This window comes from Syzygium oleosum, unplaced genomic scaffold, assembly GCF_021117445.2.
Source record: "Syzygium oleosum isolate NSW1041296 unplaced genomic scaffold, Sole_v2.1 Sole_v2.27, whole genome shotgun sequence".
Classification (NCBI taxonomy): domain Eukaryota; kingdom Viridiplantae; phylum Streptophyta; class Magnoliopsida; order Myrtales; family Myrtaceae; genus Syzygium; species Syzygium oleosum.
Genome location: NW_026607511.1, coordinates 2,057,173 through 2,165,902, shown reverse-complemented (window position 1 = coordinate 2,165,902; position 108,730 = coordinate 2,057,173). Strand labels below are relative to the sequence as shown.

General features: G+C 40.5%; 10 protein-coding genes and 1 long non-coding RNA gene across 19 annotated transcripts; 4 read left to right on the top strand and 7 right to left on the bottom strand.

Moving 5' to 3' along the window:
* Positions 1 to 6,465: 6,465 nt before the first annotated feature.
* Positions 6,466 to 16,570, bottom strand: LOC130135040 (B3 domain-containing transcription factor VRN1-like). Of its 4 annotated transcripts, none has more exons than XM_056303268.1 (7): positions 15,502 to 15,944; positions 10,897 to 11,001; positions 10,403 to 10,569; positions 9,849 to 10,089; positions 9,546 to 9,706; positions 8,796 to 9,039; positions 6,466 to 7,658 (listed from the first exon to the last, which is right to left on the bottom strand). In XM_056303268.1, the coding sequence occupies exons 1-7, from the start codon at positions 15,776 to 15,778 to the stop codon at positions 7,435 to 7,437; spliced, it is 1,419 nt and encodes a 472-aa protein (XP_056159243.1). In that variant the 5' UTR covers positions 15,779 to 15,944; the 3' UTR covers positions 6,466 to 7,434. The 4 variants fall into 4 exon arrangements, with proteins under 4 accessions (XP_056159243.1, XP_056159241.1, XP_056159242.1 ...); XM_056303266.1 differs by lacking the exon at positions 15,502 to 15,944 and adding an exon at positions 11,823 to 12,005 and having other exon boundaries at positions 10,897 to 11,320; XM_056303267.1 differs by lacking the exon at positions 6,466 to 7,658 and adding an exon at positions 16,404 to 16,570 and having other exon boundaries at positions 8,073 to 9,039; positions 15,502 to 15,925.
* On the bottom strand, positions 13,236 to 15,374 carry LOC115669480 (B3 domain-containing protein LOC_Os12g40080-like). The gene is made up of 4 exons (XM_056303270.1): positions 15,011 to 15,374; positions 14,473 to 14,719; positions 14,174 to 14,334; positions 13,236 to 13,665 (listed from the first exon to the last, which is right to left on the bottom strand). The coding sequence occupies exons 1-4, from the start codon at positions 15,038 to 15,040 to the stop codon at positions 13,426 to 13,428; spliced, it is 678 nt and encodes a 225-aa protein (XP_056159245.1). The 5' UTR covers positions 15,041 to 15,374; the 3' UTR covers positions 13,236 to 13,425.
* Positions 16,571 to 17,292: 722 nt separating the features above from the next.
* LOC115665754 (B3 domain-containing protein REM13-like) lies at positions 17,293 to 23,164 on the bottom strand. The gene is made up of 10 exons (XM_056303485.1): positions 22,959 to 23,164; positions 22,353 to 22,752; positions 21,906 to 22,006; positions 21,233 to 21,476; positions 20,518 to 20,687; positions 19,843 to 20,086; positions 19,187 to 19,356; positions 18,513 to 18,756; positions 17,801 to 17,970; positions 17,293 to 17,697 (listed from the first exon to the last, which is right to left on the bottom strand). Exons 1-10 carry the CDS (start codon positions 23,109 to 23,111, stop codon positions 17,428 to 17,430), a joined length of 2,166 nt encoding a protein of 721 aa, XP_056159460.1. The 5' UTR covers positions 23,112 to 23,164; the 3' UTR covers positions 17,293 to 17,427.
* Positions 23,165 to 26,327: 3,163 nt separating this feature from the next.
* Positions 26,328 to 26,922, bottom strand: LOC115667521 (calmodulin-like). The gene is made up of 3 exons (XM_030589087.1): positions 26,847 to 26,922; positions 26,671 to 26,723; positions 26,328 to 26,540 (listed from the first exon to the last, which is right to left on the bottom strand). The coding sequence occupies exons 1-3, from the start codon at positions 26,920 to 26,922 to the stop codon at positions 26,328 to 26,330; spliced, it is 342 nt and encodes a 113-aa protein (XP_030444947.1).
* An 11,048-nt stretch (positions 26,923 to 37,970) lies between these two features.
* Positions 37,971 to 38,513, top strand: LOC130135055 (vegetative cell wall protein gp1-like). Its single transcript, XM_056303296.1, has 2 exons — positions 37,971 to 38,280; positions 38,479 to 38,513. The coding sequence occupies exons 1-2, from the start codon at positions 37,971 to 37,973 to the stop codon at positions 38,511 to 38,513; spliced, it is 345 nt and encodes a 114-aa protein (XP_056159271.1).
* A 2,161-nt stretch (positions 38,514 to 40,674) lies between these two features.
* LOC130135054 (vegetative cell wall protein gp1-like) lies at positions 40,675 to 41,208 on the top strand. Its single transcript, XM_056303295.1, has 2 exons — positions 40,675 to 41,007; positions 41,170 to 41,208. The coding sequence occupies exons 1-2, from the start codon at positions 40,675 to 40,677 to the stop codon at positions 41,206 to 41,208; spliced, it is 372 nt and encodes a 123-aa protein (XP_056159270.1).
* A 1,982-nt stretch (positions 41,209 to 43,190) lies between these two features.
* LOC115669347 (uncharacterized) lies at positions 43,191 to 44,711 on the bottom strand. The gene is made up of 3 exons (XR_008814597.1): positions 44,637 to 44,711; positions 44,422 to 44,531; positions 43,191 to 43,578 (listed from the first exon to the last, which is right to left on the bottom strand). It is a non-coding gene; the product is annotated as an uncharacterized LOC115669347 (long non-coding RNA).
* Positions 44,712 to 48,233: 3,522 nt separating this feature from the next.
* On the top strand, positions 48,234 to 49,146 carry LOC130135053 (vegetative cell wall protein gp1-like). The gene is made up of 2 exons (XM_056303294.1): positions 48,234 to 48,985; positions 49,080 to 49,146. The coding sequence occupies exons 1-2, from the start codon at positions 48,234 to 48,236 to the stop codon at positions 49,144 to 49,146; spliced, it is 819 nt and encodes a 272-aa protein (XP_056159269.1).
* Positions 49,147 to 51,378: 2,232 nt separating this feature from the next.
* LOC115662148 (kinetochore protein SPC24 homolog) lies at positions 51,379 to 73,609 on the bottom strand. 6 transcript variants are annotated; one of them, XM_056303518.1, is made up of 6 exons: positions 73,302 to 73,609; positions 71,339 to 71,483; positions 71,135 to 71,236; positions 52,072 to 52,145; positions 51,851 to 51,965; positions 51,379 to 51,749 (listed from the first exon to the last, which is right to left on the bottom strand). In XM_056303518.1, exons 1-5 carry the CDS (start codon positions 73,477 to 73,479, stop codon positions 51,856 to 51,858), a joined length of 609 nt encoding a protein of 202 aa, XP_056159493.1. In that variant the 5' UTR covers positions 73,480 to 73,609; the 3' UTR covers positions 51,379 to 51,749; positions 51,851 to 51,855. The 6 variants fall into 6 exon arrangements, with proteins under 6 accessions (XP_056159493.1, XP_056159492.1, XP_056159490.1 ...); XM_056303517.1 differs by having other exon boundaries at positions 51,379 to 51,755; positions 51,856 to 51,965; XM_056303515.1 differs by lacking the exons at positions 51,379 to 51,749; positions 51,851 to 51,965; positions 52,072 to 52,145 and adding exons at positions 58,799 to 59,185; positions 59,286 to 59,395; positions 69,417 to 69,490.
* Positions 73,610 to 76,383: 2,774 nt separating this feature from the next.
* LOC115662147 (geraniol 8-hydroxylase-like) lies at positions 76,384 to 78,196 on the bottom strand. The gene is made up of 2 exons (XM_030584330.2): positions 77,212 to 78,196; positions 76,384 to 77,118 (listed from the first exon to the last, which is right to left on the bottom strand). The coding sequence occupies exons 1-2, from the start codon at positions 78,103 to 78,105 to the stop codon at positions 76,513 to 76,515; spliced, it is 1,500 nt and encodes a 499-aa protein (XP_030440190.1). The 5' UTR covers positions 78,106 to 78,196; the 3' UTR covers positions 76,384 to 76,512.
* A 25,397-nt stretch (positions 78,197 to 103,593) lies between these two features.
* Positions 103,594 to 105,168, top strand: LOC115662149 (RING-H2 finger protein ATL52-like). Its single transcript, XM_030584332.2, has one exon. It carries the CDS (start codon positions 103,704 to 103,706, stop codon positions 104,907 to 104,909), a length of 1,206 nt encoding a protein of 401 aa, XP_030440192.2. The 5' UTR covers positions 103,594 to 103,703; the 3' UTR covers positions 104,910 to 105,168.
* The last annotated feature ends 3,562 nt before the right edge of the window (positions 105,169 to 108,730 follow it).

Genomic DNA, 108,730 nt, shown 5'->3' with positions numbered 1-108,730 from the left:
TATAAAAAAAAACCAACCAACGACTGTGGAGGGCGCGACCCTCGTCGCAAATCTGAGCGAGGCTCGTCGGCCCTCGCCTGGGGCTGACGAGGACCGGTGAGGCCTCGCCTGGGGTCGCCCACCCTGAAAAGCATGGGAGTCGAATCCCACACACGTAATACTAGCATCTACACCCCCAAATTCCTTTACCAGTAGGGTCGCATGTCTATTGGCTATTGGAAGCTACTTCAACGAGAAATATTTTCTTTACTCTCTAATTAGAAATTAACATGCGTACACTTGTGTGAAATTAAATTAAAAAAATAAAATTTTATTTGGAGAGATATTCGGCTAAGGGAAGCTTGCATCGTTGCCCGTAAAGTTAGCTTCTTTGCTTCGTTGCCAAGTGAGATTTGCTTGTCCATGGTCCTCGTTGGCGTCGATTGTCCAAGCCAAATCACCCCATCCTCTCCATCGTCACTCGCGGCCATGGAGAAGCCACCGTTGCTAGCTCCGGATATGGAAGTTTTGCAAAGCTAGATGTGGAGTAGCAACTCAACATTTGGACCGGCAGTGTCACCAGCGAGCCATGGGCAAGGCCAAATCCGGACGGGCAACAAGTAGGACGACTGTGAGTGACGACGGAAGGGGTGGCTTGGCTTGGACGTGCACTACTTGGCGCTCATAACTCTGCCGGTGACGATGGTGGTGGAAGTGCTCCACCAGTGGCTGAGACGGCTCTGGATGGAGGAGGAAGAAGAGAGAAAGTTAGGGCGCGCATGGAATCCATTCTGGAGTAGAAATTCTGCTCCAGAATGCATTCCAGAACATAAATTCGTTTGTTAAAAAATTTCCGAAATGCATTCTGGAGCAATTTTTGCATTCTAGAATAAAAATGCGTTTGTTAAAAATACTTGATTCCAGAATGCATTTTTTATTCCAGAATGAGTTTTGGGCAAGAAAAAGAGAAGCTACTTTTTGTAGCTTCTCTCTTCCAGAATGCATTCTCCCTATTTTCTCTCTTTTTCGTGGCCTTTACAACACATTTTGAGATCTCACTAATTTTTTTTTTTCAGAAAATGCATAAAAATTGAAAAATTCCAGAAAAATTCATAAAAATTTCCAGAAAATAAAAAAAGTCAGATTTCGGGAAAATAGGAAATTTGGTGAATTTTTTTTTCAAAAAATATAAAAAATCATCAAAAATTTCAAAACTTCACAGAATGGCTTAGAATACCTTTGGGCACCCACTTTGAGTGAAATTTAATTTTTTTGAGGTGCCCAAAAAAATCAAAAAATAAAAAATTTCAAAACTTCACAAAATGGCTTAGAATACCTTTGGGCACCCACTTTGAGTGAAATTTATTTTTTTTGAGGCGCCCAAAAAAATAAAAAATTTTAAAACTTCACAGAATGACTTAGAATACCTGTGACCACCCACTTTGAGTGAAATTTAAATTTTTTTAGGTGCAAAAAAAAATCAACAAATCAAAATAGATTTCTATTCCAGAAATCAATTTCTGGAGCAGAATTAGTCATGTTTTATCAAACATATTTCTCCTCCAAAAATCAATTTCTGGCAAGAATTCTGGAAATCAATTTCTGGCAAGAATTTGATTTCTGGAGCAGAATGGTTACCATTCGCGCCCTTAGCTGTGGATGGAGGAGGAAGAGAAAGAAAAAATATCAAATTTTGTTTTTTTAATTAATTTCATATCAGCTGCTGACATGATATTGTGGTCACATGTTCACTTGCGAGTGGATGTGAGTGCAAAAATACATCCATATAAACTGCTGATATGATAGTATGTAACCACTGAATATTTTTTCCACTCTTGAATTAACTGAATGGTAATATTGAACATTTTCACGTATTCTTGATTAGATTAAATATTTACTAATAATTCATAAATCACATTTAACAAATTAAAAGTTCATGGACAACATTGTATATTCGACCAAAGTTCAATAACCATTTGTGTCATTTTCCCAAAACTTTATAACATTTTGAAGAAATTTCACTGAACTCTCGAAATTTTAAGTTGAACCGTGTTTTTTTTTTAATCGAAAAAATGAACCATGTTGGCTCTTGAACTTTTGACCGTTACACAAAATCAACCTCGGTCTTAAAAGATCTCCATAGATAGCCCCGAGAACCAATGCAAAAGTGAACAATTTCTTTATTATAATATGCAAAACGATAAATAATTTTAGATTAAAAACGCTAATTATAATCAAAGAAAAACTAAAAAAGAAGCAAAAATCCTTTTACTGTTATTAATGTTTGTGCTGATATTTTTAGTATTTTAGTTGATTTATTATTTCCTTATAATTTAGTTTCCTCTCAATTTTCTGTATTGGTTTTCATTTTTTACGGTAATTAAGGGTAAAAGAAAGATTTCCTACACAAAATGATATGAAAATATACTTTCACCACTTGAAAATCACTTGCATTGCTCATATTGACGTGGTTTTAACTCCCAAAATACAATTAACTAGTATCACAACTGATAATGATCCTTCCAAATAAGATGACTTATCCTTTTTTAAGGGATAATCGCAACAGAAGTCCATACCACAAAATTACATTTGAAATCCTAAAAATTTTAAAAAGTGCAATAAAGTCCTACAACTTATCAAATTAGTGATTTCAAATCTATCTATTAAATTTGTTCACTTTGATTAACGGAATTGTTTTTTAATTTTTCGAAAGGAGAGGGGCTGTATCAACCACGTCAGCCATTTTAGAAAAAAAAATTAAAAGAAGTTATAAAGAAAAACAGAAAGGAGGCGCGCGCAGCCATGGCTAAAAGGAAAATTGAAAGGAGGCGCACGTCGAATAAAAAGGTGCTCGCAGCCATGGCTGCTCCAGCTTCATACAGATTGACTATGGCCCCCGACAAGACTTGTTAAAATGGTTAGTGGGCCTATTTCTTAATTTATATTTGATGGGCTGGGTTGTTAAACGAGCTAATTATATTCTGGAAATGGGTCTTGAATGGGTTGAGAATGATGAAGCTCAAAATGTTATGGGTGTTAAATAGGCTCACAACTTTCTTAGACTCAACCCACCTCTATGACTCGCTCTTCACTCTCTCCAGCCCTCATTCGATATCGCGCTCACTCAATCTGTGCTCTTACCTGAATTTGCGCAGGAGTTTTTTTAGATTTTGTTAAATATAGAAATGTTTTAGAAATGTGGATTGGGTCGGATATGAGTTACTAGATTTATATTACGTGAAAATTAATCAAAAATGGGTTAAATGAGTCAATTTAAATCGGATCATTTTCAATCTATGCTCTCGGCAACTTGTTTGCAGCTGACGAATAAAAAAAGAGAATGTATTACCAAAAAAATAAATAAATAGAGAATGAACGAAGAAGATGAACACTAAATTTGGTTTCCCTTACCCACCAAAGATTGCAACAACAAATAATGAGCTCTATTTAACGTAAAGAGAAGATGAACTTTTGAAAAGAATTAGTTTTATTTAACGTTCCGAAGAACATGAACAGTGATTATTTCGTGAAGGTCTAACTATTGAATAATCATTATTAATGATTCAAATTGATTTAGTCGATGAAGTGAAGAAGACACATAGTAAAACTCCTTCGTTTTTTATGAACTAATTGTTTTTTCTTCTTTTTATAGTTTTTTTGTCCTTTTTTCTTTATTATAATTTTTTTTCCGAAGTGGTGCTTGATGGACGTCACATTAGTGTCATGTATTTTAAGAAATTAGTAAAAAAGTCGCGTCAATATTTTTTGTTAGAGCAATTTAATTATGCTAATTTTTCATATTTTAAAATTTGATCGCACTTTCCAAATATTTTGAAATTTAATTGTACTTTCAATAAATTTTAGGATTACTAATGCAATTTTTTTTTCCTGTGATATCACTTACCTCACCTCAACGTATTTGACATAAGAACATCCATTGCTGCGTTTTCGTACACGCCAAACTTCCTCGGGCATTGCAATTTGTGACAGACGATGGCTTGAAGACGTGAGAAAGACGAAAGAGGAAGACCAAAGAGCGGACGCATCGTCACTTTCATCTCTGCTTTACCTTTCTACCTTTTTTATTATTAATATTTTTCTTTGAAAACCAAAGTAAATGTTGTTCTTACAAGATCCTCTCTACTAAAGATTGGAATCATTATGCTCGTTTGGGAAATTAGAGAAAGCGGAGAAATGAAAATTTGGAGAAATTTTGAAATCTCACATTCTCTTGATCTCGCAAAGCTTCCAATTTTTTCCCTTATTTTTCATTCAAATTTTCATTCTCACAGCATCAACCGCTCACACCTCCCATCTCCGGCTGCGTCATGCCATCGCTCGCATCGCTCGCACGATCGAATAGTACAATTTAGTTGCACGCTATAAGAGCTTTTCTAGTGGCACACAATTTGCCAAATTAGATGACCAAATATCTAGATATTGCGGCTTTTAACCAGTTCGATATAAATGAAGTCAGACAAACTAATTTTTTTTACTACCAAAAACCTCAAATTGGTACATCTGTAACAAATATGCCCCAAACTAATTTTTTTGACTACCAAAAACCTCAAATCGGTGCATTTGTGATAAATTTATCCTTTGTTAGTTTTCGTTAAATTGGATTAATGTCACGAAAAACCATAAATTAGTACACCTGTGATAAACGGAGGGTAAAATCCCAAATCGGTACGCCTGTCATCTGTCACATGTCATCTAACTTAACAATTTGATAGTAAAATTTAACGGAAAATAATTTAAGGTAAATTTGTCACAAGTGTACCAGTTTGGAGTTTTGGTGGTCGAAAAATTCGTTTAGGTTAAATTTGTCACAAAAGTACCAGTTTGAAATTTTTTGTGGCATTAAACATAATATTAATGTCCCAAAAAGGCACAAATTAATTGTACCTCCCCAATCAGAAGGCGTGGTTGAAGAACTTCCTTCAACTAGAAATGAAAGAAAACATTAGAAGTGAGCATGGTTCAAAAGCAAAATCTAGAACCAGATAACTGGATTGGTGAGAATCTGTCAGGTTCTAAGTTTCAAGGTATGCAGGGTAAGTTTTAGGTTTCAAAATTTGAGAAACCTATTTAGATGGAACCTGGAACCTAGAACAAGTTTTTATGTTTTTCTTAGTCTATGTCTTCACGTGATCATGTGGTATTCTATGGCGTCTGATGATGAATGTATAATTTGGAGCCACTGGCTTGAGCTTGCATTTTATGACTAAGACTTTTACTTTGTTGATATTTCATATTCTTCGTGTGTCTAAATATAAGTTGTAGTCAATAGATTGTAGCAACAAGTGGTGATCAAATCGTTCAATTGATAATACACGTCGAACCTAGGTAGATCCCGAAATCTATGACAAGATAAGGGTAATGAGGAACTGGTTCTAACAGGTAAGTTCCAGATTCCAGGTGAAACTTATATGGAACTTAAAATCACTCACCTCTAGAATACATGACCCCGTGACGACACACAAGGCATTCTTTGGGGCCTACTTTTGTTCTTCAAACTGTGGATGACATGAGCAAAAGATCATTTCAGTACTGCTCCATAAAGTCATACCACCCTCTTCCACAACCAATTCTTCCCTCGTTTTTCTTCTAACCCATCAGGAAAACATGTTCAGCAACGTTCTGGTTCCAGTAGATTTACATTCTCCGATTGCAATTCCCAGGAAAAAAAAGTAAGATTTATGCGAGCGAGTCAAAAGTGAGCTCTTCATTGATTAATCACACCATAGATGAAAGGAGGCATGAACTAGTGTTGGCTAATCAAGTTTCTCGAGTTCCTCTCGGCACCGTAAACAGCCCAACGTGTGACACTACCGAAAATGGAGACTCTGTACACGACGTTTTTTGCCAGATCATTTCATGGCAATTTGTTATTAAACTTGTTTTTTCCCGCGATTAATGCTATTAAGCTCGTCAGATAACTCTGATTAGTTTTGACTTAAAATATTCAATTAAGCTAGAAATGGACTTATCTAATACGTAAAAGGGAGGCTGCTTAATTCATTCCATGGAAAAACTAATTGATGGTAATTAGAAGCTTTTCACATATATGGTTAGTACCTATCAATTATGGTCGCGATTCTATGTTTGAAGAGAAACTATAGATATTTAGCGATTGCCAAATTTATTTTTTCTATTTTAACGCTTGAGATTGTTAACACTCAAATATAAGTTCTAGCCAAACTTTTTTTTTCTATTTTGACACTTGAGATTGTTAACACATCAAAATAAGTTCTTAATTTGGTCGGATAGGCCTAAATGCACATAATCGTCGCATCTATATGGATCGAATAAGGCTCCTCCGATAGAGTGGTGGCCTGGTCTACAATTTGATATTACTTTGAATTGGGAACATGATCCGATCAGGAATCCGACACGTACAATCACACACTTACCCATGCAACTTTCTCAATTTTTTTCATTTAGCCATAAAACAATATAAATATACTGTTAAAAGGCGAGGAATGCAAAAGGTTAACGCATGGACTCTTTGGTCAAACACAAGAGGTTAAGAAAGTACATATGAACCCTTGAGGTCAGCTGAGCAACCAGAAACCTTAAAGAAGCGCCAAGTTTGAGGGATTCTTCCCAAAATATGGAACTATAGAACCCAAACTACCACCAAAAAACAAGAAAACATGAACACAAAAGGAGTCGCCTTTTCATCGATTCACCATTGCTGGATGTAGGAGGTACAATTAGGCGTCCTGGATTTATATCGATGCTGCGAACAGCATTATCTGAAGATGGAGACTTTAAACACATTATCTTCCCTATCAATGAGCTCAAATGCGCAGGCATTTCCAACACACAAATGAGTTTCTCTTGCAAATGCAGTCCAACCAGCGGAGAACGACGCTAGCTTTCTATTCTTATATCTTAAGAACTCCACCGGCCACGATCTGTCTGAATACCTTAGAGTTGCCATTCGCTTGTTTTCTTGAATATGTTGCCTGATGAATCGATCGGGAACACTCTGCAAATGCATACATTTTTGAACAACCAATCTATGCTGAAAGGACAATGATGTAAGCATACACTCATGGAAAAAAAGCACCCAAGGCCATATTTGCGAGTTTCAGGAGCTTTAATCGACCGTCTTAAGAGGCTCATTAAAGCCGTCGATCTTAACCCACAATGTAATGCATTTTCAAACAAATGACTGCCCATTAATTGCCATTTTAGGTCGTAGTCGATTCAAGTGACTGTCCATCCTTTCACTTGGATAGGGATGGAGCAGCTTGTCAAGGATATCCAAGTAAATGGATAATCCTGACCTAATTACCATCTTTTACTTGTGTTTTTCCTACTCTTTTTCCTAATTCCGTGTTACTCCACCATTGGGATGCGACACGATCACTCGAAGAACAATATCATGTCATATGGTTTCCAATAGAAACCAAATCAACCAGGGAAAACACAATATTGAGGCAAGATTCAAATAGCAATCGTAATCGAAATTGAGATGTGGCAATGATGGACTAGGCTCAAAGATTGTACCAGCGTTTTCCAATGACACTGCCGTATCACCAGTTTGAAGAAAGGATGTTCCGAATCAAATTCTCCAGCTAATTCAGGAGTAGCAAGAGGCCTCGGAGGAGTAGGATCACGAGATACCGGCTCAAGATGGTTCACTCTGCATTTAGACCGTTTGTACCTGCCTGGAGTTAAAATGGGAAATTTAAGAGACATTATTGGAGGGAACGTTTCTTTAATTGACTATGAAGATATTTAGCATAGAACTCATGTCATGCCATAATTAGCCTAAGGTTTCACTTCACACAACGTAGATCAAGTACCTAACTGCACTACTGAAAATGTAGACTCTGAACACAACATCATCCCTATCAATTAGTTCGAACACGCAGACATTTCCTACATGCAAGCGAGTTCCTCTCACAAATGCATCCCAGCCAGTATTTCACTATGAGAACAATGCACAAAAATAAACGACACCAGAGTTAATCGCAGTTTTAGATTCAAATTTCACGAAATAAAAGTAGTATAAATGATTTGAAGATGCTGTTGTGGTTTGAACGTGTGTAGATGCATCTGCGTCTACAGATTCAAGCAGCTTTTCCTCAAAAAATATTTCACAACTTCGTTGGAGCATTTTCACATATAGTTGAATAGCATTTCAATGGAGAAGCTCAACTACAACGAGTCTCGCCACAATCGGGATGTCAAATCTTGAATTTTCCAACTTTAACCATCGGAAAAATTCAGGTATCAACAACAATTAAAATCAATTCTTAAATTCTCAGCATAGTGCACAAAAATAGGTACATTCATGTAGATCAAATAAGGCTTCGATAGAGTGGTGGGGCATGGCCTCCAAGTCAAAATAACTTTGAGTTGGAGACATAATTCGATCAGAAATCTGCAAAGTACAATCAAGCACTTAGCCATACAACTTTCTCACGAATATTTTTCATTTAGCCATAAAAGTAAACGCATGGACTGCTTTCTTTGTATTTTCACTTTCTTGCAAAAGGTTTGGTTAAACACAAAATGCTACTACGTTAAGAAAATACATATTAAACCCTTTAGGACAGTTGAGCAACCAGAAACCTTAAAGAAGGGCCAAATCTGAGGGATTCTTGCCAAAATGGAAATATAGAACTAGAACTAGCACCAAGAAACAAGAAAACATGAACAGAAAAGAGTCTCCTTTGCATCGATTCGCCACAGCTGAATAAAGGAGGCATAATTAGGATCTTGAATTCATATCGACGCCTCGAACAGTCTAGACTAACACGTCAGATGAACACCTCAATCAATGTGAATCCGATCCTTACCACCACTACTGAAGATGGAGACTTGGAACACAACATCATCCCTATCAATGAGCTCAAACACGCAGGCATTTCCTACACGCATATGAGTTTCTCTTGCAAATGCAGGCCAACCAGCAGAAAAGAACACTCGGGTTTCCTTCGTATATCTTGAGAGATTCACCAGCCACGATCTGTCTGAATACCTAAGAGTTCCCTTTCTCTTGTTTTTTTTAATATGTTGCTCGGCGAATTGACCGGGAACATGCTGCACATGAGTAGACATTTGAACAACCAATGTATGCCGAGAGAAGGACAAAAATGTAAGCATGCGCTCTTGGAAAGAAAGCATACAAGGCCAGCTTTAGTCAACAGTCTTAAGAGGCTCGTGAAAGCCATCGATCTCAACCTGCATTGTAAAGCATTTTCAAACAAATTACTGCCATTAATTGCCATTTTAGGTTAGTACTCAATTCAAGTGACTGTCCATCCTTTCACTCAGATAGTGATGGAGCAGCTTGTCAAGGATATCCAAGTGAATGGATAGTCCCAACCTAATTACAGTCTTTGCTGCTGTTTTTTCTTCTTTTTTTCCTGATTACGCGTTACTCCACCATTGGGATGCCCCACAATCACTCCAGGAAATATAGCATGTCATATGGTTCCCAATACAAACCAAATCAACCAAGGAAAACACAATATTGAGGCAAGATTAGATAGAGATCATAATCGAACTTGAGATATGGCATTGATGGATTAGGCTCACGATTGTACCAATTTTCTAAAATGACACTGACGTATCACCAGTTTGAAGAAGGGATGCTCCGAATCAAATTTGCTGACTAATTCAGGAGTAGTGAGAGGCCTCGAAGTAGTGGGATCACAAAACACTGGCTCCAAATGGTTCATTCTGCATTTAGACTGTTTGTTCCTGCCTGGAATTAAAATGAGAACTTTAAGAGACATTATTGGTGCGAATGTTTCTTTGATTGACTATGAAGATCTTTAGCATAGAAGTCATGTCATGCCATGACCAGCCTAAAGTTTCACTTCAAATAACGTAAATCAAGATTCTACCTGCACTGCTGAAAATGTAGACTCTGAACACAATATCATCTCTATCGATTAGCTCGAACACGCAGACATTTCCTGCACGCAAGCCAGTTCCTCTCACAAATGCAATCCAACCAGAAGAGAACTGCATCAACCCACTTGGATAGCTCCTAAGCTTCACAGGCCATGTTCTATTTGAATGCCTGAGAGTCACGATTTCCTTGATTTCCTGAATGTGCTGCGTTATGAACCCACGAGGAACATTCTGCCCACACACAATTTTGAACAACCGGTGATTCATAAAGAAAGACTGGGGAAGCATTCCGTTATTCACGAAAGCAAGCAAAATGTAGATTGACACAGTAGTTTTAGTAACTCTCATCAACAGTCTTAACAGGACAAAAGTCAAGATGTCAAAGTCTCTGCTCTTAGAATTGGCATGAGGGGTAGACGATGTTTTCCTTTTTAAACAAATAGGAATGAACAGATCCAAGGAAAACGCTATGTAGTTTCCTACAGAAATCCTACCGGCTTAGGAAAAAAGTCAAAATAGTAGTGAATTAAACTCTCAATCTTACCACTACATGATGTCCATTATAAGATGGCCGGATCATCACCTTGAAAAAAGGATACTCTGAGTCAACTTTGCTGGCCAATTCAAAACTACGGAGAGGCCACGAACTCATAGGACCACCAAAATTCGGCTCAGGATGGCTAGCTCTGCATCTAGACCGTCCGATCCCTTCTGTTCTTTAAACAAAATGAAATGTTTATATGACGCCAGTTTGAAGTTTTCAGTATTTGATTTACTTACCATGAAAAAATTTAGTGCAGAATGGAAGTTAAAATACTGTCATGGAAATCAAGATTTAGAAAAGTTGACCAAACGAAAAATTCGCTTCCTTCACCTTAGAAGCTGTAACTACTTAACCACAATAAGCATTACCGAAACCATTATGCTATCAGTCAACATTAACAAGCTTATCAAAAAGTTCTCAAGTACTTGAAAAAGATCTAACAAAGGAGAGAGCGAAGTAAGAAGAAACTTGACTTATAAAATGACAAGCCACACCTTCGAGATCTTTTGATGAGCAGCTTGGACTCGGCTGAGAACATGGTGAATGTGGTTTGACCCTCATTTTTTGACGAGGAGCAAAATCCTCTGAATCTTCAACTTCTACAATATCCTCCCTCTTCGGCAAGATAAATCCACTCCTGAGGTTTGATATGCTGCTCAATGAATAATTGATCTCTGAAGCACTCTTATCGAATATTATCACGCGAAAAGCAGAGTTCCCTTTATATTTGAAAACTACGAGGTGACCGTGACCAACGGAGTAATGCTGCATAAATTCTCGCCACCCTTTCCACAACCAAACCATGCCATTGTTACCCTTTTCTACTCCTATAGTCCAGGTCAAACTGCCTGGAACCTTGAGTAGCACCAAGCTTGAGAGATCCATCCCATATCTTCCTAAGAATTTTTTCGGAATTCCCTATTAAGAAAAACCCAAAAGTTTTAGGTCCAGGACTCGAATTCATCAAAATTAGATCGAAAGAACAGGGAAAAAAGGAAGAGCAATGAGAAAATTTTAAATTCTGCTACATGGCGATGAAAGATCGGTTTGCACACAAGCAGGGTGTGTCACCGGACAAGTAAGGATCGAGTATTAGTTATAGTTGCTTCATTTGACGAGAGTAAAGCTAGAGAGACCCAACACCTTTGTCCACACAATCCTTAGCCAACCAATCCTCAATCCCAGGTAAAAGAACTGATTTTTATCTAGAATAATTCAAGCTAAACACTTTTTTTCTTCAGGGTTCTCGTTGTTTCTTTCTTTTCCCAAGAATCAAAAGGTTTATTCAAAGCTAAACGCGTAGAAAGATCTCCAGATTGAATAGACACAGCACAAGGGCGACAGCTCTAAAACATGACTGAAACTCTCGCGACACCGGAGCTGCATCATATGATTCAGACAGTGAAAATGCGGAACTTACGAGCTTCCCAGATTCGAGGGTGTCGGAGAGAATGATCTTGAAGAAGTGAGGACTCTCAAGACGAGGCCCAGTCGCCATATCTGGGTCGACACCTCCATCTTCTCTCCGGCGACGGCGACCGCAAGCCATGTACGGTAGTGTCACAGGGTCACTGGAGGCGGAGGAGGAGGAGGTGGAGGCGGTGGAGGCGGCGGTTCGTGCGAACTTTCCTTTGTGTTCTTGAGACAATTATCTTATAAAAGAACCTTACCATCACTAATAATGTCATTGATGATTTGATACAACTTCATAATATTTATGTCCTAAAAAGGCACAAATTTCTGTACTACGAACAAAAAAGTCCAAACATCATTACATATGAAAGAGCCACATGAATTTATATTTTAACAAGATACAGTTATCGTTACTCAATTTCCACGAGCCGGAAATTCTCTAATCGATTTTTGAAAATTGGTAAGTTATAAACGTGAATATCACGCGTTTATTTTCAAGTAAATTGACATACGAAAATTTTTCATATTTGTAACCCCCAATCAGAAGGAGTGATTGAAGGACTTCCTCCAGTTAGAAATGAAGGAAAACGTGACCCTGAGACGACAGGACAAGGCATTCTTCGGGGCCTACTTTTGTTCTCCAAGCTATAGATGACATGAGCAAAAGATCATTTCAGTAGTGCTCCATAAAGTCATAAGTGTTCCCCTGTTTCTCTTTTAACCCATAAGTGAATATGTTCAGAAATGTTCTGGTTCAAGTAGATCATTTCGTGACATTTTGTTGGTAAACTTTTTTCCCGCGATTAAGGCTATTAAGCTCGTCAGATAACTCTAACTAGTTTTGATTCAAAAGATTCAATTAAGCTAAAAATTGACTTATCTAACACGTAAAAAAGAGGCTACTTAATTCATTTCATAAAAAAAAAAATTTATGATAATTAGAATCTTTTCAACTAGAGGGTGAGTACACATCAATTAGGGCCACGATTCAATATTTGGAGAGAAGCTATAGATGTTTAGCAATTGCCAAACTTTTTCTTTCTATTTAACACTTGAGATTGTCAACACTTAAAAATAAGCTCTTAAGTTTTGGGCACCAACTTCTCAATCCTGTCGGATAGGCCTAAATGCACATAATCGGCACATCCATGTGGATCGACTAAGGCTCCTCCGATAGAGTGATGGCGTGGCCTACAATTTGAGATTGCTTTGAATTGGAAACATGATCTGATCAGGAATCCGTCACGTACAATCACGCACTTACTCATGCAACTTTCTCAATTTTTTTTTTCATTTCGCCATAAAACAATATAAATATACTGTTAAAAGGCGAGGAATGCAAAAAGTTAACGAATGGACTCTTTGGTCAAACACAAGAGGTTAAGAACGTACATATGAACCCTTGAGGTCAGTTGAGTAACCAGAAACCCCTTAAAGAAGCGCCAAGTCTGAGGGATTCTTCCCAAAATATGGAACTATAGAACCCAAACTACCACCAAAAAGCAAGAAAACACGAACAAAAAAGGAGTCTCCTTTTCATCGATTCGCCATTGCTGGATGAAGGAGGTATAATTAGGCGTCCTGGATTTATATCGATGTTGCGAACAGCATTATCTGAAGATGGAGACTTTGAACACATTATCTTCCCTATCAATGAGCTCAAACGCGCAGACATTTCCCACACACAAATGAGATTCTCTTGCAAATGCAATCCAACCAGCAGAGAACAATGCTCCCTTTCCATTCTTACATCTTAAGAACTTCACCGGCCACAATCTGTCTGAATACCTAAGAGTTGCCGTTCCCTTGTTTTCTTGAATATGTTGCCTGATGAATCGATCAGGAACACTCTGCAAATGCGTACATGTTTGAACAACCAATCTATGCTGAAAGAAGGACAATGATGTAAGCATACACTCTTGGAAAAAAAGCATCCAGGACCATATTTGCGAGTTTCAGGAGCTTTAATCGACCGTCTTAAGAGGATCATTAAAGCCGTCGATCTTAACCCACAATGTAATGCATTTTCAAACAAATGACTGCCCATTAATTGCCATTTTAGGTTATAGTCGATTCAAGTGACTGTCCATCCTTTCAATTGGATAGGGATGGAGCAGCTTGTCAAGGATATCCAAGTGAATGGATAGTCCCGACCTGATTACCATCTTTTACTTCTGTTTTTCCTGCTCTTTTTCCCGATTGGATGCGACACGATCACTCGAAGAAAAATATCATGTCATATGGTTTCCTATAGAAACCAAATCAACCAGGGAAAACACAATGTTGAGGCAAGATTCAGACAGCAATCGTAATCGAACTTGAGATGTGGCAATGATGGATTAGGCTCAAAGATTGTACCAGTATTCTCAAATGACCCTGCCGTATCACCAGTTTGAAGAAAGGATGCTCCGAATCAAATTGTCTGGCCAATTCAGGAGTAGCGAGAGGCCTCCAAGAAGTAGGATCACGAAATACCGGCTCAAGATGGTTCACTCTGCATTCAGACCGTTTGTACCTGCCTGGAGTTAAAATGAGAAATTTAAGAGATATTATTGGAGTGAACGTTTCTTCAATTGACTATGAAGATCTTTAGCAACTCATGTCATGTCATAATTAGCCTAAGGTTTCACTTCACACAATGTAGATCAAGTACCTACCTGCACTACTGAAAATGTAGACTCTGAACACAACGTCATCCCTATCAATTAGCTCGAACACACAGACATTTCCTACATGCAAGCGAGTTCCTCTCACAAATGCTAACCAACCAGAAGAGAACGCTGCCCCCTGGACTGAATGAGGATAGCTCCTAAGCTTCACTGGCCACGATCTGTCTGAATGCCTAAGAGTCGCGATTTCCTTGATTTCCAGAATGTGCCGCATGATGAACCTACGAGGAACATACTGCCCCCACGCACATGTTTGAACAACACATGCTTGTTAAAGAAAGAACCCAGCAAGCAAAATGTAAATTGATACAGTAGTTTTAATACCTCTAATCAACAGTCTTAACAGGACAAAAGTCAAAAAGTCAAAGTCTCTGCTCATAGAACTATATGAGGGGTCGAGGATCTTTGCCCTTTTAAACAAATAGCGATGAACATATCCAAGGAATATGCTATGTAGTTTCCTACAGAAATCCAATCAGCTTAGGAAAAAAGCCAGAATAGTAATGATTTAAGCTCTTGATCTTACCACTTCATTCTTAATATAAGATGACCGCATCACCACCTTGAAAAAAGGATACTCTGAGTCAAATTCGCTAGCCAATTCAAAACTAGAGAGAGGCCACGGACTCAAAGAACCACCAAAAACCGGCTTAGAATGGCTAGCTCTGCTTCTAGACTGTCCACCCCTGTCTGTTCTTTAAAAAAAATGAAATATTTAGGTTACACCAATTTGAACTTTTCATTAGTTGATTTACTTACCATGAACATATTTAGTGCAGAATGGAAGAAAATACCGTCATGGAAATCAAGATTTAGATAAGTTGACCAAACGAAAAATTCGCTTCTCTTCACCTCAGAAGTTGTAACTACTTAACCACAATAAGAATGATTGAAAATCATTCTATTATCAGTCAACATAAACAAGCTTATCAAAAAGTTCTCAAGCGCATGAAAAAGAACCAACAAAGGAGAGAGCGCTATAAGAAGAAACATGACTCATAAAATGACAAGTCACACCTTCGAGATCTTGTGATGAGCAGCTTGGACTCGGCTGAGAACATGGTGAATGTGGTTCGACCCTCATTTTTTGATGAGGAGCGAAATCCTCCAAATCTTCAACTTCTATGACATCTTCCCTCTTCAGCGAGATAAATCCATTCCCGAGGTTCAATATGCTGCTCGACCAATAATCAATCTCCGAAGCACTCTTATCGAATATTATCACGCGAAAAGCAGAGTTCCCTTTATATTTGAAAACTACGAGGTGACCATCACCAATGTAGTAATGCTGCATAAATTCTCGCCACCCTTTCCACAACCAAAACGTGCCGTTGTCACGCTTTTCTATTCCTATAGTCCAAGTCGAACTGCCCGGAACCTTGAGTAGCACTGTGCTCGAGAGATCCTTTCCATATCTTCCTAAGAATTCTTTCGGTATTCCCTATCAAGAAAAACCCAAAAGTCATAGGTCCAGACTCGAATTCATCAATGTTAGATCGACAGTGCAGGGAAAAACGAAGAGCAATGAGCAAATTTTAAGTTCTGCAACATGGCGATCAAAAATCGGTTTGCACACAAGCAGTGTGTCACCGGGCAAGTAAGGATTGAGTTTTAGTTATAGTTGCTTCATCTGACGAGAGTAAAGCTAGAGAGACCCAACACCATTGTCCACGCCATCCTTAGCCAACAAATCCTCAATCCCAAGTAAAAGAACTGATTTTTATCTAGAATAATTCAAGCTAAACACTTTTGCCTTCAGGGTTTTCGTTTTTCCTTTCTTTCCGCAAGAATCAAAATGTTTATACAAAGCCAAAAGCGATGTGCACAGCACGAGGGCGACAGCTCTAAACCATGACAGAAACTCTCGGGACACTGGAGCTGCATCATATGAAAACAGACTGTGAAAATGCGGAACTTACGAGCTTCCCAGATTCGAGGGTGTCGGAGAGAATGATCTTGAAGAAGTGAGGACTCTCAAGAGGAGGTCCAGTCGCCATATCGGGGTCGACACCTCCACCTTCTCTCGGGCGACGGCCACCGCAAGCAATGTACGGTAGCGTCACAGGGGTCAGCAGCGAACGAGAAGGAGGAGGTGGTGGTTCGTAAGATTTGCCTCTGTACTTACTTGAGGCAACCTTCTTATAAAAGAACCTTACCAGGATCAATATTGTTATTGATGACATACGACAAAGGCACGATTTCGGTACTACAAACAAAAAAGTCCAAACATCAATACATATCAAAGAGGCATATGAAATCATATTTTAACCGGATATAGCCATCATTACTCTATTTCCATGAACCGTATAAGATATGGATATCGTGCATATTTATTTCCAAGTAAATTGACGTGTGAGTAAGTTTCATATTTGCCACTCTCCAATCAAAAGGCGGGGTTCGAGGACTTCCTTCAGCTAGAAACTGAGGAAAACACGACCCCGAGATGACGGGCATGGCGCTTTGTTCTTCAAATTATAGATGAGATGAGCAAGATCATTTCAGAAATGCTCCATAGAGTCATAGCATCCTCTTTCACTAATTTGGTGCATATGATGCTGTTTGACCAACCAACACCGTGCCAAAAACTTGAAACGCTAACAAGACTAACGTCCAAATATGAGAACAAACTCACTCCCCAACAACGAGCTTCAAAGCATAAAATCACTCGCACAAGCTGCCTTCCCTCCTTTTCTTTCTTCTTCCCCTGTTTCTCTTCTAACCCATCGGTAAACAAGTTCAGCAACGTTCTGGTTTAAGTAGATTTACATTCTCTGATTGCAGTTACCAAGAAACAAAGAGAATTTACGCGCGAGCAAAAGTGAGCTCTTCATTGATTAATCACGTTATAGATAAATTAGGCATGAAATAGTGTCGGCAAATTAGTTTCTCGAGTTCCTCTCGGCACCGTAAACAGCCCTACTGGTGACACTTCCGGGGTTCATCTCAATCGATGCAAATCACTTCTTTATTTACGCTACTGAAAATGGAGACTCTGAACACGATATTGTCCCTATCGATGAGCTCGAACACACAGGCATCTCCTCCACGCAAGCAAGCTTCTCTTGCGAACGCGGACCAACCAGCTGTCAAGCATGCAATGTGGAAGCGCCTATAGCCCTGGAACTTCACCTCCCATGATCTGCCGGAAGTAACAAGAGTCACCATTCGCCAGTCTTCCCTAATGTATGTCTTTATGAACTTCCACGGAATGTTCTGCTCACATAGTAGTTTGATGACCAACCAATGTGTGATAGAAAACGAGCATAATATAAGCATGAAATTCATGAGCGAAGCATAGAAGAAAGCTCTGGCTTACCAATTTTCTGTTCATATGATTTGGCAATATCAATACATGGAAAAACGGATACTCCGATTCAAATTTGCTAGCTTTTTCATGAGCAGTGACAGGACTTGGACACGGAGAACCGTGAAAAGCTGGCTCCAAAGAACTCTCTCGGCATTGAGATTGTTCAATTTCAATCCGTCCTGCACCACAAAGAGGAGAGTTCTCATGAGCACCGGTATGAAATTTTCACAAACGGACAATGAAAGGAACATGGATCGCAAATTAATATGCATGGGAGTTTTCATGCTCTTCCCAGAAGATATACAGGTTTCGCACCTCCCAAATCATTATCTCATCAATCAACAAACAAACAGCTTTAAAAGGTTTGCTAGGATTTGAATACAGATTTATAAAGAATGGAAATAATGTCAGCAGAAACATAACTTATAAAGAAACAAGTGACTGACACCACAAATTCAGATTTGAATATGGTGCCATCAGCGACAGTGACTATGCATTTGAATTACCATGAACTTCGCAAACCAAACAGAAAAATTCATCATCTTGGAAGGCTCATAATTAAGGAAGAAAAAACAGAAAACAAAAGCGCACTTTTTATGGATTCAGCAGTACTGAACTGAACAAAAGAGTCGCAATTAGGAATACCGAATTCCTAGGTGATATAGACAGCTCAAAGCGATGCTCTTAGTGTTCATCTCAGTCAACATAAATCAGTCCTTACCATAACTGCTGAAAATGGAGACTCTGAACACGATGTCATCCCTATCAATTAGCTCGAACACGCAGACATCTCTTACACGAAGACCAGTTTCGCTTGCAAATGAGGACCAACCGGTAGAGAGAAATGCCGTTCCTCTGTGATCGTAGCTCCTCAGTTTCACTTGCCACGATCTGTCTGAGTAACCAAGAGTCGCAACTTGCTTGTTCTTTTGAACATGTTTCCTGAAGAATTCACTAGGAATGTTCTGCCCAGTAGTTGTTTAACAACCAATATATGATTAAGAAAGGTGATAGAATAAGGATACACTCATGAGAGAAACATGCAAGAGACGTGGATTTATGATAGAATATGCTAGTTTTAGGAGTTCTAATCAACCGGTTTTGCTTGCCAATGGAAGTTACCAATCATAACCACTTACCTGCAATTTCACATCTAAATGTCAAAATATATGCTCCTGGACATAACTGAAGCCATCAATTTTGAGACATGTATGGATACGATTCATATTTGAATTTGACTCATACGATGAACACTTCAAGGAGAATAACAAGTCATGTGGTTTCCCACACAAACTAAATCAACTTGGTAAACAACTAGAATATAAGACAAAATACAAACTGTGATCACATTTGAATTCGATGTATGCCACTGACGAATAGAACTCGGGATCTTACCAAATATTTCCGAACATAAGAAGGCCGCATCACCACTTTGAAAAAGGGATGGTCCGATTCAAATCCCCTAGCTTTTTCATAAGCAGAAACCTGGCTCAGACACGGAGAAAAGTGAAAAGCAGGCTTGGAAGAGCTCTCTCGGCATTGAGTCTGTTCAATTTCGATCCAACCTGCACTACAAAAAGGAGAGTTCTCATAAGCACCAGTACGAACCTTTCACGAATTTACAATGGAAGGATTTAACGTGGATCGCAAATCAATATGCAGGATCATTTTCATGCTCTTCCCAGAAGATATAACCAGGTAGATTTCACACCTCTCAAATCATTATCTCATCAACCAACAAAGAGACAGCTTCTTGAATAGTTCTTTTAAGATTTGAAAACAGAATAAAAATAGAAAGAATGTCAGCAGAAACACAACTAATAAAACAACAAGTGACTGAACCTCCAAATTAAATTTGAATATGGCACTATCAACGACAGCGACTATGCATTTGAATTACTAAGAACTTCACAAGACATACAAAAATATTCATTATCTTTGAAGGCTCATAACTAAAAAGAAAAAACAGAAAAAAAGTGCACTTTTTATAGATTCAGCGGTACTGAACTGAACAAAGGAGTTGTAATTAGGAGTTGTAATCAGGTCCTTACCATCACTAGTGAAAATGGAGACTCTGAACACAATGTCCTCCCTATCAATGAGCTCGAACACGCAGACATCTCTTACAGAAAGACCAGTTTCTCTCACGAATGAGGACCAACCAGCAGAAAGAAATGCCATTCCTCTGCGTTCATAGCTCCTCAGCTTCACTTGCCACGATCTGTCTGAGTTCCTAAGAGTCGCAACTTGCTTGTTCTTTCGAACATGTTTCCTGAAGAATTCACAAGGAATGCCCTGCCCAGTAGGTGTTTGAACAACCAATATATGATTAAGAAAGGTGATAGAAATAAGGATACACTCACGAGAGAAACACGCTTGAGATGTGGAATTATGATAAAATTCGCTAGTTTCAGGAGTTTTAGTCAGACGTTTTTACTTGCCAATGGAAGTTACCAATCATCACCACTAAACCTGCAATTTTGCATCTAAATGTCAAAATATATGCTCCTGGACATAACTGAAGCCATCAATTTTGAGATAAGTATAGATACGATTCATATTTGAATTGGATTCATACCATGAACACTTCAAGAAGAATAACAAGTAATGGGGTTCCCCACACAAACTAAATCACTTGGTAAACACAAGAATATAAGACAAAATACAAATTATGATCACATTTGAATTCGATGTATGCCACCGACAAATAGAGCTTGGGATCTTACCATATATTTCCGAACATAAGAAGGCTGCATCACCACTTTGAAAAAGGGATGGTCCGATTCAAATCCGCTAGCTTTTTCATAAGCAGTGAAAGGGCTCAGACATTGAGAACCATGAAAAGCTGGCTCCGAAAAGCTCTCTTGGCATTGAGAGTGTTCAATTTCAATCAGACCTGCACCACAAAGAGGAGAATTCTCATAAGCACCAATATAAACTTTTCACAAATTCACAATGGAAAGATTTAACAAGGATCGCATATCAGTATGCATGATCGTTTTCATCATCTTCCCGGAAGATGTAACCAAGTAGATTTCACAACTCCCAAATCATTATCTCATAAATCAACAAAGAGACAGCTTCTTCAAAGATTTTTTAGGATTTTAAACAGATTAAGAATAGAAAGAATGTCAGCAGAAACATAACTTATAAAGCAACAAGTGACTGACACATCCAAATTTAGATTTGATGTGGCGCCATCAGCGACAGCACTGTGCAGTTAATTACTGTGAACTTCACAAACCATACGGAAAAGTTCATCATCTCGGAAGGCTCATAACTAAGGAAGAAAAAAAAGACAAAAGTGCACTTTTTATGGATTCAGCAATATTAAAGTGAACAACGGAGTTGAAATTAGGAATACTGAATTTCTAGGTGATTTAGACAGCTCAAAGTGACACTTCTAGTGTCTATCTCAATCAATATAAATCAGGCCCTTACCATCGCTGTTGAAGATGGAGACTCTGAACACAATGTCATCCCTATCAATGAGCTCGAACACGCAGACATCTCTTACACAAAGACCAGTTGCTCTCACGAATAAGGACCAACCGTTAGAGAGAAATGCCATTCCTCTGTGTTCAAAGCTCCTCAGCTTCACTTGCCACGATCTGTCTGAGTACCTAAGAGTCGCAACTTGCTTGTTCTTTTGAACATGCTTCCTGAAGAATGCACAAGGAACACCCTGCCAAATAGGTGCTTGAACAATCAAAATATGATCAAGGTGATAGAATAAGGATACGCTCATGAGAGAAACATGCACCAGATGTGGATTTATGATGAAAATTTCTAGTTTCAGGAATTTTAATCGACCGTTTTTACTTTTCAATGGAAGTTATCAATCACAACCACTTAACCTGCACTTTGGCATCTAAATGTCAAAATATATGCTCCTGGAAAAAAACCGAGGCCATCAATTTTGCGACTAGATATATATATGATTCATATTTGAATTTGACTCATACCGTGAACACTTCAAGGAGAATAACATGTCATGTGGTTTCCTACACAAACTAAATCAACATGGTAAACACTAGAACATAAGACAAAATACAAACAGCGATCAAGTTTGAACTCGATGTATGCCACCGATGAATAGAGCTCGGGATCTTACCAAATAATTCCGAACATAAGTAGGTCGCATCACCACTTTGAAAAATGGATGGTCCGATTCGAATTTGCTGGCTAATTCAAGAGCAGTGAGAGAACTTGGACCTGTAGAACCACGTAAAACCAGCTCAAGATGACTTACTCTGCATCCAAACCGTTTGATTTCGTCTGCACTTAAAAATGAGAACTGCACTAGATTTTATCAATATACTGATTATGACATTTGCATAGATTGAAAAGTAGTGTAATCTATTTTCAAAGTTAAAATAACTTGATGCGGTAAATTTGTCATCACCTTCATCTTAGAAGTAACTAAACTAACTACATTGTCCGCATACTTTATCAATCAACACATAAGAAAGCTTACTAAAAAACTTTGAAGTTATTTGAAAAGAACTGAGGAAAGAGAGTTATGCCAAGAAGGTACATGCTGGAGAACTACAAGTCAAACCTCCAAATTCTCGTGCTGAGCCGTTTGAACTTGGCCAAGAACGAGGCACGAGCCCCTCTGAATCTTCAATTTCCACGACATTTTCCTCTTTTCGAGAGAGGAACTCGCCCTCGGGGCTCGCTACGTAACTTCCCATGCTCGAAGGATAATCAATCTCCGAAGCGCTCTTATCGAATATTATCACACGAAAAATGGAGCCCCCTTCATATTTGAAGACAATGAGGTGACCATGACCAATCGAATAATGCTCCATGAAGTTTCGCCACCCTTTCCACAACCAAACCACGTCACTGTCACCCTTCTCTAGTTTCACAGGCCAGGTTGAACCACCTGCAACCTTGAGAAGCACCAGACCTGAGAGATCTTTTCCATGTCTTCTCAAGAAGCTTTTTGGGATTCCCTGCGATGAAATCTTATGGTAAATCCGTTGCACTTACACGAAGCTAAATTCAAGACACCAAAAGAAAAGCAGGGCGGAAACAATGACAGACGTGCTTGATGAACCAAGCATAACGAAAGAGACACACGAGGGTGGACGCAAGATCGAAAATGTCACGAAGATAACTGATGGATATGGAGGGAACTGTGAAGGGTGGACGAACTTACAAGCTTTCCAGATTCAAGGGTGTGCGAGAGTATGACCTTGAAGAAATGAGGACGGCTTGGTGGGCTGGCGGGTGTTACCTCCTGCTCGGCACCTTCGTCTTCTCTCCGGCGGCGATGGCCACGACGATGGCGATGACGACGACGACGAGCCATGATCAATCTCCGGTGACCGTGACCGTCTGACTACCGAAGAACAAGAAGACGAAGAAGGAGAAGAAGAACAGGGAAGAAGAGTTGGCGCGTCGAATGGAAGCGTGCGCTTTCGTCTTCTAATTGTTTCAGACGTACCGTCAGTTTTACACGTGACTTCTCCTGCTTCGGTGTCCTTCCCATCTTTTTTTTTTTATTTTTTTGTTAGGTGTATCTTTCCAATCTTGTCAAGGGATTACATTTATCTCTTTTTAAGATTTTGTGACCAAGTTTACTAAAAAGACCTATGACTTTAAGCAAAATTACAAAAGCGGTTCACGAACTTTTGCTCTATGTGTAACGTGTTTCTCAACTTTCAATTAGTAATTATTTAATATAATCCTCCCGTTAACGTTATTTGACGACGTAGGTTATTATACGCCGAGTTGAATTTTAAAAAATTATCAGTCCACATGTCCACCTTTATATCCATCTACTTTATAAAAGGAAAAAAACATTTCGGCATATTATCATCATTATTTGATAACATGGATTATTGTATCATGATTTAAAATGAATATCTTACTTGGATAGCTCGAGGGTACTTTTTTTTTTGTTTGTCGTTCAAACTTAGCATACTGAAAGCCACTTCTTCTTCTTTTTTATTTGTTCTATTTCTAATTCTCCTCACTTTCTGATTTTTACTTTGCTCCTTGCAAAGCATGGGAGTCGAATCCCGCACACGTGATACTAGCATCCGCACCCCCTCAAATCTCTTTACCAGTAGGGCCGCATGTCTATTGGCTATTGGAAGCTACTTCAACGAGAAATATTTTCTTTACTCTCTAATTAGAAATTAACATGCGTACACTTGTGTGAAAATTAAATTAAAAAAATAAAATTTTATTTGGAGAGATATTCGGCTAAGGGAAGCTTGCATCGTTGCCCGGAAAGTTAGCTCCTTTGCTCGTTGGCGTCGATCGTCCAAGCCAAATCACCCCATCCTCTCCATCGTCACTCGCGACCATGGAGGAGCCACCGTTGCTAGCTCCAGATATGGAAGTTTGCAAGCTAGATGTGGAGTAGCAACTCAACATTTGGACCGGCAGTGTCACCGGCGAGCCATGGGCGAGGCCGGATCTGGACGGGGCAACAAGTAGGACGACCGTGAGTGACGACGGAAGGGGTGGCTTGGCTTGGACGCGCAGGACTACTTGGCGCTCATAACTCTGCCGGTGACCGACGGTGGTGGAAGTGCTCCACCAATGGCGACTATGGGGAATCACGGAAGTTGGCACAGACGACTCAGGATGGAGGAGGAAGAAGAGAGAGAAAAAAAGTCAATTTTTTTTTAATTAATTTCATATCGGCTGCTGACATGGTATTGTGGTTGCATGTTCACTTGCGAGTGGATGTGAGTGAAAAAATACATCCATATAAACTGCCGATATGATAATACGTAGCCACCGAATATTTTTTCCACTCTTGAATTAACTGAATGATAGAATTGAACATTTTTATGTTTACATTAAATATTTACTAATAATTCATAAATCACGTTGAACAAATTAAAAGTTCATGGATAATATTGCACGTTCGATCAAAGTTCAAAAATTATTTGTGTCATTTTCCCAAAACTTTATATAACATTTCGAAGAAATTACACCGCACTCTCGAAATTTTAAGTTGAACCGTGTTTTTTTTTTAATCGAAAAGATGAACCATGTCATGTTGGCTCTTAAACTTTTGACCGTTACACAAAATCAACCTCGGTCTTAAAAGATCTCCATAGATAGCCGCGAGAACCAACGCAAAAGTGAATAATTTCTTTATTATAATATGCAAAACGATAAATAATTTTAGATTAAAACGGCTAATTATAATCAAAGAAAAACTAAAAAAGAAGCAAAAATCCTTTTACTGTTATTAATGTTTGTGCCGATATTTGTAGTAGTTTAGTTGATTTATTATTTCCTTATAATTTAGTTTCCTCTCAATTTTCTGTATTGATTTTCATTTTTTACGGTAATTAAGGGTAAAAGAACGATTTCCTACACAAAATGATATGAAAATATACTTTCACCACTTGAAAATCACATGCATTGCTCATATTGACGTGTTTTTAACTCTCGAAATACAATTAACTAGTATCACAACTGATAATGATCCTTCCAAATAAGATGACTTATCCTTTTTTAAGGGATAATCGCAACAGAAGTCCACACTACAAAATTACATTTGAAATCCTAAAACTTTTAAAAAGTGCAATAAAGTCTCACAACTTATCAAATTAGTGATTTCAAATCTATCTGTTAAATTTGTTCACTTTGATTAACGGAATTGTTTTTTAATTTTTCGAAAGGAGAGGGGCTGTATCAACCACATCAGCCATTTTAGAAAAAAAATTAAAAGAAGTTATAAAGAAAAACATAAAGGAGGCGAGCGTGGCCATGGCGAAAAGGAAAACTGAAAGGAGGCGCACGTCAAATAAAAAGGTGCTCGCGGCCATGGCTGCTCCAGCTTCATAGAGCTTGACTATGGCCCCCGACTAGATCTGTTAAAATGGTTCATGGGCTTATTTCTTAACCCATATTTAATAAGTTGGGTTGTTAAACGAGCTAATTATATTTTGGAAATGGATCATGAATGGGTTGAGAATGAAGCTCAACATATTATAGGTATTAAATGGGTTTACAACTTTCTTAGACCCAACCCACCTCTATGACTCTCTTTTCACTTTCTCTAGCCCTCATTTGATCTTGCGATCACTCAATCCATGCTCTTACCTGAATTTGCTCACGGGTTTTTTTAGATTTTGTTAAATATAGGAATGTTTTTTAAATATGAGTTGGGTCGGGTATGAGTCACTAGATTTATATTACGTGAAAATTAATCAAAAATGAATTAAATGAGTCAATTTGGATCGGATCATTTTCGACCCGATCTGACCTGACTCATTGGTTTGACGGTTCAACTCCCCACCATGGCTGCTTGAGTTTCGTCAAGCTCAACTGTGGCCACTCCGACTTCTAAGCTTATAGTCCCTCCAGCTAGGGGTGTCAAAACCAAACACGATACCCGAATCGAAACACGAACCAACTCGACCCGAACACGAAATTTTCTTATTAGGTCGGATTAGATCTTAATTTGTTTGGGTAACAATAAAAAGAATTTGGTATTATTTGGATCTATTGGGCTTGGGTACCCAAGCCCAACCCAAACAATAACCAAAACCCTCGATCACTTCAAATGCACTTCGTCCACCTCGACCGCCTCCTCCTCGCCCCCGACTCCCCCGTCCCCCGCGCCTCCGGCCTCCGCCCCCTCCCCGACTGCCACCCCTTCCTCGGCTCCCCCGAGCCCCTCGTCGTCCGCCTCTCCCCCTCCCGCCGCGACTTTGTCATCCAGCTCGCCTCCTCCGATTCCGACCTCTCCGCAGACCCCATCGCCGCCCTACCGCGAGAACGCACGCCATCTCCACCGCACTCAGAAGAGAATCGCAAAAACTCAAAAAGGCCTACCGAGTCAAAAGCCGGAGGAAGCGAGCGACCGGCGAGGACCAAATCCAACACTCAAAACCTACAGGCGACGCGAGCGAGCGGCGGACACCGCCGTCGCCGGCGGACGCGCGGCCCCCTACGCGTGCGGACACATACAGAAGCATACGTACAGATCATGGAGAGCGAGAGAAACCACGCGCGAGATAGAGAGAGAGAGAGACGGGGAGAGGGGAGGGAGGGGGGAGGAAGGGAAGCGAACCATCGCCGTCCTTGTCGAACAAGCTGAAGGCCTCCTTGAACTCGGAGATCTGGTCGTCGGTGAGCTGATCCGCCATCTCAAAACCTTCCTCCCTCCCTCCTCCTCCTCCTTCCAAAATGCGAACAGCGAACGGAGATTGCGAAACAGAGGAGAGAGAAAGAGAGCGCTAGAGAGAGAGAGAGAGGGTGGGAAGAGCTTTCGTGAATCTTACGAAGAAGACGAGGCTGAAGGCGACGCCTGCGGCGGCGGTGGTGGCGGGCTCGTCGACGACGCGGAGTCCTCCTGCTGCGGCAGCAACGATGCTGGGACGACGGGCGCAGAAGGCGGCGATGCCGCGGCGGCGGTTGAATCGCTTATGTTGGGGCGGTGATGCACGGGGTGCTGCAGGGAAGATGATGAATTCGGGATCCGCAACAATGGCCTCTCTCTCTCTATCTCTATCTCTGAATTCATTGTTTGAAACACAAAACCCACCCCGACCCGCCCCGCATGACCCGGCCCGATCGTGTAGCTTTATCTTGTTCGGGTCTTGTCTCGGGTCGGGTCGAACACATATGTCCAATATTTGGGTCGGGTCGGGTATCATGAAAACCCGACCCTACCCGACCCATTGACACCCCTACCTCCAGCTTCCAAACTTCTTCAAGCTCATGGATATGGTTGCCTCCAAATCCCATGTCTCTCCTCTTCGTCGCAACCATGGTAAGCCTTTCTCTTCCATTCGTCTATATATGTTTGCATGGAGTCGATGCTCTCGGCAACTTGTTTGCAGCTGATGAATAAAAAAAGAGAATGCATTACCAAAAAAATAATAAATAGAGAATGAACGAAGAAGATGAACACTAAGGGTGTGTTTGTTTAAAGAAAAGTGTTTTCGAGAATCCGTTTTTCGGGTTTTCACCCGTTTGGTTCGCTGAAATTGATAAGTCAACCGAAAACACTTTCCGGTCAAAGAGAACGTTCTTGTATAAAATTAAGGCTGCGTTTGTTTCCGGAAAAATATTTTTCCGGAAAATATTTTCCGCGTTTTCCGGTGTTCGGGGGCGGAAAATGTTTTCCGTGGGAAAACATTTTCCTTCCCCACCCCCAAATCCTTCATTGTTTTGAGGAAAATGATTTCCTCTTTTCACAAAGAGGAAATCATTTTCCCCCAAAGTGAAGGCAAAATTTCCCATGGGAGGGAAAATGTTTTCCGTGGGAGAGGAAGTGGATCACCGGTCACCGCCACCGGCCGCCGCCGCCGACCGCCGCCGGTCGCCGGCCGCCCGGTCGCCGCCAGCCGGGATCGGCGGTCGCCGAACACCAGAAAATATTTTCCAAAACTTTTTCAAATTTTAGCCGAACACCAGAAAATTGTGATCTAGGAAAACATTTTTCAGGAAAATGACTTCCGGGAAAATATTTTCCAAAAGGAGAATATTTTTCGGCAAACGAACGGAGCCTAAGAAAGTGAATTTCCTAATCTAAGAAAGTGAAAACACTTTCAGGATTTGCTCATATTGAATTTGTTACTATTTTATTCTTTTCTTTTCTTTCTTTTTCTTTTTCCTTCTTCCTCCCTCCGCCAGTCGCTGGCCTCGGCGACAGGCCACAAGCGCGGGTTGGCGAAACAAATGCATTTTGAAATTATTTTTCAAACGAGATCCAAACACTAGAAAACTTTTTGGATCACGTATCACCAGATAAAGGAAAACTAACCATTTTTCCTGAAAATTAATTTTTTGGAAAATATTTTTCAAAAACGTTGCGTTTTCCGTGAAACAAACGCACCCTGAATTGGTTTCCCTTGCCCACAAAAAATTGCAACAACAAATAATTAGTTCTATTTAACGTAAAGAGAAGATGAACTTTTCAAAAGAATTAGTTTTATTTAACGTTCTGAAGAACATGAACAGTGATTATTTCGTGAAGGTCTAACTATTGAATAATCATTTTCGTGCAAAAAAAAACTATTGAATAATCATTATTAATGATTCAAATTGATTTAGTCGATGAAGTGAAGAAGATACACAGTAAAACTCCTCCATTTTTTATGAACTAATTGTTTTTTCTTTTTTATAGTTTTTTGTCCTTTTTTCTTTATTATAATTTTTTTTTCTGAAGTGGTGCTTGACGGACACCACATTAGTATCACATGTTTTAAGAAATTAGTAAAAAAGTCGCGTCAATATTTTTCGTTAATCAGTTAGAATCAATTGACTGAGCGATTTAATTATACTAATTTTTCATATTTTAAAATTTGATCGCACTTTCTAAATATTTTGAAATTTAATTGCACTTTGAATAAATTTTAGGATTACTAATACATTTTTTTATTCTGTGATATCACTTACCTCACCTCAATATATTTGACATAAGAACTTCCATTGCTGCGTTTTCCTACACGCCAAACTTCCTCGGGCATTGTAATTTGTGACAGACGATGGCTTGAAGACGTAAGAAAGACGAAAGAGGAAGAGCAAAGAGCAGACGCATCGTCACTTTCATCTCTGCTTTACCTTTCCACCTTTTTTTATTATTATTATTTTTCTTTGAAAACCAAAGTAAATGTTGTCCGTACAAGATCCTCTCTACTGAAGATTGGAATCATTATGCTCGTTTGGGAAATTAGAGAAAGGGGAGAAATTTTGAAAATCTCACCTTCTCTTGATCTCACAAAGCTTTCAAATTTTTCCTTATTTTTCATGCAAATTTTCATTTTCACTATGTCGACTGCTCACACCTCCCACTCGCATTGCTCGTACGGTCGAATAGTACAATTTAGTTGCACACTGTAAGAGCTTTCCAGTGGCACACAGTTTATCAAATTAGATGACCGGATCTCTAGATATTGCGACTTTTAACCATTTCAATATAAATGAAGTCAGACAAACTAAGGCTTTGACGGATCGACATGATTCGTTAGCTTTCCAATGTCTTGAGAATCGCCTCAATCGGAGCTTTCACGAGCAAGTTATTGTGAATTTTCACAAACTATGGCAATAGAAGTGCTCCACCGGTGGCGACTATGGGGAAGTACGGAAGTTGGCTCAGATGGCTCTGGACGGAGGAGGAAGAATCTTTTAATCGAAAAGATGAACCATGTCATGTTGGCTCTTGAACTTTTGACCGTTGCACAAAATCAACCTCGGTCTTAAAAGATCTCCATAGATAGCCGCGAGAACCAATGCAAAAGTGAACAATTTCTTTATTAGAATATGCAAAACGGTAAATAATTTTAGATTGAAAGCGCTAATTATAATCGAAGAAAAGCTAAAAAAGAAGCAAAAAATCCTTTTACTGTTATCAATGTTTGTGCTGATCTTTTTAGTATTTTAGTTGATTTATTATTTCCTTATAATTTAGTTTCCTCTCATTTTTCTGTATTGGTTTTCATTTTTTACGGCAATTAACGGTAAAAGAAAGATTTCCTACACAAAATGATATGAAAATATACTTTCACCACTTGAAAATCACATGCATTGCTCGTATTGATGTGGTTTTAACTCTCAAAATACAATTAACTAGTATCACAACTGATAATGATCCTTCCAAATAAGACGACTTATCCTTTTTTAAGGGATAATCGCAACAGAAGTCCATACCACAAAATTACGGTTGAAATCCTGAAACTTTTAAAAAGTGCAATAAAGTTCCACAACTTATCAAATTAGTGATTTTAAATCTATCTATTAAATTTGTTCACTTTGATTAACGGAATTGTTTTTTTAATTTTTCGAAAGGAGAGGGGCTATATCAACCACGTCAACCATTTTAGAAAAAAAAATTAAAAGAAGTAATAAAGAAAAACATAAAGGAGGCGTGCGCGGCCATGGCAAAAAGGAAAACTGAAAGGAGGCGCACGTCAAATATAAAGGTGCTCGCGGCCATGGCTGCTCTAGCTTCATAGAGCTTGACTATGGCCCTCTACTAGATCTGTTAAAATGGTTAATGGGCATATTTCTTAACCCATATTTAATAGGCTGGATTGTTAAACGAGCTAATTATATTCTGGAAATGGGTCATGAATGGGTTGAGAATGGTGAAGCTCAAAATGTTGTGGATGTAAAATGGGTTCACAATTTTCTTAGATCCAACCCACTTCTATGGCTCTCTCTTCACTCTCTCTAGCCCTCATTCAATCTCGCGCTCACTCAATCTATGCTTTCACCTGAATTTGCGCATGAGTTTTTTTAGATTTGGTTAAATATAGAAATGTTTTAAAAATATGGATTGGATCGGCTATGAGTCACTAGATTTATATTACATGAAAATTAATCAAAAATGGGTTAAACGAGTCAATTTGGATTCGATCATTTTCGACCCAATCTGACTCGAGCCACTGGTTTGACGGATCAACTCCCCACCATGGCCGCTTGAGTTTCGTCGAGCTCAACCGTGGCCGCTCCAACTTCTAAGCTTTATAGTCGCTCCAGCTTCCAAACTTCTTCAAGCTCAAGGACATGGTTGCCTCCAAATCCCATCTGTCTCCTCTTCGTCGCAACCATGGTAAGCCTTTCTCTTCTGTTCGTCTATATATGTTTGCATGGAGTCGATGCTCTCGGCAACTTGTTTGCAGCTGATGAATAAAAAAGGAGAAAGTATTTCCAAAAAAATAATAAATAGAGAATGAACGAAGAAGATGAACACTAAGGGTGTGTTTGTTTAAAGAAAAGTGTTTTTCGAGAATCCGTTTTTCGGGCTTTCACCCGTTTGGTTCGCCGAAAATGATAAGTCAACCGAAAACACTTTCCGGTCAAAGAGAACGTTCTTGTATAAAATTAAGGCTGTGTTCGTTTCCGGAAAAATATTTTTCCGGAAAACATTTTCCGCGTTTTCCGGTGTTCGGGGGCGGAAAATGTTTTCCGTCCCCACCCCCAAATCCTTCATTGTTTTGAGGAAATCATTTTCCCCCAAAGTGAAGGCAAAATTGCCCATGGGAGGGAAAATGTTTTCCGTGGGAGAGGAAGTGGATTGCCGGTCACCGCCGCCGGCCGCCGCCGGTTGCCGGTTGCCGCCGCCGGTCACCGGACGCCGCCGGATCGGCGGTTGCCGAACACCAGAAAATATTTTCCGAAACTTTTTCAAATTTTAGCCGAACACCAGAAAATTGTGTTCCAGGAAAACATTTTTAAGAAAAATGACTTTCGGGAAAATATTTTCCAAAAGGAGAATATTTTCCGGCAAACGAACGGAGCCTAAGAAAGTGAATTTCCTAATCTAAGAAAGTGAAAACACTTTCAGGATTTGCTCATATTGAATTTGTTACTATTTTATTCTTTTCTTTTCTTTCTTTTTCTTTTTCCTTCCTCCTCCCTCCGCCAGTCGCTGGCCTCGGCGACAGGCCACAAGCGCGGGTTGGCGAAGCAAATGCATTTTGAAATTATTTTTCAAACGAGATCCAAATACTAGAAAACTTTTTGGATCACGTATCACCAGATAAAGGAAAACTAACCATTTTTCCTGAAAATTAATTTTTTTGAAAATATTTTTCAAAATCGTTGCGTTTTCCGTGAAACAAGCGCACCCTGAATTGGTTTCCCTTGCCCACAAAAAATTGCAACAACAAATAATTAGTTCTATTTAACGTAAAGAGAAGATGAACTTTTGAAAAGAATTAGTTTTATTTAACGTTCTGAAGAACATGAACAGTGATTATTTCGTGAAGGTCTAACTATTGAATAATCATTTTCGTGCAAAAAAAAAACTATTGACTAATCATTATTAATGATTCAAATTGATTTAGTCGATGAAGTGAAGAAGATACACAGTAAAACTCCTCCATTTTTTATGAACTAATTTTTTTTTTCTTTTTTATAGTTTTTTGTCCTTTTTTCTTTATTATAATTTTTTTTTCTGAAGTGGTGCTTGACGGACACCACATTAGTATCACATGTTTTAAGAAATTAGTAAAAAAGTCGCGTCAATATTTTTCGTTAGTCAGTTAAAATAAATTGATTAAGCGATTTAATTATACTAATTTTTCATATTTTAAAATTTGATCGCAGTTTCCGAATATTTTGAAATTTAATTGTACTTTTAATAAATTTTAGGATTATTAATGCATTTTTTTTTCTGTGATGTCACTTACCTCACCTCAATATATTTGACATAAGAACATCCAATGCTGCGTTTTCGTACACGCCAAACTTTCCTCGGGCATTGTAATTTGTGACAGACAAATGGCTTGAAGACGTAAGAAAGAAGAAAGAGGAAGAGCAAAGAGCAGACGCATCGTCGCTTTCATCTCTGCTTTACCTTTCTACCTTTTTATTATTATTAATATTTTTCTTTGAAAACCAAAGTAAATGTTGTTCTTAAAAGACCCTCTCTGCTGAAGATTGGAATCATTATGCTCGTTTGGGAAATTAGAGAAAGGGCAGAAATGAAAAACTTGGAGAAATTTTGAAAATCTCACCTTCTCTTGATCTCACAAAGCTTTCAAAATTTTCCTTATTTTTCATGCAAATTTTCATTTTCACTATGTCGACTGCTCACACCTCCCATCTCCCACTCGCATCGCTCGTACGGTCGAATAGTACAATTTAGTTGCACACTGTAAGAGCTTTTCAATGGCACACAATTTATCAAATTAGACGACCGGATCTCTAGATATTGCGACTTTTAACCATTTCAATATAAATGAAGTCAGACAAACTAAGGCTTTGACGGATCGACATGATTCGTTAGCTTTCCAATGTCTTGAGAATCGCCTCAATCGGAGCTTTCACGAGCAAGTTATTGTGAATTTTCACAAACGAAGGCAATAGAAGTGCTCCACCGGTGGCGACTATGGGGAAGTACGGAAGTTGGCTCAGATGGCTCTGGATGGAGGCGGAAGAATTTTTTAATCGAAAAGATGAACCATGTCATGTTGGCTCTCGAACTTTTGACCGTTGCACAAAATCAACCTCGGTCTTAAAAGATCTCCATAGATAGCCGCGAGAACCAATGCAAAAGTGAACAATTTCTTTATTATAAATATGCAAAACGATAAATAATTTTAGATTGAAAACGCTAATTATAATCGAAGAAAAGCTAAAAAAGAAGCAAAAAATCCTTTTACTGTTATCAATGATTGTGCTGATCTTTTTAGTATTTTAGCTGATTTATTATTTCCTTCTAATTTAGTTTCCTCTCAATTTTTCTCTATTGATTTTCATTTTTTTACGGCAATTAACGGTAAAAGAAAGATTTCCTACACAAAATGATATGAAAATATACTTTCACCGATGGAAAATCACATGCATTGCTCATATTGACGTGGTTTTAACTCCCAAAATACAATTAACTAGTATTACAACTGATAATGATCCTTCCAAATAAGATGACTTATCCTTTTTTAAGGGATAATTGCAACAGAAGTCCATACTACAAAATTACAGTTGAAATCCTAAAACTTTAAAAAAGTGCAATAAAGTCCTACAACTTATCAAATTAGTAATTTCAAATCTATCTATTAAATTTGTTCACTTTGATTAACGGAATTGTTTTTTGAATTTTTCAAAAGGAGAGGGGCTGTATCAACCACGTCAGCCATTTTAGAAAAAAAATTTAAAATAAGTTATAAAGAAAAGCAGAAAGGAGGCGCTCGTGGCCATGGCTGCTCCAGCTTCATAGAGCTTGACTATGGCCCCCAACTAAACCTGTTAAAATGGTTCATGGACATATTTCTTAACCTATATTTGATAGGCTGGGTTGTTAAACAAGCTAATTATATTCTAGAAATAGGTCATGAATGGGTTGAGAATGGTGAAGCTCAAAATGTTATGGGTGTTAAATAGGTTCATAATTTTCTTAGACCCAACTCACCTCTATAACTCTTTCCTCACTCTCTTTAGCCCTCATTCGATCTCGCACTCCCTCAATCCGTGCTCTTACATGAATTTGCGCATAAGTTTTTTTAGATTTTGTTAAATATATAAATATTTTAGAAATATGAGTTGGGTCGGGTATGAGTTACTAGATTTATATTACATGAAAATTAGTCAAAATGGATTAAATGAGTCAATTTGGATTCGATCATTTTTCGACCTGATCTGACCCGACCCACTGGTTTGACGGATCAACTCCCCACCATGGCCGCTTGAGTTTCGTCGAGCTCAACCGTGGCTGCTCCAACTTCTAAGCTTTATAGTCGCTCCAGCTTCCAAACTTCTTCAAGCTCATGGACATGGTTGCCTCCAAATCCCATCTGTCTCCCTCTTCGTCGCCACCATGGTAAGCCTTTCTCTTCTATTCGTCTATATGTTTCCATGGAGTCGATGATCTCGGCAACTTGTTTGCAGCTGATGAATAAAAAAAGAGAATGTATTACCAAAAAAATAAATAAATAGAGAATGAACGAAGAAGATGAACACTAAGGGTGTGTTTGTTCAAGGGAAATTGTTTTCCAGGAATCCGTTTTCCGTACTTTCATCCATTTGGTTCGCCGAAAATAATAAGTCAACCAAAAACACTTTCCGATCAAGAAAAACATTCTTGTCTAAAATTAGAAAAGTGAATTCCCTAATCTTAAAAAGTGAAAACACTTTCAGGAATTGCTCATATTGAATTGTTACTATTTTATTCTTTTCTTTTTTTTTCTTGTCTTTCTTTTTCTTTTTTCCTTCTTCCGCCCTCTGCTGGTCGTTGGCCTCGACGACAGGCACAAGCTCGGGTTGGCAAAACAAATGCATTTTGAAATCATTTTTCAAATGAGATCCAAACACCATAAAACCTTTTCAATCACATATCACCAAATAAAGGAAAACTAACAATTTTCCTAAAAGTTAATTTCTCGGAAAATATTTTTCAAAAACGTTACGTTTTCCGTGAAACAAACGCACCCTAAATTGGTTTCCCTTACCCACCAAAAATTGCAACAACAAATAATTAGTTCTATTTAACGTAAAGAGAAGATGAACTTTTAAAAAGAATTAGTTTTATTTAACGTTCTGAAGAACATGAACAGTGCTTATTTCGTGAAGGTCTAACTATTGAATAATCATTATTAATGATTCAAATTGATTTAGTCGATAAAGCGAAGAAGATATACACAGTAAGACTCCTTCGTTTTTTATGAACTAATTGTTTTTTCTTCTTTTTATAGTTTTTTGTCCTTTTTTCTTTATTATAATTTTTTTTCCTGAAATGGTGCTTGATGGACGTCACATTAGTGTCACGTGCTTTAAGAAATTAGTAAAACAGTCGCGTCGATATTTTTCGTTAATCAATTAGATAAAATTGACTGAGCGATTTAATTATACTGATTTTTCATATTTTAAAATTTGATCGCACTTTCTGAATATTTTGAAATTTAATTGCACTTTCAATAAATTTTAGGATTACTAATGCATTTTTTTATTCCTGTGACATCACTTACCTCACCTCAATATATTTTGACATAAGAACATCCATTGCTGCGTTTTCGTACACGCTAAACTTTCCTCGGGCATTGTAATTTGTGACAGACAAATGGCTTGGAGACGTAAGAAAGAAGAAAGAGGAAGAGCAAAGAGCAGACGCATCGTCGCTTTCATCTCTGCTTTACCTTTTTACCTTTTATTATTATTATTATTTTTCTTTGAAAACCAAAGTAAATGTTGTTCTTAAAAGATCCTCTCTACTAAAGATTGGAATCATTATGCTCGTTTGGGAAATTAGAGAAAGGGGAGAAATGAAAAACTTGGAGAAATTTTGGAAATCTCACATTCTCTTGATCTCACAAAGCTTCCAAATTTTTTCCTCATTTTTCATGCAAATTTTCATTCTCACCGCGTTGACCGCTCACACCTCCCATCTCCGGCCGCGTAATGCCACCACTCGCATCGCTCGTACGATCGAATAGTACAATTTAGTTGCACATTAGAAGAGCTTTCCAGTGGCAAACAATTTGGCAAAGTAGTGACCAAATCTCTAGATATTGCGATTTTTAACCAGTTCGATATAAATGAAATCAGACAAACTACAGCTTTCACGGATCGATGTGATTCACTAGCTTTCCAATGTCTTGAGAATCGACTCAATCGGAGCTTTCTCAATCAAGTTATTGTGACTTTTCACATCAATGGTCCGTTGAGCTCGATTCACAGAGACCCACAAATCCCAACACTTAATCGGAAAATTAGACTACATTTATGGAATCTTCGAATCGCTAGCTTTTCGCAAGCTTAAGAATCAATTGGATCGGACGTCAATCATACTAGTTATACTCCATCAGTATTTGATCAAATTTTATTCGAAAAAATTCCACATTTTATCCTTGTACTTACGCACTTCTTCTAATTCAATCCCGACATTTTTTATTTATCTGATCAAGTCGTTTTGCTTTAGAAAACTTTCCAGTCAAGTCCCTCCTACGTCGAATCCAGCTAGCACGGCCGTTGTACTTTCATGTAATTTCGATTCTCATTTGATGAAACTGACGTGTAATAAATTATTAATGACATGACACTCGTATATGAAAATAAAAGGGACAGATATTTATCTCGACTTTTTTTAAATTAATTATCGCATTAAACTTGTTACCCCCTAATATGGTTAATTAATTGATTAATTAAATTAATTCCCCCAAAAAAAGCGCCGCGAAACCCGCGCTTTAACGTTGCCCCAAGGAGCACGACTTCCCCCCAAACGGGCGTTGACTCCCCCCTTCCCCCCCACGAGCCACCAGATCCGCTCGATTTCTTGACCGTTGCCAAAAGGCGTGGCGCCCATCCAACGGCTCTGGATCCACGGCGCCACGTGTACGTCGGCGATGGCCCCGTCGCAGCTGTCGCCCCCACTGGCACGGCTCGAGGAGAGAGCGAAACCGCGTGATTGATTGATTGATTGGCCAACTCCGGTCAAGCAAGAGGGCAAGGCGCGATGCGATCGCCACCGTCGGATCGACCCGAGGGTTCCCCGATTATTATACTACGAATCCAACGGTCGGCTCCGACGAACAGGGGCCAGTACGGAACCCCGTCGACGCGCACAGGAAACCTTCTATAAATACCGGCGATCTCGCCTTCCCATACCGCACCAGAAACCCTCAGATCATCTCTCTCACTACAGAGCTCCCAGCTTTCTCTCTCTAAGAAGCTCTTCTACACACTGTCTCTCTCTTTCTCTAGCTCTTCTTCCATGGCTGGCTCGAGCTCGAGCTCGCTGTTTCTGGCGGCAATGGCGGTCCTCCTCGTCGGCCTGGCGGTGGCGCAGGGCCCCGCCCCGTCGCCGGCCCACACCCCGTCCAAGTCCCCCCCCTCGCCGTCGCCCTCCGTGTCGCCCAAGGCGTCGCCTTCCCCGGCGACCGCGACCCCGCCGGCTTCCGCCCCGGCTCCCCACGGCCCCGCCGCCTCCCCGCCGTCGCCCCGTCGCCCCCGCCCCCGCCGCCGCCGGCCTCCGGGCCCGGGGGCCCCGCGCCGACGTCGCCCCGCCGCCGTCCATCGCGACGCCGCCGTCCGTGGCGGCCCCTCCCCAGAACAACGGGGCCGTGAGCGGCGGCAGCCTCGGCCTCGGCTTCGCCGGGTCGGTGGCGATCGGCGCCCTTGTCGCCGCCTTGGTCATATAAAGGCGGTCGCCGGATTCTTGCAGCTGCTCCTCCTCGCCGGCTACTATTTATTTCTATTTTCTTTATTTATTTATTTTGAATTTTCGTAATACTTAAATTCTTTTTTTGCGATATTTTTAGGCATAGGGAGAGAGATATGCACATTGGACATATAAGCGATCGTTACAGAGGATTGAGTATATTGTTTATGCGGAGACCGTTATTATTATTATTATTTATTTGCTAATAATATTCGTTTTTATGTATTCTCTTGGTGAATGGATATTCATTTTTTTTGTGCATATATTATTCGCGATTCTCGTTCGCCGAAACCGCGATTCGGTCTAATTGTTCCCGTGATTTCTTGAGTTTACAATAAAATAAGAAAAAATTAAAAAAAAAAAAAATTTCTATGTACTTATAAAAGGGAGGACGTCGCTAATTAATTTACCAATCTATAATTTCTAAGGGACAAAAAGTCGGTTAATAATATGTTAGTGTAGGAATAGAGCGAGAGAGCCTTGAGCGCTTGAGGATTCAATTTTTTATTCTTTTGAAAATCTTATAGCTCATTGCAAAAGTGCATAGTCCAATCGAGATTTAAAATTTATCAAATTGATGAAATCGAGTCCTTCCGTTAATCTCAAAAAAACCAAAATTTCAATTCTCCTCACAAAATGGTTAAGCCCTTTGACAAAAGAGCTTCCTCATAGGAGACAACCGCCATGGCGGCGGCAATGAGAAGAGAAGGTTCCAGTCGAAGAACGGCAGCAGCCGTGACTACTAGCGAGTAATCCGGGTTCGTGCAGGCGAATGCGAATTCGAACTCTCCGTCCTGGCCGCCCGTCTTCCTGGTCCCTTGCTCTTCCTGTTGTTGGCCTAGCTTCCTGTTCCGAAAGCATTATTGGCCTTCTTCTCTCTCGAAATTTCCTTGGCCATCTCTCTCCCAGGCCGTTGTCTTCGCGGCGAGAGACGCCGACGGTCCCCGCTCCGAACCGGCCTTCTCTCTCGAAACTACGCCGGTTTTCGCGTCGGATTTTTTGCGCATTCTCTCGGGGGGTGCGGTGGGTCGCTCGCGTCGTTGCTGAATTCAATTTGGAAATTTTGCTCACCGCTTCGTTCGATTCAATAGGGAAAAGAACTTAATGGGAATGGGGGAAAGTTTGAATGGGAATGAATAAACAAGAAAACATTTGCAAAAAAGATGATCAAAAAGCAGGTTGTTCCTTGGTAGTTGGTGGGGGAAAAGAACCAGTCACTATGAATCGGTATTATTGATTGGCTTTGTTTTGAATTTCGAATTTTTGTAATTCTTAGCTTTCTTTTTCCCTTATTTCTTTTTTTATTTTTTAAAATTTTTTTTTCGAATGTGGCGTACGATGGGCGACACATTGGCGCCGCATGCCTTAAGAAAGCATTAAGGAAAAAGCCACGTCGGTATTTCCCGTTACTCGAATTATATGGAGTTAACGGCGGGTCTTGATTGCACAAATTTGACAAGTTTTAGGACTCGATTGCACTTTTTAAAAAGCTTTCGACTCAAATTGCACTTTTGCGATAAGTTTTAAGGCTTCCGGTACATTTACCCTTTTAACTCGTAGACATAAAACAAAAATCCGTCTATTTTCGCATCAAGCTTTCGAAGGTGCTCGAGCAAACATATAAACGCCAACGGATTCAAAATTCTAATCGAGCAATCGTCCCATTTCTCTCTACATCCGATTCACATTACTCGAAAGTTTCTCCGTTCCATAAATTCAGAAATGCCGACACGAGGAACAACAGTCGATGTCATTAGAAACTGCCCCGGAACATATCATATTCGTAAAGCGGAAACATAAATGAACTCCTAGAGAGCGCGTCAAAAATATACCCGATTAATCTATGCGATTTGAATTTATTTTAGGGGCCTAACATTAGAACGTGCTGGCAAGACATGACACCCATTCTTACGAGTTACAACTGTCGCCACCACTAACCCCCCGAAACCGCGTGATTTGATTGGCCACTCGGTCAGCAAGCGCGCGATGGATCCTCCACCGTCGGATCGACCCCGAGGGGTTAATCCAACGGTCAGGCTCCGACGAGCGGAGCACCGCCCCCGGTACGGAACTCCCACCGCCGTCCGCCACCGCCCGAAGCGCAGAATTTTCTATATATACCGGCGCTCTCGCCGTCGCATACCGCACCAGAAACCCTCCGATTCTCTCTCTCACTACAGAGCTCCCAGCTTTCTCTCTCTAGGAAGCTCTTCACATATTTTCACTCTCTCTCTCTCTCTCTCTCTCTAGCTCTTCTTCCATGGCTGGCTCGAGCGCGTTGCTCTCTGTGGCGGCAATGGCGGTCCTCCTCGTCGGCCTGGCGGTGGCGCACGGCCCCGCCCCGTCGCCGGCCCACACCCCGTCCAAGTCCCCCCCCTCGCCGTCGCCCCAGGCCTCGCCCAAGGCGTCCCCGTCGCCTTCTCCGACGGCCGCGGCGACCACCCCGCCGCCGTCTCCCCACGGCCCAGCCGCCTCTCCCCCCGCCGCCCCCGTCCCCGCCGCCGTCTCCCGGGTCCGAGGCCCAAGCGCCGGTTCCTTCGCCGTCGTCGATCGCGACGCCGCCGGCCGCGGCGCCAGCTCCGGGGCACAGTGGGGCCGTGAGCGGCAGGCTCGGCTTGGGCTTCGCCGGGTCGGTGGCGATCGGCGCTCTCGTCGCCGGTCTTGTCATATAATTGGTCGCCGGATTCTTCCTGCTGCTCCTCGCCGGCTTCGATTTATTTCTTATTTCTTTTTTTTTTTAATGTGAATTTTGATAATGCTCGAATGCTTTTCTCGATATTTTTTGGCATAGAGAGATATGGACGTGGGACATATCATTACAAAGGCTTGATTATGTTGTTTATGCGGAGCTTATTATCATTTATTGCTAATAAATTTTGTTTGTTTATAAATATATCATTTCCGATTCTGATTAGCCTAAAACAAATACATTATTGACGTGCAAATCGAACTAACATTATGCCTCCTGAACGGGAAAAGAAAACAAAATTGCGATTTCGGTACAATTTTTCGCTCTCCGAACGCTGCTCTCGTCTCCGTAGAGAAATAATTTTTTCACGATTTCTTGATATTACATTAATTAATAAAATAAGAGAGGTACTTATATCTAAAGTGAAGTGAAAAAAAAAAATTCAAAGATTGAAATATATGCTTGCCAAAATGACATGGTGTGGACTGTGGATGTTGCTATTTAAATTACCAATCTATTATAATTCGTAAGGAGAAATTAAGTCGATTAATAATATGTTTGTAGGAACAGCAAGCGATGACTAGAATGATTCGAAACCTGAAAGCATTAGGACCGAAACCCAAAAGCATTGAGACCATAGTTATGTGTGATATTTTAGGCCTAAATCCTTTCAAAAGAAAAATACCAACTTTATCTCGAGTGACAATTTTAGATTGAGTTTTTTTTGGTCTTGTAAAAAATCACTGATTTTCACTTAAATCCTAAATTTGGCACAAAAAATTTGAAAATTTCATATTATGAGAGCTAGATTTTGAACTAGAGTAAAAGTTGGTTATTTTTATTAAGACAAAAATCAGAATTGTCACTCAAAGTAAATTTTGTGTGTTTTTTCCGATTTTTTATGCATTGCATCTTTTAATTTTACAAGTACTTTCACCAAAAAAGAGAGGAAAAGAATAGAAAAGAAAATCTTCATTCCATTTTGAAAATCCCACTTCGGCTGATGTACGTCATCTTTGGCTTTTTATTTGTTTTGTTTTTTCCTCACCACTTCAGTCCGTACACCAACCAGGCGACAGGCGTGTCTCCTAAGTACATAAGAGTAGAATTACGATTTCAACCTACATAGTCCAAAGTTTTTTATTCGCGAAAGTTTCACTTAACGGGGATATAAGGTTCATTCATTTTGCATCAAGCTTTCGCAAACATGTGAGAACGAATTCGAAATTGTAACCGAGCATCCTCTTTTGGTTTCTATGATCGGTTTATGACTCGAGATTTTCTCCGGCACTTTGCTAATCGAGGCCAAAATTTCGAAAATTAGAAAATGCCCGGCATGTATTGTATCGGTAAAGCGAAAACATAAATGAACTCGTAGAGTGCGAAAAATGTATTTGAATTTACTCGCACTATTGAAATAAGGGAAAAAACCACCAAAAGCCCCAAACTTTGCCATCTGTGACACATTTACCCCGAACTTTTTTTTGTGACACCAAAAATCCCGAACTTTACCTTTTGTGACACATTTACCCCAATGTATTTAGTCCATGAGCATTTTCGTCTTTTTGTATTTTCTTTTTTTTTCTTTTTTTTTTTCCTTCCGTGAGGGGGCCTCGCCGGCGACGGCGAGGGCGGCCCTCGCCACGGCGCTACGGCGAGGGTCGACCTCGCCAGACAGCGAGGGCCGCCCTCGCCGGATCTGGCGAGGGTCGCCCCTCGCTCGACGCGGCGAGGCCCCCTCGCCGGATCCGGCGAGGGGGGCGCGGCGAGGCCCCTCGCCGGAAGGAAAAAAAGGAAAAAAAGAAAAAGCAAAAAGATGAAAATGCCCATGGACTAAATAATTGGGGTAAATGTGTCACAAAAAGCAAAATTCGGGGTTTTTGGTGTCACAAAAAAAAATTTAGGGTAAATGTGTCAAGTGGTAAAGTTTGGGGTTTTTGGTGGTTTTTCCCTTGAAATAAAGAACATGCTACAATGATTCTTGCAACATAAAATTTATTTTCTTGTCTTTTTGTTAAAACCCCTTCACTTTAGTCTACTAATAGTGAGTTAAATTTATAAGAAAATTTAAAACCCCACGATGCCTTTATTTAAAAATATATAAATTAGAACGACCTCATCAATAAACAAGAAAAAAAATAAACATGGATTAACTGCTCATGTCACCTCAAAAGATGCTAGCACGGTATGATTCACAAGAACACACCCAAAAACCTGCATTTTGCACATACAAGTTCTTCCCCTACACCTAGCCATAGTTTGCTAAAAATGGAATGACCCGGAAAGACGGTTAAGCGCTCAATTCGGTCCCCATCCCCACCTCGACAGCGTTCGGGGGTCCATCCCGATTTCTCGAAAACACACAGGTGTCATACCGGAAAAATGTGCCGAATTAGACTTCGTTCCTGTTAGTACTTTCACTAATGAAGAGAGGAATCGACCGATCCCCCAAGATTTGGAGGATATTCCATTCGGCTTCTTCCCGAAGGAGATCATTCACCTACCCTCCACCTGTAATGTGAAAAGAGAGAGACAATGCGCAAAGAGGAGCTTGAGCAAAATATTCGGCAGTGTTTACACCAAAAAGTGAAAAAAAATCATGGAAATAGGCATCGGGAGCTTTGGCGTCGGTAACTTACCGATAGTTCGCAACTTACCGATAGTGGGTGAGCAGAGGATCGGCATCAGCAACTTACCGATAGTTAGATGTCAATAACAAAACTGCTTATGGATAAGGGTGGTTATTTGAACGTGGAGAATGCCTAGAAAATAGGAAGATAATAACCAAGCTACTTTTTATTTAAAATTTAAAAGTTGTAAACGCTTGTACGAGATTATAAATCAAAAAAATCAACAGAACTCACGTTCTTTATCAGTTTATCTTTCTTTTATCTTTACATTTCCTGCACTCGTACCTTTACATTTGGCCAATGCCATTATTTTCCTGCAATTTACAAGCTTTAATTCTTTAGGAGTAGTTCTAATTCTCATATTCACGTCGCCGAGTCGTCCTCCGATATGAATCTTCATCCTTGGTGCATTGTCGTCGAGTCAAATCCTGGCGTAGTACCGCCGCTCTTTCAAGCTTCGTCCTCGAGTCAAATTCCGTCGAAGTTTGTTTCGATAGTACTTCCTAAACTTTTCCGTCGAGTCAAACTCCGGTTTGGTTTAGGTTTGTACAATTCTACGTTGATTTTTATGATCGCTTGGATATTTCCTGTCAAATCACCACAGAACCCGTCCTTCGATTAAAAGCCGAAGATCCATTTTCGGTGTTTGTTTCCTTACGGATTAAATTACGGAGAAACAGGCAGCCAGATGAATGTAGAGGTAGACGAGCGTGTAATACCGTACCTATGAGTTACTAATCATCCTCCAGATATTTGTGCATGTGTCAAAGGCAGTCATCTTTGTCGAGTCGAACTCAAATCTATCCACCACCCTTTTCTCCCGGTCAACAATATCTGCGGTTATTGAGATTCAAGGAGCAATTGATCTGGGGACAACCGTGAAACTCTAGTCAGTGCCACTGCATTGGAGTACATGAACAAGAAAAATTGAAAGGATACATCCTGAAATTTTGGAGCCGTCACCCAAGTTGGGGATGATATTAGTCACAGAAGCATACATCGAAAGGCTCATCCTGTGAAATCAGGTAAAAGTAGAGGATATTAATTTTGGATTAACACGAGAGAATCTTATTGTGCGTGTACATCGAGCATGAGACCGCAAAAGAGCACAAATGGGAAGAAGGCTATGTTGAATGAGTCATGCTGTACGATCAATTTAAAAGAAAGCAAAATAGCTTTGAGCCTCACATCATGCAAATTTCATTGCCTATTCCTGCACAAGAATGCACAAAGACAAGCTCAAACCAACGTAAGCACTCATGCACATGGCACGCACATCCTTAGAGTGCACAAGAACGAAGGATTTAAGGATATGATCAGATAAAACATATATACTAGAAACAAGAAAACATGTACACTTGATGCATTGGCCACAAATGTGGGTCATATTCATTCTGGCTCGTTCTTAAGCTACACTTCAGGGTTCAAAACACATTTGGACTAACAATCATGAAACTTTCACAATGTCGTTCAAATTATGATAAGGTAGCAGCTTAAAAAGAGATTATTTTCTGGACCTACATGGCTTGGACAGCATGTTCTTACTTCTTAGCTACTGCTCATTGCGCTTTCCCTTCTTTCTTGCATTTTAGGGGGTTAAGTCGTTGAAAGAATAGTATTTAGGCTTCAGCGCTTGGAGGACCAGATGTATACAACTCCTAAAGCAAAGGAGCATGCTGTTTCGAAATAAGAAGACAGGCTGCAACATCCGAACAAGCAATCTTACTCTGCAAGAAACTATCCTCCATTTTGACTACTTACAACTAGAGGTGACCATAAGATTGGTAGATCAATGCTAGCTAGTTTGTTGATTTTGGGGAAGCAGTAGGTACTAGCAGATGGTTTGATACTGAAAAGCACCAGTAGATAAATATTATAGACGTACCCATGCTGGCAAGCGAGCAAGCATGAGAGAGAGAGAGAGAGAGAGAGAGAGAGAGAGAGAGAGAGAGAGAATTACATATTGGGGTTTTATGGAGGGGAAGGAATAGGAGATTTACTTTTTAAGAGTGGAATATTAATTAGACTTCTCTATGTGCGAATTAATGCTGAAGATCGGGTAAAGCACACTTCTCATTGATGCTTGTATAAAAATCTGCAGCCCCTTACACCCCTCTTCAATGGTAATAGAGTTATAGCAAAAAGGACACAGGAGACAATTTTCCAGTAAGCTCAAATATTGGACTACGAACAAGGAAAACGCACGCAAGCTGCCAACTACATCCTAATAATGCACAAATGTGTAGGACTCAGCCAATGCCACTAACCTCATCCTAACCCGTCATTTAACAGAGATCAGCTTTAGTAGCACAAACATGATTGGGCTGTCTAGCATTTTAAACTTCTTGTGTTAATCACATGAATGTCTCTTTGCCCATTTTAAACTTCATCATGTCTCTTTGCCATGGTTCACTAATGCATTAAATGACTATTAGACTTTTGAGCTCATTTCATGATGGCATTTGTCTTTTCTTCATAGCTTTACCTCCTCTGCAAGTATTGGCCCTCAATAAATGGAGACGTCCTCACGTGAGGAAGCCCTTCTCTCATGCCCACACACATACACACACGCCCACCACAACACTCACCGACCATCCTTCTTCCTCTTGCTTTGTTTGGCCAACTATGAAGCCACATTAGAAATCTGCCCGAGACCTCATTTTTCCCATACTCAAGCCTTTTCATGCTCAAACCACACGTCACTTGCCTTCTTTCTTCTCACGTATTCTCACGTGTTCTAATGTTACATTGAATAAGTGAATTCCCTAATATCGGAAAAGAAAATTGCGATGCGTTGTAATATGATTTGCTTGGACCGTTTCTCTGTTATTTGATCGATTATAGCTTGTTCTTTCTTTGGCCAGTGATGTTTCCGCTTGACAATTATGTTTGATGTTCTTTTGTTGTTTCGTAGCATGAATCTTGTTATTGATTTGCCATCGATGTCGGTATAGTAAGAGTCAATTTATGTTAACGGCGATTGTTTCGTCCTCGCTTGATATTAGTGTTTTCACTTATTGAGTCTTCTTGACTCACTTCCCGTTGTTTTCTATTTTCAGGTCCGTAAGATGACGTCTCCCCCGACCCAGTTTGGTAACCTCGTGGACATGAGAGTCGAGCTACTCACGGTAATAGATACCCGAGAAGGTCGCGCCTATCGTTGAATCACGACGTATGTTATGGTAGATGAAGGCCATGAGGACTTGGTTCCTCACCCGTACGTGACATGGTATCGCCTCGCGAACGAAGATTGGGTTGGACCCCTATGTGGGTTTAATAGGCCGTTTGGCAGAACAGGCGGACCGACTCCAGGGCAGGCCATGGGCGAGGCGTGAGACGGTCGGACGGACAGGGAGCGGGAAGCCGTAGTGGACTTAGGGACCCCAAGCCAAAGTTTTGTTTGTCCGATAGTTGGCTTGTTTTTCGGAATCGCCCTTGAAATGGGCATGCAAAATATATGTGTGCGGTTTGCATGGCCCGATAGTAAAGCCTGTGAAGATAAGCACGTACCATGTAAATACAACATGCGATGCTTGCTCATATTACTCATGTTGTTTTGTTTGTTTCTATTTGCTTCTGCTTACGCATTAATTAAAATGAACGGGACGCACTAATTTATTTCCGCGAGTCACGAGTCCGAACGGGTCGGGATTGATTAATAAGCATCAATCTTGATTCCGGGTCGGGACGTGACACCGACCTTCTCTGTCGAATCTTTGCCGGTTTCGCCTCGGATGTTTTGCGCATTCTCTCGGGGAGGCGCGGTGGGTCGCGGGTCGCTTGCATCGTCGCTAAATTCAATTCGGAAATTTTTTCTCACTGACTTTGTTCAATCCAATAGGAAAAGAACTTAATGGGAACGGGAGAAGTTTGAATGGGAATGAGCACTTGATCCTCGGTAGTATTGATTGGCTTCATTTTGAATTTTGAATTTATGTAATTCTTAGCTTTCTTTTTCCTATTTTTTATAAATTTTTTCTTCTTTTTAAATTTGCAAAAAAATGATCAAAAGCAGCTTGATCCTCGATGTCGGTAGAAACGCCCCGGAAGTTTCCGGGCCGGAACATATCGTATCGGTAAAGCGGAAACATAGATGATGAACTCCAGAACCGCGTCAAAAACATACCCAATCAGGATGCTACAGAGTTGTACCCGATCACAACTGTCGCCGCTACTAAACCACCCCCCGCCAAAACCCGCGTGATTTGATTGGCCAGTCGGCCAGCAAGCGCGCGAAGAATCATCCACCGTCGGATCGACCCCGAGGGGTGAATCCAACGGTCAGGCTCCGACGAGCAGAGCACCCACCCCCAGTTCGGAAGTCCCGGCACCATCCGGCCGCCACCGCCCGAAGCGCCAAAAACCTTCTTTAAATAGCGCCGCGCTCGCTGTTGCCATCGCATATCGCACCAGAAACCCTCAGATTCTCTCTCTCTCACTAGAGCTCCCAGCTTTCTCTCTCTAGGAAGCTCTTCACACACTCTCTCTAGGTCTTCTTCCATGGCTGGCTCGAGCTCGCTGCGCTCTCTGGCGGCAATGGCGGTCCTCCTCGTCGGCCTGGCGGCGGCGCAGGGCCCCGCCCCGTCGTCGGGCCACACCCCGTCCAAGTCCCCCCCCTCGCCGTCCCCCACACCTCCCCGTCGCCTTCTCCAATTGCGACTACCATTCCCCAAGTACTGGCCCCGTCTCCGCCGCCCCACACCGCTTCCCCCGTCAGCCCCGCCCCCCCGGTCACCCCCGCCCCCCACCGCCTCCCCTGTCAGGCCCGCCCCCCACCGCCCCCGCTTCCCGAGCTCGGGCCCCCGCGCCGCCTTCTCCGACCACCCCGCCGGCTTCCGCCCCGTCTCCCCACGGCCCCGCCGCCTCTCCCCCGCCGCCCCCGTCCCCGCCGCCGTCTCCCGAGCCCGGGGCCCACGCGCCGGTACCTCCGCCGTTGTCGATCGCGAGGCTGCCGGCCGGGGAGCCAGCTCCGGGGCACGGCGGGGCCTGAGCGGCAGGCTGGCGCCTCCCGCGCCCGGGCCTCCCGCGCCGTCGCCCTCCGTCTCGCCCAAGGCGTCCCCGTCGCCTTCTTCGACCACCCCGCCGGCTTCCGGCCCGTCACCCCACGGCCCTGTCGCCTCTCCCCCGCCGCCCCCGTCCGTCGCCGCCGTCTCCCGCGCCCGGGGCCACCGCGCCGGTACCTTTGCCGTTGCCGATCGCGACGCCTGCCGGGGAGGCGGCTCCCGGGCACAGCGGCAGGCTCGGCTTCGGCTTTTCCGGGTCGGTGGCGATCGGTGCCCTCGTCACCGGTCTGGTCATATAAGCGATCGCCGGATTGTTGCTGCTACTCCTCGCCGGCTACTGTTTATTTCTTTTTCTTTTTTTTAATGGGAATTTGCATAGATGCTCAAATGCTTTTCTAGATAGTTTTTTTGACAATCCGGCGAGGAGCAGCAGATATGGCGACTGAGAGAAGATGGAGGTGTCGACCCAGATATGGCGACAGGACCTCCTCTTGAGAGTCCTCACTTCTTCAAGATCATTCTCTCCGACACCCTCGAATCTGGGAAGCTCGCCCTGATAATCTGTTCGTCACACCGAGGCCTCTGAATGCAGCTTTGGTGGACGTGTTTTTGGCAAAGTTTTTGGTTGGAGTGTTCGTAGGGGGTTGTGTTCGAAGTATGAGTGTTCTTCAAGTACATGTTTGGTTGGAGTGTGCGTTGATGATTAGGTCAAAAAGCAGGGAAAACAAGCTGATACCGCGTAGCTCCGAGCTCAACTCGATGCGAACTCCATGTTGTTTTTAGAGTATAGTTTTCCACTGTGGTTGATATTATTGCTGCTATATATGTATGAAGTGGCACTAGTGAGAACATCATGTACTTCACTAGTCTTCTATTACGTGGAAAATGCGATTTGTACATCGCATATTCTGTTTCAGGATTTGCTCTAGTGAATGGTCTGTAGTTTTCTATTTCAAACCGTCTTTCTTTTTGTTGGTGGTCATTTTAGGATAAGATATAGTTCTTGCAGTACGGGTGGTTTGCTCTTTCTTTGGATCGATTGATTGTTAACTTAGCTTGAGTTACCCATACGATATCGGGCTAGTTAAATCTGAGTTACAAAATGGGTTTAGCCTATAGTTCTTTGTAAGTTGTATTTTAGGTCAAATTTATAAGTATTTTAATTTATAGGTTTTTTTTTGCATTTTTTACTTTATTTAATAATTTTTTTATTATTTATTTTGTTTTTTTAATTTGATGTGGAGTTTTTATTCAAATAACATATACATGTGAAGAGCTTAAAGTGAATTAAATGGGTGGGTATGAGTTTTCTTAAAATATTAATGTGTTCTAGTAAGATAGGTTAGGTCAGGTATGGGTCGGATCGGATCGGGTATGAGTCACTATATTTGCATTGCATGAAAATGGGTTAAAATGGGTTAAATGGGTCAAATATGAATCGATCCATATTCGACCCGATCCAAACTTGACTCGATCCACCAGTTTGACGGGTCTAGACATGTCATTACAGAGGTTTGATTATGTTGTATATGTGGAAATTATTATTATTTATTTGCTAATAAAATTTGTTTGTTTATATATCATTTCCGATTCTGATTCACCTAAAACAAATACATTGTCGATGAGTAAATTGAATTAATATTATGCCTCGTGATTGGGAAAAGAAAACAAAATCGCGATTTTGGTACAATTTTTTGCTGTCCGAACGCTACTCTTGTCTCAACAGACAAATAATTTTCCCACAATTTCTTGATATTACATTTAAATAACGAAATAAGAGAGGTACTTATATCTAAAATGGAGCGAAAAAAAATCAAAGACTGAAATATATACTTGCCAAAATGACACGGTGTGGACCGTGGATGTTGCTATTTAATCACTAATCTATAATTCGTAAGGAAAATTTAAGTCAATTAATAATATGTTTGTAGAAAGAGCGAGTGATGACTGGAATGGTTTGAAACCCGAAAGCATTAAGACCAAAGTTATGTGTAATTTTTTATGCATCCCATCTTTTAATTTCACATTAGAAAATTCTACTTTGGCCGATGTAATTTATTGTTAGATTTTTCTTTTAAGGTACGTTTTTTCTCACAACTTTGGTCTGTACACCATCCAAAGCGCGGTTCCTAAGTACATAAGAGTGGAATTACGATTTTAACCTTCATTGTCTAAAGATTTTATTCACGAAAGTTTCGTTTCATTTATTCAGTGACTAGAATTAAACGGGGATATATAGCTCGGAGAGGTTCGAACAAAGGTTCGTTCATTTTGCATCAAGCTTTTGCAAACATATGAGAACGAATTCGAAATTGTAACCGAGCATCCTCCTTTGTGTTTTCATGACCGGTTTGTAACTCAAGAGTTTCTCCGGCACTTTGCTAATTGAGGCTAAAATTTCGAAAATTAGAAATGCCCAGGATGTATCGTATCCATAAGGCAAAAACATAAATGAACTCCTAGAGTGCGAAATATGCGTTTGAATTTATTTGCGCTATTAGAAGAAAGAACATGCTATAATGATTCTTGCAACATAAAATTTATTTTCTTGTCTTTTTGTTAAAAACCCCTTCACTTTAGTCTACTAATAGTGAGTTAAATTTATAAGAAAATTTAAAACCCATGATGCCTTTATTTAAAAATAAATAAATTAGAACGACCTCATCAATAAAAGAGAAAAAAATAAACATGGATCAACTACTCATGTCACCTCAAAAGATGCCAGCACGGTATGATTCACAAGAACACACACAAAAGCCTGCATTTTGCACATACAAGTTCTTTCCCTACACCTAGCCATAGTTTGTTAAAAACGAAATGACCCAGAAAGACGGTTAAGTGCTCAATTCCGTCCCCATCCCCACCTCGACAGCGTTCGGGGGTCCATCCCAATTTCTCGAAAACACACAGATGTCATACAGGAAAAAAGTGATGTTTTGCACTTCGTTCCTGTTAGTACTTTCACTGATGAAAAGAGCAATCAACCGATCCCCCAAGATTTGGAGGATATTCCATTCGGCTTCTTCCCGAAGGAGATCATTCACCTACCCTTCACCTGAAATGTAAAAAGAGAGAGACAATGCGCAACACGGAGCTTGAGCAGAATATTCAGCAGCCAGATGAATGTAGAGGTAGACGAGCGTGTAATACCGTACCTATGAGTTACTAATCATCCTCCAGATATTCGTGCATGTGTCAAAGGCAGTCATCTTTGTCGAGTCGAACTCAAACTTATCCACCACCCTTTTCTCCCTGTCAACAATATCTGCGGTTATTGAGATTCAAGGAGCAATTGATCTGGGGGACGACCGTGAAACTCTAGTCAGTGTCACTGCATAGGAGTACACGAACAAGAAAAATTGAAAGCATACATCCTGAAATTTTGGAGCCGTCACCCAAGTTGGGGATGATATTCGTCACAGAAGCATACATAGAAAGACTCATCCTGCGAAATCAGGTAAAAGGAGAGGATGTTAATTTTGGATTAACACGAGAGAATCTTATTGTGCGTGTACATCGTGCGAGAGACCGCAAAAGAGCACAAATGGGAAGAAGGCTATGTTGAATGAGTCATGCTGTACGATCAATTTAAAAAAAAGCAAAATAGCTTTGAGCCTCACATCATGCAAATTTCATTGCCTATTCCTGCACAAGAATGCACAAAGACAAGCTCAAACCAACGTAAGCACCTCATGCACATGGCATGCACATCAGTAGAGTGCATAAGAACGAAGGATTTAAGGATATGATCAGATAAAACATATATACTAGAAGCAAGAAAACATGTACACTTGATGCATTGGCCACAAATGTGGGTCATATTCATTCTGGCTCGTTCTTAAGCTACACTGCAGGGTTCAAAACACATTTGGGCTAACAATCATGAAACTTTCACAATGTCGTTCAAATTATGATGAGGTAGCAGCTTAAAAAGAGATTATTTTCTGGACCTACATGGCTTGGACAGCATGTTCTTACTTCTTAGCTACTGCTCATTGCGCTTTCCCTTCTTTCTTGCATTTTAGGGGGTTAAGTCGTTGAAAGAATAGTATTTAGGCTTCAGCGCTTGGAGGAGCAGATGTATACGACTCCTAAAACAAAGGAGCATGCTGTTTCGAAATAAGAAGACAGGCTGCAACATCCGAACAAGCAATCTTACTCTGCAAGAAACTATCCTCCATTTTGACTACTTACAACTAGAGGTGACCATAAGATTGGTAGATCAATGCTAGCCAATTTGTTGATTTTGGGGAAGCAGTAGGTACCGGCAGATGGTTTGATGCTTAAAAGCACCAGTAGATAAATATTATAGACGTGCCCGTGATGGCAAGCGAGCAAGCGAGAGAGAGAGAGAGAGAGAGAGAGAGAGAGAGAGAGAGAGAGAGAGAGAATTATAAATTTGGGGTTTTATGGAGGGGAAGGAATAGGAGATTTACTTTAAGAGTGGAATATTGATTAGACTTCTCTATGTGCGAATTAATGCTGAATATCGGGTAAAGCACACTTCTCATTGATGCTTGTATAAAAATCTGCAGCCCCTTACACCCCTCTTCAATGGTAATAGAGTTATAGCAAAAGGACACAGGAGACAATTTTCCAGTAAGCTCAAATATTGGACTACGAACAAGGAGAACGCACGCAAGCTGCCAACTACATCCTAATAATGCACAAATGTGTAGGACTCAGCCAATGCCACTAACCTCATCCTAACCCGTCATTTAACAGAGATCAGCTTTAGTAGCACAAACATGATTGGGCTGTCTTTTCTTCATGGCTTTACCTCCTCTGCAAGTATTGGCCCTCAATAAATGGAGAAGTCCTCATGTGAGGAAGCCCTTCTCTCACGCCCACACACATACACGCCCACCTACAACACCCACCGACCATCCTTCTTCCTCTTGCTTTATTCAGCCAACTATGAAGCAACGTTAGAAACCTGCCCGAGACCTCGTTTTTCCTGTACTCAAGCCTTTTCGTGCTCAAACCACACATCACTTGCCTTCTTTCTTCTCACGTATTCTAGTGTTACATTGAGTAAGTGAATTTCCAAATATCGAAAAAGGAAGTTGCGATACGTTGTAACATAGTTTGCTTGGGCCGTTTCACTGTTATTTGGTCGATTATAGCTTGTTCTTTCTTTGGCCAGTGATGTTCCCGCTTGACAATTATGTTTGATATTTTTTGTTGTTTCGTAGCATAAATCTTGCTATTAATTTGCCATTGATGCCGGTACGGTAAGAGTCAATTTATGTGAACGGCGATTGTTTTATCCTCGCTTGATATTAGTGTTTTCACTTATTGAGTTTTCCCGACTCACTTCCCGTTGTTTTCTATTTTCAGGTCCGTAAGATGGCGTCTCCCCCGACCCAGTTTGGTAACCCTATGGACATGAGAGCCGAGCTACTCACGGTAATAGATACCCGAGAAGGTCGCGCCTATCGTCGAATCACGACATATGTTATGGTAGATGAAGTCCATGAGGACTTGGTTCCTCACCCGTACGTGACATGGTATCGCCTCCTGAACGAAGATTGGGTTAGACCCCTACATGGGTTTAACGGGCCGTTTGGCAGAACAGGCGGATCGGCTCCGGGGTAGGCCATGGGCGGGGTGTGAGACGGCCGGACGGACGGACAGGAGGAGGGAGGAGCGAGGAGCGGGAAGCCGTAGCGGAGTTAGGAACCCCAAGCTAAAGTTTTGTTTGTCCGATCGTTGGCTTGTTTTTCGGAATCGCCCTTGAAATGGGCATGTAAAATATACGTGTGCGGTTTGCATGGCCCGAGAGTAAAGCTTGTGAAGATAAGGACACATCATGTAAATACAACGTGCGATGTTTGCTCATATTATTCATGTTGTCTTGTTTGTTTCTATTTGCTTCCGCTTGCGCATTGATTAAAATGAACGGGACGCACTAACATATTTCCGCGAGTCACGAGTCCGAACTGGTCGAGATTGATCAATAAGTATCGATCTTGATTCTGGATCGGGACGTGATACCGACCTTCTCTGTAGAATCTTTGCCGGTTTCGCCTCGGATTTTTTGCGCATTCTCTCGGGGAGGCGCGCTGGGTCGCGGGTCGCTTGCATCATCGCTCAATTCAATTTGGAAATTTTTTCTCACTGAGTTCGTTCACTTCAATAGGAAAAGAACTTAATGGGAACGGGAGAAGTATGAATGGGAATGAGCAAACAAAAAAAATCTTGCCAAGAAATGATCAAAAGAACTTAATGGGATCGTCGGTAGTATTGATTGGATTCGTTTTGAATTTTGGATTTTTGTAATTCTTAGCTTTCTTTTTCCTATTTTTCATAAAAGAAAATTTTCTTTTTAAATTTGCAAAAAAATGATCAAAAGCAGCTTGATCCTCGATGTCAGTAGAAATGGCCCGGAAGTTTCCGGGCCGGAACATGTCGTATTCTTTTTTTTGGTCGAAAGAGCATAACGTATTCGCAAAGCGGAAACATCTAGATGAACTCCAGAGGACCAGAACCGAGTCAAAACCGCGTGATTTGATTGGCCACTCGGTCCAGCCAGCGCGCGAAAAGTCATCCACCGTCGGATCAACCCCATAGGGGTCAATCCAACGGTCAGGCTCCGACGAGCAGAGCACAACCACCCTGGGTACGGAAGTCACGGCACCGTCCGCCATTTCCCGAAGCGCAGGAAACCTTCTATAAATACCGGCGCTCTCGCCGTAGCCGTAGCATATCGCACCAGAAACCCTTCAGATTCTCTCTCTCTCTCTCACTACAGAGCTTCTCTCTCTCTCTCTAAGAAGCTCTTCAACCATGGCTGGCTCGAGCTCGCTGCTCTCTCTGGCGGCAATGGCGGTCCTCCTAGTCGGCCTGGCATCGTTGGCCCACACCCCGTCCAAGTCCCCCCCCTCCCCGTCCCCCACACCTCACCGTCGCCTTCTCCCATCATTCGGAAGACCAATCACCAAGGGGCAGCCGAGTCGAGGCCACGAGGACGTGCCATTCTCCGAGGGGCTGACGAGAAAATCCCCCGCGGACACGCTAAACCCCACCATGGGGATGACCGAGAACACGCTAAACCCCACCAAGGAGCAGCCGAGTAAATCCTCCGAGTACATGCCGCGTCCAGTCCCCATGGACGTGCCGAGTCATCCCACCCCCGATAGCCCCCTCTCCCCGTGGCTTACCCCCCCACGTCTCCCCCACCCCCCGCGGCCGCCTCCCCCCCGTCGCCCCCGCCCCCCCCCCCCCCACCCCCGCCTCCCCCCCGTCGCCGCCGCCAACCCCGCCTCTACCCGTCACCCCCGCCCCCCACCCGCCGCCGTCTCCCGCGCAGGTACGTTCGCCGTTGTCGTTCGCGACGTTGCTGGCCGGGGAGCCAGCTCCGGGGCACAGCGGGGCCGTGAGCGGCGTGGCCGTGAGCGGCGTGGCCGTGAGCGGCGGGGCCGTGAGCGGCAGGCGCGGCTTCGGCTTTGCCGGGTCGGTGGCGATCGGCGCCCTCGTCGCCGGTCTGGTCATATAAGCGATCGCCGGATTGTTGCTGCTGCTGCTCGCCGGCTGCTATTTATTTCTTTTTCTTTTTTATTTTTTTTAATGGGAATTTTCATAACGCTCCAATGCTTTTCTAGATAGTTTTTTTGACAATCCGGCGAGGAGCAGCAGATATGGCGACTGAGAGAAGATGGAGGTCTCGACCCAGATATGGCGACTGCATGACAGAAATTGAAGAGGAGGAATGTGAAATTTGTATTTCTCAATATGTATTTGTACATGTACATGGCTGTATTTATAGTACAATAAGCAATCAGGAAATAAATAAACATGATATCATTTTCCTATTTAATCTTCTGAATATTCCATCAATATTCCTTAATGCCGATTGTGCCGATTGTCTGAATCAATTAGTGGAGTCAAAGGATCGAATCAAATCCTTTCTCCAACACTGCACCTCCTCTTGAGTGTCCTCACTTCTTCAAGATCATTCTCTCTGACATCCTCGAATCTGGGAAGCTCGCCCTGATAATCTGTTCGTCACACCGAGGTCTCTGAATGGAGCTTTGGTGGATGTGTTTTTGGCTAGGTTCTTGGTTGTAGTGTTTGTAGGAGGTTGTGTTCGAAGTATGAGTGGATGTGAATGTAGTGTGCGTTGATGATTAGGTCAAAAAGCAGAGAAAGCAAGCTGATACCACGTGCTCCGAGCTCAACTTGATGCGAACTCCATGTTGTTTTTAGAATATAGTTTTCCAATGTGGTTGATATTATTGCTGCTATATATGTATGATGTGGCACTAGTGAGAACATCATGTACTTCACTAGTCTTCTATTATGTGGAAAATGCGATTTGTACATCGCATATTCTGTTTCAGGAATTTGCTCTAGTGAATGGTCTGTAGTTTTCTATTTCAAACTGTCTTTCGTTTTGTTGGTGGTCATTTTAGGATGCGATATAGTTTTTGCAGTATGGGTGATTTGCTCTTTCTTTGGATTGATTGGTTGTCAACTTAGCTTGAGTTACCTATGCGATAAGGTTAGTTAAATCTGAGTTACAAAATGGGTTTAGCCTATAGTTCTTTGTAAGTTATTTTTTAGGTCAAATTTATAAGTATTTTAATTTATAGGTTTTTCTTTTGCATTTTTTTACTCTATTTACTAATTTTTTTATTATTTAATTTGTTTTTTTAATTTGATGTGGATTTTTTATTCAAATAACATGTACATGTGAAGAGCTTAAAGTGAATTAAATGGGTGGGTATGAGTTTTCTTAAAATATTAATGTGTTCTAGTAGGATGGGTTAGGTCAAGTCGGGTATGGATCGGGTCGGGTTGGGTATGAGTCAATATATTTGCATTGCAAGAAAATGGGTTAAAATGGGTTAAATGGATCAAATATGGATTGACCCATATTCGACCCGACCCAAACTTGATCTGAGCTATCCGTTTGACGGGTCTAAACATGTCATTACAAAAGGTTTGATTATGTTGTTTATGCGAAATTATTATTATTTATTTGCTAATAAAATTTGCTTGTTTATATATCATTTCCGATTCTGATTCGCCTAAAACAAATACATTGTCGATGAGTAAATCGAATTAATATTATGCCTTGCGATCGGGAAAAGAAAACAAAATTGTGATTACGGTACAATTTTATGCTTTTCGAATGCTACTCTTGTCTCGATAGACAAATAATTTTCCCACAATTTCTTCATATTAAATTTAAATAACGAAATAAGAGAGGTACCTATATCTAAAATGAAGCGAAAAAAAATCAAAGATTGAAATATATACTTGCCAAAATGACATGGTGTGGACCGTGGATGTTGCTATTTAATTACTAATCTATAATTCGTAAGGAGAAATTAAGTCGATTAATAATATGTTTGTAGAAAGAGCGAGCGATGACCGGAATGGTTCGAAACCCGAAAGCATTAAGACCAAAGTTATGTGTAATTTTTTATGCATCCCATCTTTTAATTTCACATTAGAAAATTCCACTTTGGCCGATGTAATTTATTGTTAGATTTTTCTTTTAAGGTACGTTTTTTCTCACAACTTTGGTCTGTACACCATCCAAAGCGCGGTTCCTAAGTACATAAGAGTGGAATTACGATTTTAACCTTCATTGTCCAAAGTTTTCATTCACGAAAGTTTCGTTTCATTTATTCAGTGACTAGAATTAAACGGGGATATATAGCTCGGAGAGGTTCGAACAAAGGTTCGTTCATTTTGCATCAAGCTTTTGCAAACATATGAGAACGAATTCAAAATTGTAACCGAGCATCCTCCTTTGTGTTTTCATGACCGGTTCGTAACTCGAGAGTTTCTCCGGCACTTTGCTAATTGAGGCGAAAATTCCAAAAATTAGAAATGCCCAAGATGTATCGTATCCATAAGGCAGAAACATAAATGAACTCCTAGAGTGCGAAATATGTGTTTGAATTTACTTGCGCTATCGAAATAAAGAACATGCTCCAATGATTCTTGCAACATAAAATTTATTTTCTTGTCTTTTTGTTAAAACCCTTTACTTTAGTCTACTAATAGTGAGTTAAATTTGTAAGAAAATTTAAAACCCCGTGATGCCTTTATTTAAAAATAAATAAATTAGAACGACCTCATCAATAAAAGAGAAAAAAAATAAACGTGGATCAACTACTCATGTCACCTCAAAAGATGCTAGCACGATATGATTCACAAGAACACACACAAAAGCCTCTATTTTGCACATACAAGTTCTTCCCCTACACCTAGCCATAGTTTGTTAAAACGGAATGACCCGGAAAGACGGTTAAGCGCTCAATTCCGTCCCCATCCCCACCTCGACAGCGTTCCGGGGTCCATCCCGATTTCTCGAAAACAAACAGATGCCATACCGGAAAAAAGTGCCGATTTGCACTTCGTTCCTATTAGTACTTTCACTGATGAAGAGAGGAATCGACCGATCCCCCAAGATTTTGAGGATAATCCTTTCGGCTTCTTCCTGAAGGACATCATTCACCTACCCTCCACCTGTAATGTGAAAAGAGAGAGACAATGCGCGAAGAGGAGCTTGAGCAGAATATTCGGCAGCCAGATGAATGTAGAGGTAGACGAGCGTGTAATACCGTACCTATGAGTTACTAATCATCCTCCAGATATTCGTGCATGTGTCAAAGGCAGTCATCTTTGTCGAGTCGAACTCAAATCTATCCACCACCCTTTTCTCCCTGTCAACAATATCTGTGGTTATTGAGATTCAAGGAACAACTGATCTGGGGGACGACCGTGAAACTCTAGTCAGTGCCACTGCACTGGAGTACACGAACAAGAAAAATTGAAAGGATACATCTTGAAATTTTGGAGCCATCACCCAAGTTGGGGATGATATTCGTCACAGAAGCATACATCGAAAGGCTCATCCTGTGAAATCAGGTAAAAGTAGAGGATATTAATTTTGGATTAACACGAGAGAATCTTATTGTGCGTGTACATCGAGCATGAGACCGCAAAAGAGCACAAAGGGGCAGAGAAGGCTACATTGAACGAGTCATGCTATAGGATCAATTCAAAAGAAAGCAAAAGAACTTTGAGCCTCATATCATGCAAGTTTCATTGCCTTTCCACACAAGAATGCACAAAGACAAGCTCAAACCGACCTAAGCTCTCATGCACATGGCATGCACATCCTTAGAGTGCACAAGTGCACAAGAACGAAGAATTTAAGGATATGATCAGATAAAACATATATACTAGAAGCAAGAAAACAATAAGTAAACTTGATGCATTGGCCACAAACGTGGGTCATATTCATTCTGGCTCGTTCTTAAGCTACACTTTAGGGTTCGAAACACATTTGGGCTAACAATCGCGAAACTTTCACAATGTCGTTCAAATTATGATAAGGTAGCAGCTTAAAAAGAGATTATTTTCTGGACCTATATGGCTTTGACAGCATGTTCTTACTTCTTAGCTACTACTCATTGCGCTTTCCCTTCTTTCTTGCATTTTAGGGGGTTAAGTCGTTGAAACAATAGTATTTAGGCTTCGGCGCTTGGAGGACCAGATGTATACAACTCCTAAAGCAAAGGAGAATGCTGTTTCGAAATAAGAAGACAGGCTGCAACATCCGAACAAGCAATCTTACTCTGCAAGAAACTATCCTCCAGTTTGACTACTTACAACTAGAGGTGACCATAAGATTGGAAGATCAATGCTAGCTAGTTTGTTGATTCGGGGAAGCAGTAGGTAGCAGCAGATGGTTTGATGCTTAAAACCAACAGTAGATAAATATTATAGACGTGCCCATGCTGGCAAGAGAGAGAGAGAGAGAGAGAGAGAGAGAGAGAGAGAGAGAGAGAGAGAGAGAGAGAGAGAGAGAGAGAATTATATATTGGGGTTTTATGGAGGGGAAGGAATAGGAGATGTAACGGTCTGAATTTTCGATCCTTTTCCCGGGATTTAGGAAATGAATATTGATCAATGCACTATAGTGAGATCTCGCTCGAAACAGCGCATTCTCGGGATGCTAACCGTAGGGGTAGGGCTATTACGGGATTGAGTTCGCACCACCAAAGAACTCGACCTGGATTCGATCTTCGACCATATGGATTGACGAGAAAATGTTTTGAGCCAACCGAGACCGGTCTATTTGATTGATCGTGTCCGAAGGGAACTAGCGATAGACCCTCGCAATTATATGACAATCGAGGTCGTTCTGGGTAGAGTAAACTTAAACGTGATTTGACTTAGTGTCGATCACGGGTCGAGAGCGCGTTATCCCAATGAGCCACCCGTTAGCCAGAGATAAACTAAAGTCGTGATTGTTCGATTTTAGTCATTTCTTGGAATTCGGGCCCGGGAATCGAGAATTTTGAAAGTGACAATTTTGAGTGGCCGATGACGTTTTTGGCTTGGCCAACCTTGGGGCCACCCATTTCTGCAAAAAAATGGATTTCGGTTCGGGACCGGAAAAATTACGATTTTGCCCCTCGGGACACCAACGTTGATTTTGAGGCCGTATGAGATTATTTTTCGAGGCCGATGTCATTTTGGGATGGCCACGCAAATTTAGAGTTGTTACGGTCAAAAATTGGAATTTTGGCCCGGGAGCGAAAATAATATTATTTTATTCTCCAGGACTTTGCAGTCAATTTTCGAGGGCTTAAGAAGCTATTTTCGCGATTCCGACGCCATACTATGTTGGCCACACATATTTGAGGTTGGTACAGGTGAAAATTGGAATTTCGACTCGGGACCGGAAAAATGACCGTTTTGCCCCTGGGCCATTCTCAGTTCCGAAATTTTGGGAAAATATTTGGGATAATTAAGAGTACTTGTCAGCTGAATTATTAGACCTAAAGACCTTTTTGCCCCTCAATTATTGGATATGGACAAATGATGACCGTTAGATTAGGGGCATTTTGGTCAAAACCGTCAGATCGGCGACACGTGGCAGCTCAAGCCCCCAATATTTGACCACCCTTGGACCGGCCACTCTCTCTCCTCCTCCCCATTCGGCCAAGACTCTCTCTCCGTCTTCCTCCTTCTCGGCCGCCGTCCGTACGTCGGAGCACGCCGAACCGCCGCCGTGCCACCGCTGTCCGCCGGCCGCCGTCGCTGCTGCTGCCTCGTCCAGCCACCACCTACCAGCAGCACCGCCCCATCTCGCCTTTCTCTCTCTCTTTTTCCCCGTTCGGCGCAAGGAACCGCCGTGTACCGCCGCTTGGAGGCCGACTGCCGCCGCGCCGGAGCTCGAACAGCTGAGCTGCTGTCGCCACGACCCTCCAGCCGCCCGTACGTCGCCGTACGTCACCGTCCGTACGACGTCCGTACGGTGTCCCTACATCGCCGGCGACGCCGCCACCGCCGCTGTTCCGGCCACCATCCGGCCACCATCCAGCCAGCTTGCCCTATTTTTATTAGGTAAGTGTCTCTCCCAAAAACTACCTAGGACCTCGGGTATTTCTAGGCTCGTTTAGGACCCGGTTTAGGCAATTTTGTGGCTGTTTTGGGACTGAATGAGTGGCTGATTGTTTGGTGGTTGTGGACTGAATTGGCGATGAAAATTTGAGGTTTAGGAAGCTCAGGTAGGGTTATGATGTTGTGGCTGGATTGGGGGTTGAATTGTGCAATCGATCGGTGGGATTATGCTATGAATTGAATTGTGTACGTGGTTATGTGATTTGTGATTGTGGGCTGATTTGGATTGTGCTTGGGTTGAAGGTGGGGTGGTAATGTGCCATAGGTGTGTGGCCATGAGGTGTGGTGGTGTGATAGTGCATTCGCGTATTGTATTCGCATGCCAAGAATGTGTGATTGGGTGGCGTGTTCGTGTGACGAGAATGTGAAATTGTGAAATGTGTGTGTGAGGTGTGTATGTTTGGCCGTGCGACTGTTGACCGTGTGTAAGTGTGGTTTGAATGGAACGAGGGTATGGAAATATAGGATTTGTGGTAAAGGATCCGTCATGAGGCGTATTCGTTTACGCGGGACGATGCCGTCCCTGACGAGGTGACGATGCCCGGCCCGATGGGGTGACGATGCCTGATGTGGTCAGAAGACCGTTGGCCTGATGCGTTTTACGCGAGCGCGGTAGAAGGAAAGTGTGTGTAGGATTCCGTCCTGAGGCGTGTTCGTTTACGCGGGACGATGCCGTCCCTGACGAGGTGACGATGCCCGGCCCGACGGGGTGTCGATGCCTGACGAGGTCAGAAGACCGTTGGCCTGATGCGTTTTACGCGGGCGCGGTAGTGGTGGAGGAGTTGAGAATGAGCGGGAATTGGCTTGAGGTACGAGGCTTGAGAAAGTGACACATGGTGCGAGTAGTGTGCGAGTGTATTTGTATCGCGTGATGTAATGCTTAATTATGGGGTAGAAACTGCTAGGCACGGTATGGGACGTGCCCAAGTGGTTTCTGTCTTATAATTGAGGCACGCGTGCGTCTGTGATTCCTTGTTGTGATGTGCTGGCTGTATTATGGTCTAACGTGCAGGAACGTGCATGATGGGTTCCAAATAGGTTCGTGTGTGATTGTTAGATTGATTGATCGTTGTGTGAGATGCGTGTTCTGTCTGGCGGTACGTGAATGCCTACGTGGGGTTTGGGGTTGTACACTTATTGAGATTCGTCTCATAGTTATATAATCCATAATTTCAGACCCCCAGCCGTAAACTCGGGAAGTTCACCTCTTCTTTTTAGAAGTTCGAGGAACCGTTTTTGGTGCCCGGTGGAACTACATGTGAGTGTCCGGAGGCTCAAGCCCGAAGAATCAGGAGCAGAACGGAAGGCGATCCTTAGGTTTTCCCTAGGGTTTTTAGGGATTGTGTAAATCGGGTTGACCCATAGGGAAGTTAAGTTAACCAGACCCTGATCTTTTGTTATGACGGTGATTTCGGATGCTAGTTTGATAATTATGTCTGTAATAAAATGTTTGTATATTTGGTGCAGTAATATTGTATGAAATGCTGTTGTTATTGTTTGTCTGTTCTGTTGCTCTACCCCGTTGTCGTCATCTTTTAGTCCGGGGGTTTTTATATCCGCTTTCGCATGTGGCTCTGATGTTTGGGTTGGGTCGGCGACGTTCCAGGGACGTCGCACAAATTCGACCTGTAGCGGGATGTCGCGAGCTCGATGGGATTCGGGGCGTGACGGGAGATTTACTTTTTAAGAGTGGAATATTAATTAGACTTCTCTATGTGCGAATTAATGCTGAAGATCGGGTAAAGCACACTTCTCATTGATGCTTGTATAAAAATCTGCAGCCCCTTACACCCCTCTTCAATGGTAATAGAGTTATAGCAAAAAGGACACAGGAGACAATTTTCCAGTTAGCTCAAATATTGGACTACGAACAAGGAGAACGCACGCAAGCTGCCAACTACATCCTAATAATGCACAAATGTGTAGAACAGCCAATGCCGCTAACCTCATCCTAACCCGTCATTTAACAGAGATCAGCTTTAGTAGCACAAACATGATTGGGCTGTCTAGCATTTTAAACTTCTTGTGTTAATCACATGAATGTCTATTTGGCCATTTTAAACTTCATCCTGTCTCTTTGGCCATGGTTCATTAATGCATTAAATTGACTATTAGACTTTTGAGGTCATTTCATGATAGCATTTGTCTTTTTTTCGTAGTATTGGCCCTCTATAAATGGAGAAGTCCTCACGTGAGGAAGCCCCTCTCTCATGCCCACACACATACACACAAGCCCACCTACAACACTCGCCGACCATCCTTCTTCCTCTTGCTTTGTTCGGCCAACTAGGAAGCCACATTAGAAACTCGCCCGAAACCCCGTTTTTCCCGTACTCAAGCCTTTTCGTGCTCAAACCACACGTCACTTGCCTTCTTTCTTCTCACGTATTCTCACATGTTCTAGTGTTACGGTGAGTAAGTGAATTTCCTAATATTGGAAAAGAAAGTTGCGATGAATTGTAATATGGTTTGTTTGGGCCGTTTTTCTGTTATTTGGTCGATTATACTTACGTTGAGTAAGTGAAATGGGCATGTAAAATATATGTGTGCGGTTTGCATGGCCCGAGAGTAAAGCTTGTGAAGATAAGCACACATCATGTAAATATAACGTGCGATGTTTGCTCATATTACTCATGTTGTCTTGTTTGTTTCTATTTGCTTCCGCTTGCGCATTGATTAAAATGAACGGGGCGCACTAACATATTTCCGCGAGTCACGAGTCCGAACGGGGTCGGGATTGATCAGTAAGCATCGATCTTGATTCCGGGTCGGGACGTGACACCGACCTTCTCTGTCGAATCTTCGCCGGTTTCGCCTCAGATTTTTTGCGCATTCTCTCGGGGAGGCGCGGTGGGTCGCGGGTCGTTTGCATCGTCGCTCGATTCAATTTTGAAAAGTTTCTCTCACTGACTTCGTTCGATTCGATAGGAAAAGAACTTAATGGGAACGGGGAGAAGTTTGAATGGGAATATGAGCAAGCAAACAAAAAATCTTGCCAAAAAATGATCAAAAGAACTTAATGGGATCGTCGGTGGTATTGATTGGCTTCGTTTTGAATTTTGGATTTTTGTAATTCTTAGCTTTCTTTTTCCTATTTTTTATAAAAGAAAATTTTCTTTTTAGATTTGCAAAAAAAATGATCAAAAGCAGCTTGATCCTCGAGATGTCGGTAGGAACTTCCCGGAAGTTGCCGGGCCGGAGCATATCGTATTGGGAAGCGGAAACATTATTCAAACATATTACCCGATCAGTCGATGCTGCAGAGTTTGTACCCGATCACAGCTGTCGCCGCCACTTGCCCCGCCCCCCACCAAAACCCGCGTGATTTGATTGGCCACTCGGCCGGCGAGCGCGCGAAGGATCATCCGCCGTCGGATCGACCCCCGGGGGGTCAATCCAACGGTCAGGCACAGCCCGTCCCCGCCCGAAGCGCAGAAAGCCTTCTATAAATACCGGCGCGCTCGCCGTCGCATAACGCACCAGAAGCCCCTCAGGCCCTCTCTCTCTCACTCTCGCTACAGAGCTTCTCTCTCTCTCTAAGAAGCTCTTCAACCATGGGTGGCTCGAGCTCGCTGCTCTCTCTGGCGGCAATGGCGGTCCTCCTCGTCGGCCTGGCGGCGGCGCAGGGCCCCTCCCCGTCCAAGTCCCCACCCTCGCCGTCCCCCACACCTCCCCGTCGCCTTCTCCCATCACTCGTACGACCACGACCAATCCCCAAGGAGCTGACGAATCCATTCCCCGAGGAGCTGCCGCGTCTTCCCGGTCTCCCTCGCCTCCGCCGCCCCCCGCGGCTCCCCCCCGGTCTCCTCCGCCCCCCGCGGCTTCCCCCCCGCCGTCGCCCCCGCCCCCGCCTCCGCCCCCCACCGCCTCCCCCGTCACCCCGCCCCTCCTGCCCCGGCCTCCCGCGCCCGGGGCCCACGCTCTGGTACCTTTGCCGTTGTCGATCGCGAGGCTGCCGGCCAGGGAGCCAGCGCCGGGGCACGGCGGGGCCCCGAGCGGCAGGCTGGGGCCTCCCGCGCCGTCGCCCTCCGTCTCGCCCAAGGCGTCCCCGTCGCCTTCTCCGACCGCCCCGCCGGTACCTCCGCCGTCGTCGATCGCGACGCCGCCGGCCGGGCCGCCAGCTCCCGGCACAGCGGGGCCGTGAGCGGCAGGCTCGGCTTCGGCTTTGCCGGGTCGGTGGCGATCGGCGCCCTCGTCGCCGGTCTGGTCATATAAGCGATCGCCGGATTGTTGCTGCTGCTCCTCGCCGGCTGCTATTTATTTCTTTTCCTTTTTTTCTTTTTTTTTAATGGGAATTTGCATTAATGCTCAAATGCTTTTCTAGATAGTTTTTTTGATAATCCGGCGAGGAGCAGCAGATATGGCGACTGAGAGAAGATGGAGGTGTCGACCCAGATATGGCGACTGCACCTCCTCTTGAGAGTCCTCACTTCGTCAAGATCCTTCTCTCCGACACCGTCGAATCTGGGAAGCTCGCCCTAATAATTTGTTCGTCGAACCGAGGCCTCTGAATGCAGCTTTGGTGGACGTGCTTTTGGCTAAGTTCTTGATTGGAGTGTTCGTAGACGGTTGTGTTCGAAGTATGAGTGGATGTGAATGTAGTGTGCATTGATGATTAGGTCAAAAAGCACGGAAAGCAAGCTGATACCACGTGCTCCGAGCTCAACTTGATGCGAACTCCATGTTTTTAGAGTATGGTTTTCCAATGTGGTTGATATTATTGTCGCTATCTATGTATGAAGTGGCACTAGTGAGAACATCATGTACTTCACTAGTCTTCTATTATGTGGAAAATGCGATTTGTACATCGCATATTCTGTTTCAAGAATTTGCTCTAGTGAATGGTCTGTAGTTTTCTATTTCAAACTGTCTTTCGTTTTGTTGGTGGTCATTTTAGGATGCAATATAGTTCTTGCAGTACGGGTGATTTGCTCTTTCTTTGGATTGATTGGTTGTCAACTTGACTTGAGTTACCCATACGAAATTGGGCTAGTTAAATCTGAGTTACAAAATGGGTTTAGCCTATAGTTCTTTATAAGTTATTTTTTAGGTCAAATTTATAAGTATTTTAATTTATAGGTTTTTCTTTTGCATTTTTTTATTCTATTTACTAATTTTTTTATTATTTAATTTGTTTTTTTAATTTGATGTGGATTTTTTATTCAAATAACATGTACATGTGAAGAGCTTAAAGTGAATTAAATGGGTGGGTATGAGTTTTCTTAAAATATTAATGTGTTCTAGTAGGATGGGTTAGGTCAAGTCGGGTATGGATCGGGTCGGGTTGGGTATGAGTCAATATATTTGCATTGTAAGAAAATGGATTAAAATGGGTTAAATGGGTCAAATATGGATCGACCCATATTCGACCCGACCCAAACTTGATCTGACCTATCCGTTTGACGGGTCTAGACCTGTCATTACAAAGGTTTGATTATGTTGTTTATGTGAAATTATTATTATTTATTTGCTAATAAAATTTGCTTGTTTATATATCATTTCCGATTCTGATTCGCCTAAAACAAATACATTGTCGATGAGTAAATCGAATTAATATTATGCCTCGCGATCAGGAAAAGAAAACAAAATTGTGATTTCGGTACAATTTTATGCTTTTCGAATGCTACTCTTGTCTCGATAGACAAATAATTTTCCCACAATTTCTTCATATTAAATTTAAATAACGAAATAAGAGAGGTACCTATATCTAAAATGAAGCGAAAAAAAATCAAAGATTGAAATATATACTTGCCAAAATGACATAGTGTGGACCGTGGATGTTGCTATTTAATTACTAATTTATAATTCGTGAGGAGAAATTAAGTCGATTAATAATATGTTCGTAGAAAGTGCGAGCGATGTCCGGAATGGTTCGAAACCCGAAAGCATCAAGACCAAAGTTATGTGTAATTTTTTATGCATCCCATCTTTTAATTTCACATTAGAAAATTCCACTTCGGCCTATGTAATTTATTGTTAGATTGTTCTTTTAAGGTACGTTTTTTCTCACAACTTTGGTCTGTACACCATCCAAAGCGCGGTTCCTAAGTACATAAGAGTGGAATTACGATTTTAACCTTCATTGTCCAGAGTTTTCATTCACGAAAGTTTCGTTTCATTTATTCGGTGACTAGAATTAAACGGGGATATATAGCTCGGAGAGGTTCGAACAAAGGTTCGTCCATTTTGCATCAAGCTTTTGCAAACATATGAGAACGAATTCGAAATTGTAACCAAGCATCCTCCTTTGTGTTTTCATGACCGGTTCGTAACTCAAGAGTTTCTCCGGCACTTTGCTAATTGAGGCGAAAATTCCAAAAATTAGAAATGCCCAAGATGTATCGTATCCACAAGGCAGACACATAAATGAACTCCTAGAGTGCGAAATATGTGTTTGAATTTACTTGCGCTATCGAAATAAAGAACATGCTCCAATGATTCTTGCAACATAAAATTTATTTTCTTGTCTTTTTGTTAAAACCCTTTACTTTAGTCTACTAATAGTGAGTTAAATTTGTAAGAAAATTTAAAACCCCGTGATGCCTTTATTTAAAAATAAATAAATTAGAACGACCTCATCAATAAAAGAGAAAAAAAATAAACGTGGATCAACTACTCATGTCACCTCAAAAGATGCTAGCACGGTATGATTCACAAGAACACACAAAAGCCGGCATTTTGCACATACAAGTTCTTTCCCTACACCTAGCCATAGTTTGTTAAAACAGAATGACCCGGAAAGACGGTTAAGCGCTCAATTCCGTCCCCATCCCCACCTCGACTGCGTTCCGGGGTCCATCCCGATTTCTCGAAAATAAACAGATGTCATACCGGAAAAAAGTGCTGATTTGCACTTCGTTCCTATTAGTACTTTCACTGATGAAGAGAGGAATCGACCGATCCCCCAAGATTTGGAGGATATTCCATTCGGCTTCTTCCCGAAGGAGATCATTCACCTACCCTCCACCTGTAATGTGAAAAGAGAGAGACAATGTGCGAAGAGGAGCTTGAGTAGAATATTCGGCAGCCAGATGAATGTAGAGGTAGACGGTGTGGAATACCGTACCTATGAGTTACTAATCATCCTCCAGATATTTGTGCACGTGTCAAAGGCAGTCATCTCTGTCGAGTCGAACTCAAATCTATCCACCACCCTTTTCTCCCTGTCAACAATATCTGTGGTTATTGACATTCAAGGAACAACTGATCTGGGGACGACCGTGAAACTCTAGTCAGTGCCACTGCATTGGAGTACACGAACAAGAAAAAATTGAAAGGATACATCCTGAAATTTTGGAGCAATCACCCAAGTTGGGGATGATATTCGTCACAGAAGCATACATCGAAAGACTCATCCTGCGAAATCAGGTAAAAGTAGAGGATATTAATTTTGGATTAACACGGGAGAATCTTATTGTGGGTGGACATTGAGCATGAGACCGCAAAAGAGTACAAAGGGGCAGAGAAGGCTACATTGAACGAGTCATGCTGTAAGATCAATTTAAAAGAAAGCAAAATAACTTTGAGCCTCATATCATGCAAGTTTCATTGCCTATTCCTGCACAAGAATGCACAAAGACAAGCTCAAACCAACCTAAGCTCTCATGCACAGGGCATGCACATCCTTAGAGTGCACAAGAATGAAGGATATAAGGATACGATCAGATAAAACATATATACTAGAAGCAAGAAAACAAGTAAACTTGATGCATTGGCCACAATCGTGGGTCATATTCATTCTGGCTCGTTCTTAAGCTACACTTGAGGGTTCAAAACACATTTGGGCAAACAATCGCGAAACTTTCACAATGTCGTTCAAATTATGATAAGGTAGCAGCTTAAAAAGAGATTATTTTCTGGACCTACATGGCTTTGACAGCATGCTCTTACTTCATAGCTACTACTCATTGCGCTTTCCCTTCTTTCTTGCATTTTAGGGGGTTAAGTCGTTGAAACAATAGTTTTTAGGCTTCAGCGCTTGGAGGACCAGATGTATACAACTCCTAAAGCAAAGGAGAATGCTGTTTCCAAATAAGAAGACAGGCTGCAACATCTGAACAAGCAATCTTGCTCTGCAAGAAACTATCATCCAGTTTGACTACTTACAACTAGAGGTGACCATAAGATTGGTAGATCAATGCTAGCTAGTTTGTTGATTTGGGGAAGCAGTAGGTAGCAGCAGATGGTTTGATGCTTAAAAGCACCAGTAGATAAATATTATAGACGTGCCCATGCTGGCAAGCGAGCAAGCATGAGAGAGAGAGAATTATAAATTTGGGGTTTTATGGAGGGGAAGGAATAGGAGATTTACTTTAAGAGTGGACTATTAATTAGACTTCTCTATGTGCGAATTAATGCTGAAGATCGGGTAACGCACACTTCTCATTGACGCTTGTATAAAAATCTGCAGCCCTTACACCCCTCTTCAATGGTAATAGAGTTATAGCAAAAGGACACAGGAGACAATTTTCCAGTTAGCTCAAATATTGGACTATGAACAAGGAGAACGCACGCAAGCTGCCAACTACATCCTAATAATGCACAAATGTGTAGAACAGCCAATGCCACTAACCTCATCCTAACCCATCATTTAACAGAGATCAGCTTTAGTAGCACAAACATGATTGGGCTGTCTAGCATTTTAAACTTCTTGTGTTAATCACATGAAATGTAATATCGCGGATTCTATGGATTTAGAAAAGGTTGCATGACCATTCTGATGTCTGTCTATTTGACTACACAAGTCATCCAATAACATGATGATGCAAACTAATGGCTCTTTGGAAATAATTAGCTAGCAACAGACTGTTATGGACAGTTAGAGAGGCATATAGAGCCTTGCTTTTTTCACAATAGCAAGAATATCTGGAAATGCCCATGCAAACTTATAATGCCAGACACAAGTTAAGATTTTGTTATCTTCAATTCCATTCGCATTTTCCCAGTTTGTAGAGTTAGTACAAATTTGAAGAAATAAAAAGCTTCTGCATATGAACTTACTGTTCTCTCCGCTCATGTTGCTCAAGTTTCTTCAAAGCTTGCTTCCTCTCCTCAATGGAAATCCTTGAAAGGTCTAGCTCATTAATTTCGTTGGTGACAATTGTGTTGGTACATATATAAGACAAAATTGAATATCAATTTGTTGTCAACGAACATGTAAAAAGATCATCAATGCTATGACAAAAAAATTGTTTAGGTACTTATCTCAAATCCTCCATAAGCAGTTGTTCCTTCTCCAGTTCCTCTTGCAGTTCTTTCTCGAGTTGGTCGATATCCACATCTCCAGCAACTTCAGATCTCACCGCTTCAGTTTTCTTCTTGCAAGCATCAATCTTTTCCCCATACTCTGCTAAACCACAAAAAATTCAGAATAAAGAGAGAGCATAAAAGAGGTATATGATCAAATCAAACCATCTTCTGATGAAGTTGGTCAAGATTGTTAAGTCATTGTGAATAGAGATAACTTTGCATTTCTTCCTCAGTCATGTCAAATTCTACAAAATTAGTGGCAAAGCTCCGTACGACAGATAAACGGGGGAAAAGGGGGTCCAAAAGAAATAGCCTGTGTTCTCATTTCATTGCCAATAACCAAAAAGCAAACTAGCAAGATTTAATTTTGACATACCAGCATTTAATCTAATATTTTTAATTAAAATGACACAATGCGAACTTGAGGATTTCATGGATGTCTTCACAAGTATAGTTATTCAAGAAATGTCTCCAATGATAGCCCGTCAGGCTGTCAGAGTGAAATACTTGCATTCATTTAAGACAATCACAAGTCACAATATTCAATAACTCTCAGAACACACCCCTGATCCCAATAGTCATTCAATCTATAAGATTGATAGGAGATGAATTGTCACACAAAGAAGTAATCGTAATTACCACTGAACGAAGAACCTACTCTGAGAAATCGTAAATATGCAAAAGAAAAAAGAGGAAAAAACCATATTCTGATCTATATAACAGAGTAGGCTACCAAATTAAAGACAGCAAGGGAGAATCCAACAAGAAATTCTGTTTAAGATGAACGATTCGCATAATTAAGTAGGGAAAAAGCAAGGAAAAAGAATCAAATAGGCTAACAGCCAGTATATTCCTTTATCATCCTCTATGTGATTCAACGGGTTAGAAACTACACGCTTAATATATAGTTTACTTGAACAATGTGCAGGCATCACAAAGGGCTTCAAAATATCTGTTCTACTAACATCATAATAAACAGATCGTTCAAGCACATCTGCAAAATGGCTCATGTTCTTGAGGAGTCTCCAAATCAGATCTCATGACCTCACGAAATAAGAAATGCCTTTAGCCTTATATCAGAAAAGACAAAGCTTCCTTTAACTGATTTAACGCAGGTACCGATATCTCTAGTCAGTGTGGTGTGTGGCCTGCAATTTACTTGTGTAAATACAAAATCAAACTCAGAACTCTACATATATATAACTAAACTCATGGGTAGCACAAATTGGACGGCTAACATCTTAGTATCGTGTAAGGACGTCCATATTCAATATGGGGGAATCCAAAAATACGAGTAATGAAAACTATAGCAGAACCGAACACACTGCATTACACGCTGTGATAGTGAAGACAGACTATTATGCATTTCTTCCTCAGTCACAGAAGATTCTACAGAATTAGCAGGGAAGCAAAGTACTAGAGATGAACATGGAGTAAAAGAGGATATGCCCAAACAAATTGCCCGCATCTTCATTTCATTGTCAAATAACCGATAAGCAAAACTTGGCCAGATAGCATCTCAAAAGCCCCGGACCCCCTGAACTACCCACACTTCGATCCTGTCATCCGTATCGGAAAAAAGAAGAACTTTTTTGGAAAGAGACCCGGAAATGCCACTACAGAACAGCAATTCACACTTCAAATGACACCATGCCGTGCAAAATTCGGGCACGAACCGGAACCTAATCAAAAACCTTCCAATCGAATGTTTTCAGCTCAAATCATGCCATTGGGAACAAGAAACAGTCGCACCCCATCAAACGCAATCACAAGCCGCGACGCCCAACGAGACCCCGACACCCCCCGAGAAGCGCAGAACCGCGGCGCGGCCCGTCTCCGACCCGAACCCGCCATCAAAATCGACAAGGCGGGAACAAAAGGAGGGCGTGCGAAAAAAGGGGGCGGAAAGATCATTGACCCAGAAGCGAGGACCGGAGGCCGGCGAGGTCGGCGTCGCAGGAGGAGCGGAGTGCGCCGGAGTGGCGGAGGCACAGGGCGAGGTTAGCGGCGCCATTGTCGTCCCTGAGGACCTGGGCGAGGTCGTCGCTGTAGGAAACGAGCTTCTGCAGATCGATGTTCCGAGAGAGATCCCCCATCTCCTTCGACGGGCAAGTGCTCGAAGTTCGGTTCGTGTTGCAGAGGAGGAGATCGAGGAAGACGATGCGACTGCGTAGAGGGGAAAACTGCAAGAAAGTGCGCACCCCAAAGGCACGTTCAAAATCCTCTTCCCCCGCTCCACATTTTCTTTCTCTGAATATAATAAATTTGATAAATAAGTCCTTAATTGAACTTCCGTTGATTGGACTTTTTTGAGATTTTTAGGACTTAATTATACTTTTATGATAAATTTTAAGATTGAATTGCACATTTCAAAAGTTTCGAGACTCGATTGCATTTACGTGACGATTTTCAGGACTTGCAGTGTACACTTATCCCTAAAAATAATTTGTTGCATCGATAGCAAAAACGAATTGACGGAAATTAATTTTGTCGTTAGCAATATTGTTTAGACATGTAGTATTATTGATGATGAGAATTTTCCTAAGCAATGATAATTTTTTTTAAATATTTGAAAATTTTCTTATTTTTCATAAGCAAACACGCTCGAAACTTTAAATAGGTATGTCATCTTTGATACTCGATAACAATTCATTGCATTTTAACTTCATAAACCAATCATAATTTACTTCTATTATTAATATTATTATTCTCTTGCAGCACGTAAGACTATGTTTGGTATAACAAAGTAGAATGAACGAAAGAATGGAATGAAAAATGAAAGAAAATGAATATAATAGAATGAGATTTCTTTGGCCAGATTGTGACCAAAATAAAATGAGAATAGGATGAGAGTTATGATAAACTTTAGTTGACGTACACTTGGTTTTTCACTAAAAATTGTACACAAAAAAATGCTAAAAATGTCCTCAACCTATTGTACAGCGGCCAATTCAGTTCTAAACCTTTCAATGTTGCCAATTCAGTCATAAACCTTTCAATCGTGCCAATTTAGTCCTAAACCTATTGATTATTTACCAATTTAGTTCTAAACTTTTTAACGAATTGCTAATTTAGTCCTTTCGGCTAATTTTGACCGGATATCACTGACGTTGCGGTCCAGTTGGCGCCGGCCGTCTACATGGCGTTGACGTGGATAATTTTCTATTTTAAAAAAAATTTGAAATTTTTATTGATTTTTATTGATTATTTTGCTTTTATTCTTTTCTTTTCTTTTCTTTCTTTTTTTTTCCTTTCTTCTTCTTCATTGAACCAATGAAGGTCGGTGGAGGTGGCCAGACACTAGGTGAGGGCCGTTGACCCCTGCTGGCCCGCGGGCAAGGGCCGATGGCGAACGTGTTGCAGCCCTCACTCAGGCCATTGCTTGCCATAGCGAGGGCTTGCAAGCCCTAGCCCAGATCTAGCGAGGGCCACGATGCCCTTGCCCATGATAGGTGAGGGCTCCGCGGCCCTCACCCAGGGGTCGGCGGGGGTTGCTGACCCTCGCCCAGTGGTTGGCCACCTCCGCCAGCCTAGTCGCTGGCTCAACGAAGAAGAAAGAAAAAGAAAAGAAAAGAATAAAAATAAAATAATCAATAAAAATTCAATTTTTTTAAAAAAATATAAAATTATTCACGTTAGTGCCGCGTAGGACGGCCAGCACCGACTGGATCACCACGTCAGTGATTTCCGGTCAAAATTAGTTAAAAGGACTAAATTGACAATTCGTTAAAAGGTTTAGGACTAAATTGGCAAATAGTTAATATGTTTATGACTAAATTGGTACGATTGAAAGTTTTAGAATTGAATTGGCAATTTTTTAAAAGGTTTAGGACTAAATTGGCAAAATTGAAAGGTTTATGACTGAATTGGCCGCCGTACAATAGGTTTAGGACTTTTTGGACAATTTTTCCTCAATTTTAGGTTGGATGAGGTCGTGTGTTATGCATTTTCTTTTAATATTTGAAGTGATGCTGAAATTTTAATAAATTTAAATGTTTATTTGAAACTTATGGAATGTTAATTTAGGAGCTATAATTCTGGTTTAGAGGTTACATTTTTTGTGCAGTGATTATTTTAGAGTATTTAGAGTAATGGGGATATTTCGGCGTTGAGCGTGTATCAATGGTTTTGGGGATATATTGATGTTATTCCGTACTCAAATCAACTGCAATCTATTTAAGACTCGGTTATTTAAAGATTTAGGGTTATTCACGTGTTTGTGGCAGTTTAGATATTATTTGGGATTATGAGTTATTTGGACGTTAAGGGTTTTCGGTTCTATTCTTGGTTTCTACGATTTAGATTATGTTATTTGAGACTTGTGGAGTTTAATTTTGGTTTAGTCGGGTTATTGCACATTTAGGGTTATTTGAGGGTATTCGAATTTTTTGGGTTATTTTGATAATGAGAATATATTTTCGGTTTAGGTGTTAGTCGGGTCACTTTAGACTAATTTTGAGTTTATTTAGGAGCTTCTCAGTTTTAGGGGTTTAAGGGTTATGTTCGTTTTTTCCTTTGAAATTAAGATGCCATTTGGGGATTGTGAGTTGTTTAGCTTATTTTTGTTATGTGACAGTTTCTTTCGTGGGTCATTTGTCGTTGAGGACTTAGAGGCGACATTGAGGGTTACTTGTGCAGATTTTGAGTTTTTTCCCTCATGGAAACTGGGAAATTATATTCACTCGTATCTTTGTTTTTGCGGGATCTAAATTCAAGAAAATGTGTGCATTTTATCAAAAATATTTGGGAAAATGACACAAACGGTTCTTGAACTTTGGCCCAATATGCAATTTGATTTCTGAACTTTTAATTTGTTCAATGTCGGACTACATTAAATATTTTCATATAATTTAGGGACTAAATTGAATATGTACCAAAAGTCCAAGGACCACATTGAACAAATTAAAAGTTCAGGGACCACATTGAACATTAGGCTAAAGTTCAGGGACTACATTGGACAAATTAAAAGTTCAGGGATCAAATTGCACATTGAGTCAAAGTTCATGGACCATTTGTATCATTATACCAAAATATTTTATTGATTTTTTTCTATAATCAAACCACGCGACGAACATAATAGATCATAATTAAGTAGAATGTAAACCCAACATGCATTTCTTTTTCTTCTTTCATACAGGAATGGGCACAGCTTTTAGAGATTCAGCCCGTTGGATGGCCATTCCGAACTTGTCTTCCATGTTCATGTTCTCAGGGGTAACGCCTTCTTCGAGCCTCCAATTGAAAATATTGATGAGCGAGCCGAGCATCAAAGGCAACATTCTCAAGGCCAATGGCAATCCCGGACAAATCCGCCTGCCGCCACCGAAAGGTAGGAGCTCGAAGTTTTGTCCCCTAACATCGATATCCGATCCAAGAAATCTCTCGGGCATGAACTTGTCTGGATCGTCCCAAATGCTAGGATCTCGACCCATCGCCCATACATTGATGAGGACTTGTGCACCCTTTGGAATCGTGAAACCGCCTGCAATGAAATCTTCTCCAGATTTCCGAGGAACAAGGAGAGGAGCTGCTGGGTGAAGTCGGAAATTCTCTTTTACGATAGCTTGTAAATAGGGTAAGCGAGGAATATCGGCTTCTTCAATCTGCTTGCCTTTGCCAATGACTTGATGGAGCTCCGCTTGGGCTCTTACTAGCTTTTCTGGGTTGCAAAGTAGTTCTGTCATCGCCCACTCCAGAGTACTCGCAGTGGTTTCGCCACCGGCGACGAATATGTCCTGCGTGATCAATGTCGCAAATAAAAGATTTTGTACCTAGAAATTAGATATTAATCATCACAAATAAGGAAGCATAATAAATGGACACAGTACCAGACATAGATGCTTGACTAAGGACATGTCCAGGGTCTCATTTTTATCTTCAACTAAATCAAGAAGATTATCCAAAACATCATTACACTTATCCGAACCAGTCTCCGTCCTCAGCTGCAACCTTCTCTGGGTCAGGTCGTCAAAGATGTTGAAAATCTTCTCAAAATGCACCTCGAGGCGATGCTTCGGACCACGCAGGCCGATTTTCTTGAGCACGGGAAAGTAATCTGCCAGGTTTGGCTTTCCAGCCTCAGCCGCAATTTGCCACACCACTTCCTTCAGCTCTCTGGCTGGATGTAAAGGTTCCATCATGTCCAAAGAGAAAACTGTGTTCGATATTGCGTTAAGGCTGGTCCTGAAAGCTGCCTCACTGATATTCACTGCCTCACCAGCGCACGCGCATTTCCTAACAGAGGTGATCAGCTCTTGCACTTTCTTGCTGCGAAGGTGTTGGTTCAAGTCGAGTTTCTTGCTGGAGAAGATTTGCGAGTTGTATATTTTCCTGAGGTATCGGAAGAGAGGAGACACAGGTACCCAGGCCACGCTAAATTTGTCATGGTCGTGGGCCATGACCGAATTTGGAACCATACGATTCGAGAAGACAGCATCGTGGGTTTGGAGGATTTCTTTGGCGAGCGCCGGTGAAGAGATCACCACCGTGGTCACAAAGCCGAGTTCCAGTTTGATGATGGGGCCGTAAGTGCGAGCGAGCTTTGCGAGGGACTTGTGGGGAAGATCTCCGAGCTGGTGGAGGTTGCCGATGATCGGAAGAGGCCGTGGACCGGGGGGGAGGTTGGAGGGCCGAGCTTTTCGGCCTCCCCTGGCGACGAAGGAGAGAGCTTGGAACAAGCCCCAGAGGAGGTACAAACACAAGATCAAAACTAAGTAATCCATTTCTCTTTGTGAATCTACAGCTACAAGGTGTGCGACCACTTCCTATAGATATATACTTGAGAGTCAGTTAAATTTTTTGGTGCTCCCTTTTTCTTAAGAGCACTTGGCAACGCTTCATTCAAGCCCTTAAAATTCTTTGTCATCGTTAGGCCTGGCTATGCGACTTTTGCCATACTGAAACTAAAGTAGACTGCTTTTTCACGGTCACGTGTTTGACTGAAGCACCCATGAAAGAGAAAAAAAACTTCAATTGGCATTTTGGTCTTGCAAATGAAGAGTATCGGAAACAAAAATATTCTTCATATAGATTTGTTCCGTCGGAAATGTTTTCGCAACGAAATATAATTTACCGAAAGAAAACAATAATTGTCTGAAATATAATTTACAGAGAGAGAGAGAGAGATTGCCTGCATAATTGTCTCACACTAGAAAACAATATAAAGAATTTGTTAGTGGTGGATAGAATTAACACCCGCAAGAAATATGTTATAAAATGATCTTTTTAATGAACCGTCATTCTAGTACAGTCCTGGTAAATAATCGTTTGACACTGTGCATGCCAACGAGGAAAGCAGTTTGTTTTGGTTAAAGGGCAAATACTTGCCTGGACCTTGAATGATGGTGATTATTGATCATGAAAACGGGTCTATATAAGACTTATACGGGTTATAGAGCTTCCAGACGAGACAAAAAACTGCTGGAAAAGATCCAGTAGATCCACCTTAATACTATGTCCTCAAACTGGAAAAGATTTCACGTGTTCGAATGAAAAGTGCACAAATCAAGATTTAGTGATGCATGGTCAAAAGGCAAATGCAGATAAGGGAAAAGATAACGAAAAATGATATAGGTCCAATTTGTCATCTTCTGCAAGTTCTTTCCATGCTCCAATCTCTTCAGCACCAAACAAATCTTCCTCAATTTCAAAACTAATCAGTTACAAATGTACCAGCTGTGATATTTGGGTTTGTTGACTTCGTCAAATAAAGTGGCTAATAATAGAGTAAAGAGACGTGACGGAGAGACGAAAGGGGAAGAAGAAAAAGAGAGAGTGATCATAAGCAGAGAGGAAAAGAAGAGGAGAAAAGAAAAGAAGGAAAGGAGTGCACGCTACAAAAACCTCACCAAGTCAAAATAAGTTCGCTTCACAATGTCCGGTAAGGATTCAAGCCCTTTGTTCATTGAATTGGCGTAATTTCAAGAGTTAGGGCATAAATTCAAAGTAATGTGAAATTTAAATCCCGGGGTCCGATTTAAGAGCTGTTAAGCTATAAAATTATATGAGAATCATAAATTAGGGTGATATGGAGCTGAAGCGTTTAACGAAAATCGATTTGGAGTAACAGTTTAGTTAAAGCGAAATTATAAAGTTTCACGCTTATGCTCCGCGTTGCAGATAGCTTTGAATAAACGCTTGGGCAAGCGTTTTGTTGGCACTTAGGAGTCGTTTCACTAGCGATTAAGCTTAGCTTAGTTGATTTGAAGTTGAGTTAGCGTTTTACTTGATTTTAATGTTTTTCTCGCTTATTTGATAGGATTGCAAGTTCGTCGATTCAAGTGAGCTTTGTTATTTGGTTTTAAACTTTCCCAGATGAGTGGTGCTATCTCTTCTTTGAATTTGTAAACTAATATTTTGAAAATAAAAATGATTAGACATATTATGTGCAAAGTATGATTTGGTTAAAGGGCAAAAGTGATGTTTATAGCATATTTAATGCATAACTTTGGATCCGGCATTTATAAGTTATAACCCTATTTGTTATTTGAAATGGTTTCAGAAGTGCTTTTGAAATGAATTGTGAAAGGTATTTTTGTGGATGAGCTGAGTTGTGAAATGTTACCTATTTGGTTTGCGAAACGTTTTATGGTTTATGAGATTAAGTCTGAATTGGATATTTGGTATTAGAGGATGATGGTTTGATGCTCATTATCATTATGAACCCAAGTAGGGGTTTTTGACTATGCAAACTGGTTTTAGGATATCTTTCTAGGCCGAACCACCGGTCAATAATAAGTGGAGACCTTATTAAGGGGGGAATCTTGATCGCCTTATCACCAGGTATTGTGTCGTGACCATAGTTAGAAATTGAGTATTAGATTGATCAATGGAATTGACCATTTACATGTGATTTGATAGAGATAGATCAATGGACTTGACCATTGATGTTTGAATTGTGATAGTGGATCAAATGAGTACATTTGTTTTGTATGAACCTTTGTTAAAATGAAACAACTTATATTTGATTTGACATGTATATTATATATTGGATTTGGATTATGACTTTTTAGTATTGCTTTATATATATATGCATAACGTATGTTTGATCTGCTTATAAGAGATGTACTATTCACTAGGTTAAGCTTGCTCATACCATTCGTCTTAAATGTTTTTTAGGTTCCTTAGTTATCAGCAAATAGAATGAGAGAGTTCGAGTTATCGCTGGGGCATTTTGATAGAGGGGCTTTTTGGTATGAGCTTAGTTAGTTGTTTATTTTTGAGTTGCATATGACGGAGATGAGTTTGATGGGTTTAGTTGTTAGTTGGAGATACATATATATTTTGTTGGATTATATAAACTCTGATATTGTAACAAACCTGCTAGTTTGTCATATATATATATTTTAATAATAGGTTATTGGTTATGTTTGAGGCTGTGTCCGTTAAGTGGAAAAACGGCCGTGTCATTCCCCCATTCTCGATGGATCCAAGGTGTGACATTTGTTGGCATTAGAGCTTAGATTATGATCTGTTTTGGTGTATATTATGAGACCTTGTGAGATTATGTGACAATCTTAATGAATTAATCTTTTAGTGCTAACGTTGTGTTTCGTTTTGGATCCAGGTGATCGTGTTTTTTGATTCAAAGACGCTTGTCTCATTCGCTAATCATGACATAAGTTTGAATCCTAACAATCATTTTTAAAAAAAAATTACCATTTTGAGAAAAATAAATTATTGTAATAAATTTATATTTTCTTGAGTGTTACTTAAGGGAGTTATCCTAACAAGTTTGTAACTTAAATTAATTCAGTTTTCATATCACTATTTACTATAAATATATTAATAGGGGATGATCCGCTGTGATGATTAATGATTTGCTATCAATATCTATGAAAGTAATTAATTAGTTAATTATAATCTTGCAACTCAATGTTTTTGGGGTGGAATGATGATTCCATGGCCGATGTAGTGAATGCCAATTCCAAGAAGCGACAATCCAAGAAGTTGGGGGAAGAGACATTCCAGTGGAATCACCATTTCACGATTCGCCCGTTGATCTAAACCATCAGAAAAATGAATTGGCAAATTGGAATTTGTGATTGCATTTGATTATTCATGGATACCAAACACGCCAAACATGATACCATACCTTCAACTCCGATGATTTCGAAAACCTTTTTCTGAAAATGATCGCTTGCATCGCTTAAAATGATTAGTCATTATAAAATGTTTTCACTACCAACAACAATTTATGTTTAAACATTTTCGTGAATGATGAAAATATTTTTATTTATTCATTTTTATAAATGATACAAATAATCATTTTTAGAATTATTTATTTTTTACGAAACAAACGCACCCTAAGTGCTTGAAGGTTTCTTTCAAATCCAACATGTGGCCCCAACTTCTTTGCCATTAACCAGCATATTCCTTTTTTTTTTCGAACTGCGGGGCGGCGACTTTGTTCATCAGCCTTTGGTAATTATGAAAAATGTTTTAACCTTGAATTGGCGATTAAACTAACAAGAACTCTCCAAAACTAATTACTGTCTACTTCTCTTGATTTCCAGCGACTCTACATGACTCGACATTCTTCACCTGCCACGCAGCATTTTAAGTCTAATAGAATCGCTTGCTCATCTCTCATGTCCTCTCCACCGCTTTGGCGTTTACTGCTACGAGACACTTACCCTTTCTCAAGGCTCCGGTATACCTATCAAAATGGGTTGTAGATGCATTTTTTAACCCATATATGATTGATAGAGTTGTTATATGAATTAGTTATATATAAATAGATCATAAATGAGTTTAAACATAATATGGACGTTAAATGAGTCACAAATGGATTTACAGCTTACTTAAAACCCACAACCCACCTCTATGACTCTCTATTTATTCTCTCTCGCCTCATTTGATCTTGCGCTCCCTCACCCGCACTCTCACCTCAGTTTGGGTATGGATTTTCCTAGATTGGGTTAAATATGAAAGTGCTTTAACAATATGAGTCGGGTCGGATATGAGTTAAGTATGAGTCAAGTCGGGTATGTGTCACTAAATTTACACTGCATGAAAATTGATCAAAACAGGTTAAATGGGTCTATTGGGTCGAATCATTTTCAACTCGACCCACCCATTTGATGAGTTTAGGCTTAGGGACCTCAAAAGAAAACCTCTGCAATAGATATCGACAAAGTCATATAGAGCATTGAATTTTCGTGTCATAACTTAAGCTTCAAATATTGGGTCAATTTAACACATAAATTAATAAACTTATACATATAATTCTCATCTTCGTGGTTTAGTCAATTGACCCCAATACTCAATGTAAGGCGCTGTCATTAAGCATGCATAATCGACTCAATGTTATCATTCTTTCTGCCTATCAAGTAAAAATCGAAGTGTCTAGATTAGATGACCAAAACAACATCAAATCTATTTAGGCAACCAACCATACGTAAAAATAATTTTTGGCGCACATACAATATGATAATCGCGCACATCGTGTGGGCATCCGTCTAGTTTTTTCCTTTTCGTTTCCTTTTAGCTTTTACATGTTTGACCAAATGCATTTATCCTTCGAAATTTCAAAACATGGTCTTAAATCCATTCATAAAAGTCAATTTCATGATGTTCATGCCCAATATGAGAATGATTTGAATGTCGCTTTCCAGACTTTTTTAAGTTCTTGGCCCTTTGTTTTATCATTTAGGATTTTATTGACCTGCATATAAAACTTAAAAAGTATGACTCTAGGCCTGATAAGGTGTAATAGTTATCGAAGGCTTGAAAAGCGTAGTCAATTTTTAAAACTTATCAAATTCGTTCAATCAAGTCATTCCATTAACTCCATCCAACTTGACTGACAGAAAATGCTGACGTAGCTTTTTTTTTTCTTTATCCTACATGGTGATGACGTGATTAAAACGACATCGTTTTTGTCCAAATATGATTTTAGGACTTGATTGCTTTTTTTGTAAATTTTAGGACTCAATTGCATTTTCATCATAAATTTTAGGACTTCAAGTACACTTATCCCTAGATTTAACAAAGAATTGAGTGGGTTCTATTAGCTCTCAAATCATGCTAGTGAATGAGTTGAATTTGAGTAGCATTAGCACCTCCCACCTCAAAGGCACAATTCCCTAAATTTACTAACAAATGCCATTATCAGCGATTTGTTGCATGTTTACTTCATGAGTATTGTTGAATGCAAGCATGACTTAGTTAGATGGCAGGATTATGGATTATTCTTGTTCACTCGGGATATTTTAGAGAGTTTTGGCTTGGTGGGCTTGGAGAAGGATTCATTAGGAATGGCCCACCCTATTCCATAACCCTTTCTAGCGGGATTTGGTGTCGGCCTGTGTCCTCCTGGCCCGCAGTAGCTCATGATTGGTTCGTGTCCTTGTGATACATGGTAACCCATCTACCTTAGGTTCCTTATGCCAAGATTTGCATGATTTTGTAAACCATTCTTTTTAATCCTCTCGCTGCAAAAACTTATCATTTCACCCTCATTTTGGAGAACTTTTTGGACTTCTGGCCGTTAGCTTTTCATTACATATGGGCTCCTCAAGTTCGGTATTTGAAGACTTAGAATTCCGGCAGCCAAACGAATGGGAACTCTCCACAGTGATTACTGCTGCTTCTCTTAATTTCCAGCGACTCCAAGCAACTCGACATTCTTCACCTATCACCTGCCATTCGAGTTTACTTGGATCGTTCATTCCTCCTCTCATGCCCTCTGTATTTCATCCGGCCTTTAGTATTGTTGCTGTGCAACACTAACCCTTCTTCAAGGCTCAATGACCTACCTTCTCATCAGAGAACAATGAAAGCCTTATAGGACATTGAATTCTCTTGTCTTAACTTAAGTTTTTAACTTGACAAAGTAATTGGGTTAATTTAACACCAAATTAAGAAACTTGTACATGATTTCAACTTTACAGTTCGGTCAATTCACCCGGCTACTTAATGTAAGGCCCCTGCCTCCTCATGAGGCCCAACTAAGAATCAAAGTGTCTAGATTAAATAACCAAAAACACAATAAATCTTATTAGGCAACCAACTATGTGTAGAAATAATTTTGCGCAAATTATAATTGCACACATCGTGTGGACATCCGTCTAATTCTTCCTTTATGTTTCTTTCTAGTTTTTTTCTGGTTGCACGCATCCACCTAATTATGAAATGTCGCCGGTATTGATATTTGACCGATTGCATTTATTCTTTGAAATCTCAAAACATGCTCCTAAATCCATTCGTAATAGTCAAATCTTATGGTATTTATACCATATACGAGAACGATTTCAACGTCGCTGTACAGACTTTAGAAGTTCTTGGGCCTTTATTGGATCATTTAGGGTTTTCTTGACCTACTTATAAAACTTCAAAGCTACGACTTTTATCATCTCTTCAGTGATATAATAGTAATATTTGATATCATGCAGAAATTGAGAAGTGAAAAAAAAAAGGATTATGGTTGACTAAAAAATCCTTTTCATACCAGCAAGGCAATAAGGTATGCTTCCTTTATGTAAACAAATGAATGCGTGAGGAAATAGATTTGACAGCTTTTTGTCCATTTTTTGACAAAGTCAGCACTTACCAATTGTATTGTCTCATCCATGTCTATTTTCTTTTCTGCTTTTCTACCGGCGGCCGATGCAGCTCGCACGATCCATATGCGCGTGATGTTTATAGCATGAAGATGAAATTATAATGTGATTAGGGTCCGGCTACAGTACAATAGAGCGAGAATGATTATTAGTTAGTTTAGCTTAGTAAGTGAATCGACTCTTCTTTTGTATGGTTTAACACTGAATTTATAAGATAGGCATAAAATGCCAAAATGTTTCACCGCTCTCTATTCTCTCCCCAGGCTCCATCCTTGAACATGATGCCCCTGGTTGGTCCGCGCAAGGTCAATAGCGATGGGTTGTGAGTGAGGGATGATGTGCTCGTCTTCGTTAGTAGGGTTTCACATACGATGAAATAACAGTGATGGCTGATTGTAGTGATTAGGGTGTAGCTGTTGATGGTGGATCTTGGCAGGTGGTTGACATTAGGGTGTCACCATTGGCAACCTCACCGCTTGTTGGGTGAGAAGGGGAAATAGAGAGGGAAGATTCGAGCGTTTTGCAAATGTCCTGTATCATCTAAAATTACTAAAAAAATCATAAATTTATTACACTTGTTTCAATTCAATTATAAACATTTCAATTGTGTCAATTAAGCCATAAAAATTTTCACATTTTGCTAATTGAGTTCATCTGGCTAATTTTGGTTGGAAATTGTTGACGTAGACCCCAGTCATCCTATGTGGCACGGCCCGTGTTGACGTAAATATTTTTTTTAATAATTTTTGATTTTTTTAATAATTTTTTTGGTTTTTTTCTTTACTTTTTTTTTTTTTGGACTGAGGACATGTAAGGGTCACCGGCCAACCCTCACTGGCCATAGGCGAGGGCTTCTGGCCCTCACTAGATCTGGACGAGGGGCCGTACGCTCTCACCTAGGCCTTCATCGGCCACAGCAAAGCTCGCGACGCCATCGACTAGTGTTGGCGAGGGCAAGGGCGAGGGAGCGGGTTGTCGGCCCTCACTTGTGGCCGGCGAACCTCGCCAACCATCAGTCTAAAAAAAGTAAAGAAAAGAAATGGAAAAGGAAAAAGCCCCAAAAAATTAGAAAACATTCAAAATATTCAAAAAATATTATTAAAAAATGTCAGCGTTAGCGCCGGTTGTGCCACATAGGACGCCCATCGTCTATGTTAATGATTTTCGTCCAAAATTGGCTGGATGGACTCAATTGATAAAATGTTGGAAAAGTTTAGGACTCAATTGGCATAATTGAAAGGTTTATGACTGAATTGACACAAGTGTAATAGGTTTATAACTTTTTTGGCAATTGTCCTAGAAAAGCATGTAGATGCTTGGGTATTATATCAAGTTCTAAGTAATGGTAATTAAGAGAACCAACCAACTCCGGAGTCATCTTATCATTAGGTTCCCTATGCCAAGATTTGCATGATTTTGTAAACCATTCTTTTTTATCCTCTCGCTGCAAAAACTTATCATTTCACCTAATTTTGGAGAACTTTTTTGGACTTCTGGCCATTAGCTTTTCAGTACATATGGGCTCCTCATGCTCGGTATTTGAACACTTAGAATTCCGGTAGTCAAACGAATGGGAACTCTCCGCAGTGATTACTGCTACTTCTCTTGATTTCTAGCAACTCCAAGCAACTCGACATTCTTCACTTGTCACCTGACATTCGAGTTTACTTGGATCTTTCATTCCTCCTCTCATGGCCTCTCTATTTCATCCCGCTTTTAGTGTTATTGCTGCGCGACACTAACCCTTCTTCAAAGCTCAAGGACCTACCTCCTCAACAGATAACAATGAAAGCCTTATAGAGCATTGAATTCTCTTGTCTTAACTTAAGTTTTTAACTTGACAAAGTAATTGGGTTAATTTAACACCAAATTAAGAAAGTTATAGATGATTTCAACTTTACTGTCGGGTCAATTGACCCGCCTACTTAATGTAAGGCCCCTGCCTCCTCATGAGGCCCAACTAAGAATCAAAGTGTCTAGATTAAATAACCAAAAACACAATAAATCTTATTAGGCAACCAACTATATGTGGAAATAATTTTGCGCAAATTATAATTGCACACATCGTGTGGACATCCGTCTAATTCTTCCTTTCTATTTCTTTCTAGTTTTTTTCTAGTTGCACGCATCCACATAGTTATGAAATTTCGCTGATATTGATATTTGACCGATTGCATTTATTCTTTGAAATCTCAAAACATGCTCCTAAATCCATTCGTAATAGTCAAATCTTATGGTATTTATACCATATATGAGAACGATTTTCAACAGACTTTACAAGTTCTTGGCCCGTTATTGACCTACTTATAAAACTTCAAAGCTACGACTTTTATCATCTCTTCAGTGATATAATAGTAATATTTGATATCATGCAGAAATTGAGAAGTGAAAAAAAATGGGATTATGGTTGACTAAAAAACCCTTTTCATACCAGCAAGGCAATAAGGTATGCTTCCTTTATGTAAACAAATGAATGCGTGCGGAAATAGATTTAACAGCTTTTTGTCCATTTTTTGACAAAGTCAGCACTTACCAATTGTATTGTCTCATCCATGTCTATTTTCTTTTCTGCTTTTCTACCGGCGGCCGATGCAGCTCGCACGATCCATATGCGCGTGATGTTTATAGCATGAAGATGAAATTATAATGTGATTAGGGTCCGGCTACAGTACAATAGAGCGAGAATGATTATTAGTTAGTTTAGCTTAGTAAGTGAATCGACTCTTCTTTTGTATGGTTTAACACTGAATTTATAAGATAGGCATAAAATGCCAAAATGTTTCACCGCTCTCTATTCTCTCCCCAGGCTCCATCCTTGAACATGATGCCCCTGGTTGGTCCGCGCAAGGTCAATAGCGATGGGTTGTGAGTGAGGGATGATGTGCTCGTCTTCGTTAGTAGGGTTTCACATACGATGAAATAACAGTGATGGCTGATTGTAGTGATTAGGGTGTAGCTGTTGATGGTGGATCTTGGCAGGTGGTTGACATTAGGGTGTCACCATTGGCAACCTCACCGCTTGTTGGGTGAGAAGGGGAAATAGAGAGGGAAGATTCGAGCGTTTTGCAAATGTCCTGTATCATCTAAAATTACTAAAAAAATCATAAATTTATTACACTTGTTTCAATTCAATTATAAACATTTCAATTGTGTCAATTAAGCCATAAAAATTTTCACATTTTGCTAATTGAGTTCATCTGGCTAATTTTGGTTGGAAATTGTTGACGTAGACCCCAGTCATCCTATGTGGCACGGCCCGTGTTGACGTAAATATTTTTTTTAATAATTTTTGATTTTTTTAATAATTTTTTTGGTTTTTTTCTTTACTTTTTTTTTTTTTTGGACTGAGGACATGTAAGGGTCACCGGCCAACCCTCACTGGCCATAGGCGAGGGCTTCTGGCCCTCACTAGATCTGGACGAGGGGCCGTACGCTCTCACCTAGGCCTTCATCGGCCACAGCAAAGCTCGCGACGCCATCGACTAGTGTTGGCGAGGGCAAGGGCGAGGGAGCGGGTTGTCGGCCCTCACTTGTGGCCGGCGAACCTCGCCAACCATCAGTCTAAAAAAGTAAAGAAAAGAAATGGAAAAGGAAAAAGCCCCAAAAATTAGAAAACATTCAAAATATTCAAAAAATATTATTAAAAAATCGTCAGTAATTAGGCGTTGTCCACATAGGACGCCCATCGTCTATGTTAATGATTTTCGTCCAAAATTGGCTGGATGGACTCAATTGATAAAATGTTGGAAAAGTTTAGGACTCAATTGGCATAATTGAAAGGTTTATGACTGAATTGACACAAGTGTAATAGGTTTATAACTTTTTTGGCAATTGTCCTAGAAAAGCATGTAGATGCTTGGGTATTATATCAAGTTCTAAGTAATGGTAATTAAGAGAACCAACCAACTCCGGAGTCATCTTATCATTAGGTTCCCTATGCCAAGATTTGCATGATTTTGTAAACCATTCTTTTTTATCCTCTCGCTGCAAAAACTTATCATTTCACCTAATTTTGGAGAACTTTTTGGACTTCTGGCCATTAGCTTTTCAGTACATATGGGCTCCTCATGTTCGGTATTTGAACACTTAGAATTCCGGTAGTCAAACGAATGGGAACTCTCCGCAGTGATTACTGCTACTTCTCTTGATTTCTAGCAACTCCAAGCAACTCGACATTCTTCACTTGTCACCTGACATTCGAGTTTACTTGGATCTTTCATTCCTCCTCTCATGGCCTCTCTATTTCATCCCGCTTTTAGTGTTATTGCTGCGCGACACTAACCCTTCTTCAAAGCTCAAGGACCTACCTCCTCAACAGATAACAATGAAAGCCTTATAGAGCATTGAATTCTCTTGTCTTAACTTAAGTTTTTAACTTGACAAAGTAATTGGGTTAATTTAACACCAAATTAAGAAAGTTATAGATGATTTCAACTTTACTGTCGGGTCAATTGACCCGCCTACTTAATGTAAGGCCCCTGCCTCCTCATGAGGCCCAACTAAGAATCAAAGTGTCTAGATTAAATAACCAAAAACACAATAAATCTTATTAGGCAACCAACTATATGTGGAAATAATTTTGCGCAAATTATAATTGCACACATCGTGTGGACATCCGTCTAATTCTTCCTTTCTATTTCTTTCTAGTTTTTTTCTAGTTGCACGCATCCACATAGTTATGAAATTTCGCTGATATTGATATTTGACCGATTGCATTTATTCTTTGAAATCTCAAAACATGCTCCTAAATCCATTCGTAATAGTCAAATCTTATGGTATTTATACCATATATGAGAACGATTTTCAACAGACTTTACAAGTTCTTGGCCCGTTATTGACCTACTTATAAAACTTCAAAGCTACGACTTTTATCATCTCTTCAGTGATATAATAGTAATATTTGATATCATGCAGAAATTGAGAAGTGAAAAAAAATGGGATTATGGTTGACTAAAAAACCCTTTTCATACCAGCAAGGCAATAAGGTATGCTTCCTTTATGTAAACAAATGAATGCGTGCGGAAATAGATTTAACAGCTTTTTGTCCATTTTTTGACAAAGTCAGCACTTACCAATTGTATTGTCTCATCCATGTCTATTTTCTTTTCTGCTTTTCTACCGGCGGCCGATGCAGCTCGCACGATCCATATGCGCGTGATGTTTATAGCATGAAGATGAAATTATAATGTGATTAGGGTCAGGCTACAGTACAATAGAGCGAGAATGATTATTAGTTAGTTTAGCTTAGTAAGTGAATCGACTCTTCTTTTGTATGGTTTAACACTGAATTTATAAGATAGGCATAAAATGCCAAAATGTTTCACCGCTCTCTATTCTCTCCCCAGGCTCCACCCTTGAACATGATGCCCCTGGTTGGTCCGCGCAAGGTCAATAGCGATGGGTTGTGAGTGAGGGATGATGTGCTCGTCTTCGTTAGTAGGGTTTCACATACGATGAAATAACAGTGATGGTCGATTAGTGATTAGGGTGTAACTGTTGACGGTGGATCTTGGCAGGTGGTTGACATTAGGGTGTCACCATTGGCAACCTCGCCGCTTGTTGGGTGAGAAGGGGAAATAGAGAGGGAAGATTCGAGCGTTTTGCAAATGTCCTGTATCATCTAAAATTACTAAAAAAATCATAAATTTATTACACTTGTTTCAATTCAATTATAAACATTTCAATTGTGTCAATTAAGCCATAAAAATTTTCACATTTTGCTAATTGAGTTCATCTGGCTAATTTTGGTTGGAAATTGTTGACGTAGACCCCAGTCATCCTATGTGGCACGGCCCGTGTTGACGTAAATATTTTTTTTAATAATTTTTGATTTTTTTAATAATTTTTTTGGTTTTTTTCTTTACTTTTTTTTTTTGGACTGAGGACATGTAAGGGTCACTGGCCACAGGTGAGGGCATCCTGGCCCTCACCAGATCTGGGCGAGGGGCCGTGCGCTCTCACCTAGGCCCTCATCGGCCACAGCGAAGCTCGCAACGCCATCGACTAGTGTTGGCGAGGGCAAGGGCGAGGGCGAGGGTTGTCAACCCTCGCTTGTGGCTGGCGACCCTCGCCAACCATTAGTCTAAAAAAAGTAAAGAAAAGAAATGGAAAAGGAAAAAGCCCCAAAAAATTAGAAAACATTCAAAATATTCAAAAAATATTATTAAAAAATGTCAACGTTAGCGTCGGCTGTGCCACGTAAGACGCCTATCGTCCATGTCAATGATTTTCGGCCAAAATTGGTTGACTGAACTCAATTGGCAAAATGTTGAAAAGTTTATGACTTGAATTGACATAATTGAAAGGTTTATGACTGAATTGACACAAGTGTAATAGGTTTATAACTTTTTTGGCAATTGTCCTAGAAAAGCATGTAGATGCTTGGGTATTATATCAAGTTCTAAGTAATGGTAATTAAGAGAACCAACCAACTCCGGAGTCATCTTATTTCTTCATCTATTAAATGGTTGGATGTGCATAACGTGCCTAACAATCACCAAATGGAGAAAGATCTCAGCTCGGAGCTCTCCTCCTGATCTTGGCAATTGCTGCGAGACACTTATCCTTCGTCAAGGCTTAGGGACCTCAAAAGAAAACCTCCTCAATAGATATGAATGAAGTCATACAGAGCATTGAATTTTCATGTCGGAACTCAAGCTTCAAGCCTAACAAAGTACTTTAGGTCAATTTAACACATAAATTAATAAAAGTATACATATAATTCTCATCTTCATAGTTTAGTCAATTGACCCCACTACTTAATGTAAGGCGCTGTCGTTAAGCATGAATAATTGACTCAATGTTATCATTCTTTCTGCCCCTCAACTAAGAATCGAAGTGTCTAGATTAGATGACCAAAACCACATTTATACGTAGAAATGATTTTGGCGCACATACGATATGATAATTGCGCACATCGTGTGGGCATCCGTCTAGTTTTTTCCTTTTCGTTTCCTTTTAGCTTTTCCATATTTGACCAAATGCATTTATCCTTTGAAATTTCAAAACATGGTCTTAAATCCATTCATAAAAGTCAATTTCATGGTGTTCGTGCTCCCCTTGAGAACGATTTGAATGCCGCTTTACAGACTTTTTAAGTTCTTCACCCTTCGTTTTATCATTTAGGGTTTTCTTGACCTGCACATAAGACTTCAAAACTACAACTCTAGGCTCGATAAGGCATAATAGTTCTCGAAGGCTTGAAACTTGCCTATCCGTTTGCAATGCAGGGACGGTGGGCTCTACGGATACGTTCTTTATTTTAACGTACCGGTGCCCGCATGCCTCGCACTCTCAATTTCTCCCGTATTCTTTGTTTTCCCCAAGAAAAGGGAATACCTTCTTGATGTTTTACGTCCCATTGATTCCAAGGTCCGAATTGAGCCGAGATGAGATGAAGCCTTTTAAGGACCTATTCAGATCTAAAGGTGTAATAGTAATCAAAGGCTTGAAACTTTAATTGAAGTGGTCAACAAGTCACCTCGTCAGGGATATAATAGTAAAACTTGATATTATGCAGAAATTGCAGCGAGAAAAAAAAAAGGAATCTAATGGCTTATGGTTAATAATAAAATCCTTTTCATCCAGTAAAAAATTACTAATCTTAAACTTAATTCCACCACTTTCCACCTACTCTTTGAAGAATAATGTTTATGTTTGTCATTACTTGTAAAATTCATTCAGAAAATGAGGTGACAGATTCTTGATTGAATTTCCAATAAGATCCACTTATAGTTTGCTACGTTATTGTGTAAATCAATTTTGTAAAAATAGTCTTAATTTTCCTAAAATTAGACCTCATCGGACTACTTGAATTCTACTTAGACTTAAGGAATAAGTACACTAGAAGTCCTGAAACTTGTCACAAAAATGCAATTGAGTCTTAAAACTTATACAGAGCGCAATCAAGTCATAAAGCTTATCAAATTAGTGCAATCAAATCCTTTCGTTAAGTTCATCCAACTTGCTTGAGAGAAAATGCTGACGTGGCTTTTTTTTTTTTTGTCTATCCTACATGGTGATGACCTGGCTCAAACAACATCGTTTTTGTTCAAATATGATTTCTAATGCAATTTTTAAAAATTAAATTAATAATAAGCTAAATTAAAAAAAAAAGGTGAGAAACCAGGCGACAAGGGCTTATATTTTTAATTAAAGTTACATAAAATTTGTAGTAAAAATTAGATTTTGACCAAAATAATGTTGTTTTAGCCTTATGTTTAATGTTTTAACCACGTTATTGTCATGTATGAGAGAGAAAATATTAAAAAAAATCATATTAGCATTTTCTATTAGCCAAGTTGGACGGAATTAACGGAATGATTCGATTACACCAATTTGACATGCTTTCAGATTTGATTGCGCTTTTTGTAAATTTTAGAACTCAATTGCACTTTCGTGATAAATTTTAGGACTTTCTGTACACTTATCCCTTGATTTAACAAAGAATTGAGTGATTCAGTTAGCTCACAAATCATGCTAATGAATAAGTTGAATTTGAGTTTCATTAGCACCTCCCACCTCAAAGGCTCAATTCCTTAAGTTTACTAACAAATGCTACTATCAGCGATTTGTTGCATGTTTACATTGCGAGCGTTGCTCGATGCAAGGATGACTTGGGTAGATGGCATGATCTTGGATTGTTCTTGCCTACCCTATTCCCTAACCCTTTCTACTAGGGTTTGGTGGCGGCTAGTGTCCATATGGCCCGCAGTAGATCAAAGATTAGTTCGTGTCCCCGTAATACGTGGTAACCTATCTACCGTAGGTTTCCCATGCCAAGATTTGCATGATTTTGTAAACCAATCTTTTTATCCTCTCGCTCCAAATACTTATCATTTCACCTCATTTTGGATTAACTTTTTGGACTTCAGGCCGTTAGCTTTTCACTACATACGGGCTGCTCAAGTTCGGTATTTGAAGACTCGGAATTCCGATTGTCAAACCAATGGGAACTCTCCACAGTGATTACCTCTACTTCTCTTGATTTCCAGTGACTCCAAGCAACTCGACATTCTTCACCTGTCACCTGACATTCAAGTCCACCGGAATCGTTCATTCCTCCTCTCATGCCCTCTCTATTTCATCCCGCTTTTAGTGTTATTGCTGCGCGACAGTAACCCTTCCTCAAGATTCAAGGATCTCGGGCGAAAACCTCCTCTACAGATAACAATGAAATCCATATAGAGCATTGAATTCTCATGTCGAGTTAAAAACACTTGACAAAGTAACTGGGTTAATTTAACACTAAATTAAGAAGCTTATACATATATTTTCAACTTTATAGTGGTGCCAATTGACCCCACAACTTAATGTAAGGCGCCTGCCTCCTCTTCAGGCTCAACTAAGAATCAGAGTGTCTAGATTAGCTAACCGAAAATACATCAAATCTAATTAGGCAACCAACTATATGTAGAAATAATTTTGTACACATTATAATTGCGCACGTCGTGCGAACATCCGTCTAATTCTTCCTTTTTGTTTCTTTTTAGTTTTTTACGGTTGTGCGCATCCACCTAGTTATGAAATGTTGAAAATATTAAATATTTGACCAGTCACATTTATTCTTTGAAATTTCAAAACAAGCTTCCAAACCCATTCATAATAGTCAATTTCATGGAGCTCACGCCATATATGAGAACGATTTGAATGTCACTTTACAGACTTTTTAATTTCTCGGCCCTTTATTTTGTCAATTAAGGGTTTCTTGACTTGCGTATAAAACTTCAAAAGGAAAATGACATAAATGAGCTCTAAACTTTTAATTTATTCAATGTGGTCATTGAACTTTAGCCCAATGTGCAATATTGTCCTAAAATTTTAATTTGTTCAATATGATCCATAAAATTTTGGTACAAGTTCAATTCAGTACTTAGACTATATGAAAATGTTCAATGCTGTCCTACATTGAATATGTACCAAAAGTTCAGGGACTACATCGAACAAATTAAAATTTCAGGGACCACATTGCATATTGAGTCAAAGTTCTGGGACTATTTCTATCATTATCCCAACTTCAAACCTACGAGTCTGATCATCTCTTCAATGACATAATAAAAACAGCTGATATCATGCAGAGATCGCAGATAGAAAAAATCTAAGGAATCAAATGGAATATGGTTGACCAAACAATCCTTTTCATACCAGCAAGGCAATAAGATACTCTTCCTCTATGTAAGCAAATGAATGCGTGAGGAAATAGATCTGACAGCTATTTGTCCATTCTTTTTTGACAAAGTCGGTACTTACCAATTGTCACGTCTCATCCTTATGTATCGTCTCTTTTCTGTTTCTGCTGGTGGCCAATGCAGCACGCGCGATCCATATGCGCGCCTTGTTTATAGCAACAAGATGAAATTATAATGTAATTAGGGTTCGGTTACAATACAATAGAAGGAGAATGATTATTAGTTAGTTTGGTTTAGTAAGTGAATCGACTCTTCTTTTGTATAGTTTAACACTGAAATTATAAGATAGGCATAAAATGCCCATATGCGTCACCACTCTCTATTCTCTCTCCGAGCTCCGCCCTCGAGCATGATGCCCCCCGGTTGTCCACACGGGGCCCATAGTGATGGAACATGAGTGAGGGATGAAGTGCTCGATGTTGTTAGTAAGGTTTCACAGATGATGATATAATGGTGGTGGTCGATTGTAGTGATTAGAGTTGTAACTCTAGATGGTAGATCCTGGTAAGTGGTCGACATTAGGGTGTCACCATTGGGAACCTCATCGCTTGTTGGGTGAGAGGGAAGATTCGAGCGTCTTGCATATGTCCTAGTTCGTCTAAAATTATATGTAGATACTTGGCGTGCCTTTAATGTCTATATGCACATTACCTCGATTACTCGAACCTGTGAACTTAATTTCACTAAGATATTTGGGCTTTGTGCCGAAAAAGTTTATCACTAATAATTAAAAAAGGCATGTTGATGCTTGGCTATTATATCAAGTTTAAGCAATGGTGATTAAGCACCTCCGAATTCATCTTATTGCCTCATCTATTGAAGGCTTGGATGTGCATAACGTTCCTACCGATCACTAAATTGAGGAAAAATCTCAGCTCCTCGTTCGGAGCTCTCGTCCTATTCTTGGCATCAATCACCCACAACCACCAACTGTGGTTATGGTACCGCCTATGTCGTCACCACAGGGCTGATTGCTACCCTTCAACCATACCACCATCTGCCGTCCGTCGTGCTTGATGACCACTAGTCACATCAAGCTTCTCTCTCTCTCGCTCCCCGTAACAAGCTCGTCGGTCATCAACAAGCTAGTGACAGCTAGAGACGGCGGGCATGGTTCGACAAACTGAACTAAAAGGTGCGGACATCATGTCTCTATGGATAGGTTTATAAATTATAGACATCACCCAAATGTAAATTTAACTAAAATTAAAATGCAAATAATGTCTATATTTATAACCAACCAAATCAATAGATTGGTCATGGAAAACTTCCTCTATTTCTAGGTAGGGACGGCGAAAAATACGACCCGTAATATGATTTTTCTTCATATCAATGCCTCCTATTATATACTATGGCCCTAGACTTAGTTGCCAAGATTTTTCCATGTGCGGACTAAATAAAGGCAATTGACTTTCCTCAGTCCTCTTACACCTTTCGATCAATTTGCGTCGTAAATTGGGGTGGTTGAGCTTGGTGGCTAGCGCAACTTGTCGTTTTTCATGGAGGGAGTGGCCGATCGTTCAAGTGAATCCAATCCATTCAAGTGTGGCACGACAAGCCTTATATCCTTTTCACACTAAGTACAAGAAATTGACACGTGTCACACCAAAGTAAGAACTTAAATTTAATGAATGGAACATACAAACACCATACACTAGTCATCTATATTGTTAGTTAGACAAACCCAATAGTTCCTCCAACATCAATCTTTTTTCAGAAAAATTCCATGAAAAAAAAACGCATTCATATATTCAAAAAACCCGTGAGTCTGTGACCACACGCAATAATAGGTGGACAAAATCGTAATTTATCAAAATCAAGATGATCCCACGCGATTGATTACTGTCTATTTCTCTTGATTTGTAATGACTTCTACTCGACCTTCTTCACCTGCCACCTATCATTCGAGTCTACTAGAATCGTCTGCTTCTCCTTTCACATCCTCTCTACGTCGTCCTGCCTTTGGTGTTACTGTCGCACGACGCTGGCCCCCCTTCAAGGCTTAGGGACTTTGAAAGAAAACCTCCTCAACAGATATCAATGAAACTCATATGTAACATTGGATTCTCCCGCCGTTACTTAAGCTTGGGAAAATTATTCAAAAAGTCATAAACCTATTGCACTTTTACCAATTCAGTCCTAAACCTTTTAACTTTATCAATTGAGTCCTAAACCTTTTCATTTCTTGTCAATTGAGTTCGTCCGGCTAATTTTGGCCTAAAATCGTTGAAGTTGACATTTTAAAATAATATTTTAATAATTTATGATTTTTTTAATGTTTTTTTCCTTATCTGTCTCTTTTTTTTTTTGGTTCTAAAATTATGGCCGGCGAGGGTGGCTGGCCGACCCTTGCCGGCTCTAGGCGAGGGCGTCACGGCCCTCGCCAGCTTTGGGTGAGGGCTGGTCGACCCTCACTCGTGGCCGGCGAGGGTCAGCTGGCCACCCTCGCCGGCCCTAATTTCAGAACCAGAAAAAAAAAAGAGAGAAAAGGAAAAAATAAATAAAAAACATAAAAAAATAATAAATTATTAAAATATTATTTTAAAATGTTCACGTCAGCGTCACGTGGCCGTCTGACGTCCACATTAGCGATTTTCAGCCAAAATTGGCCGGATGGACTTAATTGGCAAGAAATGAAAAGATTTAGGACTCAATTGGCAAAGTTGAAAGGTTTATGACTGAATTGGTAAAAGTGCAATAGGTTTAGGACTTTTTGGACAATTTTTCCCTTAAGCTTTTTAACCTGACAAAGTAATCGGGTTAATTTAACACAAAATCAAGAAACTTATACATATAATTTCAACTTTATATTGGGGCTAATTGATCCTATTGCTTAATGTAAGGGGCTGTTATGAAGTATGAATAATTGATTCAATGTTTTGTCCAAATGAAGGATCAACCTTTCTGCCACCTCATCAGGCTCAACTAAAAATCAAAGTGTCTAGACTATATAACATAATCAACACTAATTAAGCGACCAACTAAATGTAGAAATAATCTCGTGCAAATACAATATTATAATTGTGCACATCGTGTGGACATCTGTCTAATTTTCCCTTTTCTATATTTTTCAAAGTTTTTTCCGCTTGCGGCAGCCAGCCAGTTTTGAATTGCCACAAATATTGATATTTGACCAAATTCACTTATTCTTTGAAATTTCAAAATATGCTCCTAAATCCATTCACAGTAGTCAATTTCATGGTGTTCAGACCCAATACTAGGGGTGAGCATTGGGTCCAATTCTACCCGAGAACTAAATTCTCGTTTCCAAGTCCGGAACTTACGTAGGAATTGGAACCAGTGTCCCACTGTTCACCTATTTAAAAAAAATGCATCATATGCAGTAAAAATGTTCTTGTTTCCAAGTCCGGAACTTACCTAGGAACCGGAACCAGTGTCCCAGTGTTCACCGATTTAAAAAAATGCATCATACGCAGTATAATATGTAGTAAATGTGTGTCGGATTTTGCTAAAAAAAAATTCATTTTCGTGGTAATAATGTCCCAAATATGGTTGAAGGATTTTATTTGTGGTAAATATGTATAACATATTACAAAGAAAATGGCTTTTGCACATATGGAGAATCAAACCATGGTCTTCAACATGAATAAACAATATAACCACTCGACCTATATATGTTTTTCTAGTAAAATGGCGCAACGATAATATTTTATTATAAAGAACCTATTTTTTGAACAAAACAAAAATTGGACCGGCTCCCGATTTCAATTTTTCGGAATCAGTAATCACAGGATCGCTTTTCAGTTTCTAGGTTGGGAACCGACCCACCCGCGAGCCGATTACCCCTACCTAATATTAAGAGTTATTCCAATGTCGCTTTACAGATTTTTTAGTTCTTGGCCCTTGGTTTTTTCATTTAAGGTGTTCTTGACCTGCATATAAAACTTCAGAACTGCGACTGGTTCTGCTGCCACCGCCACGTTTTTTTTCTTTACTCAATCAATTTCCAATTGGCAACAATCACATGTCCGGGTGTCCCACAGCCATGATGCTCGAAGCTTTTAAGTGTAGTGTTTGACGAATCATCCCTTCAGTGTGATATAATGGTACAATCGGAAATCATGCAGAAACTGCAAATGAAGGAATTATTAATGCATTATGGTTGACCAAAAACAATCCTTTTCATACCAGCAAGGCAATAAGACACCTTTATGTAAACAAATGATTGCGTGAGGAAATAGATTTCAAAGCTTTTTTGTCCATCTTTTGACAAAGTCGTGCTCATCAACTGTTCATAGCAACAAGATAGAAATTGTGATGTAATTGGTGTTCGGGTACAATGCAAAAGGTGAGAATAAGTATTTGCTTTATTTAGTTTGATAAGTGAATTGACTCTCTTTTGTATGGTTTAACACCGAAATTAAAAGAGACGCGTGACATGCCTAAATGCCCCTACAACTCTCTCCATTCTCTCTCCGAGCTCTGCCCTCGAACATGCTACCCTCGGTGGTCTGCACTAGGGCCAATAGCGACGGGTCAAGAGCGAGGGCCGATGTGCTTGTGGTAGCTAGTGGGCGCTTGTGGACGATGAAGTAGCGGTGGTGGTCGATCGCCGTGATCTGGGTGTAAATGTAGATGGTGGATCTTGGCAAGTGGTCGATATTAGGGTGTGGTTGTCGGCAACCCCACTGCTTGCTGGTTGAGAGGGAAAAAGAGAGAGGGAAGAGTTAAAACATACTGCGATGCCTTATTCATACAAAATTATCCTTAGATACCCGACGTGCCTTCGATCTTTATATACGCACCATATTCGTCCCTCAACTCTGCGAGCTTAGTCTCACCGATATTTTTTGTATCCTTATGCCTAAAAAATTTTAGCAAAAAAGTGTATGCAAATAGTTGGTTACATTATACGGATGTGCAAATCGCTAAATCAACACAAATCTTAGCTTCTCACTCCAACCTCTCCTTTTCTTCGCATCAATCACCCACAACCACCAACTGTAGTCGTCGTACCACCTCTGTCGCTTGTCACTAGACGACTGAAAGTTGTGGACAACATGGCTCTGATCGACGAGCTATGACTTATAGATATCGCCCAAATGCAAATTCGACTAAAATTAAAAGCGAATAATATTCATATTCATAACCTAACATCATAAATTGGGGTGGTTGAGATTGGTAGCTAGCGAGACTTGTCGTTTTCAATTTTTTGTGAATCCAATCCACTCAAATTTCGTACAGATTCGGTCAACCAAGAAACTTATCATTTTGTTAGTCTTCGTTTTTATTTTATTTTATTTATTTTCGCCCAACAAAGTGTGGCAAAGGTGTGCCAAGCGAAACAAGTCACTTTTCTTTTCCCCACAAAGTGCAGGAAGTCGACACCTCTCGCACCGATATAAAAACTTGATTGTGTCTGTCTTTTTCTTGGCTTGATTCTATATAAAAAGAAATCATTAACTTTAAGTCACATCTCAATTTTACCTCGAATTTTTTTATAAAAAAAATCACAAATTTTCACTATAATCTCGATATTTTCCCATCCAAATATTGCTACCGATTTCATAGCAATTATCAAAAGAATATCTTACATTCTAAATTCGAAATCACTTTAACCATCAAATATTTCATAAATATCTCACACTTCCCTTTCATGACCATTGGTATGATTATACAGAAAAAACGCATCAAAAATCTTTACACGCTATTTTATTTCTTCATAAATTTAATATTTTCCACAATATCCATTCACATACAACGCGTGTGCTCTTTTTCCCCGGATGAAAGGAGAAAATAGACAAAGCAAACATACATATAGTGCCTGAAGTACGTGAGGTTTATTGAATTTCTTTCATGTAATTGTGGCCTTTTGCTAGATTAGATATAGCGATTATTCAATCTACTATGATTGATGTAATTCGAATTAAACGATATTATCTAAAATAAGAACAAAGAACAGCTAATGTGTATATAATCCAAGAACAAGTCCACTTGAACTTGCCCCCCACCAAGGGATATTTTATGGAATTATTTATTTCTCTAAGATTATTTAAATTAGGAAAAAAGCTACAAAAAATCTCAAATTATGCCCACCGCGACATATTTACCCTGAACGTTTTCTCGTGACATTTAAGAACCCCAAACTATACCCACCGTGACACGTTTACCTTGACCTTTTTCTCGCGACATATAAAAATCCCAGCCTTCTACTTATGTGACACATTTACTCTTCATCAATGTTCCGTTAAATTATTGTTCAGTCAAAACAATATCGTTTTTATTTCACTTAAATCACGTGGACGCCATATCAATACTGTTTGCTATCTAGCGTCCATACAAGCAAGTTTTTAACGATTCTTATTGGCAGAACTTTGAGGGAAGATAAACATGTCATGCATGTAACAAGTTTGGGATTTTTGATGTCATGAAAAAAAGTTTAGAATAAACATGTCGCGGCACGCATAATTTAGGGTTTTCAGTGACTTTTTCCCTTTAAATCATTTCCTATTAGACTCTTAGACCATGTGGTCATCGCGTTGAAAAGAATGAACGGAAATATGATGGGGCCAGCTCCTTAACCTATACTTTACAATTCGCAAATTGCTTCACCCTTGGTTTCGGTATGGCTTTTGCGCGGTCCAGCTATTGCGATCGTGATTCGAATCTTGACAAAATTGCACAATTACGTTCTTCTTAACTGGCGGCGGCCAACTCTCATAAAAAAAGAAAGAACAAAAGGAAACCAATTGTTTAGACTCGAGACAAAAATGACGTGACTTTCAAATTGCCCAGAAGAAAAATTAAACCTAGGGGCATGTCCAAGAATGACTTTTAATTTCCCTCTGTTTGTTGTTCTTTGCCTTTTTTCATATCTTGCATCTCGCGTACTTGAAATTTTTTCTTCAAATTCGAAACTTCCGAGACTTTAACGGACCTGTCTAGGAATGACTTTTACCTTTTCTTTCGGTTGTTCTTTGCTTTATTCATATCGTGCAGCTCGCGTACCCTAAAATTTTTATAAAATTCGAAACTTCCGAAACTTTTACAGAACTCAAATATTGACGGGTAAGTTTACATGTATATTCTTTTTTTGATATTTTGCCAAAATTTGAATAACATTTCGAGTTTTGGCGGTCAAGCAAAAAAGTATATTTTGCTTTAATCAAGTCCAAAGAAACATGCCCTAAATTGTTACGCTTAGAACCAAAATAATACAAGCTTTTAAATCTCCCAAAAAAGCCAAGTCTTTCTCCCAAGTCTTATTGTTAAATCGCCATTTGTCATCCTACGCGGAGCACTATGCTTACATGTACAGTGAGTCATGTCAACCAACACAAAAACGAAATCCATTTTAATTTACGATCTATACTCAATTTTTAGAATCTTTGTTAACAAAAATTTTCTATTTTGTACAAATAAACAACTTCACGTTTTTTTTTCTAAACTTATTTGTGAGCCACGTAAGAAGACACGTGACAATTTGACGATGAGAACGCACAATTTTTATCCTACCAGTGAAAGGTTGGACTTTTTTGGTACGTTGAAAGGTTTTTGTTTTAATTGTAAAATGTTGATTTTTTTTTTTATTATTTTACTTCTAAAATGTCGTGTTATTTTTCGTTCCATGTACAAAAGATTAGGGCTTTCTTTGGCCTTCACCAAGCAAGAGACATTTTGAGGTTTTCCTTCGGACAAAGAATTACTTTTTGCTTTTTTTCTCAAAATTTTCTTTTCCCCTAGAAAAAAAGATTAATGCTTCGAATATAATACGAAAAGTTTTCAAATGACTATGCATGTAGATATTTGAGGCATTAAGCAAGAAAATGCTAAACTGAAATCTTCGTTCTCAAATCTTTTAAAGTAATGTGTAGGAAAATTTAAATCTTTAAGCAATCCTATTCGGCTCTCACCTTAGAAATCTCGCAATTGCCGCATAATATCCGGTTTAAGCTATAATTTCTGATCGGTGAAGTCTCGACCCTAGAGGGATCCCTAAAATCGGGATTTCGAGAAGGTTGAGCTCGCGACTGCAGCAGCCCTGCCGACACGACGTCCCAACTCGAAGATCGATCTTCCGCAAGCGATCCGGCTCGATAGCATATCGGGTTTCGAGCTCGCGTGGTCCCGTGGAAACACAGATAGGAGCGGCGCCTTCACGACTGGACCGCCACGTCCGGCGATTAAAAAAAGGGAAAGCGACCTATCCATCCCGCCTCCAAGTCCCCCCTATTTTCACCAGCCGTCATTGTCGCCCGAAAAAAATCAAACCACCGGGCAGTCAACAACAAGCGGCTGAGCAAAGAAGAAACCGCAGGGACAATAACAAAAGAAAAGAAAAGAGGAGAAGAGCAGCTTGATATTCTCCTCCACTCCACGTTTTCACGTTCAACATTCAAAGCTTTAACAAAACGCACCCTTATTCCTTTAATGTTGGTTGGCCTGTCCATCTCCTCCCCAATCTCCTCCTTCCTCCTTCATCAAACCAGGACCACTTCAATCTAACCCAAACCCCCTCTCTGTCTCTCTCTCTCTGTCTCTTGTTCATGCCCTTTCTCTCTCTTCAAACCCCTGCATGAGCCCTCCTCCATAGCCCCTTCCTCCTCCGTGATGATGGGCTCGCTGCACCGTCTCCGGCACATGCAGTCCTCGGACCCGATCAACCGGACCATCTCGGTGCTCTGCCAACCCTTCTGCGATCCTCTGCTCAACGACTCGGGAGGGTTCTGCATCACACCGTGTCTGCCCCTTTGTCCCGAGGTTTGCCGCTATCCCATGATCCCGCTCCCCCCTCCGCCGCCGCCGCCGGAGGAATCCTCCTTCAACGAATACGGGAAGAGATACCACCACTTGTCGCCGATCTTGATCACCCTCTTCGCCGTCCTCGCCGCGCTTTTCGTCCTGGTCGTGGGCTACGCGCTGTACGTGAGGTATTATTTGAATCGGTCCAGGCCGAGAAGCAGGGGACTGCAGGAGCCGGAGACGAACGTCATCCATGACGAGTTTCTCGATCATGATCAAGGGCCGGTCATCGACCACCCGATCTGGTACATCCGTACCGTCGGCCTCCAGCCGTCGGTCATCAGCGCGATCACGGTGTGTAAGTACAAGAAGGGGGAGGGGCTGATCGAAGGGGCAGAGTGCTCTGTTTGCTTGAGTGAGTTTGAAGAAGATGAGACTCTCAGGCTGTTGCCCAAGTGCAACCACGCTTTCCATGTGCCGTGTATTGATACTTGGCTTCGATCGCACACCAACTGCCCCATGTGCCGTGCGCCTATCGTCACTAACGTCGCGCAGGCTCTGCCGCCGGAGCAGCCGAATGCGGAGAGTTCTGCCTCTGCGGGGGAGATGGGAATTGAGGAGATCGATGATGGTTTGGGGAGAGAAGCGGAAAGAGTCGCGGAATTGAGGGGAGAGACTGAGGAGGATGGCGAATCGGATTTGGAGGATGGAAGGAAGAGAATCGAGGACTCGAGCAATGAATTGCAACCGATGAGGAGATCTGTTTCGATGGACTCTCTGTCAGCGCTGAAGCTCAGTCTTGCGGTCGCGAATGCTCTTCGAGGAGAATCAGGATCCCTGAGGAAGTCCGGTCCTGAATTGGCCGAAGAAAATCAGGGAATCGCCGGTGCTATCGTCCCCAAGAGGAATGCTAGTCAAGAGAAGCTGCCGATGAGATTGATAGGCAGTTCGAGTTCGTCGATCGGCAAATCACTAGCGAGTGGATCCAGCTCGATAACAAGGTCGCTTTCGTTGAGCGGGAGGTTCCTCTTCTCGAAGCACGGCCGAAGCAGGAGCTTGGTTCTTCCTCTATGAAAGGCTGTTTAATCTGGCCTCAGCAAGGGAAGAAAGGAAACAAGTTGGCCTTGTTCTTCTCTACGTTCTGCTCGGTGCGGATGTCTGGAAAGCCAATAGAAGACAGCGTCGGGAAGTTCGACGAGTTCGTAGATGAGCCTGATTCAAAGGAATCCGACTCACCGATAAACGGAATGTATCATATGGTTTTCGGTTTTTCTCCTTTTTCTGTGTTCCATAAGAGCTGGAATCAAATGTAAGTAAAGCTTTTTGTCCTAAAGAGTGAAGGCTATGTAGCATCTTTACATACTTGCTACTGCTAAATTGAGTTCTCTGGCAGGAGGATGAAAGTAGTATGGTCTACAGACAAATGCTGTCAAGTACTAATTTGATCCTCCAATTTTTCGTCCTAAGGAACGTAAGCACGCCTTGCTTTGCCGGTTGCAGAATCATTCCTATCTTGAAATGCTGTGACATTGTACATGCTCTTTCGATGCACTTCAAAATCGTCAATACATGAAAATTCATTTGCTGTTTTCGATACGCGATCTCATAGCTGTAAAGCCGGCGGCCGCGGCATGCTTCAGTATTGGATTTTCAATTAAGCCTGAAGAGGGGTATAAAGAATCGACTCTTGGGAATCAGTCATTCTGTGGGAAGAAGAACAAAGGCCCAGTCTCTTTCCATGTTGTTTTGTTTTCTCTCTGTTGGCATTTGCTTGTTTCTCAATGATCTCCTTGAATTGAGGCGATTCTTTCAGAGAATTGAATCTAGGATGAGTTATATACACATTCATAGTCATGATAAATTAAAGATAAAATAAGGATTATTATTTGGTCCACTGCCCATGTAAGATTATTTTTACACATTCACCGTTGAATGAGCGACACGTGTATTTAGAGTTGATTTTGTCACTGAAATTCTTTTGAATGTCAATCTGATTGCGTATATGTGAACTCTGCTTTTTACGCGGCACCTGGCCTATTAAAAAGTCCATCGAGTTAATTCCTTTTCTACAAAGAACTTTTCGATACGGAAGTCGGTATGAATTGTTGTAAATGTGTGAAACTTACACTCGGATTGAGATGCTTGCAAAACGACGTTCCAAAATTACGGCGTAGCTGAGGTAAAATGATAGATCCATACCTCGAACCTCAAGTATTGTGAAAAAAAATTGTGATTTGTCACCGTGTATGCTAGGCATGCACAAATTAGTTATAATCTAGTGTTGTATTTGGTACGATAGACTGCAGTGGAATGAGAAAATGGAATTGCAAACGAATGGAATGGACTGGAATGGAGATTAATCTCCTTGTTTGGTAAACTGTGTCAATGAAATGGACATTCTTATGCTTGTTCGTGACAAGTTTTTTGAGGGGATGGAATGGAATGCATATGTATATACACACATGCATTTTCTTAAATTATGTTTTTGTCAAAGTACATCATCATTATATGGAATCATCTAATATGATTTTTTATTTGATTGTAAATTTATATTCCATCAGTCAAATTTATTAATCTAATAAATCGATTCTGCAGTTCAATATCAATATTTTATTTAATCTAATATTCTTGGATTACTTTAATGTGCTAAATGCAGTATTCCGACATTCACAATTAATATAATGTAACATTGATTCCTACAAATCTATTATTGTACAAGTCAAATGTTAATAAATAAATTAAAATCATATTTCTAATTTCAATCACTTAATTAAAAAATAAAAAAAGGGATGGAATGCCCACCTCTTCGTACAAAACACATTGTAAGAGATTACTAATGCAAGAGATTGCTCGCCCAAATAAACAAATATAAATTTGATGGAGAAAAAAAATCTGCAAAAAAGTTAAATGAATAAATAAAAAAAGAAATTGATTACGATTAGGACTTACCAAAACTTTCAGGCCCAGTCGTTGGATAGTACGCACGTGCGTGGCCACGGGACCTGGATCCGGCATGCACCCGAGGTGGCCCGACCTTTGATTTGGACCAGATCCGAGGCGGCGACCGCTGCCGACTTCGGACCTGAGCCCAGCGGTGGTCATGGGAAGGGCGGCGCCTGTGGAGGAGATGCAATCGGAGAGGGGCGATCGTGGACCGGGAGGTCTACTTTGCCTTCCATTTTCTTGGACAAAAAATATTTTCTTTTGATTTCGCAAATATCAAATCTATTTATCTCTTCGATAATAAAATGGTTAATACCACAAAAAGATCCAAACCGGTACACTTGTGATAAATTTATCCAAAATTAATTTTTTGGCCAGTAAAAAAACCCGAATCGGTATACTCGTGACAAATTTATTATATCATTTCTTAGACATCTAAAAAAACAGGGTCATTTTTGTCCTTTTACGGACCTATGGTGACCCGTTTATTTTTTTTTGGGTGAAAAATGCGAAATTTGAGTGAATGGCTGCGATTAGAAGAAGATGATCTAACGGTTCTCATTTTTTTGACGATTAATTCGTCGCGACGGAATTATGGGATGGACCCGAGTGGGTGGGCCGGGTCAAGCCGTCCACAGTTGGATGCTCAATGTCACTTCACAAATATATTGGACTATTATAATCTTAAATTTTAAATTTGACTATTTATAATCTTAAAATTTTAAACGGTTTATCGATTTTCCTCTCTATGTTTAAGTTTTCGGCTTCGTTTTGGTTCACGAAAAATGAATGATTTGGAAAATATTTTCCCTAAAATGATCGCTTATGTGATTTGAAATAATTAGTCAGCGGGAATTTTTTTCATTGTCGACAATAGTTTATGTCTAAACATTTTCGTGGACGTTACAAAAAAGTTAATTTTTTTTTAAATCATTCATTTTTCTCTAAATAAACGGAGCCTTTATCTCGCTTGATAATTTAGAGTCTATCCAGATTGATTTTTACATTTTACATTTCACGTAATCAAACTATCGCGGTCCATGCACTTTCGACTTTTCTCTTTTAATCTTAAACACTCGTAATTTTCATAGAATGTACATATAAATTTTTTATGATTTTTTTTAAGAAATCAACATGATATTTTAAATTTTGATGGGAAAATATGAAAAATATATGTTTCGTTTTCATGTAAGCTTAACAGAAACGTAGGCTAAGTTCGTTTCACGAAAAATGTTATGTTTGTGGAAAATATTTTCTCGGAAATCATTTTCCTGGAAAATGATATAATTTTCCAGTGTTCGGTTGAAATCTGAAAAAGTTTTGAAAAATATTTTTTAATTTTCCCAAAAGTCATTAAAAATAATTTTCTTTTTTTATTTTCCTTCTTCTTCTTCTTCCTTAGCTGGTCGCCGGCCATGGGGGCGGCCGACGACCGGCGAGCTCGAGCCTCGCCACAGGCCGATTGGGCGAGCTCGCCTGCGCGGGAGCCTCGCCACAGGCCGGCGAGAGCTCGAGCCTCGCTGACCTGTGGCGAGGCTCAAGCTCGCCAGTCACCGGTTGCCTCCGTGGCCGGCGACTAGCTGAGGAAGAAAAAGGAAAAAAAAAAGAAAAAGAAAATATTGAAAATAAATGGTGAAAAAAAAAGAAGGAAAATGATTTCCTCTTTTTGAAAAGGAGAAATCTCAAAAGTGAAGGCATTTTGTCCATAGAAAGGAAAATGTTTTCCGTGGGAAGTTATTTTCCGTGAAATGAACATCGGAAAATCCGGAAATTATTTTCCCGGAAGTTATTTTCCGTGAAACGAATGGAGCAGTAGTTTAATATTCTTCTGCGCCTCCTTTTTCAATTCACGTATTGACCTTAATGAACTAATCCTTTGTCTCCATGCGGAAACATAAAAGAACGAGAGTTTTCTGGAGTAGAAAGGTGAAAGTCTAGGAATCCTTATCAGC

What these genes read in the sequence shown, in the direction of transcription:
- LOC115662147 (XM_030584330.2), bottom strand. Translation starts at nt 78,105, where the DNA reads ATGGATTACTTAGTTTTGATCTTGTGTTTGTACCTCCTCTGGGGCTTG. An exon ending in TAGTCAAGCATCTATGTCTG is followed by an intron (nt 77,119 to 77,211) that starts GTACTGTGTCCA and finishes TTGATCACGCAG; the next exon opens with GACATATTCGTCGCCGGTGG.
- LOC115665754 (XM_056303485.1), bottom strand. Translation starts at nt 23,111, where the DNA reads ATGGCTCGTCGTCGTCGTCATCGCCATCGTCGTGGCCATCGCCGCCGG. An exon ending in CTTATGTTCGGAAATATTTG is followed by an intron (nt 18,757 to 19,186) that starts GTAAGATCCCGA and finishes ACTACTGGGCAG; the next exon opens with AACATTCCTAGTGAATTCTT. An exon ending in ATCATATGAACAGAAAATTG is followed by an intron (nt 17,698 to 17,800) that starts GTAAGCCAGAGC and finishes CTATGTGAGCAG; the next exon opens with AACATTCCGTGGAAGTTCAT.
- LOC130135054 (XM_056303295.1), top strand. Translation starts at nt 40,675, where the DNA reads ATGGCGGTCCTCCTCGTCGGCCTGGCGGTGGCGCACGGCCCCGCCCCG. An exon ending in CTCGGCTTGGGCTTCGCCGG is followed by an intron (nt 41,008 to 41,169) that starts GTCGGTGGCGAT and finishes TTTTTGGCATAG; the next exon opens with AGAGATATGGACGTGGGACA.
- LOC130135053 (XM_056303294.1), top strand. Translation starts at nt 48,234, where the DNA reads ATGGCGGTCCTCCTCGTCGGCCTGGCGGCGGCGCAGGGCCCCGCCCCG. An exon ending in GATCGGTGCCCTCGTCACCG is followed by an intron (nt 48,986 to 49,079) that starts GTCTGGTCATAT and finishes GAATTTGCATAG; the next exon opens with ATGCTCAAATGCTTTTCTAG.
- LOC115667521 (XM_030589087.1), bottom strand. Translation starts at nt 26,922, where the DNA reads ATGGCGGATCAGCTCACCGACGACCAGATCTCCGAGTTCAAGGAGGCC. An exon ending in GTTCGACAAGGACGGCGATG is followed by an intron (nt 26,724 to 26,846) that starts GTTCGCTTCCCT and finishes CCGCACGCGTAG; the next exon opens with GGGGCCGCGCGTCCGCCGGC. An exon ending in GCCGCTCGCTCGCGTCGCCT is followed by an intron (nt 26,541 to 26,670) that starts GTAGGTTTTGAG and finishes TTCTCGCGGTAG; the next exon opens with GGCGGCGATGGGGTCTGCGG.
- LOC130135040 (XM_056303266.1), bottom strand. Translation starts at nt 11,951, where the DNA reads ATGGCTTGCGGTCGCCGTCGCCGGAGAGAAGATGGAGGTGTCGACCCA. An exon ending in CTCATCAAAAGATCTCGAAG is followed by an intron (nt 10,570 to 10,896) that starts GTGTGGCTTGTC and finishes TTTAAAGAACAG; the next exon opens with AAGGGATCGGACGGTCTAGA. An exon ending in AGTGTCATTTTAGAAAATTG is followed by an intron (nt 9,040 to 9,545) that starts GTACAATCGTGA and finishes ACTCATGTGCAG; the next exon opens with CATGTTCCCGGTCAATTCGC.
- LOC115662148 (XM_056303518.1), bottom strand. Translation starts at nt 73,479, where the DNA reads ATGGGGGATCTCTCTCGGAACATCGATCTGCAGAAGCTCGTTTCCTAC. An exon ending in CCTCCGGTCCTCGCTTCTGG is followed by an intron (nt 71,484 to 73,301) that starts GTCAATGATCTT and finishes TTTGTGGTTTAG; the next exon opens with CAGAGTATGGGGAAAAGATT. An exon ending in CGGCTCCAAAATTTCAGGAT is followed by an intron (nt 51,966 to 52,071) that starts GTATGCTTTCAA and finishes CAATAACCGCAG; the next exon opens with ATATTGTTGACAGGGAGAAA.
- LOC115669480 (XM_056303270.1), bottom strand. Translation starts at nt 15,040, where the DNA reads ATGCGGTCATCTTATATTAAGAATGAAGTG. An exon ending in CTACATTTTCAGTAGTGCAG is followed by an intron (nt 14,335 to 14,472) that starts GTAGGTACTTGA and finishes TTTTAACTCCAG; the next exon opens with GCAGGTACAAACGGTCTGAA. An exon ending in AGGGTCATTTGAGAATACTG is followed by an intron (nt 13,666 to 14,173) that starts GTACAATCTTTG and finishes ACGCATTTGCAG; the next exon opens with AGTGTTCCTGATCGATTCAT.
- LOC130135055 (XM_056303296.1), top strand. Translation starts at nt 37,971, where the DNA reads ATGGCGGTCCTCCTCGTCGGCCTGGCGGTGGCGCAGGGCCCCGCCCCG. An exon ending in CTCCCCAGAACAACGGGGCC is followed by an intron (nt 38,281 to 38,478) that starts GTGAGCGGCGGC and finishes CGATATTTTTAG; the next exon opens with GCATAGGGAGAGAGATATGC.
- LOC115662149 (XM_030584332.2), top strand. Translation starts at nt 103,704, where the DNA reads ATGATGGGCTCGCTGCACCGTCTCCGGCACATGCAGTCCTCGGACCCG.